The following is a 144179-nucleotide window of genomic DNA, read 5'->3' as shown; positions in this document are numbered from 1 at the left end:
GCCCTCTCTTCTCTGGAAAGAAGGATGGCAGCCGCATGGGAGCCTTGTGGACAGCAGGTATGAGCCGGGGGTGTGGGGGCGACTAAAACCTCATGGGAAGGGGGGCGTTCCGGTCCGTCCTTCACGCCCTACCGAGGTCACCAGTTGCCCCCCACGAGCGGCTCTCCAGCACGGCCACAGCCCCAGAAGCACAAGGGCTTAATGCAGAACCCAGCAGCTTGGAGCAGAAAAGTGAAAGGACTATGCGTTAATCCAGGCAATCATTTCTGCCCAGAGGGGAAAGGGTGTTGCTCCCTTCTGCCCTCCTCCCTCTGGAAAGAAAGATGGCGGCCACATGGGAGCCTTGTGGACAGCAGGTATGAGCCGGGGGTGTGGGGGCGACTAAAACCTCATGGGAAGAGGGGCGTTCTGGTCCGTCCTTCACGCCCTACCGAGGTCACCAGTTGCCCCCCACGAGCGGCTCCCCAGCACGGCCACAGTCCCAGAAGCACAAGGACTTAATGCAGAACCCAGCAGCTTGGAGCAGAAAAGTGAAAGGACTATGCGTTAATCCAGGCCATCAAGTCTGCCGGAGGGGAAAGGGTGTTGCCCCATTCGCCCTCTCTTCTCTGGAAAGAAGGATGGCGGCCGCATGGGAGCCTTGTGGACAGCAGGTATGAGCCGGGGGTGTGGGGGCGACTAAAACCTCATGGGAAGGGGGGCGTTCCAGTCCGTCCTTCACGCCCTACCGAGGTCACCAGTCACCCCTCACGAGCGGCTCTCCAGCACGGCCACGGCCCCAGAAGCACAAGGACTTAATGCAGAACCCAGCAGCTTGGAGCAGAAAAGTGAACGGACTATGCGTTGATCCAGCCCATCAAGTCTGCTGGAGGGGAAAGGGTGTTGCCCCATTCGCCCTCTCCTCTCTGGAAAGAAAGATGGCGGCCACATGGGAGCCTTGTGGACAGCAGGTATGAGCCGGGGGTGTGGGGGCGACTAAAACCTCATGGGAAGGGGGGCGTTCTGGTCCGTCCTTCACGCCCTACCGAGGTCACCAGTTGCCCCCCGCGAGCGGCTCTCCAGCACGGCCACGGCCCCAGAAGCACAAGGACTTAATGCAGAACCCAGCAGCTTGGAGCAGAAAAGTGAACGGACTCTGCATTGATCCAGGCCATCAAGTCTGCCGGAGGGGAAAGGGTGTTGCCCCATTCGCCCTCTCCTCTTTGGAAAGAAAGATGGCGGCCACATGGGAGCCTTGTGGACAGCAGGTATGAGCCGGGAGTGTGGGGGCGACTAAAACCTCATGGGAAGGGGGGCGTTTCGGTCCGCCCTCACGCCCTACCGAGGCCACCGGCTGCCCCCCGCGAGCGGCTCTCCAGCACGGCCAGGACTCCAGAACACAGAAACCAATTTCTTAACTATCTGACTTTCAGTAGAAATACTTCCAGGGTCAATAGGTAAAAGAGCAGAAATCCAAAACCAACATTTAATTCTTGAACCCAGCCGTAGAAAGCAAATCACTTCACAATGCTTTTTCAGCATGTCTGATTTGGGGGGGGGGGGGTAAACTCTAAATAATAGTGGTGAATCTTTTATTGAAACAATGAATCTAATCAAAGCAGATAGAGTGTTAACTAGAATTCATCTGCTTCACAGGGACGGGGAGGGGTGGGGGTGGGGTTTTATTGGGGTTCTTCATGGTAAAAAATAAGTATTGGTAAAGGGAAATGTGTTTGATATTTGCATGACTGAGACATAAACCTGAAAGCTTTGTAACCTTTCCCACAGTGATTCAATAAATAAATTAAAAAAAAAAAAAAAAAAAAAAAAAAGAAGAGGAGTTAGAATATAGGTGGTGAAGCACTTGCCTTGCGTGCTGCTCACCCCATTTTGATCCATAGTATGGTCTCCCAAATATTGCCATAAGTGATCTTAAGTACAGAATCAGGAAAAATCCCTGACTACACTGCTGGATGTAGTCCTTTTACCCCTAAGAACCCCCCCCCCCAAAAAGTTGCTTATTAGATACATGATTTGTGAATTTTTTTCCCCATTCTGTGGCTTGACTTATTAATGTGGCAGGGCTCTCCACTGTAGTACTCAAGGGTCACTCCTACCATGTGTGTCTATCACTTAGGTATTCTCATTCAGCAACATGGTGCTGTTTAAGCATCGTGATGGTGTGCAGTTCCAGGCCTACTCCCAGCAGTATAGGAAATGAGAGCATGATGGGAGAGAGAAGAAAGAATACAGGAGTTCTCTCTCTCCCTTCCTTTCTTCCTCCCCGCCCCTCTCTCTTTTTGTTTGCCTCCAAAGCTGTGTTTGGCCATATGTAAAGCATATGCTTTACATATGGCCAAACATGAAAAGATCCCTGGTACTGTTCACTTCCTTAAACACTAACTGATAGTGATCCTGAGCATAGAGCCAGGAGTAGTTGCTGAGCACATTCAGATGTGTGCTCCCTCTCCACAAAAAGGATCAAAATTGGATTATTGAACATACAAAACAGGTGCTCCACCCTCTTGAATCATCACCTCAACGTTTATAGAGTACTTTAGATCTCTTGGAAGCAAAAATTTTAGTTTGCTGATGTCCAATATGTCATGTTTTCTTGCTTTTGGTGTAATATCTAAAAAACTATAGACTAATTCAACATTCTATAAACTTAAGTCTTTCTTCTTCCTCTTCTTCTTTTTCTTCCTCTTCTTCCTCTTCTTCTTCTTCTTCTTCTTCTTCCTCTTCTTCCTCATCTTCTTCATCGTTTTCTTCCTCATCTTCTTCCTGGTCTTCTTCCTTGTCCTCTTCCTCCTCCTCCTCCTCCTCCTCCACCTCCTCCTCTTCTTCCTCGTCTTTTTCCTCCTCCTCCTCCTCCACCTCCTCCACTTCTTCCTCGTCTTCTTCCTCATCTTTTTCCTCATCTTATTCCTCCTCCTCCTCCTCCTCCTCTTCTTCTTCTTCTTCTTCTTCTTCTTCTTCTTCTTCTTCTTCTTCTTCTTCTTCTTCTTCTTCTTCTATCTTCCTTCTTTTTCCTTCTTTCGCCTGCCTTCTTTCTTCCTTCTTTCTTTTTTTTCTTTCTTCCTTCTTTCCTCTTCTTCTGTTTTTTGAGTCACACCCACTGGTGCTCAGGACTTACTCTGACTCTGAGCTCAGGGATCACTCCTGGTCAGGCTTGGAGGATCATGATATTGGGGATTGAACCTGATTCAGCCATGTGCAAGGCACCCTGCCTGTTATACATTGGTTTTGGATTTCAAACCTATTTTCTTTTCTTCTGAGTGTTTCAGAGCTTTAGTCATATAGCTTAGAATTTAAGTCTATGATCCATTATGAATTAACTATTTATGGCCAGTTAATCTTTAATAAAGGTGCAGTAAAATGAAGTTGAGAAAGGAAAGTCTCTTCAACAAGTCATGTTGAAAAAACTGGTCATCCACGTACACAAAGGAAAAAAAAAAGAACTAAGGCATCTTTCTAATACCATGAACAAAGATCAAATAAAAATGAATTAGAGATCTAGATATCAGACCTGAATCCATATGTTCTAAATAAAGGAAAATATAGGCAGAACTCTCCATTACATTGAAGCTAGAGGCACCTTTAAGGACGATATGCCTCTGATCAAGCAAGTAGAAGCAAAATCAACAAGTGGGACTACATCTTCTGCACCTCAAAGGAATTGATGACCAGAATACAAAGGCAGCCCACAGACTGTGAGAAATTATTTGCCCCACCAGTCATCTGACAAAAAGTCAACATCTAAGACATATAAAGCACTAGTAGAATTCTACAAGAAAAAAAAATTCTGGGGCGGTAGTACAGCAGTAGGGTGTTTGTCTTGTATGCGGCTGACCCGGGTTCAATCTCTGGTGTCCTGTATGGTTCCTCCAAGTATTGTCAAGAATAATTCCTGAGTGCAGAATCAGGAGTAACCCATGAGCATCGCTGGGTATGACCTCCCCCCCCAAAAAAAATTCCAACCTGATCAAGAAATGGGGAGAAGAGATGAACAGGAATTTCTTGAAATAAGTAAATAAATAATACAAATGGCCAAAAAGCACTTGAAAAAATTCTCTATATAACTACTCATCAGGAAAAGAAAAATCAAAACAATGGGCTATCACCTCATACCACAGAGACTGGCACTTATCAAAAAGAACAGTATCCAGTGTTGGCAAGGATATGGGGGAAAAGAACATTCATTCACTGCTGTGGGAATGTCAAATGGTTCGGTCTTTTGGGGAAGACAATATGAACATTTGCAGTTGAAACATCATCCTGTCAGGCAGTCAAAAAACATTGAAGACCTCTTGGAAGGCACTGTACAGGGTCCGCTAAACCCCACCAGGAGTGATCCGTGAGCACAGGATCAGGAATAAGCCTTGAGCACTGCCAGGTATTGTCCTCATAAAACAAAACAAAAAATCAAGAAAAAATAAGACCCCTTGGGAGCCGGCCTCTTCCATATCTCTGCCATCTCATTGACTCTCAATTTTGTCAGTCACTGAGTAATTTCTGACTTCGATTCCCCCCAATTCCTTCTGTATGAATTTTCTTGCACCTGGTCCACGGAATTTGTTTTTTTGGTTTTTCATTTTGCCTCTCTAGCTACCTTTATTGCCAAGAGAATTATCTGAAATCCCTCTCATCTTGGGGTGAGAGTGACAGACAAGTGGGTAAGACACTTGCCTTTCATGCAGCCAACCTGTGTTCGATCCCCTACACTCCATGTGGTCCCCTGATCACTGCCAAGAGTGATCTCTGGGCAGAGTCAGGAGTAAACCCTGAGCACTACCAAGTGCGGCCCCAAAACTAAACAAAACTTGCTAGCATCTATCTGACCTTATCTTCGGTTAAAATCTTTAATCTGTCCCAGTGCAAATCTGGTGAGATCCAGATTTCTTTGGTGTAGTGACTTTCACTCCCCGACTCTCCACACAGCTTCCCTCCTGAGTCTGGCTGCTGAGTGTGGCTGTCTTCCTCTGCCGTGTTGCCCTGACTGGCTCCACACCCACATAAGTGTTTCCCTGTATCTATAGCCGAGTTGGCAATGTTCACTGTGTTCCCTGATACACAGTGGAAAATTTTAATTTTTTCCTGCCCTTTTAAGTCTATTGATGTGTGTTTATCCTTTTTTAATGCAAAAGCAATACATTGTAGTGGTCAGGAGCACTTTGCTGGACCAGAGAGGTAGTACATCAGATAAGGCGTTTACCTTGCACACGGATCAACCTAGTTCAATCCCTGGCACCAGGTATGTTCCCTTGAGCACCACCAGAAGTGCTCCTTGAACAGAGGGTCAGGAGTAAGTCCTGAGCACAGAGTCAGGAGTAAGCCCTGAACACTGGTGGGTGTGGCTTAAATAAAAAAAAGGAAAAGAAAAAAGAGCAGATTCTGTAGCCAAACTGCCTGGGTTGACATCCTGATTGCTTTTTGTCAGCTGTTTTTGATTTCCCTGTGTGATCGAACCATTCCTGCCTAGTGTTTTCATCTATAAAATAGATAGTGGCTCAATTTCTACTTGTTTCATTATAAACCACTATGATATTTGATGACTTTTTCTCTCTTATTTTCTTTTCTAGTACCTGGGATCAAATATACTTTGCTGTTGAACTACATACACAGCCCCCAGACAGAAGGACACTTTTTTTTTGGAGGGGAGGGGGCTCCATACCCAGTGGTGCTCATACTACTGGCTCTGCACTCAGGAATCACTTCTGGCCTTGCTCAGGAGACCATATGGACTGCCAGATTGAACCTGGGTCAGCTATGTTCAAGGCAAATGCCTTGTCCACTGTATTGTTTCTCTAGCCCTGCTCATTGCAGTTTTACCATAGGAAAGGTATCCATGAGGGAAGGAGAGTTGATCTGAACCTTAGCGTGTGAGTAAGAATCAATCTGGCTTATCAGGCAGGGACTTGAAAGAGAAAGTGCTTTCGGTTAGAGGGAACAGGATTAATTAAAGTGCAGAGATGAAACTGAGTCTCGTGTGTTGGGGAACTAATTGGAGCAAAGCATACATTGTCAACAAGAGAGATGAGGAGACTGGAAGGGAGGAAGAGATCATAGGCGAAATGAAATTATAATTCTTATTTTATTTGACCTCCCAAGTGTTGCTCAGAGGCTCTGGAGGTCAATCTCGATGATACTATGCTCAACTGTGAAGCAGGGCAGGTCAGTGCTTGGCCTAATGATGCTGTGCTGCTCAGGCTCAGAGATGCTGGGGCCATCAGGGCCACATCTGGGTACTGGGGATCAAACTCATGGCTTCCTAAATGCCAGCCATGTGCTCCAGTCCTTTAAGCTATTTCCCTGTTCTGTAAAATCTATTTTTAAGAAATCCCAGCGATTTCACTCTTCGAGTTACAATACGCTCTTTGAATTGGCATGCATTTACAGAGAGAAAAAAACATAGCTGGAGTTATAGTACTGCAGGTAGGGCGTTTGCCTTGCACATGGCCGACCTGAGTTGGATCCCCAGCATGTGGTCCTCCGAGCACTACCAGGAGTAATTCCTGAAAGCAGAGCCAGGAGTAATCCCTGAGCATCGCGGGGTGTGACCCAAAAAAGAAAAAAAAAATCTAGCCTGTGTGTGGGAAATTCAAAGCAAGGGAAACAGTGTACTCTCCTTGAATTTAAACGTAACTGAAAACAATAAAATAAGGGAGGTTAATGAGCCATGCTACTTTGATGTCAGATGAAATAAACTCTATGTGTAAATACATCAGTCAAAGTTCAAAAACTGGTTGTCTTTATGAGAATTCTACTCTTCTCTTTGCAACACCATTACTGACTCCAGGATAATTTGTATGATAAATTTGTGTCCCATGCAAAAAGTTACATTTTTAGTCAAGCTTAGATTACAAAACAAAATGTTACAAGTTGTAAATGAACTTTGTTTATTTGCACAGTAGAAACTTCTTTCAATTACCATAACACATGGACTCAATAATTACCAGATATTGTTGCCACTAGCTTGATATTTGGGGGGGAAGGAGCTGAGGGGTTTGGGCCACACCAGGCAGTGCTCAGGACTTAGTCTTGGTTTTGTGCTCATGGATCAGGGAACAGGCTCAGGGGACCAAACCCAGGTGAACCGTGTTCAAAGCAAATGGCCAAACCACTGTACTATTGCTTCAGTCCTGCACTTCTTAAACTCTGCTTTTAGTTCCATGTTTGCTGACCACTTTCTGATTTCCCACCCCCCACCCCCTAACCCTTGCCCAACATACCAGAGATCAAACCCAGGGCCGAACACCTGTGAGATATGCAGTCAGCCACTAAGCTACAGCCATGGCCTTATACTCTTCATCTTTTTGCAACTCCACTTTAAACAATAATCACAATGATAGCTTTTGCCTCACTTCTTTCCATCACTACACTGTTCTCTGACCACAAAAATCAAAGTACATCATCATACCATTTGTTGCATCAATAAATACTGGGTCATTGGCATCATTACTTGTCAATGAGAGATTATCAGATTCCCTTGAATGGTGAATTAAAACAATTGCTTTTTATGATGTCTTACTGTCTTCTCCAAATGAAGAGAACTGAGGCATATACTTGGGTCTAGAGGGATGGTTCATGGTAGAAGAACCGGTCTCACTACTTGAAATTCCTAAGATTACAGAATTTTAGAGGTACACATGAGTACGCATTTTAGTAATGATCCTATCCAGTTTGGTTTTTGGGGGGATGGGCTCACTCATTTCTGCTCAGAGCTAGTCTTGGTTCTGTGCTTAGGGGGCCACTACCTAACATTGCCTGGAGGACCATATGGGATGCTGGAGACCAAACCATCAGGCAAGAATCTTCCCTCCAGGGGCTGGAGAGAGAGCATAGCTGGTAGGGTGTTTGCCTTGCACGCGGCCGACCCGGGTTCGATTCCCAGCATCCCATATGGTCCCCTGAGCACCGCCAGGACTAACTCCTGAGTGCAGAGCCAGGTGTAACCCCTGTGCATTGCCGGGTGTGACCCAAAAAGAAAAAAAAATCTTCCCTCCAGTGCTGTTTCTCTGGTTCTTACCCAGTTTCTTAAGGATGAAGCAACTGAAGCCTAGGAGATAGGATTTTTGTGTGACCGGAAGGGATTTATTTATATATCTTTGCCACACTTTTCTTCTTGGTGCCTCTTTAGCTTGAGGATCCAAGAACCATTCTGCTAACACTCAGCCAGCAGTATGACCCTGACAGATCTGTGCTGGGTGTCAAGGCTGCTTGAGTTCAGGGGTGCTGCTTAGGCCTAGTGGTACTGGGGACCCCAGTGCCCAGAATAGAACTCAAGTCTCAGACATCTAAGGCATGCATTCTTCAGCTTCACTTTCCTTATCTATTCGACTGATCTTAGCAATGCCTATATCTCAGAGAGTGACTGGGAGGAAAAATGAGATAAAATAAGTGCTTAGCCCAAATAGACCATTTCACAGGCATTTATTAAGGTTCTGCCTTATAATCATGAACAAGGAAAAGGAGTCCTGAATTGGCTATTAATATGTGATGAACTCTGAAAGTACCTAAATATTTCAGGTTTGATATATGATAACAGAAGGTTGGGGGAAGTCCTTGGTCACAGTTGTACTGTGACACTCCCTTACAGCTTCCTGGAACTCTGCAGAATGGAGAAAGCAGGCAGTGAACATCCATCCTCCTTCAGTCAAAACAGTTCTGCTTTTGTCTCCTGATTTTTTGTTTAAATGTAAGACTTCTTCTAAATATATGAGTAATAATAAACATTATAAATAAATAAAGCCATCATTTTTATGCTTTTTTCAGCTCAATTCTACCATTTTGCAAAAAATCATATGATGTCTCTCTGTTTCTCTGGCTTTAAAATAAAGACAAGGGTCTTAAGATTTTAAGGATAAGATTCACTTATGACTGCAGGCATAGGCATGAAACCTGCCCCAAACTCTAGGTCTGCTGACAAGGAAGAGATACAATAATCTCTTAAGGCTAATGGAAGGAGATCCTTAGATGGTTAACGCCTAATAATGGTTATGAACATTCTTGTGTCTTGCTTGTGGAAAAACATTCTACATCTTTGCCTCATAGTTTCTTTTTGAATTACTCAAGGGTACTGATGACTCCATCAAGTCTATGTTTATTGTACTTCTTACCCAATCCTTTTCTGAATAACTGAAGATTCAAGTTTACTGAATTACAGTCAACTGAGAAAGAGGAACTAAAGGAGTGTTTTTACCATCATTTCTACTTGTGTTTAATTGTTTTAAGTTTATAGAGATGTTTTTGCTAAAAGCATCCAAGTGAGGGTTAGTTCACTTCAGATGCAATTCTCTGACATAGTCCAATTTTCAATGAACTCAATGAAATTCCAAAATGCTAATTTAAAAAAAGAGATTGTATTTAATATATCTAAAATATTAAATGAACCAGAAAGATCATATGGGGCTTAAGGCACTTGCTTTGCATCTTCCCAAGTTCAAGTGCTGGCACTGCACATGGTTCCCCAGCCTTGACAGGGTCACTCCCGAGCATAGTGCCAGGAATAGCTCCCTGGAACACCACTGGGGATGACTCTCCAACCCCATCCATCCCCAAAACAAAACAAAAAGCAAGTACTGCATGAATAAAATTTATTGGTACACAATAAATCTAGGGCATATTTCCTGTTGGCTTGAGTCATTATAGCCTTTTTAAAAATAGGAGCGTCTAAGGAAATGATCAAGCTAATCAAATAGAGTTATGTAAATAATTTTGGCACTGGAGTGATAGTACAGCAGAGCACTTGCCTTGCATGCAACCAACCCAGGTTCTGTCTCTGGCACCCCATAGAGTCTCTTGATTTCTGCCAAGAGTGAATCCTGAGTGTCGAGCCTGGTGTAAGCCCTGAGCACTTCAGAGTGTGGCCCCCAAACAATAAATAAATAAAAAACTGAGTATGCTCACCTTTTGCTGTTTTAACCCCCATTTTGCTGCTGCTGTGATGAGCTGGACGTAGCACACTTTGTGGCACTTGCTGGAGTCACACTGTTTTTAATTATGGTGCAACCACTTCTGGCTATATTGTGATGCTTACACTGTGTTGTCTATGGATCACACATTTTTAGTTGTTGCTCAAGCACATACATTACTCCAATATGTGAGAAATTTCTTTTTTGTGGCACCAGAAGTAATAAAAGAGCAGAGCTGCCAGACCATGCTCAGATCATGTGGATGGGCTCAGGGATCGAACTCATGGCCTCACGCTCACAAGGCAGGTCTATCTGCTGCTGAAACATCCCAGGGTCTCTCTTCCTTCCTTCCTTCCTTCCTTCCTTCCTTCCTTCCTTCCTTCCTTCCTTCCTTCCTTCCTTTCTCTCTCTCTCTCTCTCTCTTTCTCTCTCTCTCTCTCTCTCTCTCTCTCTCTCTCTCTCTCTCTCTCTCTCTCTCTTGTTTTTGTTTCTGGACCAAATCTAGGGTACTCAGACTTACTCCTGTCTCTATGCTCAGGGATCACTCCTATTGGGGCTTAGAGGATCACACGGGGTGCTGGGGATAGAACCCAGGTTGGCAAGGTGCAAAATAAGAACACTACCACTGTAGTATCTCTCTCTGCTCCCAGCCCCCGCCAGGTAGTTTGTTTCTGCTACATTTCACACACTTTCCCAAAATAAAACACATTTAGATTTACAAGTACTATACCAAATTCTAGTATATAAATCCCATACTACTTTCCAGTTGGTCTTTTCAAGTCTCTCTGAACTAATGTTTCCATTACATGTAATAGCTTTATGGTCATTAAACTTTCTTAGATAAGAAATATGATCTTAGAAGGTATGCAACTTTCTACTGTGCCTTTTCAAAAATATTATTCCAGGCACCGTGGTTTACAATACTGATAATGTTTTAAGCATAAAACATTCCAGCAGCACACCCTCCACCAGAGTGTCAGCAACCCCGACCACTGTTTCAGTGTCTACCTTGCCATTTTATTCTCAGGAGAACACTCCTAGCTCAGACCCTGTGCAGTCAGTATAGTAGATTTAAATATAAATGCAATAACATGCTTCTGCATTTTCAGAATATTTTATTAAAGCCTAAAGTCCATACTATTTAGGCTTACAATAGGCACCCATTACCTCCTTTCAGCACTCAGTTCTTGTTCAGAGAGACAAGTTCTTATCCACTTCCAACCATCATTGAAATAGTGGTCTCTTGTGTTCAGACTGCCCTCCCTCACCCCCTTGGTGGCGAGTGGGGAGACTTTGTTACAACCTAAACATGCTTAATAGAGAACTGTTAATTCACAGTTCACACTGTTAATTCTCAGCCAGATTCTGCAGCAACCGAAGATAGCACAGAGAGAAAATCGAAGACTACATTTTCTGCAGAGTTGTCTGTTTAGACATCAAGGCTTAGGAAACCTTCGCAGTTTCAAGGAAGTGTTGCTTTGGGTTTAATGTTTATCCCATGAGTGTACTCCACCCTCAGATGATCTTAGTGACTAATAGGACAGGCTGGCACCAGCACTCTCTTACAGATGTGAATTTCACTGAGCAGCTTGTTTTTGGTGTCTTCAGTTAGTCTTGCTATCATAGACAAAATTAAGGTAAAAGAACATCTCAAAGTTAATGAGAATCACTAACCATAAAACTGCTCTTTAATTTTTAAGTGGACCTGGTACAGTGGCCTCTCGGAAGTCATGTGGTCATTTGGTCAGTCTGTTGTTATGGGCCCTGATAGAGGCCCTTCCCCTATTGCCCACAGTGACTCAGAAGGCAGCTGCAGAGAACCGGAAGGCCAGAGGTTCATGTGACAAGCCATTGGCCTCTCCAGGGCAAACAAAACAGATGGGTTATCTCTCCTGCCACCAACCCCACTTATGTTGCATTTCAGGGATTTTATTCTTTTTCATTTCTTTTAAAATGTTTTTCTTTTGAAAGTACAGCAGGTTGGGCGTTTGCCTTGCATGTGGCCAACCTGATTCTATTTCCGGCATCTCATTTGGTCCCCCCAAGCACTGCCAGGAGGAATTCCTCAGTGCAGAGCCTGGAGTAAGCCCGGATCATCACCAGGTATGACCCAAAAATAAAAGAGAAAAAAAGTTTTAGGGGGGTACCAGAGTGATTGTACATGGATTAAGGCCCTTCAGTTTGATCACCAGCATTATGTATGGTCCTCCAAACATTTCCAGGAGTGGCCTCTGAGCACAAAGCCAGGAGTAAGCCCTGAGCACTGCCAGGTGTGGCCACAAAGCAAAACAAAAATACAAACAAACCCCTTATTTTTCAGGGCTCCCTTCAGCCCTCCTGTCAAACTTTTCTAAAATTTCTCTTTGACCCAGTTTCATTTGTGAAAAAACAAAATGCTGTCTGAAAGGACCTGCTGAGATTTTGTCTGGGCTTGCCTCACTGAAAAGGGCCAACAATCTGTTTTGGTTGCACACCAAGAATGGAAAAATGTGTCTGTGTTTCAGAAATTCCCCAAACACACTCTGCAAAATGAATCAATTCTTTCCAGTAAAGCGTCTTTTGCTTTCTTTCTTTCTTTCTTTCTTTCTTTCTTTCTTTCTTTCTTCCTTCCTTCCTTCCTTCCTTCCTTTCTTTCTCTCTCTCTCTCTTCCTTCCTTCCTTCCTTCCTTCCTTCCTTCCTTCCTTTCTCTCTCTCTCTCTTTCTTTCTTTCTTTTTCTCTCTTTCCTTTCTTTCTATTCTTTCTTTACTCTTTTCTTTCTCTATTTCCTTCTTTTCCTTTCTTTCTTTCTTTCTTTCTTGCTTTCTTTCCTTCTCTCTCTTTCTTTCTTTTTCTCTCTTTCTTTCTTTCCTTTCTAGTTTTCTTTCTTTCCTCCTTTCTTTCTCTATTTCCTTCTTTTCTTCTCTTTCTTTCTTTCTGTCTTTCTTTCTTTCCCTGGTTCTTTCTTTCTCTCTCTTCCTCCCTCTTTCTTTTTTTTTCTTTCTCAGAAAATGAAGTTTTCAATTACTATTCAGTGCCAAACTCTTGATTTCAAAAGAAATCATCAGTTTCGCTGTTTGTTGTTGGCTTTTTTTTTCCTGAAACGTAAGTCACTGTTTTCCAAAATTTGGTCTGAGAGTCGCCTATATCAGAATGGTCAAGTTTAAGGACTCAGTATTCCTAGAGAATACCCAGTGAATATCTGCAATCTGGGGCCAGGGGTATAAGAGAGCTGAGTCTATGTATGCTCCCCAGATTCCATCCCCAGCCCCACATGGTCCCCTATACATGACAGGGATCAAACCTTGAGCACTGAGCCCAGGTCTAGCCTCTAACCACAATCAGGGTGGCAAAAAAACACCAACAACAATTAAAAACAAACCCAAACCAGGTACCAGAGAAAGAGTACAGTGGGTCAGGCACTTGCCTTGCACGCAGTTGACTTGGGTTTGATCCCTGGCACCTGTTATGTTCACCAAGCCTTCTAGAAGTGATCCCTGAGTGAAGAGCAGGAATAAGCCCTGAGCAACTCGGGGTGTTGCTTTTAAAAATAAGGAAAAAGACCAGACCCTATGGTGGTGGTATATATATAAAAAAAAAAGCACTGAATGATTAAAGGAAGTTCTTAGGTTCTGATAACAGAATGCAGGCGACCAGGTGGGTTGGGCAGGACAAGCAGGAAGAGTCCTATAGGGAATTTTACAGTGGTGGGGAGAGGGGGGTTATTAGTACTTTAGAGGTGGGGCTGCTGTGCTGCTGTTGAACTTAAAGCATAACCCTCCTGATAGGAAGATTTAGCCAGTCAAGAGAATGAACTTAAAGCATAACCTTTCAGCTTAATAATATAAGCTTGCCATACCAAGCCCACCTCCACGTCCTCCTGATCCCTTCCATCTCGGTGCCCCTGCTACCCCTTGCTCTGGCGACTTCAATTGTGTGTTCTGGATCCAGCGGTTGGTTTTGTTTGATACTTTACTTTGTTTCTTTATATGTCACATGTGGGTGAGAATATCCAGTATTTGTTTTGGGCTTTCTGGCTTTTATCTCTATGCCAGATTATTCCTTTCTCAGTGTATTGGAGCCTGGGTAGATGGGGAGGATATATCTGTAATGTCTACAGCAAACATGATTTACTAGAAAGAACAGGAGGGGATTGAATTGGTTGTCTTACTTATGCAAAACAGGTGTTCTTCCACAGAGCCTCATCCCTGCTCCCCATAAAAACATTTTGATCTTGCAGACTCTCTCCTTCATGGAAAATGCTCAGAGGTCCCATGACTCATAGACAACTCTTTGAAAAGTGCCATTCTAAATATCAAATTCTCTCTGCTTTTCCTTCTTTATGTGTTGGCATTTCCTCTCATTTAGAATCAATGTTGGGTAGAATGGACGACCTGTGTCACTTAGTGGATAGGGTGCACTTACTGAGCTAGAAAACAGAAAGAAGCACCTAAAAGAAGGGAATAACTTGATTTTGTGTGTGCTGATGTTGGAGTACTTGTCTACTTGTCGGTCACCAGATGAAGCTTGTATGGGGATTTATGGGGCTGGGGCTCAGCAGCCAGCTGTGGACTCAGGCAGGCAATCGACCTCCCACAGAGGGTGCAATAGCACAGCGGGTAGGGCGTTCGCCTTACACGCGGCCAACATGGCCGACCCGAGTTCGATTCCTCCGCCCCTCTCAGAGAGCCCGGCAAGCTACCGAGAGTATTCGATATGCCAGACACAGTAACAACAAAGTCTCCAATGGAGACGTTACTGGGCCCGCTCGAGCAAATCGACAATCAACGGGAGGGCCTTTACCTTTACCTTTACATATGTTCATTCTCTTGACTGGCTAAATCTTCCTAATATTTCCTTTATTTCCTGAGGATGCAGTTAACCATCTGTGTAACACTGGACAAGGTAAAGGTAAAAAAAAAAATTGATTTCTCAATGTTCTCATCTCTAAACTGAGGATAAGTAACCTTTATTACAGGATTTCTCTTTTTTTGGGGGGGGTCACACCTGGCGATGCACAGGGGTTACTCCTGATTCTGCACTCAGGAATCACCCCTTGCGGTGCTTAGGGAACCGTATAGGATGCTGGGAATCAAACCCGGGTCGGCCGCGTGCAAGGCAAACACCTTACCCGCTGTGCTATTGCTTCAGCCCCCTACTACAGGATTTCTTGTGAGGGTTAAAGGACTTAAGTATTAAGTGCTGCAAACAGGGGATGGTATGTACTAAGTACCCATTAAATATTAGCTATGTTTTATAATGATGGTATCTGTACTTTCTCTTTAGAGCACCTGCCATAACTGTAGCATTTAATAACCATGTTCTTGGCTCAGTGAGAGTCTGGATCTGGATTTCTGTAGTATTCCTGCCACTAGTACATTGTAGGTACTCAACAAATACTTATTCTGTGAATTACTAGATATAACTGTCAGGTTTGAGGTTGTTCTTGTAACTTCCTTTCCATCTCTAAGCTATGGAGCTTTTTATTTTACTCAGCTTAACAAGAAAAGGAAGTTTAATGTTTATGTAATTGCATCCATCACAGTCCCCATGACAATGCACATACACAAAGGGTCAGCAAGAATTCAGGGATTCAATGACTGACTGAATGTGGTGGACTGATTCTCATTTCCTAATCTCAATGTTACCTATTTGACAAAGTAAAGAGAAAAAATTATGGTAGTAATTCATGGGTTACAGAGGTCAAGATTCTGCTTGAATTTGCCCCCTCCACACCACTACCCCCTCCCCCCCACATACACAGAGCTAAAAATGGTCTTGTTAGGAACTTGTTTTTCTTTAATCTGAAAAATCAAACCTCCAGTCCAAGAACCTAAATGCTAGTGACTGATTACTCTATTACAAGTTTACAGATAGCATTTAGCCCCATGCAATGAGTCATATTGTGAACTAACAAATGTTAGTTTATCAAAAGTATTTCTTTTTCCTCCTGTGTTTTACAAATGAAGAGTAAATACTCATCATCCTCTTGGTTGTACTACAACCATAAATATAAGTTCCTTTTTTTTTTTTGCTTTTTGGGTCACACCCAGTGATGCTCAGGGGTTACTCCTGGCTCTGCACTCAGGAATCACTCCTGGCGGTGCTCGGGGGACCATATGGGATTCTGGGAATGGAACCTGGGTCAGCCGCATGCAAGGCAAACGCCCTACCCGCTGTGCTATTGCTCCAGCCCAAATATAAGTTCCTTTGCTCTCTGAAATTAGAGGTTCCTGTTTGGTACCATTTGGTAGGAACTGGGAATGCTATTACCATTAATTTACATGTAAATATTTTGGTTTTGCTTTTGTTTTGAGGACACACCTAGCAGAACTCAGGGGTGACTCCCAGTTTGGTGCTGTGGGTGTGAGTGGTGGGATGGGGGTCACTCCAAGTAATCAAACTTCACTGGAAACTTGTATAACTGATCACCAGTAACTCACAGGGTCTGTAGCTTTGTCTAAGTCATCTCTTTCTGGATGTAAATTTCCTCATTGATGAAATGAAGAGTTTGGGCTGTGGTCTAGACCTTTTCCACTTTTAATATTTCTCTCCTGTATTATTCAATACATCAGGCCAAACAAATTCATTTTTGTTCAGTTTTTCCTCTTGCCCTCGGGGTGGAAACAAAAAGACACAATCTTTCCATAAATCTGGAGGAAAAAGCTTTCCTAAAAATGTGCTTCTGTTGCAACCAGGAACTTGAAAATAAGATGTCCTGAATATAGACCTCTTTGGCCATTAGATGGCGCTCGACATACAAGAAGTGTAAGAAAGCAGCTGCGCAAGACAAAGCTCGAGGTCTCGAGGGTCTCTCTTTGCCTTTGCCAGAACTGCGGACGGGCTTAGTTTTGTATTGATACCTGTGCAGAAAGCACTTGCTACGAATAACCTGAAATCCCTTCAGCCACCAGTCAACGTGTTCTCCAGGTTTCCTCGGTTTTGCCATCAAGTTGGCATGCAGTGGTTTACTAAATATCAGAGTAAGGCACTCTGACTCTGCTTTGTATATGCCACTCACAAGCCAAGACCCATTTCAAACGCCACTTCTGTGGTTTTACCTGATCTTCCTTCCCAGCCCAGAGCACTGTAGAAAACAGTTGCAATCATTTCATATGATGCTTGTTTACAAATCTGTTTTCAAAATAATGCAAATGCACATCCAACAAAGTGGAAGCTACTGGCAAATATCCATCCTTTTGATAAAATATTTAACTGGTGAAGGCAAGTTGCCACTGGTGCAGGAATATTGTATGTCTAAAATTCAACTACCAGTAACTTTGTAAATCATGGCTCTTTCATAAAAATGTTTATAAATTAAATAAAATTAAAACTCAATGGGCTGGAGCGATAGCACAGCGGGTAGGGCGTCTGCCTTGCACGCAAGCCAACATGGCCGACCCGAGTTCGATTCCTCCGCCCCTCTCGGAGAGCCCGGCAAGCTACCGAGAGTATTCGATATGCCAGACACAGTAACAACAAAGTCTCCAATGGAGACGTTACTGGGCCCGCTCGAGCAAATCGACGATCAACGGGAGGGCCTCTACTTAAAACTCAATGAAGAAACACCAAAATTAAAATAAATATTTGGCTTAGTGTAAGACGTGTTCTCATTCTTCTTTTCCTATTTCTTCCTCGCTTATTGGCCATACCCAACACACTCGGGGCTTAGTCCTGGCTCCTGTGCCCAGGGACTACCCCTGGCAGTACTTGGAGGACATGTGGAGACTGGGAAGGAATAACTGCTGTATTTATTATTCTGGGAAGGAATAACCGCTTTAAGAGATAATATAGCTTTGATTGCTGTTTTATCTCTCTGGCCTAAGAACTGATATTGAAACCTGGGTAGTCCTGATTTCAGGACTTAATCATTAATTAACGTTTAGTGTAGTTGGCAAGAGATATATAAGTGCCATATTTATAATTTTGTTTGTTTGGTTTTGGGTCCATGCCTGATGGTATGCAGAGCTTACTCCTGGCTCTGTGCTCAGGGACCACTCCTGGCGGATCTCTGGGGGTCATATGTGGTGCCAGGGATTGAACCCAGGTCTTCTATGTGCAAGACAAGTAGTATACCTGTTGTACTATGTCTCCAGGCCCCACACCTTTAATTTTTAAATGCCATAATAAACATAGATGCACATATATGTATATATATACAGCATATACAGTCGGATTTGTAACATCCAAATGTTAGTGACTGCATATGGTAGGACAACTTGAGCAAATAAAAAAGCTTCCCTGCTAAGAAATCACTTTCTCTACAACCTTTACTTTTGGGGGGGAAGGTCCCACACACAGCAGTGCTCAGGGTCTATTCCTGGCTCTGTGCTCAGGGATCACTCCTCTCAGGGTTCAGGGAACCATATGTGGTACCAGAAAATCAAACCAGTGTTGCCTGCATGCTAGGCAAGAGCTTTATCCCTGAACTATCTCTGGTCCTGCTTTAATTTTTTTGAGTTTCTTTTGAAGCACTATAATTTTCAATACTGTTAATGATAGAGTTTCAAGTTTTATTCATACAATGTTCTAACACAACATCCACCACTAAAGTGTCAAATCATGCCACCAATGTCCAAAGGTCCCCTCCCACCTAGCTTTAGGTTAACTCTTAGGTCTGTTGCCATTGACCATTTGTTATTCCCTTTTATAAATACATACATCCATGCCTTAGTTTCATCTATTTTTGGGTACTTGGGTGTTTCCAGTTCTTGGCTATTGTGACTAGAGCTATAATGAAAAGAGCGGTGCAAATGCCTTTATGAAATAATGTTTTTGGGTATTTCAAAAATACTTTAGGAGTAAATGTCAAATAGAATTTCTGGGTCATGTAGAAGCTTGATTCCCAAGGACTGAAGTAAAAAGGACAAGTGTTACTTTTAAAAGAATCTCACAGGGAACACTGTGTCTTATGACACAGATTTCTGGAGATATAGTTCCTGGTTGGCACATTTCTTTTGTTGGGCTAAAATGATCTCTCTACAAATGGACATAATAGACTGGGTAATTTAACAAAAACAAAATATAATTTTATATAAAGGATTTTCCCAAGCTCCTTGATGAATACGTTTTTACTGACAAATTACCCGTGACTTGATATAAACTTTAAGTGGGTTCGTTTTGTTTTATTATGATAATATAAAAATATTTCCGGTCTAATATGCCCTTAATAAATTAGATTTGTTAGATACAACTGTACCTTATTAAAATCATTTCCAGTGAAGTTATTCAACTCTATTTTAGTTTTGCATTCTGAGTATCTTCATTTTTCCATCATATGACTTCCTTATAGAGGCATCCTCATGATCTCATCATTGAAAAAAGTTTAATACTCCATAATTTAAGAAAAGTCAGGGCCAAAGAATGCAGTTGCTTGTGCTCGGAGACTCAGGTTTGAGCCCCAGCAGTACATATGGTCCCCTGAGACCCATCAGGGGTGATCCCTAAGCACAGAGTCAGGAATAAGCCCTGAACACCAAGAGGTATGGCCCAGAAATCCCCACAAGGAAAAACAATGTAGAGGCCAGGAGATAGTACAGGTAGTAGGGCACTTGTCTTGCATATGGCTATGTTGGTCAAGACCCTAGTTCAAACAGCTGCACCAAAGATGGTCCCCTGAGCGCTGCCAGGGGTCACTCCTGAGTAAAAGGCCTGCAACAGTCTATGAGCACTGCCAGGTGGTTCAACACCCTTCTGGCTCCCAAAAGAAAATTAAAGAAAAGCCAGCTATTTCCACATAAAATACATATAAATAAATGATTTCCAGTTCATCAATGACAAATTTATTCTCTGTATTACTGACACAGAACAGTTCAAGACTGATTTTCTGGAAAATGCCAATGAAAGATTTATTCTGAGTGAAGTAGGTCACATCTCATGAAAACCAGGAGAAGCAAAGTTCATGCTAGGTCATGATGATCAGCTGATGATCATGATGGTCTTAAGCTGATAAACTGATAAGATTGTAATGAGGAAGATCAACAGTGGCATGAACACATTTTGGGCTGGCTGGAGTAGAGGAAGATGATGTTGGCAAGAGCAAGGCCAGAGCTAAGTATGACAGCTGTCAGGGGGAGTGATCAGAGGCCTGCCTTTTTCTTTTTAGTTTTGGGGTCACATCCAACAGGACCTAGGACTTACTTCTGGCTCTGTGCTCAGGGATTACTCCTGGCAGTGCTTAGGGGACCATATGCAGAGCTAGGGATGAAGCCAGGGTCCAATGACAAGCATCTTAATCTCTACATCTCCAGCCCCAGCACACAAAGAGAACATACAAGTTGTCCCCTACGACCCAACTGCAGATTTATTTTCTATCATCCATTTGGTGTCCACATGCATATTTCTTTCTCCCTTTAGGAAAAAAAAAAGTCTGGGTATTTACCAACCCACTTCAGTAGAAAGCTGCTTTTATATTTGAGGAGTGACTGAAAGAATTTTTTTTTTCTTTTTTGGGTCACACCCAGCGATGCACAGTAGTTACTCCTGGTTCATGCACTCAGGAATCTCTCCTGGCGGTGCTCGGGGGACCACATGGGATGCTGGGAATCGAACCCGGGTTGGCCGCATGCAAGGCAAATGCCCTACCTGCTGTGCTATTGCTCCAGTCCCCAACAGAATTTTTTTATGGCAGTTGCATTTTGTAGCAGGCACAGGTAAACTGGGGCACAGTTGAACATTTTCCTACAAAGTTAATAGGAAACCCACAATGTGTCTAAACCTGCACTCCAGAACAGAATTGTGAGTGTTATCATGGTTCTCTGATAAACTTTGTTTTCATCAGACAGAAACTGAATAACAGTGCTGCAGTCCTTATTTAACTACAAATAGATTACTTCATAGTTGTTGCCATTTTTACAGGCTCAAAGAGCCCTTTGGGGAGGGAAGTGGCTCAGAGGCCCTGAATTACAGGCATGAGAAAACAAACCAAATTTTTACAAATCTTTCTAGCCAAAGATCCTTGCTTACGTCTGACATAGCTGTTGCCAGAAAATGAGAAACACAATTATATACTGAATTTTTCGTGTGCCTTAGTAATAGACCTAAAAAATTACTGGATTAAAATAAAAATAAAATTCTGGGGGAAATGCCATACTAATTTAGCACAAAATCTCTATAACCAAATTATTATTTTGGGGGGAACTTTCAAGTAGCGAAGGGTGCCGGGTGCAGGAGTGGGTGGGTTTTCCAGAATACTCTAGGCCACCTATATGATCTGGTTTGTTCGGGGCTTGACAGTGAGACAGTGCTGCTCAGACTCGGTAGAGCTGGGGACCATCAAGGTCACACCTGACGGGGTCCAGTCAGGTGATGGGGGGCGGTGGGCGACATGTGGTGCCAGGGATCAAAGCCAGGACCTTGTATATACCAGACATGGGTTCCAGTCCTTTGAGCTACCTCTCAGCCCCATAACCAATTTATTTATATTATTTTGGTTTGGGTGGCAAAGCAATAGTACAATGGGTGAGGTGCTTGCCTTGCATGAGACCATCCCCGTATGGTCTCCCAAGTCCTTGAGTGCAGCTGGATGTGACCCCCAAATCGAACACACACACATACACACACACACACATACACACACACTTTTTACCTATTTATTTATTTTTGGATTGATTTTTATTTTCGATTTTTTTCCCTTTATTTTATTTTATTTTTTTTTAAAGTTGTAGATTTACAATTTTTTGTGCTTTGGTTTCAATTATACAATGATCAGATACCCATCCCTCCACCAGTGCCCATTTTCCACCACCATGGATAATATCCCTCCCACCCCCATCCCCCCATCCCCCCTGTCTCTGTGGCAGGGCAATCCCCTGTGTTCTCTCTCTCCTTTTGGGTGTTGTGGTCTGCAAAAGAGGCATTGAGTGGCAAACATGTTCAGTCCATAGTCTACTTTCGACATGCATCTCCCCTCCTGGGAGGATCCTCCAAACATCCTTTATTTGGTGCTCCCTTCTCTATCTGAACTGCCCTTTCCTCTAGGATACCCGGCTAGCCTCTAAGTTATGGAGTAATCCTCCTGGTGCTGATCTCAGCTATTCTTGGGTATTAATCTCATACTTTGTTACTTTATATCCCACAGATGAATGCAATCTTTCTATGTCTATCCCTCTCTTTCTGACTCATTTCGCTTAGCATGATACTTTCCATATTGTACCACTTGTATGTAAATTTCATGACTTCATCTTTTCTAACAGCTACATAGTACTCCTTTGTGTAGATGTACCAAAGTTTCTTTAACCAGTCATCTGTTCTTGGGCATTCAGGTTTCTTCCAGTTTCTGGCTATTGTAAAGAGTGCTGCAATGAACAAACAAGTGCAGATGTCACTTCGACTATACATTTTTGCCTCTCTGGGATATATTCCCAGGAGTGGTATTGCTGGGTCAAATGGGAGCTCAATTTCTAATTTTTTGAGAATCGTCCATACTGTTTTCCAGAAGGGCTGAACCAGTGGACATTCCCACCAACAGTGAAGGAGTGTCCCTTTCTCGCCACATCCACGCCAGCATCGGTTGCTTTTGTTCTTTTGAATGTGGGCCAGTCTCTGAGGTGTGAGATGGTATCTCATTGTGGTTTTGATCTGCATCTCCCTGATGATTAATGATGTAGAGCATTTTCTCATGTGCTTTTTTGCCATTCGGATTTCTTCTTTGAGAAAGTTTCTGTTCATTTCATTGCCCCATTTTTGGATGGGGTTGGATGTTTTCTTCTTGTGGAGTTTAACCAGTATTTTGTATATCCTGGATATCAACCCCTTGTCAGATGTGTATTCGGTGAATATCCTTTCCCATTCTGTAGACTGTCTTTGTATTTTGGTCACTGTTTCTTTGGAGGTGCAGAAGCTTCTTAGTTTAAGATAGTCCCATTTATCTATCTCTGTTTTCACTTTTGTGGATCACACCCAGCTATGCTCAGGGCTGTTCCTGGCTCTGAGCTCAGGAGTGCCCCCTGGTGGTGCTCAGTGAGAGGAGGGCTACACATGGTTTTGGGAACAGAACCATTATCGGGGCAGGACAAGTGTCTGCTGGTGCCTGCTTGAGGCAATCGACGACAACAGGATGATCATGATCGTGATCATAACAAGTGTCTAAAGCACCCTTTCCAGTCCAACCAAATTATTCTATATTTCACCAGAGTTGCTAAACACTGGGGAAGTGAAGGGTGATCCAGACCACACATAGCAGTTCTTAGGACTTACTCCTGGCTCTGGCTCAAGGATCACTCCTGAACGTGCTGGAGGACCATATGTGGTCTGGGGATTGAACCAGCATTCAGCTGTGTGTAAGGTAACCAACCCCCTCTGTATCTCTCCAACCCTGATCTGCTAAACACTTATTTCATGAAGCCGCTGCAGATTTGTTTCCACTCTTTTCTTGGAAAACATTTTCTAATTTTTATTGTGACCTCACTGCCCATCTTACCTTACATTACATTACATTACATTACAGAGGAAAGCCTCCTCTGTAAGTTGATCAATGTGAAAAAATTCCAGAGGCAAATCATAAATAGGTTTCATTTTTATTTTCATTTTTTTCCATTAAGAAGTAGAGTTTACGAGAAGATCCAGCAGGGATGAAGGTCAAGAAAAAAGTTTCAAAGAAGACCACTCCCAACTCTAAGCCTTAGAAACAACCCTAGCAATGGACTATTACCTAGCCAGAATGCCCTATGTTGGGCAGCTTGGGAAAATTCTATAAAGGCCACCTTGCACAAAGGAAGGGAGTGCATACGCTGCCTGAGTCATGTGTTACTTGTGCCCACATGGCCGAGTACATATGGCGCCTGAGCATATGAGTCACCCACATCTCCCCTTTGAGATGTGGACTTTCATGGTTCCACATCTAATGCTGAGGTGTGTGTAGGGGTTCTCTCTGCCTTTGGGGAAGCCCATGTTCTCTCTTGGGCATATTATTCTCTCTCTCTCTCTCTCTCTCTCTCTCTCTCTCTCTTTCTCTCCTTTCCTTTCAAAAACCTCCAAATGAAATCTGTTTTACTTAAAAAAAAAAAGCTGGGGCTGGAGAGATAGCACAGCGGGTAGGGCGTTTGCCTTGCACGTGGCCGACTGACCCGGGTTTGATTCCCAGCATCTCATATGGTCCCCCGAGCACCACCAGGAGTAACTCCTGAGTGCAGAGCCAGGAGTAACCCCTGTGCATCGCGGGGTGTGATCCAAAAAGCAAAAAAAAAAAAAAAAAAAAAAGGCTACTGGGACCAATGGTGGTGGAAAATGGGCACTGGTGGAGGGATGGGTACTTGATCATTGTATAACTGAAACCCAAGCACAAAAATTTGTAAGTCTACAACTGTACTTCATGGTACTTCATTTCACTAATAAAATTTTTTTAAAAAAGCAGGTTTTTTTTTTGTGATGGAAAATGGATAGTCAGGGGGCAGGGATGGGAAAGAGGGCAGCACTGAGGCTCCCAGGAGTGTCAGGCCCGTTACTTGTCCAGAGACCCATGATTTGGGATGTATTTGACCCCATAGACATCTGGGATGAGCTGCTTTCATCTACCAGGTCTTCAAACTCATCTACATTAAAGTTGGCGAAACACCACTCCTGGGAGCTGTGGCAGGCAGGCAACTTGAACTTGGTCCGGCACAGAGCTTCTTCCCCACGCTTCTTGTCCTGCAACTTGGTGTGGATCGACATGATGACTTGGCCAATATGGACCCTGACCTCCGTGCCCTAGGGCTTTCCAAAGATGCTCCTCCTCCACTGCTACAAACAGGCTTTTTTTCCCCATTTTTTTTTCTTTTTGAGTCACACCCGGCAATGCACAGGGGTTACTCCTGGCTTTGCACTGAGAAATTACTCCTGGCGGTGCTCAGGGGGCCATATGGGATGCTGGGAATCGAACCCGGGTTGGCTGCGTGCAAGGCAAAGACCCTACCCGCTGTACTATCACTCCAGCCCCTCCCCACTTCTTTTATTGAATGACTGTGAGATAGACTCTTACAAAGCTGTTCGTGATTGGGTTTCAGTCCTACAGTGTTCCAACACCCACCCTTCCACCAGTGTACATTTCCCAGCACCAGTGTCCCCAGGTTCCCTCCCATCACCCCCATCCCCTGCCTGTCTCTATGGCAGGCACTTCTCTCTCTCTCCCTCTCTCTCTCTCTCTCTCTCTCTCTCTCTCTCCTTTTAGGCATTGAGGTTTGCAATATTGATACTGAAAGCTTATCAAGAATATCTCTTTACCTACTTTTAGCCCTCAGATCTTGATCTTGTCCTGCATAATCATTCCCTGCAATTGTTGTCATATTGGTCTCTTCTCTGTCTTACCTACCCTCAGCCCCACACGCACTTGTGATTCGTTCCAACCATTGACCAGTCCTCCTAATCCCTGTTTTCCTTGGCCATGGATATTAGTCTACCATATATATTTTTTATATACCACAAATGAATGCAGTCATTCTACATCGGTCCCTCTTCTTCAGACTTACTTCACTCAGCATGATACTCTTCATGTCCATCCATTCCAAATAGTCTTTCTTAAAATATCTTCTAGTCCTAGTGAACTCCAACAGTGAATGAGTTTTCAGTATTCCCCATTGGCTTAAAATTTCAGCTGTTCCCTAGGTACGTCTTTAGTTTGTTTGTTTGCTTTTGAACCATAACTGGCTGTGCTCAGGGCTTTCTTCTAGCTATGTGTTCAGGGTTACTCCTGGCAGGCTCAGAGGGCCGTATGGGATGCTATGAGGGTCAAACTGGGGTTGGCTATATGCAACACAAGTGCTCTAGCTGCTGCATTATCTCGACCGCTCCTTCCCCCCTCCACTGCCCTCCCACCACCACCACAAACACCTTTTTTTTCCATTTGGTTTGAGGTCACATTGCACTGATCACCAATGAGCACCTATTTCCTCTGCTACTGGCCATTTGATTACGTTCTCTGGTGAAGCACTATTCAAGTTTCTTTTATTGTTGTTGCTGCTGTTTGTGCCACACGTGGCTGTGCTCTGGGATTTCTCCTGCTTCTGCACTCACGGATCATTCCTGGCAGGCTTAGGGGACCCATATAGAATGCCAGGGATGGAACTCTAGGTCAGTCGTGTAGAGGCAAACACCCTACCTGTTCTGTATTATCTTTCTTGCCCACCAAGTCTCATTTTATTTCATTTTTAAAATTCAATTTCGGTTTTGGGCCACATCCAAATTTAAATTTAATTTGATTTTGGTTTTGGGCAATGCTCAGGGGTTAGGATGCTGAGAATCGAACCCAGGTCGGACACATGCAAGGCAAATGCCCTACCTGCTGTGCTATCACTCCAGCCCCATCCTTGGGTTTGTTTTGCTGTTGTTGTTGTTGTTAAGGGGACCAATTCCTATCAGCACACAAAAAATATTTGGAAAAGTAGATTTCATCAAAGTTTAAAGCATGGGGCCAGAGAGACAGTAGAGGATTAAGATACTTGCATTGCATGAAACCCTGGTTCTATTTGTGGCACTGCCATACTATCCCAAGCACTGCCAGGAGAAACACCTCTGCATCTCTCCTCCCTACCTCCTCTTCCCTCCCTCCCCACCCCACCACCCCACTATTATAGAACCAGAAGTAGCCTCTAAACACCTGCAGGTGTGGACCCAAAACAAAAGCAAAAACAGCATATTTTTAAACTTCTGGTTATCAAAAGTCACCCTTCAGGAAATGAAAAGGTAAGTCACAACTGGGGGACTAATATAACAAAGTAAAGATGAAAAACCTTTTACGTAAGACATCTTACTTAATAGTAACACTGTAGAACTGTCCTCCCATTGCTCATCTATTTGCTCGAGCGGGCACCAGTAACATCTCCATTGTGAGACTTGTTGTTACTGTTTTTGGCATATCAAATATGCCACGGGGAGCTTGCCAGGCTCTGGCATGCAGGCAGGATACTCTCCGGAGCTTGCTTGGCTCTCTGAGAGGGACGAAGGAATCGAGCCCGGGGCGGCTGCGTGCAAGGCAAATGCCCTACCCGCTGTGCTATTGCTCCAGCCCCTTATATAATAGTAAGATGACAAACAACTCATTTTTAAAATGAGGGGCCAGAGTAATAGCACAGCGGGTAGGGCGTTTGCCTTGCATGCGGCCAACCTGGGTTTGATCCCCGGCATCCCATATGGTCCCCTGAGCACCACCAGGAGTAATTCCTGAGTGCAAAGCCAGGAGTAACCCCTGAGCATTGCTGGGTATGACCCAAAAAGGAAAAAAATATTAAATGAGACTTGATGATGGGGCTGGAGTGATGGTATGGCGGGTAGTCATTTGCCTTGCACAACTAACCCAGGTTCAATCCCTGGCATCCCAAACAGTCCCCTGAGCACCATCAAGAGTAATTCCTGAGTGCAGAGCCAGGGTAGACCCTGTGCAACGCTGGGTATAACCCAATAAGCCAAAAAAAAAGGGGGGGGGGGACATACCCCTAGGTAAAATAGTTTGCATAAAGTTTGCAAATGCATACCCAGGAAAAAATAGAACAACAGAAAAGAATAGAATAGATGGCAAATATTTGCCAACTGCAAAGGTGCACCAGGCAAGCATAGGAAAAGACCGCTTAGGGTCTTTTTTGGTTTTGGTTGTTTTTGGGTCATGTCCTGCAACACTCAGGAATTATTCCTGGAAGTGCTTGGGAGACGGTATAGGATGCCAGGGATTGATTCTGGTTCAGCAGTGCAAGGCAACTGCCCTACCCGCTGCACGATCTCTCCAAGCCCCATTTAGGGTCTTTTAAATGTAGGGGAAGCATGGGCAAAAATGGAATAGGGAACTGTTAAGACTTTATATTTTAAGGGTGTCTTCTGATAGGCTATGTGAAAAACACCCAGGCTATGCCCTTTACCTATTGCATGTTGATGTGCTAGTTACTGCCTTAATGTCTCAAGTCAACAATGGCTCACCTGCTGGGAGCCAGGTGGGCATAGGGGAATGTTATTGTACTGAATGAATGGTACACCTGTAAGATCATTGAGTGCTGCCCAGGCAACCTAAAGGTTGGGCAGTCTATGCCTTTTTGTGTCCTTGTGTGTTTGTGTCCTTATGTTTTTGTGTTTGTCTCATACTCTGCCACTGACCCCTGCTGGCCGGATGTTGAAGGTGCTAATCCCATAGGCTTCAGACCTGTGCCCACTGTTTTTCTATAGCCTGCCTAAGAATCTTTTGCCTAATCTCGAGTAATGAAGATATTTCTTCTTAAAGCTTCTTCTAAAAGCTTTACGGTTTTAAATTTTACACTTATGTTTGTGATCCATCTCAAAATATATTTTGTGAATTGGTGAGTAAAATTAACATTTTCCATATGAATATTCAGTTATGTCAGCATGATGTATACTAAAGTTACTTGTAACTGAATTGCCTTGGGTCCTTTTATAAACATCAAAAGACACGTAAATATGGGTGATTAACATTTAAAATTATCTTTTTATTACTGATTTCTCTCTCTCTTTTTTTAAAGCGAAGCAAAGGGCCAGAGTGATAGTACAGCGGGTAGGGCGTTTGCCTTGCATGCAGCCGACACCGGTTTGATCCCCGGCATCCTGTATAGTCCCTCCAACACCGTGAAAAGTAATTCCTGAGTGCAGAGCCAGGAGTAACCCCTGTGCATCTCCAGGTGTGACCCAAAAAGCAAAAAAATAAATAAATCAAATAAAATTAAAGTGAAGTAAACAATCTTATTTAAAAAAATTTACTTGGAGACATGTGAAGAAAGAAAGAGAGGAGAGAGAAAGTTCCCCAGAGGGGAAAATGTCAGATTTTTTTAGAGGGCGGTTACGCCTGGCCATGTTTAGGGTTTACTCCTGGCTCTGTCTTTGGGGTCATTCCTGGCAGTGCTCGGAGAACCCTATGTGGTGCTGGGAATCAAACCTGGTCAGCTGTGTGCAAAGCAAGCACCTTGTCTGTTGTATTTGTCTCTCTGTTCCTACAATACACACATTTAAGTTATTTTTTCCGATTCCCTAAATTCAATCCTTTAATGAATATTGATATTTAATCTTTACATAAGCCTAAATAAAAGGAACAATAGTTAATGTCATTTATACATAGGGACATTGAATTCATAGAAATGAAGTCTAGGACTTGGTGACATGGTTTGGTGAAGAGTGCGAAACCCTGGCTTCCATCATTGGTATTGCGAAAATAAAGAAAAAAGTGAAGTATATCTACTGCAAAGTTGCATAAGTCAAAGAAAAGTCAGGATTCTTTCCCCCCATGCCCCATCCCTTCTCTTTGTTGTTACCTTGCAAACTAAAGATCAATATTTGTGAGGGAAAGATGCTACCCTTGAGCTACATCCTTGACTTAAAAAACAAGTAACAATCAGCCGGAGAGATAGTAAAATGGACATGCACATACCTTGCATGCTACTGACTCCTATTTAATCTCCAACACTACATCGAGTCCACCAAGTATAATCCCTAAGTCCAACTGAGTGTGGCCCTCAAACTGAAACAACAACAGTAAGGAATGGAGTGCATGCCTCGCGTGCAAGAGCCCTGGAATGTATTCCCAGCACCACTAGTTCCCTGCGCACTGCTGGGAGAAACCCCTGAACACAGAGCTATACTACCTTTGTTCCCAGTCCAGACAGGCATGGCCCCAAAACAAATTAAAAATAATGAGAGATGGAAGGCCCCCAAGTTCCATTTCCAGCACCGCATGCCCACTGTCTACACTGCCTTTCCAACTGAGCATCGCCAAGAATGGCCCCAGGGTCCCCAAGCACTAATGGGGAAGCACTAAAACAAAAATATTTTAAAAATTCTTTTTCCCCCAGAACTCCCCTCCATTCCTGAGAAATAGGGTAAGGCACTTGCCTTGCACACAGCTAATTCCATTTCAACCCCATTTCAACCCCCCTGACACTACTTATGGTACCCTGAGGACTGCCAGGTATGAGCTCTGAACAGAAAGCCCAGACACACACTGCCACCACTAAAACCATATCCTTGAAAAAACAAGCAAACATAAAAAACAAAAGAAAACCCTCTCCTTGGATGGCTCACTCTTTACTTCATGTGATCATCCATTCTCAAGGAACTTTTTCTCCTCTCCATAAACCCGCTGTCACTGTCATCCTGTTGTTCATCGATTGCCTCCAGCAGGCCCCTGTAACGTCTCCTTCGTCCTATCCCTGAGATTTTAAAAAGTGCCACATTCGAGGCTCTATCAGGGTCAGGAGAATGAGACCCATCATTGTTACTGGTTTTTGGCATATTAAATATGCCACGGGGAGTTTGCCAGACTCTGCCGTGTGGGCAGGATACTTTTGGTAGCCTGCCAGGTTCTCCAGCGTAAGAACTAGACAATAAGATAATAAGATAATAAACCCACATCTTCTCATAAAAGCAGAACTCTCCCTGTCTACGTCTTCACATTTCCCTAAATGATACTAATTTTACGTCACAGGAGCAGTGACAACAAAAACATCCTCAGATCATCTCAGATGGGGGTCTTGGGGAGCCTTGTTCACCCTCTGTGACACTGATATCTAGAAAAGAGGAACAGTAACTCAGAATACTTGACAAAGAGTTTCTTAGATCACATGTTTAAGGTCACGGTATTTGCCGGGGAAGGGGGGGTGGTGGAGGCGAGGGACACGATGAGGAGGGGGAGGGGGCAGGAACTGCAAAGGTAAAAGAATCTAGGGGAAAGGAAAAACATTTTTTGCCATGAGACACTGTTTCAACTACTGTGGAAGACTAATCCATGGCTGCATCTTGAGCAATAACACCTCACCTCACCACATGTGACACTTCACACTGATGGCTTTTCTCTTGCACAACCCTTCAGTGTGCCTGGGACTTTGCTCTAGATTTGAGTCATTTCCTGTTGAAACATATGCCTTCTTTGAACCTAAGAAACTGTGTAGTCAGGGAGTTAGCCTAGAGGAAGAGCACATGCCTTGCTGGTGTGAGGTGCCATAAGATAAGACAATAAATAAATAAAAGATCTACTTGGTCTGATTAGTGAGTAACTAAGTGACTCTGTCTAATGCTGAACTTTAGTTTGAATCGCAATCACCTATAAGCCTTTCAACTCTCACTTAGATGTCTGACTCTGAAATGATTGATAGTATTGCAATGGGCCTAATAATCCTTTAAAATCTCTTGATACCTGAGATAGCTAAATATTTCATAAACACTACTAGTGTGTGTATGTATAATAAAATATAAGAACTATTTAAAAGGCCCTCCCGTTGATCGTCGATTTGCTCGAGCGGGCCCAGTAACGTCTCCATTGGAGACTTTGTTGTTACTGTGTTTGGCATATCGAATATTCTCGGTAGCTTGCCGGGCTCTCCGAGAGGGGCGGAGGAATCGAACTCGGGTCGGCCATGTTGGCCGCTTGTAAGGTGAACGCCCTACCACTGTGCTATTGCTCTAGCCCAAGAACTATTTAAAAATTTTTATTATTTTTTTAAATATAAAAACTTTTCTACTCTTCCTTCTCTGCCATAAAATCCAGCACTTGCGCATCTTTTTCTTTCTATGTAAATAGTACCACTGTACACTGTCCTCCTGTTGTTCATTGATTTGTTCGAGTAGGCACCAGTAACATCTCACAACAAATTGTGAGACTTGTTGTTACTGTTTTTGGCATATTGAATACTTCACGGTAGCTTGCCAGGCTTTGCTGTGTGGGGGAGATACTCTCAGTAGCTTGCCGGGCTTTCTGAGAGAGGTAGAGGAATCAAACCCAGGTCTGCCGCATGCAAAGCAAATGCCCTACCTGCTGTGCTATCGCTCCAGCCCATGTAAATAGTAATGAATATTTCTTGAGTCCTTACTGGATGCAGAGGTTATTATATACTTTTCTGTTTTGTTTTTGTTTGGGGTCCACACCCAGATGCACTTAGGTCTCTCAGCTCAGGGATCACTCCTGGAGAGACTCTGCAGACCATATATGTACATTCTGGGATTGAACAGGAGGTAGCCATATGCAAGGCAAGTGCCTTAATCCCTGTACTAGCTCTCTGGTGATATCGTATACCTTTTAATTAATAAATGTTGTGGGTTCTATTATTATTTTTATTTTATTTTTTAATTGGCTTATTATTTAATTTTTTAGTTGGAAATACTCAGGACTTACTCCCGACTCTGTACACAGGGATCTCTCTTGGAGGTGCTGACCTTGTACTTGGCCAATTCAGGTTCCGTCGCCAGCACTACTTTGAGCACCTCCAGGAGAGATTCCTGCTCCAAAGTCACCTCTCTTGTAATGTAGCCTCTGGGTTTTTTGTTTGTTTGTTTGTTTTGCTTTTGAACTGCATCTGCCACATGCAAGGCAAACAATTTACCTGCTGTGCTATCACTCCAGCTTTAGCCGGAGTTCGATTCCTATTCTTCCATCCCTCTTGGAGAGCCCGACAAGCTACGGAGAGTATCTTGCCCACAGAGCAAAGCCTGGCAAGCTCCCCATGATGTATTCGATATGCCAAACACAGTAACAAGTCTCACAATGTTACTGGGCCCGCTCAAGCAAATCGATGAACAATGGGAGGACAGTGACAGTGACAGTGTTTTGTTTTGTTTTTGTATATTTCCCACCACCAATGTCTCTTGCCCTTCCCCCCACACACCCTTTCTCTCCCCTTTTGGGCATTATTGTTTGCAATACAGTTACCAAAAGGTTATCACGTATATCCCTTTGCCTACTTTCAACATTTCTTGTCCAGAATGACCATTTTCAACTACTATTGTTATACTGGTCCCTTCTCTATCCTAACACTCTCTGCCCCATACACACTTGTGGCAAGCTTCCAACCACTTACCAATCCTCCTTGCTCCTATTTTCCCTTGCCTTGGATATTAGTCTCATACATTTTTTTTTATATCGCACAAATGAGTGCAGTTACTCTATATCTGTCCCTCTCTTTCTGACTCATTTCACTCAGCATGTTACTCTCCATGTCCATCCATTTATAAGCAAATTTCATGTTCTTAAACTGTCATAGTTTGAGGGCCACAACTTCACATGGAGTCTTCACTGAAAGTGAGGATCATGGAATATTTGTTTTAAAACAAATTTATGGGGGCTTGAAATAGCTCTTCATGCTGAGTATATGCTTTGCATAGGGGAAGCCCAGATTCAATCCCCACAGTACATGGCCCCCTGAGCATTACCAGGAGTAACCCCTAATCACAGAGCCCCTGAGCACTGGGTGTAAACCCACACAAACAAAACAAAACAGTATTAATAATGTTTACCTTAAGAACTTGTGTGTGGGTGGGGCTGATGGCACAGCGGGTAGGGCATTTGCCTTGCACGCGGCCGACCGGGGTTCGATTCCCAGCATCCCATATGGTCCCCTGAGCACCGCCAGGAGTAATTCCTGAGTGCAGAGCCAGGAGTAACCCCTGTGCATCGCCAGGTGTGACTCAAAAAGGAAAAAAAAAACAGAACTTGTGTGTGGGGAGTGAGGAGGTTTGGAGTTACACCTGACAGTTCTCAGGGGTTATGTAATTTCCAGCAAAACTTCAGAAGCCACGTGGTAGCCAAGATTAAACCTGAGCCTCTTCAGAATGTGAAGCATTATGTTTTACATTATTATAACCCCTATTTCCCTTTCTCCCATCTGAAATTTGTTCAGCAAGTCATATTAGCCTTCACCATGTGATTAAGGCTAATCACATGGGCAGGGGCCCAGCGTGTACAGAGGAATCACCTGGTTCCTTAGAATAATGTAGACTCTCGTGAGTGGGTGTAGGTGGGCCTGAGATTGGACATTTATGCATCCTGGGTCTCTGAGGCTGATCTTCATGCTGCTGGTCCAGGAGCCACACTGTGTATAACTCAGTGGGTATCCATGTTGGCTGTGAAGATACAGATGGAGGAATATGTTGAGGTCTTTGGTCGGTTTCACTCACATTTCTCAGTCAACTTGGGAAGGCTAAAGTCTGTCCAGGAAAGGAGTATCACCTTATCACCTGGAGGGGATGATATGCACCAAAGGTAAGCCTTAAAGAAACTTGTGTTCTCTGAGACCAATCTCTGACCTATACTCAGACACTATTTAAATTCTTCTTGGAGAACTTTAATCCTTAGGGCCCTCTATTGCATGGACTAGAAAGAGCTAAAATGAGGGGTAATAAAGAACAATAAATGGGGCTTTATAACAGAGCATGAGCATCTTTATCTCCGAGAAGCAGTCTCTGACTTGGCCAAAGTACCAACACTTGTGTGAATTAAATGATTTCAGTTCAACCTCCTAAATCATCTGACAATTTCCCCATATGAAAGTGGGAATAATAATAATAATGAACTTAAAAAATATAGTAGGAGCCAGAGAGATAATACACTGGATAGGGCACTTGCCTTTTGCATGCATAGACAACCAGGTTCTGTCCTGGCACTCCATGTGGCCTCTTGAGCCCTTACAGGAGTGATCCCTGAGTGCAAAGCCAAGGGGGAGTCCTAAGCCCTGCTGAGTGTAACCCAAAAGCGAAAAAAAAAAAAAAAAAAGAAAGAAAATGTAGTAAAGTATTAAGAGTGGGTTGTAAGTAGTAGGCAAATGGATGTATAATAAACAGTTCTTTGTTTTTATTTGCATGCAGCAGTGCTCAGGGCTTACTCCTGGCTCTGAGGTCAGGGATCATTCCTGATGGACTCACAAGACTAAACAGGTATTGGGGATTGAACCTAGGTCAACCTTGTCTAAGGCAAATGCCTTAACACTCCAACCTCTCAATAAACAATTCTCTCTTTTTACCATCTTTTTTTTTTTCTTTTTGGGTCACACCTGGCAATGCACAGGGGTTACTTCTGGCTCTGCACTCAGGAGTTACTCCTGGCGGTGCTCAGGGGATCATATGGGATGCTGGGAATCGGACCCAGGTCGGCCACGTGCAAGGCAAATGCCCTACCCGCTGTGCTATCTCTCTAGCCCTGCCTCAATAAACAATTTTTAATATCTCTGTATCTTTGAAAATCTTCCTAATAAATTGTGTTGGAAAAAAGGTCAGAGATAGCTCAAAGTTCTAAGCACATACTTTTCATGTGAGAGACCAGGGCTCAATTCAATACCATATGGTCCCCTGAGCACTGCTGGGAGAAATACCCCAGCCCAGTGCTGAAAGTAGTCCCTGAACTTGCCAGAGTGTGGAATTCCCTCCTCTAATTACCTGAGATATCAGGTCCCAAGCATGTGTTACCTATTTATAGGTACACACATAAATGAAACTAAATAAATACAAAAAAAATACAATTCAAGCACAGAATAAGAATCTTCTTTTCCAGACACATGAGAAAATGCTCGACATCATTAATCATCAGGGAGATGTAGATCAAAACAACAATGAGATATCATTTCACACCACAGAGACTGGCCCACATCCAAAAGAACAGAAGCAACCTGTGTTGGCATGAATGTGGTGAGAAAGGGACCCTCCTTCACTGCTGGTGGGAATGCCGACTGGTCCAACCCTTTTGGAAAACAGTATGGACAATTCTCAAAAAATTAGAAATTGAGCTCCCATTTGACCCAGCAATACCAATCCTGGGAATATACCCCGGAGAGGCAAAAAAGTATAGTCAAAGTGACATCTGCACTTGTTTGTTCATTGCAGCACTGTTTACAATAGCTAGACTATGGAAAAAACCTGAGTGCCTGAGAACAGATGACTGGTTGAAGAAACTTTGGTACATTTACACAATAGAGTACTATGTAACTGTTAGAAAAGAGGAAGTCACAAAATTTACATACAAGTGGTACTACATGGAAAATATCATGTTAAGAGAAATGAGCCAGAAAGAAAGGGATAGACATAGAAAGATTGCATTCATTTGGGTAACATAAAGTAACAAAATAAGAGACTAACACCCAAGAACAGCTGTGATAAATACCAGGAGGTTCATTCCATAGCTTCGAGGCCAGCTGCACACTCTAGGGGTAAAGGCAGCTCAGATGGAGAAGGGAGCACCAAATAAAGGATGCTGGGAAGATCCGCCCAGGACGGGAGATGCATACTGAAAGTAGACTCTAGACCGAACATGATTGCCACCCAATGTCTCTTCTGCAAACCACAGCACCCAAAAGGAGAGAACAATAGGAAGTGCCCTGCCACAGAGGCAGGGTGGAGTGGGGGATGGGGGGGGGTGGAAGGGATACTGGGATTGGTGAGGATGGAGAATGGGCACTGGTGCTGGGATGGGTACTCGATCACTGTATAACTGAAACCCAAGCACAAAAACTTGTAAGTCTACAACTGTATCTCATGGTGTTTCACTAATAAAATAAATAAATAAATAAATAAATAAAACCTACATTTTAGGCATTAAAAAAAAATCTTCTTTTCCAGGTAATACAATCAGTGTTAAGTTCCGGAGTTGCAGTGCTCTCCAGCTCCAGGGCAGACACTAGATGGCCAAATTCAGTAGAAACTTTATTTGAGGAAAGGAATGGAAGTGCGGGGAGTCTAGGGTCTGGGATCTCCTTAAGTGGGAAGCCCAGGGAAGGTGGCAAATCTTCCCTTGTTATATTGTCTTCCCTATGAGGGACAGGGTGACCACTCGCTTCAGGTTTAAAACATGAAAGACAGTAAGATAAAGGGGTTGGAGAGGAGAAAGCTGTTTGAGAAGATTCTCTTCAGCAAATCCTGGGCCCATTCCCAGTAGTTTGTCTTGGTGACCATTCTTTCTAATCTTATCCTGCCTATTTTCCTCCTGTCCATGTGTCCCTATATCAGCAGGATTCTCAAGGCAAGGCCCTTAGGTAACACATACCGCAACATCCACCTTCGTGCTCAGCCTGCTGGCTCAGTTTATCTGAGGACTCCAAGACTAAGGACTGGAATTTGCATTCCTGCTTTTTAGGCCTTGGGGGTGGGCAGCAGAGACCAGCAATTTGGTGGTTCAGAACAAATCGGGAATTGGAGATTTGGTGAAGGTTGTTACAAGTTACAAGATTCCATTTACAAAGCCTTCTATTTATTGCGCTTTATTTATATTTATATTTATAAGAGCTGAAGCGATAGCACAGTGGGTAGGGAGTTTGCTTTGCACGTGGCCAACCTGGGTTCGATTCCTTCGTCCCTCTCGGAGAGCCTGGCAACTGCCGAGAGTATCCTGCCCTCACGGCAGAGCCTGGTAAGCTACCCGTGGCATATTTGATATGCCAAACACAGTAACAACAAGTCTCACAATGGAGACGTTACTGGTGCCCGCTCAAATGAATAGATGAACAGCAGGAGGATAGTGACACTGCATTTATATATACTATATATATATATTTGCTCGAGCGGGCCCAGTAACGTCTCCATTGGAGACATTGTTGTTACTGTGTTTGGCATATCGAATACGTCACGGGGAGCTTGCCAGGCTCTGCCGTGCGGGCGAGATACTCTTGGTAGCTTGCCAGGCTCTCCGAGAGGGGCGGAGGAATCGAACTCGGGTCGGCCATGTTGGCCGCGTGTAAGGCAAATGCCCTACCCGCTGTGCTATATATATATAGTCCTCGGAGAGCAGTGCAGTCTGCCCCCGCGCCTGACTGTTCCTTGCCGGGGCCCGTTGGAGGGGAGTGGGTTGAGCTTTCCTCCCCGCCCTGACCAGGGCTCCGGCAGCCGAAGACCTCCAGGACCAGCCACCACCATGCTGAGACCACTCTCCGCACACCTGAAGGTACTGGCAGAGGGACAAATCCACGCGGGTTCCGGGGCCGAGATCTCCCAGCCTACTCGAATTGGAGTCGAGCATCCTCCACCCAGATCCTCCAAATTCCAGTAGGCGGGGGTCACACCCACCACCTGGCCCCCTGGTGCCGTGTAATCCCATCAATGGCCAAGACTCAGAGACTATAAAATCCAGCTCCTGGAACCGCGCGGCCGTGCGACATCTTATCAGGACATCTTTTATGACATCTTATTTTCTCATTCCTACTTTGGACAAACTTGCAGGCTATCGAATGTAGCCTGCCCACAGGGCAGAGTCTGGCAAACTCCCCGTGGTGTACCCAATATGCCAAATACCAGTAACAATGATGGGTCTCATTCTCCTAAAGAGCCTTGAATATAATCTCAGGGTTAGGATGAAAGAGACGTTACTGGGGCCTGCTCGAGGCAATCGACGAATAACAGGATGATGAAATGAAATGAAAATATATATATATATACATATATATATATGTATTTAGCTTTTTGGGTCACACCTAGCAATGCACAGGGGTTACTCCTGGCTCTGCACTCAGGAATTCCTCCTGGCGGTGTTCAGGGGACCATATGGGATGGTGGGAGTGGAACCCGGGTCAGCTGCGTGCAAGGCAAACGCCCTAGCCGCTGTGCTATCTCTCCAGCCCCTGCATTTATATCTTGTTTGTAGAGCCACACCCAGCAGTGCTCAGAGCTTACTGTTGTCTCCATGTTCAGAGATGGCTCCTGTTGAGGATCAAGGGGCCATCTGTGATGTTAGGGCTGGAATCAGTCACAACCAAAGTGGACACATGCAAGGTCACCACTTTAACCCTGTACTATCTCACTGGCCCAGTCTGTTCAGACTATTAAAAAAAAAAGGTCAAGGTTTCTTTTGTTAGTCTTTGTTACATAATTTACCCTCTATCATTTTCCCTTTTCACTTTTTGGTATTCCTTTTAATATCCTGGGTTTGTAATTACACTGGTCAACCTAGAGATTCTCAGGATTTATGCTGGAAGAAGTGCCATTTGCAGGTCGCCCTTATGATCTGCTAATGAATCTCAGCACACACAGATGCTAGTTTAAGGAGGAAGCTGTTTGAAAAAATGGTGAAATCGTGTATCTGGAGAACTAGGCCATTTATGTGGGGAGCAAGTGAGGAGGAAGCAGAGGAACTAGTCAACAGACTCTTCTAGATTCTTCCTAGAAGTGGCTGGCAGCAATCTGGTTAGCAGTTTGCAGGTGTTCCTAGGACTTCATCAGGAGTTCATTCTGAACAAACAGAATGTTTTCACAGAGAAATTAGCACTTTCTTCCGATAGTGTGCTTGGTTACAAAAGGAAGCAGGAACACCTCAGGCGCCAGTATTCTGGGAGTGTTTAAACCAATGTGAGGCATGAAAGAAGGACTACAGAATAAAAATGGTAGAGAGGACTTTGAAGAAAACCCAGTAAGCCAATTTATGTGGGAGCATTCTTCATAATGCTGACCAGAGCCTTATAAAGCTTCCCTTCTGGTCAGAGACAGCTCAACTGGGTGAGCAGATGCTTTGCACACAGGAGGCCTGAGTTTGAATCCTGGCACCACATGATTTCCTGCACAGTGCAGGGTGTGACTCCAAACAGAACCAGGATTAGGCCCCAAACACTGCTGGGCGTGTCCCGAGAAGAAGGAAAATCAAAATAAAGTTTAATTCTGCTCATCTATCCCTATACAGGAAAAACCAAAAAATGAAGTAGAATTGATAAATTTTCTTTTTGACACATCCCATTGGCTTCTAGTACAGGGCTACATGCGTGACAAAGTTTCCTCAAATATGTCATTTCTTCTGTTTTGTTTTGCTTTTTTGTTTGTTTGTTTTGTGTTTTGTTCTCCAGCTACGCCTGGCAGTGCTCAGGGTTTGCTTTGTGCTCAGGGAACATTCCTGATGGGGCCGTGGGGACCATCAGTGGTGCTGGGAATCAAACCTGAGTCAGCCGTGGGCAAAGCAAGCACCTTATTCGCTGCACTATTTCTCTGGCCCTGTTTTATTTTTTATTTTATTTATTTACTTATTTTTTGCTTTTTGGGTCACACCTGGGGATGCACAGTAGTTACTCCTGGCTCTGCACTCAAGAATTACTCCTGGTGGTGCTCAGGAAACCATATGGGATGCTGGGAATCGAACCTGGGTTGACTGCGTGCACGGTAAACGCCCTATCCACTGTGCTATCACTCCAGTCCCTGGCCCTATTTTATTTGGGAAGGTCACACCCCTCTTGGGGGTTGTCCCCAGCAGTTCTTAGGGGACCATACGGTGTTTGATCCATCTCCCAGTCCAGCATTGATTCTTTTGGCATCATGGAGATGGGTTCTTGGTTCCCCAACAATACTGGAGCGATAGCACAGCGGTAGGGCGTTTGCCTTGCACGCAGCCAACATGGCCGACCCCAACAATACATACAATCATAAATGATTTGCATATCCAAAGCACAGAACTTTCTCATCTCACCTCCAACATTCTTCCTTGATAGATTTTGAAGACTGTTTCAAACAATACAGCTCCAATTCACAGCCAACAGTCAATGTCAGATTAAACTCCCATGACCATTCGCCATATCTCATAGGTCCGGGTGAATAAACCTTAAATGAAGAGTAAGGGAGTGCGGCAATTGGTGTGGAGGGTGAGCAAAGAGCTGAAGGAAAATGTTCATTCTAACAAGTGAACACTCTGCCTACAGACCTAAGAAAAGCAAAAAGAAGCTCAGGTTGGCTTTTCCGTCCCTGAGATTTATATCTGCTCAATTTCCTGTTCAGAGGATACGTAAGGATCTAAATCTTCTCCTCTGGAATTTCATCTGGTAAGAATCCTCACTTAAGAAGTCATGTGGGTGAATGCTATCTTTCTATGTCTATCCCTCTCTTTCTGACTCATTTCGCTTAGCATGATACTTTCCATATTGTACCACTTGTATGTAAAGTTCATGACTTCATCTTTTCTAAGAGCTACATAGTACTCCATTGTGTAGATGGAGTACCAAAGTTTCTTTAACCAGTCATCTGTTCTTGGGCACTCAGGTCTCTTCCAGTTTCTGGCTACTGTAAAGAGTAAAATATGAGATTAATACCCAAGAATATCTGAGAGCAACACCAGGAGAATTACTCCATAACTTAGAGGCCAGCTGGGTATTCTAGGGGAAAGGACAATTCAGATAGAAAGGGGAACACCAAGTGGAGGGTGTTTGGAGGATCCTCCCAGGAGGGGAGATGCAGGTTGAAAGTAGACTGGACTGAACATGTTCGCCACTCAATGCCTCTTTGGCTGATCACAACACCCAGGAGGAGAGAGAAAACAAAAGGGAATGCCCTGCCACAGTGGCAGGGGGGGATGGGGGGATGGGAGGATGGGGGGGGAGGGATATTATCCTGGTGGTGGAAAATGGGCACTGGTGGAGGGATGGGTATTTGATCGTGGTATGACCGAGATCCAAGCACAAAGATTTGTAAATCTACAACTGTACCTCATGGTGTTTCACTAATAAAAAAAAAAAAGTCATGTGGGTGGGCTAGAGAGATGGTACAGCAGGAACTATCTTGCTCACTTACCTGCAGGCAGCCAACCTGGGTTCAACCCCTGACACCCTGAATATGGCCACCTGAACTGGCCAGGAGTGACCTGTGGTCAACTCAGAGTGAGAAGAAAGCCCTAGCTAAGCAAGAGATAGCCAGTACTTCGGCCAGCCAAAGGGTTCAAAGTGGCTCTGGAAACGATGGTGGCTTTGGAGGTGGTTTAGGGGGGAGTAACAACTTTGGTCATGGAGGGAAAACTTCGGCAGGTAAGATGACTGGAGAGAGCAGAGATGGTGGTGGATAAGGTGGCAGTGTGGATGACTCAGGGATTTGGCAATGGTGGTGATTAAGGAGGAGGCAGCCTTGGATAGTCTGGAGGAAGCAGAGCCTGTAGAAGTGGCAAACAGGGTGACAGGGTTATGGAAACCAGGGTGTTTTCTCTCACGGGTTGGGCAACTATGACATCTATGACAATGGAAGAGGCGACTGCAGTGGAAGCAGTTTTGGAGGTAGTCTAAGTTACAATGATTTTGGCAACTGGAACAATCAGTCTCCAAGAAGGAAATGTTGGAGGTTAATGTTCAGTCCCTTAAGGAGGGAGAGGCCAGGACTTTGTCAAACCATGAAACTGAGATGACTATTGTGGTTTTAGTAGTACCAGTAGCTAAGAAGGTTTTACTTGCCAGGAAATAAAGCTTTGCAGTAGAGGAGAGCCGGAGAAGTGACAGGGAAGTCATGGGTTAACTAGAATTATGAGCTCAGCCGAGCACAGTGGTGGCAGAGTGCAGTTGCTACAGATACAAAGAAGACATGGTTTAGACACAACTCATGTATGGGCAAAACACCTGCAGGCTGCATTTATGACTAATTGTATAACAAGTTAGTTTACTTTCTGTATTATAGAAAGTGTAAAACATTCCAACAAAATTTTAAGATAGATTATTTTTTGCATGCTACTTATTCATTATTCTCTCTTTCTTTTTTTAATTTTTTTTATTTTTTATTTTTTAATAGTGAGGCACCATGAGGTACAGTTGTAGACTTACAGCTCTCTTTCTTTTTTATTTTTTTCCTTTCTTTTTTTTTTTAACCAGTGCCAAAGATCAAATCCAGAGTCTTACAAATGCAAGGCAACTGCTCTATCACTAGGTACATCTCCTGTTCCCGAACATGATTTTTTTGTTTGTTTTGTTTTGTTCTTTGTCACTCCTACTGGTACTCAGAGGACCATACATGGTGCTGTTCAAACCATATACAGTGCCAGGAAAGCCACTATACTATTTCTCCACTGCCCTCCCTCCCAACCTTTGACCATAACTCTTAATTCCTGAAAAAGAACAAAAATGAAATAAATCTACTATTCCCAAGCCTGATGTATTTGGGGAACAATCAAACCTGGAGGCTAATACACAGGTCGTGCATTGGAGACAGTAGTGTGTGGGGGTGGGGGTGGGGTGGGATAGTAGGGGACTGAGCTTTCTGAACTTCAGTCTTCCCATTCACCTAGAATAAGTCCTTCCTGCCTATGAAAATTCCCCTCACTAACTGTGGTTTCATCCCTCCCTCTCTCTCTCTCTCTCTTTGAACTTATTACAACCCCCCTTTTACTCTTTATTTACACTAATTGAACAAACATTTTTCTGGAACCTTTAGACATGTATCTTTCAAAGACAGTATGGTACAGTTGAAAGAACTGGCCTTTGCCCTAACTCTGTCACTTATAAACCTGGTAACCTTGGACCTGTAAGTGAATCTGAGCACAGAATTGGAATAGTCTATCTTTCTTCCTTTGCATGAGATCTTGCTGTATAAATTTTTTAAAATATTTTTTATTAATCTATAGATGTATCTAAGAAGAGGTTACTTAAAAAATGAGTTCGGGGGGGCTGGAGCAATAGCACAGCGGGTAGGGCGTTTGCCTTGCACGCGGCCGACCTGAGTTCAATTCCCAGCATCCCATATGGTCCCCTGAGCACCGCCAGGGGTAATTCCTGAGTGCAGAGCCAGGAATAACCCTGTGCATTACCAGGAGTGACCCAAAAAGCCAAAAAAAAAATGAGTTCTGGGACCACAGAGAAGTAGAAGGCTCAGGTTCAGTTCTCCGCATTGCACGATCCCCCGAGCATCATTAGGTGGAGTGCCAGTACAAAGCAAGGAGTAGTTCCCAATCACCACTGGTGTGGCTTCACCCCCAAAATAAATTAAATAAAAATTTTTAAATGGAGTCTTCAGCATCTTGGTTTGGATTCACGGATAAGTGTACTTGACTTTTAGGTTGCACATACAGAACTTTTAGGATGGGGTACTTAGGGGGAGATGGCAGTAGGGGCACTCCAAGTAGACAAATATGAATGTGCTTAGAGAATGGGGGACTCTAAGGACTAGACAAAGGCCACACCTGGCAATACTCAGGGCTTACTCCTAAATCTGTACTCAGAGATCATGATTGCTATGGCTCTGGGGACTGTATGCTGTGCCGGGGATTGAACCCAGGTCAAGGTAAAATAAATACCATACCTGCTGTATTGTGACAAGAATAAAATTTAAAGTTCTTGTTACATACACAGAAATTATAACTATATGAAATGATGACTATGTTAAGCAAATTTATTGTGGCAGTCACGTTTGGGTGGACTCCCAAGGAGTGTTCAAGCAGCTCTGGGGTTACTCTCTGAGATACTCAGTCTGACCCGGAGAAACTGATGGAAAGTGCAAAGGCCCAGTGGTGATGCGGTCCACCAGAACCACACTTGGAAGTACTGGTAGGGGGCATATAGTGAATGGGACTGAAGTCAGCTATAGAACATGACATATCTGCTCTCTGGTCCCTGAACTATCTCCATAAGTTTGCTAGTAACCATTTTCCAGAGTATACAGATACAAAATGACTACAATGTTGGCCTTAAACTTCTATACTGTTATGTCTATTATTGTTTAATAAAACTTGGAAAAAATTAAGCTTGTACTCTGATTTCAAAATCAACATCAAATAATAAGATACTATTAGACTGGGATAGGCATACATTTCAGAGGTAGAATGCATGGCTTACAAATGAGTGTCTCTGAACTCCTTCCCCAGCACATAACTGAAGATAATTAGTTTATTTTATTCTATTTTATTTTTAGGTTTATGAGCCACACCTAGCTGTGCTCAGGGTTTACTCCTGGCTCTGTGCTCAGTGATCACTTCTGGCATTGCTCAGGGGACCATATGGAATGCCAGGAATCATACCACAGTGGGTATGCAGTGGGATCATACTGTAGGGTAACATTAATGGCCCATGTGACTCCTTGTCCTTGACATTGTTCTCTTCACAATTTTTGAATTTATCTCAAGGGGAGCCATATACAGCAGCTGAAAAGCATTTTCAGGAAGATGCACAGACTCAGAAAACTACCAATTCTTCTATTTTGATTACAATTGACAAAGACTGGGCAGCAGGGAGACACCTCATTCGAGGAAAAGGCTATATTTTTCTTTCAACAGATAACCCCACTAAGAAACAATGGGTCTCGTTGCATTTCATCAGGAGCCGAATTCATCTATTTGCTTTAATTTTAAGAACTTTGCAGTCTTACAACTCTCTAAATTCCAGCTCCAAGCCATCACCAAGCTGATTTCACCTGGAATTCACAGGTAAATCAGAGAAGCCAGCATCAGAAGGCCTGCAGCAAAGGCTTCTAGCTCCTTTAACATATCATGAGATCAAATTAAGAGCATTTCTTATTCCCTTCTCTTACAGGTTATGGATTGGGCAACTCCAGGACCCCATATTTTGGATTAATAATTCCTTCCTTTTACCCTCTCCTTGGAATTCACAGGTGTCTCAGCTCTCAAAGGAAGAAGGAATGACTTTTAACAGGAACACCTTTTAATTTCTCTCTAGGATAACTGTGTCAGAGTTCCCCCCTGTCTCTTTCTCTACCCATAGGCATGGAGATGTACCAAACCCCGATGGCTGAAGCATCTGATAACTTTAAAAAAGTGTTTTTTCCTAACATAAGCTAGGTTGCACATCTATGACCACCAGTGACCCTGACCAGAGAATGACTGCATTCCCTTGATGAAGAGCTCCTGACAGAAGTCGTGATGCTCCTGTTCCAGTACTCCCTGCCTGATCCAGTGCTCCCTGAAGTTCATCAGACTCCTAGAGCTGCTCCCCTGAGACTCATTGCTGTGACCACTACTGTTGCTGTTGCGGGAACAGCTCTTTAAACATCAATCCAGACGCACAATTTCGTCAAAACCTGGCAAAATGACTCTCACTACCTCTGGAAAATGCAGGCTACCGTCAACCACGATGTCGAGCAACGATTGGACACTTTACAACAAGCATTACTTTGGGTCCAGGGGCGGGTTGATATCTTAGAGCAACAAATGAGACTGTTTTGTGACTGGAATAGCTCTTCTGTCTGTGTTAACCCCCATAGATATAATGGGTCTACTCATACTTGGGACAAAATCAGATACCATTTGCAAGACCTGAAGGGAAGTATGTCTTTAGATACCCTCGCCCTTCAGAATGAGATTGTTCGAGTGTTTAAGGATAAACTCCCAGGAGTTCAGTATGGAAACTTAGCCCAGGGTATTGCGGATGCTTTACAGGGCCTTGATCCGAGGTCATGGTGGCAAAGCATTACCCACGTTCTTGGTAGTGCTGGTATGGCCTTATTGATCATGTTCATTCTATTGGCTATAGGATCCTGCCTCTTTCGGAAAAGAATAGCTAATACTGAGTCTCTGATCCGTCGGAACTATTATGACCTTTGGCGTTTTGTAAACAGAAAAGGGGGAGATGTTGGAATATAGCTCCAAATATTTTAGGTTAATACTGTTGCTGTAGCAGAAACAACTCTTCAAATTGTAATCAAATGAGACCTTTTCTGTTTGTAATTGTTACTCTTTCTATTTCAAATTTTTGTGTTTTTGTAAACAGAAAAGGGGGAGATGTAGGGTAACATTGCTTTGTACTTCTTCCACAAGAAGCTTAGGTCTATCTGGTTACACCCATTAATCTGGTTACACCCATCACAGTGCTCCTGAAGCACTTCCACTTCCATTGTGTTTATCTGTAAACAGTCTTCCCTATGCTCTCCTTCCCACCCAGTTAATCAGCTTTCCCTTTAATCAGACTTTGTTAATTTATAAGATCAGTTTCCCAGAAATCTATGATTTTAGATGTATGAGTGAAATCATACCACAGTGGGAATGCAAGGCAAGCACTCTACACCCTACGCTATCTCTTTGGCCCCATAAAATAAATGTATTCAATAATTGCATTCACTTAATAAAAATACATGAAATTGTGAGAATCCTGTGAGAATCCAGAATAAGCTCAGTTCATGACATCTCAAACCTACAATTAAGTAGCAATATTTAACAGGGGTAAGGAAACTTTTCTCTGCCCGGGGTCATTTAGGTATTTGTAACATTGTTCATAGAACAAACGGTATAGGCCAAGGATACATAGTGTCTGCTCTGTCATGCACCAACGTGAGACCACACGATTCATGGAGCTTACACAGCCCATGAACTGACCTTACTTATCCAAGAGCTACAAGATGGAAGGGAAGACAGATTAAATGAGAAATACATTTGAAATGTGATGTTTGAGCTATTGCTTTGAATAGAAAAAGACAGAGGGGACTAGTAGGCTAAAAGTCATAAAGTTCAGGGATGGAGCAAGTTCAACAGGCTGACCTCATGCTTTGTATGCAGGAGGCTAGGTCCTATCCATGGCACCATGGTTCCCTGAGTACTGCCTACAGTGATCCCCAGACACTGAACTGGGACTAGCCCCTGAGCACCACAGGGTTTGGATCCTCCCCAACACCCTCCTCACACAAGAACTATGAATCTGTTCGGCAGAGGTAGTTGGTTTATTTGGAAACTAAATCCAGATGAAGTCCAAGATCAGACAGATGGTACAAAAGTGCTTGCCTTGCATTGTTGCCAACCCTGACTTGATCTGTAGCACTGCCTGGAAACCCCCAGAATACCACCTGGGGTCAGTCCTGAGCATAAAACCAGGACTAATCCCGGAGTACCTCCAGGTATGGCCCAAACTACTGTCTCACCTGTCTCCCCCAAAAGAAGTTCACATGGAAAAGACAAAAGCATTTCATCGCCCGGGTGGGGAATACAAGAATGGCAGAGAATTGAGTCTGGGTGTGAATAGGAAGGTCTTTTTTCTGCCACTGATAGGTGTGAATGGAATCTGAACTCATCAAAACAGAAGTCAACTGGCCTCGTGACTCATTACTTGTGATCTGTTACCTTTGTCCCCGGTTGTGGGAGAGTTTTATCTCATTTCAAGCTCCAGTGAAAAGAAGTAAAGACAATCATAGTTCTTTTGTTTGGATAGAGTTCTCCTGTGATAGGGAACAGAAGAAATTAGCCGTCTGGTTTGAGATAATGCTTATAGACAGGACATTGTAAAGCTATGTACAACTTAAGGTATTGTGATATTTTTGACATTATGTAAAATAAGTAAAGGCCCTCCCGTTGATCGTCGATTTGCTCGAGCGGGCCCAGTAACGTCTCCATTGGAGACTTTGTTGTTACTGTGTCTGGCATATCGAATACTCTCGGTAGCTTGCCGGGCTCTCCGAGAGGGGCGGAGGAACCGAACTCGGGTCGGCCATGTTGGCCGCTTGTAAGGCGAACGCCCTACCCGCTGTGCTATCGCTCCTCGCCTGCACGGCAGAGCCTATATGCCAAACTCAGATCCTAATATTATGTAAAATAGCTGGAAAAAAAATCCTTTATTTTTATTTGGGGGCAGGGGATATTTCAAGCCATATCTGGTTGTGCTCAGGAGCTACTCCCGACTCTGTACTCGGGAGTCACTCCTGCCAGTGCTTAGAGGACCGTGTGGTACCAGGAATAAAATCTGGCCCTCCTGCATACAAAGTATGCAATCAGCCTCTCTCTCTAGCCCTAACTTCGTTATTTGTAGGCACTGAGGTCTATGAGGATTAAGAGCCTTTCTGAGAACACAAAGTAGTCCTGGTAATCAGCATTAATTCTAGAGTCAGACAAGCCCAGATGAGGCCCAGACCTGCCACTCACTGGTTTGTGGTGTCTGGGCTAAGGATGGCCTCATACACATGACAGGCTGAGTGGTAGAGAGAGAGAGTGAATTGAGTTTGACAGATGGGTAGGCATTCCTGTCAGAGGGAAGGAAGGTAGTCCACAGGGAGTGATGTGATGGGACAAATTGCCTCAGAGGAAGAGGATGCTGGCTGATGTCGAACTAGGAGGACCTAGTTCTGGTGGAAAAGGGAAGAAAAATGCAGGGAAGAGATGGCTGCCCAACCTCTAGAGGAAAAAACTTGACTTTCAGAATTTCTTCTTTTTTGGTAGGGACCGAAAACACACCTGGTTGTGCTCAAGATCTACTCCTGGCTCCATGCACCGCAGGTACCATATGCTGTGCTGGGATCAAACTTTGCCCCCCCCCCCCATCACTTGCAGAGCAAGTGACCAACAGGCTCTGTTATCCTTCCACCCCAGCTTCTAGAGTCATCCCATCCCACACACAGTTCTTTTCTTTTGTAGCAATACTATGGTCAGAGAGGTTGAATGGCTACAAATCCTAGGGAATGTGTCTTTGTCAACAGACTTTTCTGCAGGAAAAAGGAGGCAGGATCCGATTAGTATTGGTCTCTAATAACCCCATCTACTGCATGCTGAAAGTAGACTCTAGACCGAACATGATTGCCACCCAATGCCACAGCACCCAAAAGGAGAGAACAAAAGGGAGTGCCCTGCCACAGAGGCAGGGTGGGATAGGGGATGGGGGGGGGGGGGAAGGATACTGGGATTGGTAGGGGTGGAGAATGGACACTGGTGGTGGGATGGGTACTCAATCATTGTATAACTGAAACCCAAGCACAAAAACTTGTAAGTCTACAACTGTATCTCATGGTGTTTCACTAATTAAAAAAAAATCTACTTCTCCTGTGAGATGAGTGCTTCATTCAATGCCCAACCAGGCTCTTAGAGGGCAAAAGGAATCTGGGTGTGGTCAGAAAACATCATAATTAGTAACTACCATGTCTCAGTATATGCTATCATCCCGTTTTAGAGGGTTTGGGTTTGTTTTTATATTTTGGGCCGCACCTAGTGGTGCTCAGGATTTACCTTTGTCTCTTACACTCAAGGATCACTCATCTAGACTCAGGGACTGTATGGGATGCTGCAGATCAAACCCCAGTCACATGTATGCAAGGCAAGTGCCCTATCTGCTGTATTGTCGTTACAGCCTACTAACTGTTAAAGGTCTTGATTCATTCCACTCTCACCAAAAGTTTATAAACTAAGCACCACTCATTTTTTCTTTTTTTCAGTTTTTTAATAGGTATAAGTGAAGAGAAATGAGTTTTTATGCACAAAAGCCTGTTCATATAACTAGCACCCAAACCATGGAGCAGAAAGATCAGCACCGGCTTGGACTCTGCGACCATCCCGCTCCTAATGCTCCCTGCCAAGCAACCACCACCCTGACTTCGAACAGTGGAGCTTAGTTTGGTTCTTCCGTACAACCTAGTTTCTTAAACTGTGGGTTACAATCATATAGGCAGGATCACAAAGCTGCCTAAAGTCTAAAATTTTGCTTTAAATTTCTTTAAGATTTATCATCAGTAAATGTTTGATTTGTGTACTTAGTTTGTGTATTTATGTATACAGGTTTGTGTAAAAATTTCTTGGGTGAAAACCTGATAGTACAGCAGATAGGGCGCTTGTCTTGCACATGGCAAACGCAGGTTTGATCCCCACACTACTATGGTCCCCTGAACCCTGCCAAGAGCGGTCCCTGAGTGCAGAGCCAGAAATATGCCCTGAGCACAGCCAGGTGTGCCAAAAAATGAAAAATATTTTTACTTGGGTGAGAGTCAGGTGATAGAGCATGAAGTTCTGGGATCAATTTGATTCTTGGTACCACGTGTTTCCCCTTTCCCCGCTACCCCCTCCCTGGAATATCCTGCAATAGTACCTAATGTGACCCTAAAGCAAAGCAAAATGCTAATGTTCTTAGGAAAAATGTTCTATAGTTCTATAGTCTGCAGGTTCTTTAGTTTGCATTACGTAGGTCTGTTAGCATTCTCTTATTGCTACATAATACACTTGACATCTTATTCAGGAACAATTTAATCCCACAAAAAAAAAAAAGAAAAGCCAAAAGTCTGGTACAATAAAATCTTATATGCACCCTTTAGCTAGGACTATTACTGTCAAGGAGAAATTAGGTAACTGGAATTGGGGGATGAGGAGATAGTTCAAAGACAAGATCATGCTTCCTAAGCAGGAGGCTTGGGTTTAACCCCTGACACAGTATGTGGTCCTCTAGTACCACCAGAAACAGCCCTCAAGTATAAACTTGGAGTAGCCCCTGAGCACTATGTAAAACTAGACCAGTCATAACCTTGGGATGAAGTATTGCCTCATTCATTGCTTAGTCATAAGACTGTGGGCAAATCACACGAATTCTCTGAAGTTATTTGTTCATTATTCAGATGAATATAGGACTGGAAAGATAGTTCAGTACAGGAATAGGGCCTTTATTTGCACAAAGCTGACCTGGGTTTGATCCCTGGTACCACATATAGTCCCCAAGCACATCCAGGATTGATATCTAAGCACAGAGACAGGTTACATCTTTTTGTTGTTGTTGCTATTATTATTATTATCGTTATTATTATTACTGAATCACCATGAGATACAGTTACAAAGTTATGATTTAATTTCAGTCTTACAGTATCCCAACACCCATTTCTTTTTTTTTTTTTTTTTTTTTTTTTTTTTTTTTCCCCTTTATTTTATTTTATTTTTTTTAAAGTTGTAGGTTTACAATTTTTTGTGCTTTGGTTTCAATTATACAATGATCAGATACCCATCCCTCCACCAGTGCCCATTTTCCACCACCATGGATAATATCCCTCCCACCCCCATCCCCCCATCCCCCCGTCTCTGTGGCAGGGCAATCCCCTGTGTTCTCTCTCTCCTTTTGGGTGTTGTGGTCTGCAAAAGAGGCATTGAGTGGCAAACATGTTCAGTCCATAGTCTACTTTCGACATGCATCTCCCCTCCTGGGAGGATCCTCCAAACATCCTTTATTTGGTGCTCCCTTCTCTATCTGAATAGCCCTTTCCTCTAGGATACCAGACTGGCCTCTAAGTTATGGAGTAATCCTCCTGGTGCTGATCTCAGCTATTCTTGGGTATTAATCTCATACTTTGTTACTTTATATCCCCCAGATGAATGCAATCTTTCTATGTCTATCCCTCTCTTTCTGACTCATTTCGCTTAGCATGATACTTTCCATATTGTACCACTTGTATGTAAATTTCATGACTTCATCTTTTCTAAGAGCTACATAGTACTCCATTGTGTAGATGTACCAAAGTTTCTTTAACCAGTCATCTGTTCTTGGGCATTCAGGTTTCTTCCAGTTTCTGGCTATTGTAAAGAGGGCTGCAATGAACAAACAAGTGCAGATGTCACTTCGACTATACATTTTTGCCTCTCTGGGATATATTCCCAAGAGTGGTATTGCTGGGTCAAATGGGAGCTCAATTTCTAATTTTTTGAGAATCGTCCATACTGTTTTCCAGAAGGGCTGAACCAGTGGACATTCCCACCAACAGTGAAGGAGTGTCCCTTTCTCGCCACATCCACGCCAGCATCGGTTGCTTTTGTTCTTTTGAATGTGGGCCAGTCTCTGAGGTGTGAGATGGTATCTCATTGTGGTTTTGATCTGCATCTCCCTGATGATTAATGATGTAGAGCATTTTCTCATGTGCTTTTTTGCCATTCGGATTTCTTCTTTGAGAAATTTTCTGTTCATTTCATTGCCCCATTTTTGGATGGGGTTGGATGTTTTCTTCTTGTGGAGTTTAACCAGTATTTTGTATATCCTGGATATCAACCCCTTGTCAGATGTGTATTCGGTGAATATCCTTTCCCATTCTGTAGACTGTCTTTGTATTTTGGTCCCTGTTTCTTTGGAGGTGCAGAAGCTTCTTAGTTTAAGATAGTCCCATTTATCTATCTCTGTTTTCACTTGCTCGGCCAGTGGCGTGGCATCTTTGAAGATACCATTAGCTTCAATGTCATGGAGGGTTTTGCCAACTTTATCTTCAATGTACCTTATGGTTTCTGGTCTGATGTTGAGGTCTTTAATCCATTTTGATCTTACTTTTGTACATCCAACACCCATTTCTTAACCAGCGTACATTTCCCTGCCACCAATGTTCTGTTTCTCCCTTGACTCTGAAGACTGCCTCTATGGCTGACACTTTTCCCTCTCTTTTGTGTTCCTCTTTTCCTTCTAGAAACTGTAGTTTGCGATGGGAGTAAATCTTGACCACAGCCAGATGTGACCCTTAAATAAAACAAACCAATCAGTGTGAAATTCCCCATTCCATCATTGAGTTTCCAGACTGTTGTTCAGCTCAAACATAAAGAATATGTGTAAGTGCTAAGAGGAAAGTGATGGTGCTCAAAACACAGCAGTTTCAGATGCAGTGTCTGGGTCTCCGGCCCCATCCTGACTGGGTAGGTCTATCCTAGAAAGCAGGGTGCTTAGCAAGCCCCCCATGCAGGTTCAGATCCTTTAGTTCTTTGAGCACAGTACCCTGACTGGTTTTTTAGTTCTCTGCAAAAACACTTGTGTAGAAAAAAGGTTCTTAAAGTGGAGAGAGCACCAGAATCATTGAATCTCACCCTTTTTCTTTCTGTGACCCTCCACCTTCTGTTCTTCCTTTCTGCCTGAGGCCACTGTCCTAGTGGCTGGCCATCAAATCTCATACTATGGCTCTCTACTTACTCCATTCTCTTTTGTGACACCTTTGGAATATTTTGGGGGGCCAGGGAATGGCATATTCAGCCCTCTCTCCAGTTGAAAAAGGCTTTTTCCGAGCACTTGGATGTTGTTCTTGTCCTTCACCCCAACTTCTCAGGAAGCTGAAGGAGTGGAAGGTGCAGAAACTAGTGGGTTTCATTCCTCAGTGGGCTTGAGGAGTCAGACTTTAAGCTTAGTGCCTGTAAATGCTCTCCTTCAAAAGCGCAGAAAAGCAAAAGGAAGCTTGCTCTTTCTCAAACCTATGACTCAGGGGTTTACAGCAGAAAAAGAAAATAAAGGGCCTTTGTAGGTGAAAGGGCAAGAATCTCTTGCAAAATAGGAGGTCAGATCAGTGCGTAATGAAAAACACACCACCATTACTCAAAATCCAGTACATTGCAGCTGTGTTACATCAGGGCAGGGGTGGCTTAAGAAGAAAGACCAAATACCCCTTACCAGTCTTGCTGGATTGCCAAAAAGAAAAGGAAAAAATGGAATCACTTGATTGCTTAAGCACTGAAGACATTTCACGGGGGAAAAAACAAAAGTTAACCTGACTTTTTAGTTTTAACTTCCTAACATTTAATTGTTGCTTTAGTGCTATATTTTACTTGTTCCCTTTTCTTTTTGTTTTTTTAGGCCACACCCGGCTCAGGGATTGCTCTTGGCAGGGTTCAGGGGATCATATGTGGTGTGGGGATTGAACTTGAGTCCACTGCACCCAAAGGCACCTTATCCGCTGTACCATCATTCTGGTCCCAGTGCTGATTTTATTTTCCATTACCTGCTATCTTGTTGGTGGACAGATGAGGGAAGGAAGGCAATACTGTAAATTGTTTTCTTAGTGTGGGTCCCTAGAGTTATTGATTAGTGGTGAATAAAAGGTAAAGGTAAAGGTCATCCCGTTGTTCATCGATTTGCTCGAACGGGCCCAGTAACGTCTCCATCGTGAGACTTTGTTGTTACTGTGTTTGGCATATCGCATACATCACCAGTAGCTTGCCAGGTTGGGCTCTGCTCTGCGGGCGAGATACTCTCGGTAGCTTGCCGGGCTCTCCGAGAGGGGCGGAGGAATCGAACTCGGGTGGGCCATGTTGGCTGCGTGCAAGGCAAACGCCCTACCGCTGTGCTATCGCTCTAGCCCAGAGTGGTGAATAAAGACTCCATTTTCACTGGGCTAGTTGGAGTTTTAAATAGAACAATCCGTGTTCCTAGAACACTAATTAATAATTAATAGTGGAGGGGATGGCCTCTGAGGGTTTTCAGGAATCAAAATCCATAGTTTGACAAAGCCAGTTGTCTGGTTCCTGCTCCAGCGCCAATCTCTCCACATTACAAAGCAAGCACAAGCCGGCTCCAGCCCTCTAAGGACCTCCGGATTGTCCAGTCTACTTTACCTGATACTTCTGTAGGTGCCTGGGGTGTATGTGGGGGGCGGGGCAGAGGTTTGAGGCAAATTCACCTGGAGACCCCTCCCTCACACACCCAGAACGGGAGAGGTTCAGGGAACTTCTACAGACCTTGCATAGGCTCCAAATCCCTGCATTTCATCTCAGAGTAAGCTTATAAATTTTTTGGGGGGTGGTGAGGGGGCTCTTGATCCACACCCGACTGTGTTCAGGGTTTACTCCTGGCTCTGCGTGGATCACTCCTGGTTAGGGGATTCGGGGGGACCATACAGGGAGCCGAAGATCAAACCTAGGGCAAACGCCCTACCCGCTGTACTGTCGTTCCAGCCTTTAACTTTTTCCCTCTCTCCCCCACCCCCCCAAAAGCGTGATCTACAACTGAAAAATTGATATTGGCCCACGTATCTAATAAGCATTAGCAGGTATCATCCAGGAGCGTTTGGGTTTAAGTTTTACTAAGGAAAAAAGGAGGGGTGGGGTGGGGGGAAGGGAGGTGGGGGCGGGGAAGCCAACCCACGATATTCTATTCCGAGGTCCTTTCTAAAAATTCCGACTCAACTTTAACCCAGAAACGTATTTAAGGTTTGACTTTAAAGTCAGAAGGGCAGTGGAAACCTCCTGGGGTTAAACTTTCACACACCAACCAAAAATTTATTTGCTAAAAATAACTGTCTAGAAGCGAGGCTCGGCGACTGCCTTGTGCAAAACCCTCAATTCCGCCCGGGCGCTTCTGGGCAGTTTCTTGGCGGTGAGCCTCGAACCCTAACCCCGGAGGAACCCCACCCTGGAAGCGGGCCGCGGGGAGGGGTGACTCGCCCGCTGCCCGAGGCGGTTCCGTGCCCCCGGGCGAGGGTCACGTGCGGGGGGGGGCGGGGCGCGCACCGTATATAGTTGGGTGGCGGGGCCGGGAACTCAGAGCGCCCGGGTTCGGGAAGACAGAGCCGTATTGGACTCGCGCACCTCCGGCCAGGCTACAGCTGCTGCGGGTCAGTGTCCCGGCTGGTACCCTGCAGGGCCGAGTTGGGGGAGCTCCAGGAGATCGCGGCGGGTGGGTGAGATCGCTCTGGCCGTCTTGGGGCTCAAGGCGGGGCACTGGCCTCTCTCTGGGTTGCCAGAGGGGTCCGGGCCAGGCTGGGCGCTGGCCTCTCTCTGGGTTGCAAGGGGTCCGGGCCAGGCTGGTAAAAACGGGTGTCCCCTAGCCCCTGCTGGCGACCCTAGTCTTGCTGGCTGCGGCGTCTGTTGTGCCAGCCGCTGTAGTGCTATTGGGGCATCTTGGTGGGGTTGGCTGGGTGCCGGGCTCCCGGAGCATTAAAAAAAAAAAAAAAAAAAAAAAAAGGAAAAGCATAAAAATCATCGAGGTGGGGAGCCGTGAGGGGCAAGGGGCGGGGTGCTGCGGTCCTGGCGCGTGACTTCCGCCTTCCGGGCTGCGCGGGTCTTTAACGCCTTCCCAGAGGGGCTGCGGGGACCCTTGGTGGCCGGACGGCGAGCTGTCGGGCCCAGGAGCGGAGCCCCGCGGCTCCACAGGTGCTTTGGCAGTTTCGGTTTGCTTCGGTTTATGTGCCACACCTCGAAGTGGCCCCGCGTTGTCTCCAGCTGTGCTCTGCCCACAGTGCGGTTTTGGGGACGGAACACGGGTCTCCTTCGCTCCAGCTCTCTGAGCAATGGACCAGTGAGGAGATTTAATTTTTATTTGGCGGGGTGGGCACACCCGGTGGTGCCCAGGGCTCACTCCTGGTTCTGTACTCAGGGATCACCCCTGGTAGGGCTGGGAGGACCATCTGGAGGCATGGGGGGGGGGGGGTCCGAACCAAGGTAGGCTGAGTGCAAAGCAAATGCCCTAGCCTCTGTTCTGTTGCTCCAGGTCCCTCCTCCCCTCCCCATTTTTTTTTTCCTTTTAAAATATGTGGATCCAAAGGGGCTGGAGAGAGATAGCACATGGGTAGGACACTTGCTTTGCATACCACACACCCAGGTTTGATTCCAGGCACCATATCTGGTTCCTGGAGCCTCATTGGGGCCACACCCGCAGTGCTGGGGAGTGGGAGCAGCCATATATATGGTGCCTGTTCTCTTCCTCTTCTGTGGGGACACTGAATTTACCTTTAAAAGCCTCCAGAAATCTAATTCCTTCCTGCCACACCTTCATTTGTGTTCAGTCTCTCTAAAGGATTTTAAGTCCGTTCATAAGGAAGGAATAAATGATTTACCAAGTGTGACAAAGACATAGTTTTAAGTGTCTTGATGTTTTCTGTACGAAATCTCTTTCCTTTTAGCTTGGATTTGAACTGATTACCATCATGGTGAGCAGGGTAGTCCTTTTCAAGTGGCATTTGGTGGAGAAACAGGACAAATACATCAACAACTGTTGCTTTTCCCTTGGGAGCCTTTTTCTCTGGGAAGTTTGGAACTTTCTATTCCAAGGTGTTGGCAGGGCTGGGGAAAGCTTATGCAAGACTATAGGGGCAGGAGAGATAGGATACCAGGTAGGGTGCATGCTTTGCTCCCTGCCATCTTGGTCCGATCCCCAGCACTCCATAAGGTCCCATGAGAGTCTCAGGAGTAATTCCTGAGCACTAGTGGGTGATGGTCACAGAACAAAACCAAAAAGAGTACATTTACCAAGTCAGGAATTTTTCTCCACTAGAAATTAGCATTTGCTCATGCTGGAGAATAACTTGAGAATGTCTTATTCAAGTGTCCTGAAGTAAGTTTCTCTTCCACAGATTTCCTCCTTTGCCAGCAAGAAAAATGGCATCCGTTGCAGTAGAGCCACAGCCGGTATGTATCTCTAATAACTGTTTCTTGATTTCTTTTCCTGCCATGTGCTTTGAGATGCTAACCTTCCCCCCGCCCCACTTGGTTGCAGAGTGTGGTGACCAGGGTGGCCAACCTCCCCTTGGTCAGCTCCACGTATGACCTAGTCTCCTCAGCTTACATCACTACCAAGGATCAGCACCCCTACCTGAAATCTGTGTGTGAGATGGCAGAGAAGGGCGTGAAGACCATCACCTCCGTGGCTGTGACGAGCACTCTGCCCATCATCCAGAAGCTAGAGCCACAGAGTAAGTTCTGAGTTACCCCTCAAGATTGTGGTCAAGGGATGTATTGGTGTGTGAGGCTGGCTTGCGTGTGGCGAATGCCAGCCAATATCCTGAACACACAGTAGAGTCAAGTCAGGAAGTCCTCAGCCTTCCCGAGAAACATGCTGCCTTTACCTGGAAACTGCTAGTGACCTTCTTTGTACTAAAATGAGGATTATGGGGCTGGAGCAATAGTACAGAAGGTTGGGTTTTTGCTTTCCACGTGGCTAAACCAGGGTTCAATCCCCGGCATCCCCGATGGTCCCCCAAGAACCATCAAAAGTGACTCCTGAGTGCAGAGCCAGGAGTAATCCCTGAGCATCACTAGGTGTGACACTCCACCCAAATAAATAAATAAGGATCATGTTTGGAACCATTGAAGGTATTCCTGATACTTGAAATCCCTCCAGAGATCCATCTGTAGGACAGATCTCTCAGGGGACTCAGTGCATGCTTTTGCCTTGAGAGAGCCAGATTTAATCCCTAAGGACAACATGATCCCCTGGGTATTAACAGTTCTGAGCTGGGAGTAGCTCCTGAGCACACTGGCTATGGTTTAGAAACTAAAGGACCAAACAAGCCCCTCAGAGATTACTCAGTATTGGCATATGCCTCAGAGTAAAGTTGAGGGGTCATATGATAACTCATGCACACAAGTTGTGTGTTTAGTCACATCCTCTGGCAAGGTTGAGATTTTAGTTCGTTTCTTTCTCCCCCTCCCCCTAACAAAGGATGGCTGAGGCAACTATTAACAATAAATTCATTTGAGAAATAGCAAAATTAGTCTCTAAAGAGTTTTTATAATTGCAAAAGATTATATTTTATTCAGTCCCTGGTGCCACATGGTACCCCAAGCGCAGAATTAGGAGTAGCTTTCCCAGCTGGGTGTGGCTCCAGTCCCATCCCCAAATATATAAAAATTAAAAGTGGGAACAACCCAGATACATTAGAGCATCTATTAAAACATAATAAAAAAATAAGAATAATATCTGGGCCTTCTTAGGGAGAGTCAGGATTCTGTTAGCATACTGTTTCCCAGTGATAACCCAAAGGTATCATTCTTTTTTTTTTTTTTTTTTTTTTGGTTTTTGGGTCATACCTGGCAATGCACAGGGGCTACTCCTGGCCCATGCACTCAGGAATTACTCCTGGCGGTGCTCGGGATATGGGATGCTAGGAATAGAACCCAGGTCGGCTACGTGTGAGGCAAACGCCCTACTCTCTATGCTATCGCTCCAGCCCCCAAACGTACCATTCTTTACTGAATTAAATGCATAGGGATTTAAACAGGCATAGAAAGAGTACTTCTGAGAATTTTCAGGTTGCTTATTCCCTGAAAGAAGTTTCAGGTGAAGACAAACATCTTTCATCATGAACTTTAGGTGCCAATTGATGAGGAAATTGTGTTTGTGTTTTGTTTTGTTTTGTTTTCTCTCTTGAGGAAGTTGTTTCTTAGCCAGCTTCCTATCTGGCCTGTCACTGCCTCCACCTGCTATTCCCTGAATCCCTTTATTTCCCTGTCATAAGACGATTAGCAGAAACTTGTCCAACCAGTTACCCTTATTGTCCGAGTAAGAGGAACTAGGAAATGAAGAGCAACTTATCTGTTTCTTAGAATCAGGCTTAATGAGTGTCCCTTCTTTACTCTTAACACTTTCTCTATTTGTGATTCTTCTAGTTGCAGTTGCCAATACTTATGCCTGTAAGGGGCTGGACAGGATTGAGGAAAAACTCCCTATTCTGAATCAACCAACAGATCAGGTAAACATGGAATAATAGTGTTGAGGCTAGCCACCTCACATTTTTTTGTTTATTTTTTTATGTTGTCATTTTTATTTCATTATATACAAATGCTTGTCATTATATACAAGTTGTCATTGCATATAATTTTTTACAGTGGTACAACAATATTGTAACCTCAAGTATTTTAATGTTCTTTGTAGCACAGGCTGTATATACCATGAATAGGAAGTATTTATTTGTTTCCTTAACCTAGATGCATTTCTAAAAGCATTCTGGCCACTCCCTTTTATCCTGAACCACTTGCCATGTTATATGTACAGAGATGAATGAGTAATTTTTGGACCAAATGCATTCATTTTTATTTATATTGGGTTTTCGGACAACACCTGGTGATGTTCAGAGGCTGTCTCATGCTTGGTGTTTAGGAGTGGCCCATGACTGTGCTCAGCGGACTATACTGGTCCTGGGGATCAAACCAGTCTTGGCTGCATGTAAGGCAAGCAGCTTACACACCACATATTAGCTTGCTGGCCCTGAGTGCTATAAATTTATGGCATTGTCTCTGCAGATGAAATTTCCCAAATAACTGATTCCCTTGTTTTTGGTAAGTGGTATGTAGAAGCTTTTCTCACTTGCTTTTTGTAGTGTTGGTACCATCACCTAGCATTAGATGTCTAGCCAATATTGACTAAAATAATAGACTCATCCGTCTTGGTGAAGCTTTGTCCTAGAACTTTATTGTAAATTAAAATACAGCATGGCACAAAAAGGTATGTTAAGGAAAACAGAATCATGCCTTTCATCTCTAAATAGACAAGTTTTGTGTTTAGTCTATAGAATGTGAAATCCTCTCTTTTTTGAGGGGGGCAGGGTGCCATATCTGGCAGTGCTCAGGCTAACTCCTGGCTCTGTGCTTTGGGATCACTCCTGGAGGTGGTGGGTGACCATAAAGCGTTCTGGGGATCAACCTGGGTCAGACAAGTGCAAAGCAAGTGCTGTATTTGCTGTCCTATCTCTCCAGTCCCAGACTGGTGTTTTTGGAGAGATCTCTGAGGGAGAGCTTGCTGGCTGATCATCTGGCAGGATGGTGAACTGGCTTCTGTGTTGGTCTTGGGACTCTGCACCATTATAAATGGCAGTATCTAAATTTGTGCTCTCAGTGAGCCGCATTCTTGCCTGAGATGCTCTGATTATAAAGCATATTAAGGTAGAAAATTCTCCAGAATCCCTTTAACTTATTACAGGTTCAGCTAGGTATTTCTTGTTTGTTTGTTTGTTTTGTTTTTTAATGAGTGGCTGGAGTGGGTAGGGCTCTTGCCTTGCATGCGACTGACCTGGATTTGATCCCCAGCACCCCTAAACTCCACTCGAGTGATCCCTGAGTGCAGAACCAGGAATAATCTCTGAGTACTACTGGATATGGCACAAAAACTAAGTTTGAGAAATGGAGGATTTTAAAAGAAATATGTGGGGCTGGAGCTATAACACAGCAGGTAGGGCATTTGCCTTGCACGTGGCGAAGCCAGGTTCGATTCCCAGCATCCCATATGGTCCTCCAAGCACTGCCAGGAGTAATTCCTGAGCCAGGAATAACCCCTGTGCATAGCCAGGTGTGACCCAAAAAGCAATAAATAAATAAATAAATGAAAGAAATTTATGTGCTTTATTTGCTCCTCTAACAAGACTTGCAGGTGGCAGATAGGGCAGAGACACCTGATGAGGAAATTAAGGTTCAGTAGCATTGAGTGACTTGCCCAAAACCTAAAGCTAGAGAGTGAGCAGACTGAATTCTTTTAAATCTGCACCTATTCCACCTAAGACCTTTAAAAAAGATAGATATGTATCTGTGCTCATGTTTTTCACCAGCCAAGGTGTCTATCTGCTCTTGTACCTGTAGGTTGTTGCCAACGCCAAAGGTGCTGTGACTGGGGCAAAAGATGCTATGACAGCTACTGTGACCGGAGCCAAGGAGTCTGTGACCAGCACAATTACGGAGGTGATGGATAAGACCAAAGGAGCAATGACTGACAGTGTAAATAAAACCAAGTCTGTGGTCAATGGCAGCATCAATACGGTCTTGGGAAGTCGGATGATGCAGCTGGTGAGCAGTGGTGTAGAAAATGCCCTCACCCAGTCAGAGCTGCTGGTAGACCAGTACCTCCCTCTCACCGAGGAAGAATTAGGTAATTGGATGTTTGTCTTGAAATGATATCCTTTTATTTTCACATATCTGGGGGTGGAGGGCACATTCTGTGGTGCTGTTGCTGGTTCTGTGAGCAGAAGTGACCTCCGGTGATGCTCGGGACCCGATGTGGTCCTGAACCAGGGCCAGCCATATGCAAGGCAAGTGCTTTAATTCTTGCTCTCTCTGTGGCCTCATATTTGACTTCTTGTTTGTTTGTTTTTCCATGCTCAGGGTCTCCTTGCTCAGTGATCACTCCTGGAGGTTCTCAGGGAACTTTATGTAGTGCCAGAGATAAAACCAGGGTTATGGCCAAAGCAGTCCCATGGAAGGCAAGTCCTTAATTCCTGGGTTATCTCTCTGGTCCAAATAGCAAGCTTTTTAGAAGCAACTTCATTTTCATATTTTTTAAAGACCAAAAGCAGGGCCTGAGAGATAGTTCAGCGAGTTAAGGGCATACTTTTGTATGCAGGAAGCCTGGCTTCAATCCCTCCTGCTTCATAGTCCCCCAAGCACCTCTGGGAATGATTTCTGAGCACTGAGAATTGCTGGATGAGGCCCCCAAATAAAAAATAGGGGCTAGAGCGATAGCACAGCAGGTAGGGTATTTGCACGTGGCCGACCCGGATTCGATTTCCAGCATGCCATAGGTCCCCCAATCACTGCCAGGAGTAATTCCTGAGTGCATGAGCCAGGAATAGCCCCTGTGCAACGCCGGGTGTGACCCAAAAAGCAAAAACAAACTAAAAAAAGGGACTGGAGAGATAGCACAACTAGGAGTGATACCTGAGTGCAGAGCCAAGAGTAAGCCCTGAGCATCAGCTGCCTGTGTGACCCCAAACAGAACAAACAAATGAAAAAAAAAAAACAAGCCCACCTAAACACAAAACAAACAAAAAATAACTGAACAAATAACCTTGCATTCACTAAGCATTCACCAAGAAAATTCATTCTAAGTGTGTAGAATTGCTGAACCATTACCTTAATTCAGTTTTAGAGTTGGTTTTTTTTCTTTTTTTTTTATCACCATAAAAGAACCTTTATGTGTACCTGTAGTCAAATTCTAATTCTCCCTCAGTCCACTACTATCTTTTTGTCTTTTTTGACAGTGAACTGTAGTAAGTTTTTGAACTTGCTATATGAAGGAGCAGTTAGCCTTTGAGTAGGATTTTCTGTGACTGACTTGGCTTTAATGGGATGCATTATAGACCTGTTAAACATTTAGTGCCGAGTACTGGGTGGCCCAGTACCTCACTCTAGGTGAGAAGAGATGTGTAGATGAAAATGTCAGATAGAGTGGTAAGTTCTGAAGAGTCAAGCCCAACAGGGGGCCAGAGTGATATTACAGCAGATAGGTCATTTGTCTTATATGCGGCTGACCTGGGTTCGATCCCCAGCATCCTAAATGGTCCCCTGAGCCCACCAGGAGTAATTATTGAGCACTGCTGGGTCTGGCCCCCAAACCAAAAAGCTAAAAAAAAAAACAAAAACCAACCCAAAAGCCCAATAGCAGACATAGCTATGAAACATTGATGCGTACTTACTAAGTGGGTAGGTAGAAGGAGGGGAATCTATGTTTGAGTCTAGGCCTTACAGAGTTCTTCCCCCACCCCTCTTCTTACTTCAGAAAGAGAAGCCAAAAAAATGGAAGGATTTGAAACGGTTCAGAAGCCGAGCTACTATGTTAGACTGGGATCCCTGTCGACCAAACTCCGCTCACGTGCCTACCAGCAGGCCCTTGGCAGGGTTAAGGAGGCGAAGCAGAAAAGCCAGGAGACCATTTCTCAGCTCCACTCCACTGTTAACATGGTGAGTAAAACTTCAAGTTAGGAACTGAGTTCATTTGTCTTGAGGGATGAGATAAAACGGAAACATGAGAGTCCGTGGGGCCTGAGCGACAATGCAATGGGTATGGTTTGCCTTCCATGTGGCTTATCTCATGTGGTAGCCTGAGCCTGCTGTGAGTCATTCCTGAGGAAAGAGACAGAAATAAGCCCTGAACATTTCCAAGTGTGGCACAAAAATAAAAACGAAAACAAAAAAAAAACAAAACAAAACATGAAAGTCCATAATTTTATTTTATTTTATTTTATTTTTGCTTTTTGGGTCACACCCAGTTATTCCTGGGTCATGCACTCAGGAGTTACTCCTGGCGGTGCTTGGGGGACCCTATGGGATGCTGGGGATTGAACCTGGGTTGGCCGCGTGCAAAGCAAACGCCCTACCCATTGTTCTATCATTCCAGACCCGAAAGTCCATAATTTTAATCTTACGTTATGAGCAACCCAATGGAAAAATGGATAAAAGACTATCTAGACAACCCAGGAATGAGAAGTATAAATAGCCTGAACAGATGAGATCATGTTACTCTTACTCTGAGGCGTCAACTTACACTTAACTCTCCAGCCCCGTTACTCTGCAGAGCTTGGCACTGTTGACGCCCTCCCATGTAGAGGCAGGGGTGTGTTCTGGGCTTCTGAAGAATTCAAGAGACTCCACTAAGAAAATTACAAACACACCTATGTCTCCAGCAAGTTTATTTCTTTCAAAATTTATCCTGCAGGCTTTGTATATTTGTTCAGAGTTGCAAAAGACTATGAGCAATGTAGGTCAGTTGAGAGGAAACAAATTAAGTTGATACATCACAAAGGATTACTGTGTAGTCCTTATGGATTGCCAAGTTACAGAACAGTATGCACTGGACTCTCATAAATGAGAAACGGGTTTCTTGGGGCCTGAGCAATAGTACAGCTGTGCACAATGTTTGCCTTGCAAGCTGCTGACCCAGGTTCGATCTCCAGTACCTCATAGTGTTCCCCAAGCCTGCCAAATGATCCCTGAACATAGAGCCTGAGTACTGCCTGGTGTAGCCCCCCGAACCAAAACAAACAAAAAATCAAAGGTTTCTTCCCAGAGAGGAAATAGGTTGCTGGCAGCAGGAAGAAGAAAGTTTTTGTCTTTAATCTCTTTAGCACTTTAACTTAAATTTTGCACATATACATATCAAATTTCAGTTGCTCTATCTGTCTTAAAGTGGAGGGAAATTGGGTGACAGTGGTGTAAGAGTTAAATACAGGCAGTAAAAACTTTGTGACTACTTGTTTTACTTACATGTATTGGTAATGAATAGTAATGATGGCAGGGTTAAAGCTCTTTTATTTTTTTCAGGGCTGGAGCAATAGTATAGCAGGTAGAGCGTTTACCTTGAACATAGCTGACCCATGTTCAATTCCCAGCATCCCATATGGTCCCCTCAGCACCGCCAGGAGTAATTCCTGAGTGCAGAGCCAGGAGGAACCCCTGTACATTGCTGGGTGTGACCCAAAAAGAAAAAAAAACTTATTTTTTCCTTTTTTTTGGTCACACCTGGCAATGTTCAGGGGTTCCTCCTGGCTCTGCACTCAGGAATTACTCCTGGCGGTGCTCAGGGGACTATATGCCAGAGATTGAACCCGGGTTGACCTCATGCAAGGCCAACCCCTCCCCGTTATACTATTGATCTGGCCCCCGATTCTCTTTAAACTCTTAAGGAAAATTCTTGGTTTTGAGGTAAGATTTACATCAGAGATCCAAGAACAGGCTGACAGGAATGTCTGACTATTTTATTCCTCTGTCTTATTCCAATGTATTCCAGATTGAATTTGCCAGGAGGAATGTGCACAGTGCAAACCAGACGCTCCAGGGCGCTCAGGATAAGCTCTATCTCTCCTGGGTAGAGTGGAAGAGGAGCATTGGCTATGATGATACAGATGAATCCCATTGTGCTGAGGTAAGATAGCCATCAGTGTAGTTTCTCATGAGGTCTCTTCCGTGTCCCCTTATTCTTCTTAAACAGTTATCAGAAGTTCCAGTGAGGAGGGGCTGGAGAGATAACACAGTGGGTAGGGCGTTTGCCTTGCACGCGGCTGATCCGGGTTCGATTCCCAGCATCCCATATGGTCCCCTGAGCACCACCAGGAGTAACTCCTGAGTGCAGAGCCAGGAGTAACTCCTGTGCACTGCCAGGTGTGACCCAAAAAGCAAAAAAAAAACAAAACAAAACAAAAAAAACAAAAAAACAAGAAGTTCCAGTGAGGGGCCAGACAGCAAATGCCTAGCGTGAGGGAGGCCTGGATTCTATTCCCAGTATCACATGGACCCCTGAGCACTACTGGGCTTGTCCCCAAGCACAGAGCCAGGAGTAGCCAGCCCCTAAGCACCAGCCTAAGAAACAAAATAATACTAACAATAAAGTTCGAATAGTCCTTTGAAATTTTATGTTGCATTTTATGTTATGGAAGACCAAAATGTCAGTAACTATATCTAACCCCCTATGGATTGGCACACAGCCACTAGTGAGCGATAGCTAAATGAGAAACACTGGCCTAGCCCTCATAATGGGTATGGACTAGTCCTATAAGTATTTTTACTGGTGCCATTTTTAATTTTTTTTCCTTTCTTGGTCACACCTGGCGATACACAGGGGTTACTCCTGGCTCCAGCCCCAATGTTTTTGTTTTGGGGCTTGAACCAGCACCATCAGTGTTACTCACAGCTTTATGCTCAAGTGACCACGTGGTGCCAATAATCAAACCTGGGTCTCCTGCATGTGAAGCATGAGCGCAGCCCATTGAGCTGTTTCCTTTGTCTAAGAGGATGAACTGGTGTTTTTGTTTGTTTGTTGGGCCACACCCAGCTGTGCTCAGGGTTTATACCTGGCAGTACTCAGGGAACCATATGAAATGCTAGGGATTGAACCCAGTTCAGCCAAATGGTAGGCATTTTACCTACTGTACTATCTCACCAGCCCCAAGAGGATCAGGTGTTTTAAAGTCTTTGGCACTGGTTCAAATCCCCACTCTGATTTCCCAGTGGTTAACTGGGGTGGATTACTTAAAACTCTTAGCTATGTTTCTTACAGTGAAGTGTGAATAATATACTACTGTACTTAAGGCTGTAAGGATATTTTTTTTTTAAGTGAAAAAAATCTAGGGCCAGAGAGATTTTTTCAGTGGACTGGAATGAGGTCAGAGTTAATTCTTGGCACCATAGAAGTAGATGTCTCCTTCACATTACCAGGAGTGAGGACTGCCATGAGTGACCCTGAGCTCAGTGTCAGACGTAGCTGCTCAGTATGGCTCAAAGACCAAAAAAAAAAAAAAATTTTTTTTTAAGTGAAAGAGGGATGGAACGATAGCACAGAGGGTAGGGTGTTTGCCTTGCACGCAGCCGACCCGGGTTCGATTCCCAACATCCCATGTTGTCCCCTGAGCACCGCGAGGAGTGATTCCTGAGTGTATGAGCCAGGAGTAACTCCTGTGCATTGCCAAGTGTGACCCAAAAAGAAAAAAAAAAAGTGAAAGAATACACACACTTAATTTAACCAGCTGGCTTTCATTGAATTAATTCTTTTGTAACATTCTTAGAGCCACTGTTAATTCTTAAAACTTGTTTTATTTTTAGCACATCGAGTCACGTACTCTTGCTATTGCCCGGAACCTGACTCAGCAGCTGCAGACAACGTGCCACACCCTCCTGTCCAACGTGCAGGGGTTACCACAGAACATCCAGGATAAGGCCACTCACTTGGGGCTGATGGCTGGCGACATCTACTCCGTGTTTCGCAATGCGGGCTCCTTTAAAGAGGTGTCCGAGAGCCTCCTCACTTCTAGCAAGGGGCAACTGCAGAAAATGAAGGAGTCTTTAGATGATGTGATGGATTATCTTGTTAACAACACGCCTCTCAACTGGCTGGTAGGTCCCTTTCATCCTCAGCTGACCGAGTCTCAGAATACTCAGAACCAAGGGGAGGTGGCCAGCACCGACTAGGAGACTCAGCAACCTGAGAACATACATATTAAGCCTGCTGCTGTCACAGTGCCTGACACCTGGTCAACGGCTGTTACCATGAAATTGATCTGCTAGGCAACTCTGAATTGGGGAAGCAGCTAGCTAGAAAAGAAGATTCTCCATGGTAGACCTCCTCCACCTTTAGAGCTCTAACGAAGCAGATGAGTTCTGTAGCTTACCTGGGTGATAAGAAGAGTGTGCTAGGTTAGTCAGAGCCTAGCCAGGACTCACGCACTCCGGCATGTTTTATAGTCTAGTTCTGTTGCAAATGTTGCGTTGTTTGTGTTGAATACAAACTACACGCATGGTATCAGCTGGTGCCTGCCCCAGTTGGGCTTCACCGCCAGTTTTTCTCACTGTGCTTGGTTGTGCGACTTGAGGTTTTTATTTTTCATAAGGGAATGCCCCCCCTTTGCATTCAATAAAACTCACTGCAGAATAGATTGGTTTTATGCTGTGTGTTCCACGTGCTTTGTGTGCTGTTTTCATTGGGCTGCTTAACCCCCTGACAGGGTTATTGATAAATTCATGTACATCGCATTCATTCTGGTTAACCCACTGGAGAATTTGACAGTGTTAATATTGGAAGACAAATGAAAAGGAGAGTGTGTGATAATAGGTTTTTAGAATGGAGGGCTGGAGCGATAGCACAACAGGTAAGGTGCTTGCCTTGTACACAGCCAACCCGGGTTTGATACCCAGCATCCCATATGCCCCCTGAGCACAGTCAGGCATGATTCCTGAGTGCAGAGCCAGGAGTAAAGTAAAGTAAAGTAAAGGCCCTCCCGTTGATCGTCGATTTGCTCGAGCGGGCCCAGTAACGTCTCCATTGGAGACTTTGTTGTTACTGTGTCTGGCATATCGAATACTCTCGGTAGCTTGCCGGGCTCTCCGAGAGGGGCGGAGGAATCGAACTCGGGTCGGCCATGTTGGCTGCTTGTAAGGCGAACGCCCTACCCGCTGTGCTGTGTGGCCCCAAAACCAAATAAAATAAAATGTAGTGTGCTTGTAAAAATTCTGAATTCTGTTAGTTCTCTTCACCTTCCAATTTACTGAAGTTCTGAAAGTGGGTTTTTTTTTCTTCTTTTGATCTTTTGGTTTTGGGGACATACCCTGTGTGGCTCAAGGGTTGCTCCTGGCAGTGCTTAGAGATTAACTCAGGCCTCCAGAATTCAACACATTGAGGTATTTCTCTGGCCCTCCGTATGCTTTAATTACTATTATTTATTTATTTTTATGGGGGGTGGGATGGGAGTTCGGGCCTTACCTCGTGGTGCTCCGAGCTTTCTCCTGACTATGCTCAAGATTACTTTTGATAGTGCTCAAGGGACCATGTGCAGTGCCAGAGGTTGAACCAAGACTTGCTATGTGCAAGGCAAGCACCTGTGCTATTTCTCCAGCTTTGTCTGCTCTCCTAAACATGAACTTAAATCTATTTCCCTTCATAAGAATTATAATTCCAGCTGGGTTGCTTATGAAGGTCAGGTCTCCAAGGTGTTCTTAGCAAGATAATGAAGGGCTTCTAGATCAAGACGAACACTTCCAGCCCTTGCTTTTTTGCCATGAGCCGTGCACATTGGTTGTTTTGTGCACGTTGGTTGTTTTTGACCTTGTGTGGTGTGGGCCCATCTGCATTCTATTCAGTGCTGGTACATCTCAGTGCATCTTATAGCTTCATTGTTGGCAAAAACTTAATAGTTTTTCATCCCAAGAAGGATAATTCATTTGAGAGAAAATGCCTAGCTCAATATTTAATCATAGCCTAGCTCAAACTAGCTGAATATTTAATCATAATATCTTCAAAACATTTGGCTGTTGAAGCTGTGCTTGAGTGATTAAGGAATTTTTCTTTTGCTTAAAATAAAAGAAAAAGAAGGACTTTCTGTGAATGGGGATATTGCTTAGTCGTGTAGCACTTACCTTGGATATATGAGGTCCTAGAGTCTGTCCCGGCTGGAGCGATAGCACAGTGGTAGGGCGTTCGCCTTACAAGCGGCCAACATGGCCGACCCGAGTTCAATTCCTCTGCCCCTCTCGGAGAGCCCGGCAAGCTACCGAGACTATCTCGCCCGCATGGCAGAGCCTGGCAAGCTCCCCGTGACGTATTTGATATGCCAAACACAGTAACAACAAAGTCTCCAATGGAGACGTTACTGGGCCTGCTCGAGCAAATCGACAATCAACGGGAGGGCCTTTACCTTTACCTTTTACCTTTAGAGTCTGTCCCCAGTACCGTATTCCATAATCACTTTTTGATTAGTTCTGTGTGAAAAAGTCAAAAGAGTCTGGTACATTTTCCATGCAACTCTTAGCCTTTCTCATCTCTAAAGAAATACAGAGAGATTATAGAGATAGAACAGTGGGTCAGGTGCTTGCTATGTATGCAACTGACATAGGTTCAATCCTCAACACCCCATTTGGGTCAACTAGCACTTCCAGGAGTGACCCCTGAGTGAAGAGCCTGGAGTAGACCCTCAGCACCTCTGGATGTGCGTTTCCCCCCGACTCCCCCAAACATAGGTTAGTGATAGTGATGTAGTGATGTCTACCTGATATCCCTAAGTTTAATTCCTGGCACTTCGTATCCCTAAACCCTGCTAGGAGTAATCCCCAAGAACTGACATGGGCTGCAGGATATGGTTCATATGCCAAATAAACTAGTAAATAAAGAATCTTGTGTTAGGAAGACCATACCCCCCCTTCCCCGGCTCCCCCTGTCCCCTCTCACCCCCCAGGGAACTTTGGGAGTTACAACTTCTCTCTAGTGCTTAGGAGTCAGTTTCCTGCCTCTGTGCTCAGGTGTGATCCCTAGCGGGTTGTTAGAGAAGCATATTCAGGGCTGTGTCTTTTTTTTTTTTCTTTTTGGGTCACACCCGGCGATGCACAGGGGTTATTCCTGGCTCATGCACTCAGGAATTACTCCTGGTGGTGCTCGGGGGACCATATGGGATGCTGGAATTGAACCAGGGTTGGCTGTGTGTAAGGCAAACACTCTACCCACTGTGCTATCGCTCCAGCCCAGGGCTGTGCCTTTTCAGGTACATCGCAGCCTAATGTATTGCAACCATATTTCTCCAACCAAGGAAGATCTATTCTTGTCATACCTGCTCAAATGAGTCACGTACGTAGGGGTTAATGCTGATTAGTTGAGGTTTGGTTTTTTGTTTTTACTTCATTCTCTTTGGGGGTCACAAAACCATGTGGCCCCTGGTTGAAGAATACTAGCTATACAGCAGTGGTTTCCAGCCCCTTTACATCTGATCCAAGCCACCCAGCAGTGTTCTGGGGCTACTCCCAGCTGGAGCTGGAGGTTGTTCCCCATGGTAATCAGGGGACCATGAAGTACCAGGGATTAAACCTAGGTTTTCTGCATACAAAGCATGCCCTTCAGCATTTTGAACCATCTCCCCTGATCTAGTATTTGTTTATTATTACCATTATGATTATTACTATTATTACTATGATTATTTTGATTTTGGGGCCACAACTTGGCTCAGGACTTACCCCTGGCTCTACTCTGGGATCACTCCTGGCCAAACTTGGGACTATACAGGGTGTCCAGGATTAAACCAGAATCAACTGTGTACAAGGCAGGTGCCTTACCCACTATACTATCTCTCTTGAGCTCTCTAGAATTACTTTCATGGTCATGGCCCTCTCATTGTTCATCGATTTGCTTGAGTGGGCCCAGTAACATTGTGAGACTTGTTACTGTGTTTGGAACATCAAATACGTCACGGGTAGCTTGCCAGGCTCTGCCGTGCGGGCAAGATACTCTCGGTAGCTTGCCGGGCTCTCCGAGAGGGGCGGAGGAATCGAACTCGGATTGGCCATGTTGGCTGCGTGCAAGGCAAATGCCCTACCCTCTGTGCTATCTCTCCAGCCCAGAATTACTTCCATATAAAAAAATTTAATTTAATTAATTAATTTATTTATTTAGGTCACACCCAGTGATGTTCAGGGGTTATTCCTGGCTCTGCACTCAGGAATTACTCCTAATTGTGCTCAGAGGACCATATGACATGCCAGGAATCAAACCCGGGTCAGCCACATACAAGGCAAATGCCCTACCTGCTGTACTATCAGTCCAGATCAATATAAGCAAATTTTAAACTTTTTAGTATTTCTTTTCACTTCATTCCCCAAAAATTATTTCCTATTTCAAAATTAATCAACTTTCCTGATTCTGTGTCATGTTTATCATGTTTACTGCATGTACACTTGCCTCTACCAGCAAGGTAAATTTCCACAGATGGTAGCAGCCCATATACCTAGTTTACCTTTATGCAAATTAGAAAGAGATACCTTGTTCTCAGCATGTACCAGTAGCGCCATCTTCTGCAAAATTTTTATAGCAAACGTGAATCAGTGAAGTCTGTATCATGTAAAATATCTCCTGTGATATATGGGAAATGGCTTGAAAAAGGATCCTAGTGAGGTCCTGTATTTGATCATGTTAGTGAAAGTGGGATTTATTTTATAAATGTGCAAAATAGTTTTTCATGCCACATTTTTTTTTCTTTTTGGGGCTGGAGTGATAGCATAGTGGGTAGAGCTCTTGTCTTGCATGCTCCCGACCAACCGGGCAACCAGGGTTTGATTCCTCCACCCCTCTCAGAGAACCCGGCAAGCCACCAAGGGTATCTCGCCCACATGGCAAGCTACCAAGGGTATCTCGCCCACATGGCGAATAGCACATTTGATATGCGAAAAACAGTAACAACAAGTCTCACAATGGAGACGTTATTGGTGCCTGCTCGAGCAACGGGAGGACAGTGCTACAGTGCTTTACTGATGTCAAAGATCTTAATTTTTCATTATTTTAACACTCAAGACCTTTCACAGGAGAAAATATAGCTCACTTTTTTGTTTCAGCCCCAGAAAAAATTCTTCCTGCATTCCCTTATGTTGTTTTCTGTTCTGTCTCACAGTAATAACAATAAATAGCAAATAGCATGCTATCAGATGTTAAGTGTTCAGTGAGAATTAGTTCAGAAGAGAGGTGAGCAAAGTGTATCACCTAATCTAAAAACAGAATTGCCTCTGTTGCTTTGCTGGGATTAGGACCTTAAAGTTGCAAGGCACTGCTGGCTTCCCTGGAGCTCAAGTGGAGTAAGATCTTTGCAAAGTTGACATCCGGGAGCGCTAAAATGCAGTTCCATTTCTGCAAAGGGAAAGACTCAGGAATAACTGGTAGAAATCAAGTGTGTCCCTCAGACCCTGCAAGTTCTTATGAAAAAGGGCAGTAAGGGCAAAAACAGCCAGATAAGGAATCAGGTGAACAACACAAAAATTCTCTCTTCTTGTCTGTTCAAAAAACTTTTTGTTTTGGGGACTGGAGAGATAGTACAGGGCGTATGCCTCGCACGTGGCCAACCTGGGTTTGATCCCCAGCATCCCATATGATCAGGGCGTATGGACAGAGCGTATGCCTCACACATGGCCAACCTGGGTTTGATCCCCAGCATCCCATATGGTCCCCCGTGCATTTCCAGAAGTGATTCCTGAGTGCAAAGCCAGGAGTAACCCCTGAACATCACCAGGTATAATGAAAAAAAAAAAAGAAAGAAAAAGAAAAAGCAAAAAAACCAACCCACTTATTGATTTGGGAGGCTAAAGCTATTATAGTACAACTGGTAGGGCACTTGCCTTGTGGGTGGCCTACCTGGGTTTGATCCATGGCACCTCATATGTTTCCCTGAGCCTACAAGCAATGATCCCCGAGAACAGCCAAGAGTAAGCCCTGAGCACAGCTGGGTGTGACCCCAAAGCAAAACAAAACCCTTATTTTTTTTTGAGACCAATGTCTCCAGTACTTATGGGCTACCACCTCCTGCCTAGTGCTTGGGGCTGCTCCCCAAGGTGCTCAGGGACCCTGTGGTGCTGGGGTCACACTTCAGCTTCCTGAATGCAAAGCATGTGTTCCAGTCCTTTGAGCCATCTCCCCAACCTTCATGATAATTTTTTTAAAAGTTGGAACATAGCATCAATTTACCATTTGACCTATTTATAAACTCTTCTGCTTTGTTTTGTTTGTTTGTTTGTTTGTTTGTTTTTGGGCCACACTGCTCTGAGCTCATAGAGTACTCCTGGTGATACTTGGGGACCATATGGGATACTGGGGTTTGAACCCAAGTCAGCCGTATGCAAGGCAAATGATGTACCCACTGTACTGTTTTTCCAGCTCCTCTGTTTTGCTTTTATAAAACCACTTCTACCCAGGGGCTCTGGAGACCATATGTAGACCATATGGTGGCGCTGGGTTGGGGGAGAGGGACAGGAGATGCTGAGATCAAACTGAGGTCTCCTCTGCATCCAATGCATATGCTTAGCCTGTTGGGGTATTTCTTGCCCTTTACCATTTGGGGGAAAGTGGCAGGGGATTGGGAACCACTCCTGCCTCTGTGCTCAGGGCTTGGTACTTGGAGGAGATCATAGGTAGTACAGGGCCACTGAATTAGGACTCAGGCAAAGCAGGACAAGTAACTTACAAGTAACAGGTAACTTCTTTGTAAATAAAATATTGCTTGGGGTCAGAGGGACTGGAATGGTGTGCTTTATAAGCAGGAGTCCGATGTTCAAATCCCACTGCTTAGTGCAGGAGTAGTCCCTGCATGGCTTCCTTCCACACCCAATGTGGTGCTGGAAATTGATCCCAGGATCTCACACATGCAAGGAAAGTACTCTAGTACTTAGCCATAGTCCTGACCCCATGAAAATGTTTCTTGGTGCTTTTGTAATATGAATGGATTTTTAGGAATGAGACTACAAACATCTTGTTCAAAAACACAATTAAGTTACACAACTTGCATGCCACCAACCATCTCCACCTCTATATACAGCCCCCTGAGCACCTCCAGGAGTGAGCCCTGGGCACCTGCCAGGTATTGCTTAAAAACAAAAAAAAGAAAAAGAAAAGAAAACACAACTATGAATAAAGTAAGATCCATGCACATGCAGTAGTTACTGTCTTCATGAGTTTACCTGAACTTGACAATCACTTTATTAGTACTTGTTTTAATATCCAAGATTCTTCTTTTATAGGCACTTGATGTGACAGCCACAGACTTGACACCTGAGATGGATGAAATTCCAGATATCATACCTTTGGATAAAGAGGATAAAGCAGAACATTCATAATCTAATGACCCTGAGCATTCTTGGCAAAATGTTGAATAACAGGAAAATAATTCTTTGAATTTCAAATTTATGTCACATTAACTTCATGTTTGATCATGTGTCTATTTCTGTACCTTAGTGGATTTTTTATGGGTGGGGCTCCTTTTTGGTTTTAATTGTAATGAAACTGATCTAAACTTTTGTAAGAAGTTCTAGCTCTATATTATGCCTTATTTTATACATTTCTTCAAAGCTTATTCTTTGAGGTACCTACAATAAACAATTTGATGTATAATCTTGAATTAGAATTTGTGGCTTTTTGGTTTTGTTTTGTTTGTATGTTCTGGGCTACACCTAGTGGTACTCAAGGATTACTCCTAGCTTTGTGCTCAGGGGTTACTCTTGATGCTGCTGGGGAGGCCATATGTGGTGCTGGGGATTTAAAATTCCATTATGGTCAGCTTTGCTCCTTGAAAGTAAAAAATGCTAATTGATCCAAGTGGCTAGTTATTGTCAGTGGTAGATGGTGACAGATACGTGTTTTTGGAAGTTTTGCTAGAAGGACAAGTAGAGTGACAGGCTTGGAGGCCAAATAATTTTATTTTGTAATGACAGAAGATACTACAGCATATCTGCAAACAAAGGGGAAGAACTGACAAAATAGGTGAGAACAGAACACAAATGCTGGTACGAATTCCATGTAGAGGAGAAAATGAACACGATTCATTAAGTCAGCAAAAGGATTCGTCTTAGGTAGCTATGGTGTACTGAAATTAAGAGGAGGATTATATGGGTCCAAACATGGTGAGGGAATGGAGATGGCTCAGAGACTGGAGCAAATGCTCTGTAGCTTGATTTTGAAACTTGTCACTGCTTGTTCCCCTGAGCTCTGCTGGGAATCCCACATAGGCACCTCTGGGTTTAGGGACAAAATTGAAAAAGTACACGGGCAGGTTAATAGTTGGTGGAAGCTCTTTGTAAGGAGCATCTAAGAACATCGTTGAGAGTGAGGGTTAGGGAAGAGGTAGTAGAGCATACCAGAGAGAGGAAGACCTGTGTAACTGGGAGTAACATCTGGGGAAATAGCAGGGTAGAGAGGGGAAGCCTGCCTTTTCCCTATGGCCCAGTGTCCAAGGAGTGCAAGCAGCAGCTTCCATGGGAGTGTCAGTCACCTATTGCTTGTAAAGTTTGCCCTAAGGAATCTTGAAAATGGTTTATTTTCTTTTTTTGTTACACTCGGAGGTCCTCTGGTCTTACTCTTGGCTCTGTGCTCAGGATCACTCCTGGCAGTACTCAGGGGACCATATATGGTATTAGGGATTGCAATGAGTTTGGTCACAGACAAGGCAAGCACCCTGCACTATCTGTTCAGCCCCAGACACAGTTCTTTGCAGTGGACCTTTATTTTTGCCCTCAGGCTATCCTTAATCTCAGATCCAGACAGGTATGTGAAGTGGCTTTGGGAAACTCCAGGGCATAGTGGCTAGTGTCCACCTTGGCTGAATCATCATGTCTATCTGGAGTACATTCCAGATCAAGGAGCATCTGATTGAGGCTCTACACAGGGTGAAGTTCAAGTTCCCTGACTGCCAGAAGATTCACATCTCCAAGGAGTGAGGCTTTAATGAAGACATGATGATTAGAAAGCATTTCATTCCAAACGGCTGTGTGGTCAAATGCATTTCTAATCACAGACCCTTGGACAAATGGTGCATTCTGCAGTTTTAAAAGCCTAGGAGTTGTCCCTCCTTGAGTTCCTCTCACCCACAACACCCCCCCCCCCGTTTTTTTAAAAGGGTAAATCTAGGAGCCTACTTGAGTTAAATCCTGAATTTTTAGTAACACAAAGCATCATAATTGTGTTATAGCTGTCAAACTGCAAGTTTGGAGAATACAGAGATATATATTTAATAGGATTTAAGGTCTTCTAGTTAAAACTGACAAAGAGGACTAGGGAGCTGATCTTGTGTTCAAGATAATGATCATATACTGTGAGGAAGGTATGAAACAATCACAAGATATGGTTAGAAGCTTCTCTGATCTTCTCAGGACTTACAGAATAATAAGATTTATTTGTTTGTTTTTGGGCCATGCCTGGCAGTACTCAGAGGCTACTTCTGGTTCTGTGAGGTGTGGGGTGGGGTGTTGCTCCTGGTGGCAAAGTATATGTACAGCCCATTGAGCTATCACTCCCGTCCAGGAGAAGAAGACTTAGATTGAGCAAGGAAGTTCAAGGTTGAAACTGAGATTATGAAGGGGGTTTTAAGGTTTTGAACAATGAGAGTAGGTGGCTGAGAAAAAAGTGAGTGTGGGAGTGTAGGCACTGAGCCCAGGTCCCTGGAAATACCATTGATGTGTATACTGATACCATTTTGGAGAGTAAAAATCAAATATCAAGTCTCTGAATCAAGTTCAGCAGTTTGGGAGATTTTATAGATGATCTATAAGAGCTGCAGGTGGACCAAATTTCAAAGTAGCTAGTGGTTTTGTAAGGCTGGAGATAGAAATGTAAGGGCTGCCCAGGCTAATAGTCATGAAAGAGTTAAGTGGTAGGAAAGAGTTAACCAGAAAACTGTAAAAGCTGTGAAAGCTAGAGTTGCAAACTTGTAGGTCCCACCTACACCCTGCTGTGACCTTGTGGTTGGGCCAGATATGGGGGCATGTGCTCAGATGTTCCGAAGAAGTTAATCTTGTGCAAGTGTCATGCTGTTCTTGGTAAAGCTGAAGATTGCTGTACTGTAAGATTCCTTTGTTTATTCTTGGTTATAAAAACCCATTGTACTTTGGCTTGGGGCTCTCTGCCTCTGTCCTGTTTTCAGGACATGTGGTGACCCCCAGCATGCTTGGACAATAAACCCTGTGCGTGTTGCATGAGAAAGTCTCTTGGAGTCTTCTTTCATGGGTGGCAAGCATCTCGACCCTAACAGTTTTAGTGAGGCTGGAATTGCCAGAGGAGGCAATGAAGAAACGAGCAGCTTCTCCGCCGTTTCTTTCTCGGCCCTATTCTAAAGGGGATATGGGAGAGGGTTTCAGGGGAAACAGATATGCGTAGGGTAGAACCAGTGTTAGGGTCCGAGCTCAGGACAGCCTCACCTGTCAAGGAGAACTCTGAGAGACCAAGTCCATGCAAAAGCAAGAGGTTTATTCGAGCATGCCAGGGCTCACAGCATGACCACAAACCGTCAGTGACTGAGAGCCCCGAGCCTCTTCAAAGGGGGTTTTTTATAGGGCATCTTCCAGCGCATTTCAGAAAGCCCTCGCACAAATCACCTAATACATTTGAATTATCACATTAGATGCTGCACGCAGGAAGCCAATCATTTTGCAACAAGCCATCAGCACCAGCCACTCTCTTCTGTACCAGGCCCTACCACCGGGCAGTCAATTAGGCCTTTTCATTAGGCCTTCTCTGAACTTGTAGCCTTATCTGGTGAATTCCAGGTGCAGGGAGGACATGGGGGTACTTGGTGTTGGGCCTTGTTAGGCGGATTCCGGGACAAGGAGATGCCTCATTAGGTCTTCTCTGGCCTTGTGGCCTTATCTGGCGAATTCCAGGTGCAGGGAGGAGGTGGGGGTACTTGATGTTGCTAGCCTGCCGCAGCTGCAGGACTGGGACTTGCTTTGCTAGGGCCCAATTGTCACGGGGCTATCTTTCACCAGGAGCAAGAAAAAAGGAATATCCAGCAATTGAGAGCCCGTTTACCAAGATTTTGTTAGTAATAGACCACACTTCATTTATAAATTAATTGGTAATTGCTGCCTCACTCATGCCTATTCATATAGCTCGTGAAAAAAACTAAAGATGCTTTTTTTTTCTCCACACCACTCCCCAGTGTACGTTTACGGGTGAGAACGGGCCTCAACCAGTGTAGGGAACCTCAAAGATTAGAGGGCTCACAAAAGCGCAAGACCTAAGATACCCAGAAAGCAAGGGGTCGCAGTTACGCACGCTCATCAAGGGCAGCTGCCCCGCGCAATGCATTCTGGGTTTTGTAGTTCACCCGCGGGGCGTCAACGGAAGGGGGCGGCAGAAAGGCGCCAAGCTGGGCGTGCCCCGGAAGTCGCTCATCGTTCCGGAAGCACTTCTTCAGGGAGCGCGGGAATCTCGGTTTGTGGCTCGTCTTCAGGGCGCTGGAGCGTATTACCGCTTAGAGCCTCTGTTTCCTGGCAAACGAACACACCCCGACGGCCGTTGGAGGCGAGGTGGCTCCGGGCTAGAGAGGGGCAGGCAGTGACAATGGAGGGGCTGCCTTCGCGACCCCAGGCAGTGCGCCGGGAAAGACACAGTGGTCCTTGATTCTCGAGTGGTCCTCGGGGCCTGCGCTTTCTTCCCTTGCAGCGACGCGGCCGGCCGCGAAGATGAGCTCAGCTTGGCTCTTGGCTTTCGAGAAGAAGCATCTCTGGATGTATCTGCAGGCGCTGGGCTTTGAGCCGGGCCCGGCCACCGCTGCCTGCGGGAAGATCGAGTCGCACACGCACCTTGGAGTGTAAGGAGGCCGCTCCCCCACCCCAGGCCCGGGGACGGGGGGAGAGCTGAGGGTGGGGGAGCGGGAGATGCGGGCGGGAGATGCCCGGCAGGACCCGCGCTCCCGCTCAGCGGCCACCCCGCGGCGGCCACCGGCTGCCGCCCAGCCCCGAGCTCCCGGCCGGCGGCTTCCTATGCTCAGCTGCGGAGCCGCTGGGCGGGCTCTGGGTGGTCCCCGGGTGGAGTCCGTCGAGTTTTCTGTAAGGTGGGTGGAAGGAGGGGGAGAGGTGGCGACCCCGGAATGGAAGGACGTGGGATGGGGCGGGGGCGTGGGGCACTGTGCACAGATGCCTTTAGGACTCGAGGGGAGGAGCCCTTGAAGGTACCTGCGCTTTAGTTTGATGACATTTTGCTCTGGGGTCTGGAAAACGGAAGCAGGCCACAGGAAAAGGCCGCAGAGAAGGGCATCTGTACGGAAAGTGAACGCCCCTTCCCTCCTTTGCCACGGTAGGAAGTGCTCCGGGTATTTAAGTCTTTGGCTTATTCATTTGCAATCTACTTAAAGATTTTGAAATATAGCTAAAATTTGTGATGTCCTGGCCCATTCCTTAGTGGCAGTTTTTCCTTTTTCAGTATGGTCATAGGTTTGCCACAGTGTAGGTCTTGGGAGTTTAGTTATTACCGGGAGGTGTCTACCATCTTTTGAAAGAGATGTCCCCTTTAAAATGTGTTAAGCATGAGTGTGGCATCAAATTTACCATATAAAGTATCTTTGGGTTCCCCCAACACTGTCAGTATTTTATTCATTCTTTTTGGTGTTTAGATCCATGAGTTTCTACCATTCCTTAGTATTTACCCAAAAGAGTTATCACTTAATCATTTAACTTCCCGTTAGTCGTCGATTTGCTCGAGCGGGCGCCAGTAACGTCTCCATTTGTCCCTGGCGTGTGCTAGTGTATCCCAATGGCATCTGTTCGCTCTGGGAACATGAAGAGCCTCAAACCGATCGTTCATGATCTTGACGAAGAAGTCTGACCATCTGGTAGGTGGGTGGCCACACAGTCTTTTGACATCCCGTGGAATCCAGTCAGTAACAGCTCTAGTCCAGCGGTCATCTTTAAATCTCATTACGTGACCAGCCCATCTGATTTTTGACACCTTGGCAAATGAGACAGCGTCCCTGATTCTTGATCGTCAACGGATGTCGGAACTCCGGATTCTTTCTCTCATTTGAGTGAAACATGATATTCCAAGCATAGCTTTTTCAATTCTTCTTTGGGAGACCTGAATAGTGTTCTCATCCTGTTTGCATAGGGCCCAGGTCTCTGAGGCAGATGTTAATGCAGGAAGAACAGTGGAATCAAAGAGATGTGCCTGGAGCCGGAGGTTCTTCGTCCTCTTAGTTATTTCTTCGACGTTCTTGAAGGCGTTCCAAGCCGCTCTCTTCCTCCTGCGCAGCTCGGGTGCCAGGTCATTTGTCATGTTGACTTCTCGACCTAGGTACACATAGCTGTTGCATTCGGAGATGGTCGTTCCGTTGAGAGCGAATGGGGCATCAGGAACGAGGCTGTTTCTCATAAACATTGTCTTCATAAGATTCAACTGTAGTCCTACCTTTCCACACTCACGGTCAAAGTCGGCCAGCATTTGTGCCGCTTGGCTGATGTTTGGTGTTATTAAAACAATGTCATCAGCAAAGCGGAGGTGGTGTAGTTGCCGACCATCTATCTTCACTCCCATTCCTTCCCATTCCAGTCGTCGCATGATGTTCTCGAGGGTGGCACTGAAGAGTTTCGGTGAAATGGTATCACCCTGCCGAACCCCTCTCTTGACATCAACGATCACTTCTTTGTAGAATGGTGAGATCCTGGTAGTGAATCCGCAATACAGCTCACGGAGGATCTTGATGTATTGGGCTTGAATGCCAAAAGAGTTATACTTTGGAAAAAATCATACTGATTGCATTACAGAAAGTTGATTGGGTGGGGGAATCAGTTCTTTGAAGTTAGGTGAGTCTAAACTAAGGTGGCAGTGGGAACTCTTATTCATTCAACAGATACTAATTGAGCACAGTATTAGACCTGGTTTAAATGATGACCTTGCAATATTTCAAACTGTCAACAAGTATCTTGATCAAAATTAAGAATAGCAATGTTTAAGAGAATAATGAAAAATATGTGAAAAATAACAAATTAGAGGGATGATGATGAGGAGCTTCATTTGAGTTCTTTGAGTAATAGAACCTTTCGAAGGACAAGAATTGTTTGAGGGGCCAGAGTGATATAGCAGATAGGATGCTTGGCTTACATGCAGCCTACCCTGCTTCTGATCCCTGGCATCCCCTGTAATCCCCGAAGCCAGCCAGGAGTGCAGAGCCGAGAGCTCCCCCATGAGTGCTGGCGGGTGTGGCCCAAAATAAATAAATTTAAGAAGGAGGTGGACAGAGCTATAGTATACTGGGTAGGGCACTTGTCTTGCACTGAGATTTGATCTTCTAGCATCTCATATAGTCCCCTGAGCACTGCCAAGAATGGTTCCTGAGTGCAGAGCCAGGAATAACTCCTGAGCACTGCTGGGTGTGGATCCCCTCCCTCTCCCAAAAGAACCGTTTGACATTTGAGTGAGAATGGGGAATTGTGCTGGAGTAATAGTACTGCTTGCCTTATAAGTGGTAGACCCCCAGCACCTCATATGCTATGATCCCTTGAGCACAGCCAAGAGTGACTCCTGAGTATAGAGCCACGAGAAAGCCCCAAGCACTGCGATTGTGGCTCTCCCCCCAAAAAAACCCAAAAAACAAAAAATAGAAGGAATGGGGGATTGCACTGGAGTGATAGTATAGCAGGTAGGGAACTTGTCTTGTACAAAGCCAACCCACATCCGTTCGTCATACCACATGTGACCCCTCAGCATGCCAGGAATGATCTCTGAGTGCTGCTGGTGTGATTCAAAAATTAAATAAATGAATGAATAAGAATGGCAACTTTATTTTTGGTTTTGGGGCTAAACTCAGCCATGAGCAGCGTTTATTCCTGGCTGTGTGCTCAGGGATCACACACAACAGATATGGCTTTGGGACCATATATGGTGCTGGGGATCAAACTCCGGTCAGCCATGTGTGTGTGCAAGCACCCAGTGCAAGTCCTTGTTTAGAAGTCTTGAAAACAAGAAATCACCCAAGTGAGATATCTTTTCAGAACATTATTTAAATTATAAAATGTCTGTCCCGTTTATGTGACTTTGGACACATTATTTAATTTGTCAGTGATGTAAACAACTTCTGTAGGGCTGGGGGGATTGTTCAAAGGACTGGAGTGCTCTGGTTGATTGCCAGCACCACATAGTTCCCTGAATACTTTGGGATCAGTGTTCTCTCTGCCCCAGGCTCAAAGGGCAGAACTGTTTGCAGGAACACTGGTTTCAGTCCCTGGCGCCACATTTTTTCTTTCTTTTTTTTTTTTTTTGCTTTTTGGGTCATACTTGGCGATGCACAGGGGTTACTCCTGGCTCTGCACTCAGGAGTTACTCCGCGCGGTGCTCAGGGGACCATATGGGATGCTGGGAATCGAACCCAAGTCAGCCGCGTGCAAGGCAAACGCCCTACCCGCTGTGCTATCTCTCCAGCCCCGCACATTCTTTCTTGAGCACTGAGCAGGAGTAGTTTCTAAGCACCACTGGGTGTGGACACCTCCCCGCCAAATGCAGGTTAAAACCCAAGTACAGCACTTCATGTGTTTATAGTGAAGATTTAGGTGACTCATGGCCTGCAAAGGGCCTGTACAAAAATGAAACCTGGCAAACAGTAAGTTCAACAGATACAAGTTAGATATTATTGTTTCTTAGGCAATATTGGTTAGTATCATCTTCATGCTTCTGGAGAAGGAGACCATGAACCATGGTTTTCTCTCCATCTAATTAGTTTACACTTTTCTTTTTACAATATTTTCACTGATATAAAGTGGACTACCAGTTTTCTCCTAGTTAGTCTATGTATTTAGGAGTCAGAAAGTAAAATCTTGTATTTTTTTTTTAATTGTTTCTACCCTAACAGAAGTTAGTTTTTGGGTTTGGGACCACACCTGGTATGAGGAGTCTGTATTCAGGGATCACTCCTGTCAGTGTTCGTGGGATCTAATGTGGTGCCAGACTTGAACCAGTGTTGGCTTCATGCATGGCAAGTGCCTTACCTACTGTACTATCTTTCTGACCAAAAAATTGTTGATAAAAATGCACATGAATGAGAAAAAATAATTTGTTTGCTTAAAGATAACTGAAAATTAATTTGTTACTCTAACACAGCTATTGATGATATTTACTTTTAACTATTGCCTTTTCTCCCCTGACTTATTTATTTTTTTTAAATCTCTAGGGACATGTTTGACAAGTTGAACCGTGATGCCTTTCAAATCGTTTCTTATTTTTTGTTTCAAACACTGGATCAGTCTCTCACCAAAGAAGTTTTCAAGTAAGCAAAAGTTACTTCATTTTCTTTTAGTCATTCTCAAATTAGGGAAGGGGTTATATTTTGAAAGAAGTCAGGATTTCAACTTTGACTTGACTTGTTTTGAATGAATGTCCCCCAAATTAGGTTTGAGTCTTAGAAATTTATAGTTTATTTAATTTATTGCTTCATCTTTATAGTCAGAGTAATTTTCCTTAGTATTTAAATCATTCTGTTGTCTATTTCATAGGTAAGATAGATTTTTTTCTGATAAAATAGTTTCTAACATTCTTCATAGTTTTAATTATTAGGCAAAATAACTAACTGGGGCCAGATATGCACTCAGTATTAGAGTATATGCTCAGATGTATGGGTTCAATCCCTGGAAAAACAATAAAAGGAAAGAAAAAAATTAAATTGTTAGCTATCTATAGACTAAATTTTGTTTTTTATTTAGTTTTGCTAAGTGCCATATGTCTTATTATTTGCTTGTCACTATACTATCACTATCATTGATAGTTCATCGATTTGCTCGAGCAGACCCCAGTAACGTCTCCATTCATCCCTGTCACGTGCTAGTGTGGCCTGATGGCATATTGGGGACTCTTTCAGGGCCAGGGGAATGAGGACCATCATTGTTACTGTTTTTGGCATATTGAATATGCCACGGGTAACTTACCAGGCTAGTGTGTGTTTTTGTTTGTTGGGGGGTGATGGGGGCTTGGATCACACCCCCTGCACTCAGGATGTACTTTTTTTATTTTTCAATTTTCGTTCTTTATTTTTGCTTTTTTTGGGTCACAACTAGTGATGCACAGGGGTTACACCTGGCGGTGCTTGGGGGACCATATGGAATGCTGGGGATTGAACCTGGGTCGGCTGCATGCAAAGCAAATGCCCTACCCACTGTACTATCCTTCCAGTTTCTCAGGATTTACTCTTGCACAGGGATCACCCCTGGTGGGGCTTGAGGTACCCTATGCAGTGCCCTGAATTGAACTCAGGTCAACTGTGTGCAAGGCAAGTAAGTGCCTTGCTTGTTGTGCTATCTTGCCCCTTAATTTTACTTTTTTAGATCTTTGTAAGTCCTTGTTACTTTTGTGACTGATACTTGAAACTGTCAAGAGCTATACAGAAACCATTCTTACTAAGATAGATCTATTGTTTTGTTCTCCTGTTGTTCATCGATTTGCTCAAGTGGGCCCAGTAATGTCTCTGTTTTGAGACTTGTTACTGTGTTTGGCATATTGAATACGGCACGGGTAGCTTGCCAGGCTTTGCCGTACGGGCGAGATGCTCTCAGTAGCTTGCCAGCCTCTCCTAGAGGGGCGGAGGAATCGAACCTGGCTCGGCCGGACTGGCTGCGCGCAAGGCAAACGCCCTACTGCTGTGCTATTGCTCCAGCCCAAATCTATTGTTCTATGCTGTTTAATTTTTTTTGGTGGTGGGGGGTGGGCCCATACCCAGCGGTGCTTCAGGGTTAGTCCTGGCTCAGCACTCAGGAATCTTTCCTAGCCACTTTAGGAGACTATATAGGATGCCAGGGATTGAGACTAAGTCAGCCGCATGTAAGGCAGGTTAAAATTTATAAAAGTGTGATCTCTGGGGCCAGAGCCATAGTACAGGGGCTAAGGAACATGCTTTTATGTGTCCCTTCCCTGTTGGTTTCCAGCACCTTGTGATTCTCTGAGCATCACAGGTCATTGATGGTGCAACCCTTGAGCAGTAGCCCCAGTGACCCCCTGAGCATTGCTGAGGTGACCTTGATTGCTCCCTGGCATGGCAGAACCCAAGCAATACCATATCTTCATTCCCTGGCAGTGAACCATCTGGCTTGTCTGGCTGAGAATTCATGGGAGTGGCCCTGGGCCTGAACCACCTTTTGAGAGGGCCCAGCTTTTGTTCTAAGTTGTTTTGCATGTATTTTTGTATTTCTGTTTGAAAAGTTGTCCAAATTAGTTTTATTATTATTTAATTGTTTTTGGTCTTTGGACCACACCTGGCGAAGCTCAGGAATTACGTTTGGCTCTTCACTCAGGAATTACTCCTGGTGGTGCCTGGGGGACCATATAGAATGCTGGGGATCAAACCTACGTTGTCTGTATGCAGGGCAGTGTCCTATCTGCTGTACTATTCCGCCGGCCCCTGTTTTAATATTTATTTTAGCGTCAGCCTCTTATGTAGACAGATAACTCATTATTTAAGCATTGTTTTTATTTTTGATAATTCTTCGTGTTTTTATTTTTAGTTTGAAAATATTTTAGTTTAAAATAGGAGTGACCAGAATAATTCTGTTTGAAATTCCTATCATAAAGGTGTTGGGTGTTCTTTGGTTAAATCAGAGTAGATTTTCTGTATCCAGAGAGACAGATTAGTGAGTTAGAGATTTGGATCTCAAATTTTGATCCCTGGCTCTGCTACTGTCTTCTGAGCCAGGTGCAACTCCTGAGCAACAGGCTAGGAGTATCAATGAGCACTGCCAGGAGGGGCCCAAAACAATTTTTTTTTTTTTTTTTTTTTGCTTTTTGGGTCACACGCAGCAATGCACAGGGGTTAGTCCCGGCTCTGCACTCAGGAATTACTCCTGGCGGTGCTCAGGGTACCATATGGGATGCTGGGAATTGAACCATGTTGGCCATGTGCAAGGCAAATGCCCTACCTGCTATGCTATCGCTACAGCCCCAAAAAATGTTTTTTAAATTCTCCCACCCACTATTTTTAAGAGATACAGTTTATTTGGCAGTCAATCTCTATTAACAGATTTATCACTATAAAATTACTACTGGGACTGGAGTGATAGCGTAGCGGGTAGGGCGTTTGCCTTGCAGGTAGCCAACATGGCTGACCTGAGTTCGATTCCTCCACCCCTCTTGGAGAGCCCTGCAAGCTACTGAGAGTATCTCGCCCGCACGGCAAAGCCTGGCAAGCTACCCATGATGTATTCAATATGCCAAACACAGTAACAATTGTCACAATGGAGACATTACTGGGCCTGCTCGAGAAAATTGATGAACAACGGGAGGACAGTGACAGTGACAGTTTATTTATTTATTTGTATTTTGGGTAACACCTGGTGATGTTCAATAGTCTTGGCTTAGGGCTTGGGAGTTGCTCTTAGTGGTACTGGAACCATATGGTGTGCTGGGGATTGAATTTAGGTCTCCTGCATGCGGAACCTGTGCTTGGTTGGCCCCTTGAGCTGTCTGTTTGCCTCCGTGCAACTCATTTAAAGCATTTAGATTGTAAAGGAAGTGAAAATCATTCTGAAATCCGTAGACCAAAGAACATTACTCTTGCCTTTTCAGCCTCTCAATTCTTCCAATGTACCTAATTTTTTTCCCTATGACAATCAAATGTAGTTACACTATAGAAATATAAAAAACAGTGCTGAAGATATAGTACAGTGGGTAGGGTGCTCTCCTTGCATGCAGCCAGTCTGCTTTTGATCCTTGGTACCACATGTGGTTCCCTGAGCACCATTGGGAGGGAGCTTTGATATATTTCTAGATAACCAAGCTTATTAGAAAGTTATAGCCCCATTTACAACAAATGCCAACAATACTACAAAATAGTAGAACAATTATTGTCCAAATACTGAACTCCTATAACAAAAGCACATTTTGGATTCAAGAAAACACACTATACACATATTAAAAAAAAATCACCAAAACCAAAACGTAGCTCACATTTAAGACCAAATTGGCTAGAAAACTTACTGTGTTACTGCTTTAAGAACCCCACGGAGCACCTTATAGCTCATTTATTGATATAACATATATATGTATGTTTGTACCTTATAACACACACACACGAACACACATACACATGTGAAACAGATCCCTAAGTAAATGCTCATTTTGGACAAACTGGTTTTTTTTTTTTTTTCCGATTTTTTTTTTTTTGGTAGGAGTACTGCTATTTATTCAGCCACTGATTAGCTGATTGAATTGGGCATGAACTCCACCTTATTTATTTATTTATTTATTTATTCTTTTTATATTTATTTATTGAATCACTGTGGGAAAAGTTACTAAGCTTTCAGGTTTAAGTCTCGGTCATACAATGATCAAACACCTTTCCCTTCACCAGTACTCATTTTTCACCACCAAGAACCCCAGGATACCTCCCCTCCCACCCCTCCAAATGCCTGTGAGGCAGATGATTTCTACTTAACTCTTCTCTACATTGACTACATTCATTATTTTGACAAAAGATGCACCATTATTGTTTAGAATTTCCCCCCAAACAATCAGTTGCTGAAAAGGCATTGTGAAATATTTTGTTTTCTATAGCTGGTAATGAGAATCATATAATGTCATGCGATTTTGGATTTCTACAAAGAGTCAGATAATTACAAGATTGGTTTCTGTGTGTCTGGTGTTATGGCCGTGCTGGAGAGCCGCTCGTGGGGGGTAACTCGTGAAGGGTGTGAAGGACGTGCCGGTACCGCCCCCCCCTTCCATGAGACTGCAGTTGCCCCATTACCGCCAGCTCGTACCTGGCTTTCCTATAAGCTCTGAGGTGGTGGCCACCCTGCTGCCAGGGGGAAAAAGGAGGAAGGGAGCAACACCCTTTCCCTCCCGGGGAGGCATGGCGCCGTAGTTTAATGCATGGTTCATTCACTTTTCTTCTGCAAGCTGCCGGGTTCTGGATTAAGTTCTTTTGCCTCTGGAGCTATGGCCATGCCAGAGAGCCGCTTATGGAGGGCAACTCGTGACCTCGGTAGGGCGTGAAGGATGAGCTGGTACCGCCCTCCTTCCCATGAGACTGCAGTTGCCCCTTCACCACCGGCTCATACCTGGCTTTCCAATAAGTTCTGAGGTGGCAGCCACCTTGCTGCCAGGGGGGAAAAGGTGGAAGGGAGCAACACCCTTTCCCTCCTGGGGAGGCATGACGCTGTAGTTTAACGCATTGTCCATTCACTTTTCTGCCACAAGCTTCCAGGCTCTGGATTAAGTCCTTTTGCCTCTGGAGCCATGGCCGTACCAGAGAGCCGCTTATGGGGGGCAACTCGTGAACTCAGTAGGGCGTGAAGGACAAGCCGGTACCATTCCCCTTCCATGAGACTGCAGTTATCCCGTCACCGCTGGCTCATACCTGGCTTTCCAATAAGCTCTGAGCTGGTGGCCACCTTGTATGCAGTCCAGATGCATTTCTGCCAAAAGCTGCTGGGTTTCGAGATTTGTTTCTGAGTTTCCGATATAATGGCTGTTAATCAGCTTGATCAGGAGCCAGCGAGGCCGTTTGTAGGTGGCGATTTGGGGTCTCGTTAGGATGGGGGAAAGAGTTGGCTCCACCCCCATGTGTTGAGGCCCCATGTGTCTTGTCACTGCAGTCCCAAACCTGACTGTCCAGTGGCCTCTGGAGGATGGTGGTCACCAGGCCACCAGGGGGAATAGCCAAGGCGCGAAACCTATTCCCACCTGGAGTGGCCCAGCGCCAGTAACCTACTGAAGGAACAGGACGCATTTCTGCCAAAAGCCTTTGGGTTCCAAGATTCGTTTTTGAGACTCTGGGATCATGGCCATTAAGCAGTTCGATCAGGAACCAAAGAGGCCTTGCCTCCAGTTATATAGCTGGTTGGAGGTGGTTTGTGGGTATGTCTCCCACATACCTAACTTTTGGCCGTTTACTTTCTTGGTAAACTTTGCCCCAAGTTTTTGGGGTCTGGCCGAAGGCACAGCAGGAATTTTGGGGTATCTGGAAGTCTGAAGACGCCATCAGGCTGCTGATGTACTCACCTCACAGGTACAGATTGACCTGCTGGCGGCACCATACCCCTGGATTTTTTTTTTTTAATTAAAGAACTGTGATTTATGAAGTTACTGATAGTTGGCATATAATATTTCAGCAACAGTTCCCACTCCCAAACGTCAACTTCCCTCCACCATTGTTCTCATATTCCCTCCCCACTCGCAACCTTCCACTCTGTTGTTAGCCTGTCAATTTGATAGGAACATTACAGAGTTCCAGTGATTGCAGCTTAGATCTCATGCTTGCAGTGTTGGTGCTTCTGTGTTTCGGGCATGTGTTTACACCATTCTCCCACATCACCAGTATAGCTGAAGCCCTGATGCCTGTTCACCCATTATTTCCTGTTCTCCACCCCCTTGATTTCTTTCTTTCTCTGTCCTCTCTAAACACTGGGATCAAGGGTGATCTTATCTTTCTTCTTCTCATGTACTTTACTCAGTATATGTTCCAGTTCTAACCAGGTTGCAGCAAATTACGTAATTTCATCAATCCTTGCAGCTACTTAGTATTCCACTGTGTATCTATACCACATCTTCATAATCTGTTCCTCTATCGTTGGGACACCTAGTTTGAATCCATATCTTGGCTATTGTATTGAGTATAGCAGTGAATAACTGGTGTACTTATATCTTTTTGAGAGAGTGTTTTTATGGCCTGGAGGGTAGGTGCTGAAAAGTGGAATTGCTGGGTCATTTGGAAGTTCAATTTTAAGTTTATTGGGAACTCTCAATACTGGGTCAGACATTACCAGGGGAAAAAATTTATAATGAAATTAAAGTTTATTATTTTTGGCTAAAGGTGAGGCAAAACTTTTTTTTCCAAGAATTTATCTGCAAAACACTAGTACCCATAATATGGGTTATCTTTATGATCCATAAGTTCTCATACCATTTCTTTTGTGTTTTTTATGTACAACTAAAATTTCAGGGTCCAGACTGATAGTACAGTGGGTAGGGAGTTTGTCTTGCATGAGACTCACCTAGTTTTGACCCCAGGGTACCCCATATGGTTACTTGAGCCCTGCCAGGTATGATCATAGAGTGCAGAGCCAGGAGTACTGAGCATCTCTGGGTGTAGCCCCCAAACAAAAATAAAAAAAGAATATTTTTTTTCTTTCCCCTATTTATATTAAATAAATGTTAGTATTTATTTATAGATTAGTGCATTGGTCCCCTTAACCACTAAGTATATTGTCTCTTTAGTTTTTTGGTAGTAATTCTATTTTTTTTTCTTTTGTGGTCACACCCGGTGATGCACAGGGGTTATTCCTGGCTCTGCACACAGGAATTACCCCTGGAGGTGATCAGAGGACCATATGGGATTCTGGGAATCGAACCCGGGTCGGCCGCATGCAAGGCAAACAACCTACCCACTGTGCTATTGCTCCAGCCCCAGTAGTAATTTTATAGTGATAAATTTCCTTACCTAATTTCATATTGGAGTGACAGCACAGCGGTAGGGCATTTGCCTTGCACACAGGCAGCCTGGCTGAGCCAAGTTTGATTCCTCCGCACCTCTTGGAGAGCCTGGCAAGCTACCGAGAGTATTCAATATGCCAAACACAGTAACAAGAAATTCTCACAATGGAGATGTTACTGGGCCCGCTCAGTTTCATATTCACTGATTATTTGCACTAAACTGAACTCAGCCCTATAGATATTTGTTTAATTTTATTTATTTATTTATTTATTTATTTTTGCTCCATATCTTTGGTTTAGGCTTGTCCTGGCTCTGTGCTTAGGGATCACTCCTGGCAATACTTGGAAGATCATGTGGCACACCAGGAATTGAACCTGGGTTGACTGCATGGAAGATTTCCTGCCCCAACACTGTAGATATTTAAAAAGAGAAAAACCCAGTTTCTCACAGTTGTTATTTCTCTTTAGTCAAAAATCAAAGAATGCTAACCTTGATTAATTTAGAATTCATGCTTCTAGTTTAAGGAGATAAGTTTAATGTTTTAAAATGTTATTGTTTTGCTTGTTTGTTTGCCTTTATTTGAAGACATTGTTGGCCTCCATTTGATCAGAAAAGGGATGCTGAATTCCGGAAGCATTGCTGTGAATGGTTAAAAAATATTTCTGTAAGTATTTTTACTGGGAGATGCAAACTGTAACTATCTTTCCCCTAGCTTTCTTGAAATCCATGCTTGTATTTTTTTTAAATTGATGAAATGCTTTTACTGCTTTTATGTTGATATTATAAGCAATGAAATATTAATTAGAACAGTTTTTGGATGGGCTTGTATATATTTCCAGGACACTGGCTTGCTTGATTAGCTACACTGGAGATAGGTTGTTGAGTTCCTGGGAATTTACATCATTTTTTTGTTTTGTTTTGGTTTGGGGGCCACACCCAGCAGTGCTCAGGGGGACCGTTTGGGATGCATCTGAACTAGGTCAGCTGTGTTCAAGGCAAGTGCCTTAGCTGCCGTACTATCCTTCTGGCCTCCATGGTTTTTATTTACAGAAAACTTTTTTAGCATATGTTATTGTAGCTTGTGTCTCCTAGAGAATATGCTTAATTATGACTATTGTAATTTTTTGTGACTTAAGTCTACCAAAAGTTAGGAAAGATTAAAAAATTAAGCTATGGGGCTTGGAGAGTTAGTACAGGGGTAAATACCTTGCTTGCGATCTACCCCTGTTTGATCCCTAGCACTGCATGTGGTCCCCCAGCACTGCTGGGAGTGATCATGGAGCACAGAGTGAGGAGTAAGTCCTGAGCACCTTTGCGTGAGGACCAGCTGCTCCTCCCATTACCATCCCCCCAGTTTTAAACTAAGCTTTGGTGAAAAAATGAATAGTTCTTATTCTGTTACACTTCAGAGACGATCCGTTGTAAAAGTTATTGTTGTTAAAGTCTTCAAATTGTCTTATTTCATTTACCCATAGGCTGAATGTGGAAGCAGCTTTCCTCCGGTTGCTGGTTCACTATTTATTTCTCCTGGTGGTTCTAAATTTATTCATCTCATGTATCATTTTGCAAGATTTGTTGCAATGAAATATATCAGATCCAATTCTAAAGGTAAGTTCCAATTTGCAAGTGAAGAAATTTTTTTTTTTAATTTTTATTAGTGAGACATCATGAGGTACAGTTGTAGACTTACAAGTTTTTATGCTTGGGTTTCAATTATACAATGATCAAATACCCATCCCTCCACCAGTGCCCATTTCCCACCACCACGGATCCCAGTATCCCTCCCACCCCCCCATCCCCCATCCCACCCGCATTCTCTTTTGTTCTCTCTTACTGGGTGTTGTGGTTTGCAAAAGAGGCAATGAGTGACAATCATGTTTGGTCTATAGTCTACTTTCAGCATGCTTCTCCCATCCTGGGAGAATCTGCCCAACACCCTTTATTTGGTGTTCCCTTCTCTATCTGTGCTCCCTTTTCCCTCGCATGTGTGGTTGGCCTCCAAGCCATGGAGTAAAATTCATGGAACTAATCTCGGCCATTCTTGGGTTAACGTTAGTCTCCTATTTTGTTACTTTATGTCCCCCAGATGAATGCAATCTTTCTATGTCTATCCCTTTCTTTCTGAGTCATTTCAAGTAAAGAAATTTTTATAAGGTAAAGTTAGTTAAGAGCAATTTACCACAAAAGATCAGTTGGTGGGCAGAGATGTAGTACAGTGGGGTAAGATGCTTGTCTCCACGGTGTGTCCTGGGTACAATCTCCAGCACTTCACATGATCTTTCAAGCATCACCAGGAGTGATCTTTGAGTGTAGAGCCAGAAGTTAGTCTTGAGTACTATCAGGTGTGGCCCAAAAAACAAAACAAATTGTTTAAATATATTGCTAGAGTTGTCTTAAATCATAACAAACATAAATGGTCTTACAGATTATTTTATTATATGCTGATATAATACTTTCTGAAAACACTTTCTGTATCAGGACAGATAGTAAAAATTTGGGGCTTTGAGGACCACATGGTCTCTGTCACATATCCTTGTCTTTTATGAAAAAGCAGTTATAACTCTTAAAAGTGTAGAAAGTTTTCTTGCTAGCCTTGAAAAACAGGGGTATAAAATGAACCTATAGCTTGTAGTTTTGCAGTTAATCCTTCATTTAACCATTTATATTCAATAGGTTGAATTATTTGGAATTTTTGTTAGAAATTGTTTTTAGGTTGATTGAAATGAAATGTTGGATTTTTAAGCTAAGATTTTAAAGAATGCTACTAATATATGTTGCTCTAGTTGGTTTGTACTCATAAAATACAGGAAGGAATGAAGCTGATAGGATAAACGTCCAGTTTTCAGAGTACAACCTTAATTCTGTTAAGAAGTTGCTCCTTACAGAACGGAAGGATAATGAAAGAGATCAGATAATATGCTTGCGCATGTTGATCCTACTTTAATCCTAACCCTAACACTGCCAGGAGTGATTCTTTTTTTTTTTTGCTTTCTTTTCTTTTCTTTCTTTTTTTTTTTTAATTAGTGAAACACCATGAGGTACAGTTGTAGATTTACGAATTTCGTGTGTGGGCTTCAATTATACAATGATCAAACACCCATCCCTTTACCAGTGCCCATTTTCCACCACCACGGGTCCCAGTATCCCTCCCACCCCCCATCCCTCCATCCCACCCTGCCTCTGTGGCAGGGCATTCCCTTTTGTTCTGTCTCTCCTTTTGGGTGTTGTTGTTTGCAAAAGAGGCATTGAGTGGCAATCATGTTTGGTCTATAGTCTACTTTCAGCATGCATCTCCCATCCTGGGAGGATCCTCCCAACACCCTTTATTTGGTGCTCCTTTCTCTATCTGAGCTCCCTTTTCCTCTAGAATGTGTGGCTGGCCTCCAAGCCATGGAGCAAAACTCCTAGTACTAATCTCGGCTACAGGTGTGATTCTTGAACACAGAGCCAGTAATAATCCCTGAGCATGGTCAAGTGTGACCCCCAATCACCACCCCCTCCCCCCAGAAAAAAACCACCTGGAAAAAAAACCACCTTGAACATGCTGGAGCATGTGCTTTCTTTGTGGGGGACATGGCTTTGATCCCAAGCATTGCCTGGTCCTTCAGATACCACCTGGAGTGTTGTCTTTTTTCTTCCCCCTCTCCCAGTACTGCTGAGTATGGCCAGAACTAAAAAAGCAGACCTGGGAAGATAGCTCAGGGGTCAGTGGCACAAGCCTTACACCCATAAAAAACCCAAGTTCAGGAGGCTGGAGCGATAGCACAGCAGATAGGGCATTTGCCTTGCACGTGGCTGACCCGGGTTTGATTTCCAGATCTCATATGCTCACCCGAGTACTGCCAGGAGTAATTCCTGAGTGCATGAGCCAGGAAGTTACCCCTGTGTATTGCTAGGTGTGACCCAAAAAGCCAAAGATAAAACCCAAGTTCTGAGTGTCCCCACCACTACCCTCGGCGACGCCAGCGCTGAGCTGCATCTTTTGAGCCCTGCTTGCCAGTAAAGTTCATTTAAAAAAAAAGGGGGAGGGTGCGAGAAACAAACACACAAAAAAGGTTCAGTTGCTCGTACCACAGGATATAGCCCCAGAAGCCCCCCAGAACTTCCAGGTTTGGCTGTGGTGACCCCAAGCAGCACTGGTCTTGAGCTGTGTCATATTGTGTGGCTCTTGCTTGAATCTTCTAATTGGCCCAGTATTTGGGGAAACAGCTCCTAGAGTCTCCTTAGCTGTGCTTGGGTGACCCACCCCCTCAAAAAAGTTGCTCTTGTGTAATAATGTACTTGTTCATGAATGTATCAAGCTGTGATAATCTGGTTGATTGACTTCTGAAAGTTTTTGATTGTGTGAAATAACTCAACTTCAAACTTCTTATTTTATTACTTATTTTTGTGGGGGGTTTTGGCCACACCTGAAAGCAGTTGGCGCTAACTTCAGTATTGTGCTTGGAACCTGGAGGACTGGTGAGACCATGGAATGCCTGAGTTGATCCTGGGTTGGCCTCATGCCAGGCAAACTTCTTAACCCTTGTAGTTATCTGTTTTTCCCAGGTATTTTAGGTTCCTGTTCAGAAGTAGGTCAGTGCTTTTGTTGAAATAAGTGGTTTTGGTGTAATGTGATGTACCAGCTTTTAGCAATTGTTATCTCAATCAGTTAATTTCTTAAAATTAAAACATTTTTTATATTTGTTAGCTTGTAATCTAAGTTTTCTATATTTGTATTCCATGTAGATCCTTCCACACATTTTATAGAGATCCTTAATGTAAAGACTCAAGATTTGCACATGTGCATTGCCAGATGCCAGGTAGCACGTAACAGATTTTTACATATTTTACAAAAAGAAGATTGTGTTACCAGAAAATATCAGGAAAATGCACAGTAAGTAGAAAATGAAAGTTCTTTGCTTTTTAACAAATAGTTTGAACAAATCAGTTACCATCATTACCTCCATAACTGTCAACCCCCTCACCGCCACCCCCACCCCCCATGGTAAAACTTCTATTTTATTTTATTTTATTAATTTATTTTTTATGTAGGAGTGCTGCTATTTATTCAGCCACTGATTAGCTGATTGAATTGGGCATGAACTCCACCTTACTTTTTTTTTTTTCATTTTTTATAATTTTGTTTATTGAATCACCGTGAGAGCAGTTACAAAGCTTTTGGATCTAGGTCTCGGTCATACAATGAAACACCCGTACCTTCACCAGTGCCCATTCTCCACCCCCAACAACCCCAGTATACCCCCATCTCACACCCTCCCCCTACCTGTGGGGCAGATGATTTTCACATTACTCTCTCTCTACTTTGATCACATTCAGTATTTGACACCAGACCCACCATTATTATTTGAGATTTTACCCCAATACTCAGATCTGCTGAAAAGGCAACAGTAGACAATTTGTTTTCTATTGCTGGTTATGAATAACATTTGATGTTGTGTGTCTGCAGCAGTGGCTGTGTGATTTTGAAATTCTGAAATTTTAACACTTAAATCTGGAGGGATTACTGCCAAAACCTGCTGCGTTCCGAGATTTGCTCCTGAGTCTCTTGGATCATGTCTGTTAAGCAGCTTGATCAGGAGCCAGAAAGGCCGTTCATGGGCGGTGACGCAGGGTCTCTTTGGGATGGGGAGGAAAAGGTCGGCTCCACCCGCATCCCAAGAGGCCCCGCGTGTCTCGTCACTGAGGGCCCAAACCTGACTGTCCAGTGGCCTCTGGAGGATGGCGGCCACTGAGCTGCCTAGGGGGAGCAGGTGGAGGGACAGCCCCCTTTCCCCCCTGGGGTGGCCCAGCAACAGTTATACTGCAGGGTCCGGATGCATTTCTGCCAAAAGCCGCTGGGTTTCAAGATTTGTTTCTGAGTCTCTGGGATCATGGCCGTTAAGCAGCTTGATCAGGAGCCAGAGAGGCCATTTGTGGGCAATGACTTGGGGTCTCGTTGGAGTGGGGAGGAAAGGACTGGCTCCACCCCCATCCCGTGAGGTCTAACATGTCTCGTCACTGTGGGCCCAATCCTGACTGTCCAATGGCCTCTGGAGGATGGCAGCCACCGAGCCACCAAGGGGGAGCAGGCAGAGGGACAGCACCTTTTCCCCCCTGGGGTGACCCAGTGACAATAACCTACTGCGGGGTCCGGACGCATTTCTGCCAAAGGCCACTGGGTTTCGAGATTTGTTTCTGAATCTCTTGGATCGTGGCTGTTAAGCAGCTTGATCAGGAGCCAGAGAGGCTCTTTGTGGGCGATGACTTGGGGTCTTGTTGGGGTGGGGAGGAAAGGACCAGCTCCAGCCCCATCCCTTGTCTCGTCACTGTGGGTCCAAACCTGACTGTCCAGTGGCCTCTGGAGAATGGCGGCCACTAGGCCGCCGGGGAAACAGGCGAAGGCACGAAACCTATTCTCACCTGGGTTGGCCCAGCACTGGTAACCTACTGCAGGGACCGGACGCATTTCTGCCAAAAGCCGCTGGGTTTCAAAATTTGTTTCTGAGTCTCTGGGATCATGGCCATTAAGCAGTTCAATCAGGAACCAGAGAAGCCATGCCTCCAATTATGTAGCTGAGCCGGAGGTGGTTTGTGGGTGTGTCTCCCACATACCTAACTTTTGGCCGTTTACTTTCTTGGTAAACTTTGCCTCAAGTTTTAGGGGTCTGGCCAAAGGCACAGCAGCAAATTTGGGGTATCTGGAAGTCTGAATGTGCCATCAGGTTGCTGATGCACTCGCCTCACAGGTACAGACTGACCTGCTGGTGGCACCATACCCCCTATTTTATTTTATCTTATCTTTTGGCTTTGGACCACAGTTGGTAGTGCTCATAGAACTGACTCCTTTTCTCTATGCCTTACCTGCTGTACTATTACTCTGGCTTCAAGTTTCCATTTTATTTATTTTTGGTTTTTGGGCCATACTTGGTGATGCTCAGGGATTAACTCCCTGCACTCAGGAATTACTTGTTGTGGTGCTCAGGGAACCATGTTAGGCACTGGGGATCGGCTAACTTGGTTAGCTATATGCAATAGTACCTTCTGTACTATTGCTCTGGCCCTGCCAAGTTTTCATTTTAGAGCCAGGTAACTTCTGGATACGTTATTGTCAGTGCTTAGAAAAAAAGAAGAAGATCACCTTTAGTACAAAAAATTTAGTTTGGGGTTTGGAGAGACAGTTCAGCAGGCTAGAGTATACACTTTGCATGCAGGAGACCCTGGTTGGATTCCCATTACCAGGTTCAGTCCCTAGGGCTTTCTTCTGGCATCACATAATTCCCCGCCTATCAATCTTGAGAGTAGATCCTGCACACAGCAGGTGTAGCGACAAAGCAAAACAGAACAGAGAAAAACATTGTTAAGTGTATTCTTAATTTTTTAATTTTTTTATATTTGCAGCCATACCCGGCAATGCTCAGGGCTTTCTCCCGGCTTTGCACTCAGGAATTTTTGCACCCTGACAGTGCTTGGGGGACCATGTGGGATGCTGGGGATAGAATCTGGGTTGTCTGTGTGCAAGGCAAGTGCCTTACTTGTTTTACTATCTCTCTGATCCCTGTGAAGTGTTTTTTCTCTTTTTTCTTTTTTAATATGCAGTTGTGTTCGAAAATAATTGTTGTATTTAGTCTTGTATTTTGTCTTTTTTCTCAGTATTTTATTCTGTAAATTTTTTTGTTTCTATTACTTCTTTTAACTTTGTCAGTTTAATAGTTTGCCAAGAGTTCCAAATCTTTCCATTTAGTAGATCCTCCAAATAGGTTTTAGTTATAAATATATATTTTTTCCTTTTGTAGGCCACTCCTGGTTGTCCACAGGGCTAACTCTTGTCTGTTCAGGGATCCGTGGCAGGCTGAGGGAACCATACTGGTGCTGGGGATCAAACCTGGATTGGTCACATGTTTTACCTGCTGTACTCTCTCTCCACCTTCCCACCCCCCTTTTTAAAATTGAATCATCGTGAGAGTCACAGGAACAAAGTTGTTCATGATTGGGTTTCAGTTATATAATGCCAGTACATTCCCAGTGTACATTCCCACCTGTCCCCAGTTTTCCTCACACCAGTTCTCCCAGAAACCTACCTCTATAGCAGAAACTTTCTCTCTCTCTCTCTCTCTTTTTTTTTTTTTGCTTTTTGGGTCACACCCAGCGATGCACAGGAGTTACTCCTGGTTCATGCACTCAGGAATTACTCCTGGTCGTGCTCAGGGGACCATATGGGATGCTGGCAATCAAACCTAGGTTGACTGCATGCAAGGCAAATGCCCTACCCTCTGTGCTATTGCTCCAGCCTCTCTCTCTCTCTCTCTCTCTCTCTCTCTCTCTCTCTCTTTCTCATTTTGCAGCCCTTCATTTTTTTAAATCTTTTATTTGCCTAAACTTGTTTAGGCACTGGTCTTACAGTGTTAATTAAGAAAGGCAAGGCTCTTATTCTCAGCATACAGATAGTGTCATTTTCCATCTTTATAAACAACTACAGTTAGGTATCTTTTAGAATGTTATCTGTTACCCAAATTAAAAAATTCTTGACATCACCCTAAAACTGAAACTTTGCATTGTTGTCTTAGATAGCATTTAAATGCATCATCCTTGATATTTGAGATGAGGATAAGAAAGCTAGTAATGACCTCCAGTTTTTGTCCCCAAAGTCAGTTTGAATCTAGAACTTTCTATTCCATTACACAAGCTGCCTCTATATTAGATTATATCTGTAATTCTTGAAGGGAATCTAAAATGCCCTTTGGGGAGGGGGAAGTTTGGGTCACACACAGTGGTGCTGAGGGCTTACTCCTGGCTCTGCTCAGGCATGACTCCTAGTGAGTTTGGGGGACCATAAGGGGCGTCGGGGATTGAACCTGGGTTAGCTGTGTGCAAGGCACACGCTCTGTATCTGCTGTACATATTGCTCTGCTCCAGAGTCTAAAATCCTTTATTTTGTTGCTGAGTGTAATCGGAAGAATGTACTCAGAGGCCTTGAGCTTTTTGTTTTATTTTTGGGCCACACTGTGCTTGTGAGTCCCCTGTCAATGTTCAGGGGCACCATACACAGTGCCAGAGATCTAGTCCAGCTGCTTGCAAGCCCCTATACTATATCTATGGTCCAGCAAGGAGACCCCAAAGTGGTAAAATACCAATGAGGATTATCCAAAGTACATTGTAAATGGAAGAGTAACTTACTTGTGTTTTCTTGCAGACTCTCAGTTAAACATATTAGAAGTTTGAGAACAGAATGTGTAGCACAGCAAAACCAAATAAAAAAGTAAGTTACAGAGTTGAAAGTTATCTGAGATTAGTTTAAAAGTCCTGTAGTTTACAAATAAGGAAAACTGAGTGTCCCAGAAACATTAACTTTAATAATATATGAGTAGTTAAGAGTAATTTGTAACTAATTCTAGAAGCACTTTTTATTGCTTTGGACTAAAATTTTATTTCAGTTTTAAATTGGAAATATTATTAATGATTTGATTTGTAGATTGACTAGCTCTTTGAGTGGTAAATTACCATGTGAATTTTTAAATGACTAAAGAAATTATTTAATTTTTTATTAGCATGGAACCCTTTGATGAACAAATTAATATGCAAGAGAATATTGAAAAGGTGAGACAACATTAAGAAAGAAATTTAATCTTTCTGACATTTGTGATATACAATTTCTTTTTAACATTTGTTTTTATCACTTTCCTTTTACTTTTTCTATTTTACTCTTGTGATATGAACTTACTATATATGTACATCTATATGTAGGTATATATGCATATACATATGTGCGTGTGTATATATATATATACCTGCATATAGATATGCATGAAATATGGTAGTGGTCATGGTACTATCAGGGCACCTCTAAAATGCCTGAAGTAGTAGAAGAAATAATATATATAAAAGCAGTTTTAAGTATATTAAGGTTTTAAAGTTTTTGATGCCAGCAAGCAAAAGTTCAGCTTAATCAAGTATTTTTTATTTGTGTGTTGGGCCACTCCTGACTTTGTGCTCTGGGTCACTCCTGGTGGTATTTGGATTGAACTTGGCCTCTGGCATGCAAAGTATGCATTCAGCCTGTTGAGCTTCCTCTCTGACTTGCAGTAGTATCTTGTTTATCTAAGTAATATTGCTGAAGGGAGGTGGAAAGTACAAAAGGAAAATGAGATGCTGCTTTGAAGCTGGCATGGCAGCAAAGAGGAATCTGCAGACAAATGACCTGAAATTTTGAGGTTGGCTTTGCTGGATAGGCGTATTGTCTTAGGTTTTCTTTGTGTTTGGATGAAATCTCAAACTCTTTGTTCTGATTCTATGATCATCCAGCTGCTTTGAATATTAATTTGGCTTCCCAGGTACCTTGTCACTGGAAAAGGTGAGTATTCTCTTAAAAAGTTACTCATTCAGTGAATATTTATTGATCACCTGTCATATGTAGTAGAGGTATTCTGGATTTTAGAGTAGAGCTTCAATAATGAAGAGCAGGCAGTTACTTCTTTCATGGAACTTCCAATTTAGGAAATATGAATGTTTCTAATACTGAATATACTGTTTATTTTAAACTTAATGGTTTTTGTGGAGCATTGTAAAGTTTTCACATCAGATTACTGAATTTAAGTTAATATTCAGTTTTCTGTGTCAGCTTTGAGCGACAGACAGAATTTTTTAGGCTTAAAAAGTTTGAGAACCAGATCCTGTGTCTGTTCAGCAGGGAAATGTGGTCTCATGAAATTTTCATCTTCTTATTATCCAATGAGTCCTTTTTTGGAAGCCTCCTCCTATCTTGTACCACAGGAGGACACAAACTTTATTGTCAAAGTATAATTATTTTCCCTCCTCCCTCCCTCTTTTAAAACTTCTGTTGAGGCATAATAGCACATTCACCCGAAAACGTACAAAAACCCCAAGAGAATTTCTTGAACATAACCCAGGTTACCGCCATTCACTTTAAGGGATAGAGTAGTCAGCATTCCAGAAATCTTCGTTCACTCTCAGCCATTTCCCAGAGTAAACGTTATCTTCAGTTCTCTTTGTTATTTGTGTAGGGGCCTCTCCTGATAGTGCTCAGGTGCTGCTTCTGATTGTGTACCAAGGGCAGTGCTTGGGGGAACAACATGCTGGGGATTGAACCTTAGCCTTCTTTTATGCAGAGCATGGGTTCTACTTGTTAAGCCATCACTTGGGCCGCTATCCTCAATTCTTACACTAAAGATTAATTAGTGTGTTCTTAAACTACAATTATATAAATGGGAATATATAGAGAAGATACTCTTTTGTGTCTGACTTTGATTCAAGCTGCTTTACATATCGTGTTGTATGGATGTAGTAGATTCATTCTCATTGTTGTATTTATAAATGTAGCACAGTATACTCTTTAGGTAGATTAGATTGATTCCAGTGTTTTATTATCACATACAGAAATACTATAAGCATTCTTACACATAAAATTTATTTATATGAGAGGAGCATGAGGACTATCTGGTCGTGCTTAGTCGGCCATATGGTACTGAGATCAATACCAGGGCCCTGGACTTGGAACAATAGGTACAGCAGATAGGCATTTGCCTTGCATGCAGCTGACTCGGTTTCTATCCGTGGCATCATGTGTGGTCCCCTGAGCAGTGCCAGGAGTAACCCATGAGTATTCCTGAATGTGGTGCTTGGCCCCTAAAACAAAACAAGTAAAGTAAAGTAAAGTAAAGGCCCTCCCGCTTATCATCGATTTGCTCGAGCGGGCCCAGTAACGTCTCCATTGGAGACTTTGTTGTTACTGTGTCTGGCATATCAAATACTCTCGGTAGCTTGCCAGGCTCTCCGAGAGGGGCGGAGGAATCGAACTCGGGTCGGCCATGTTGGCTGCGTGCAAGGCAGACGCCCTACCCGCTGTGCCAGGACCCTATGCATGCTAGACATGTGCTTTAGCCCTTTGAGCTAGTTCTCTGGCCCCAATTGTGTGTGTGTTTATTTAATTTATTAATTTTTTAATATATTTTTGTTTAGTTGTAAATTTTTTATGGGCCTCACTTGGCAGTGCTTGGGGGTTACACCTGAATTTGTGCTCAGGAGTTGTTCCTGGTAGTGCTCTTTACTTTTTCATTGAGAGTGAATTTTAATGGACATAGTTTAGTATGAGGCTAAGAGTTTTTACTTTATTATTATTATTTAATTTATTTACTCGCTTGGGCCATATCTGGCAGTGCCGAGGGGTTACTACTCACTCTGTACTCAGGGATCACTCCTGGTGGGGCTCAGGACCATATGGGGTGCCAGAGATTGAACTTGGGCCAGCCGCGTGCAAGGCAAGCGCCCTATCTGCTGTACTATTGCTCTTGCCCAAGAGTTTTTTACTTTTAAAGAGATATGCTTTTTCACATTTTAATTTTTCTGAAACATTGAAACACAATTGTCATACAGTGCTATAAATGTATGACATTTATGTTTGAAATTTATAAATTGACATTTATAAATTTATGTCTTATAACATAAAACATAGTTTTTTTCCTCCTGAAAGTCATTATTTTCCCCTGAAAACCTTATTACATTTATAGCATACAGAATATAGAAGATGCTGGTTTCTTCTTGGTAGTATGAAGTTTTTTAGTTTTGTTTTAAAAATTATAGTGGTCTATCTGGGGCCAGAGAGATACTACAAGGGTTAAAGTACTTGCTTGCTGCTTGTCTGCTGTCAGTTTGATTCCTGTAGTCCTCCAAGCACTTCTAGGAGTGATTCTTAGCACGGAGCCAGAGGTCTGCTCTGAGTGTCATTGGGTGCGGCCCAAAAACAAAAGCACAGCGGGTAGGGCGTTCGCCTTACACGCGGCCAACATGGTCGACCCGAGTTCGATTCCTCCGCCCCTCTCGGAGAGCCCGGCAAGCTACCGAGAGTATTCGATATGCCAGACACAGTAACAACAAAGTCTCCAATGGAGACGTTACTGGGCCCGCTCGAGCAAAATAAAACCAACAAACAAAAATTGTAGTGGGCTACAGTCCTGAGAAATTAGTATTATTGCCTCTTGGAAATAATATCAGTAGTTTTAGACTTATGATCTTTTTTGTCTCAGTGGTCATTCCAGGAATATTTTATATGTTCTTGAGAGTGAGCATATATTTATATTTTGTATTTCTTTAATATACTTTCAGATTACGTATAGACTTTAATATTTTTCATTTGCCTCTGTTTTCAAAGGTTCGATCTTTATGGGCTTCGGTGACTGAAACACTTGAGATTTTGGATAAAGAGAGAGAAATTGTTAGTTCAGTCCTTAGTCTTGTTAACCATTATGTCTTAGATGGAACTAATGTTACTATTAATATTCCAAACCTCTTAATTGACAAGATTGAGAAACAAATGAGTCAGGTAAGCATTGATATTTTAAAAAAGTAAAGAAAATTCCCTTTGTGTAATTATTTTAATTTTTAATCTTTTTCTATATTCCTCAGAAATTTTGTAAATGTATGTAGTAAATCTTGTATCAGGAGGAATGTGTGTGTTTGTCTTTGTGTGTGTGTATAGCTATCTGCATATATCTATATTGTGCTGCATTAGTAGTGTTCAGGAGGTTATTCCTGGCCTGGAGCTCTAGGGTCACTCCTGAAGGTATCAGGGGATCATGTGGTGCCAAGGATCAAATTCAGACTTCCTGCAGGCAAAACACACTCCAACCCATTAAGCTATCTCTCAAGTCCCTGAGAATATATTTTGTTTTGTTTTGCTTTGCTTTGTATTGTTTGGGGGGGGTCACACCTGAAATTCTCAGGGGTTACTCCTGACTCTGCACTTAGGAATCACTCCTGGTGGTGCTTGGGGAACCATATGGGATGCTGGGGATTGAACCCTGGTCCGCTGCATGCAAGGCAAAGGCACTATCCGTTGTACCGTGCTCTGGCCTTGAACATTTATAATTATTATTTCATAAAGGAGCTATTGAGGATATGCTTATAGCTATCAAATTTTATTAGTTTTCAGTATCGCGTAAGTGTGAAATACAGTGTGTAGAGTCAGAGTTACTTAGAAGACACACTCTAATACTTAAAAAAAAATTAGTTTGGGTAGCAGCAACAACATAGTTGAAAAGTTTCTGTACTTCATCCTGATTGTATTTTACTTATCTATTATTGGGCCTTACCCAGTGTGCTTAGGCGCTACTCCTAGCTCTCTGTTCAGGAGTTGCTCCTGGTGTTTCTTGGGGAACAGTACATTGCTCGCTGTCAAACCACCTTCTTTTCCTTCCTGGACTCTCTCTCAGGCCCTGTATTACAAAATTTTTCTTGTTTTGTTTTGAGACCACACATGGCGATACTCAGAAGTTACTCTTGGCTCTTTGCTCAGGAGTTAACTTTTGACAGTGCTTGGGGGACCTTGTGGGATGCCAGAGATGAAAGCCAAGTCAGCTGCATGCACCGTAAACATGCTCTACTACACTGTCTCTGGCCCATACAAGCTCTTAGCCAATAACATGTCTTCATCCTTCTATACAATAATATTCTTGGAATTTCTAGTTTCTCTCTCCTTCAGTCCAAGCCCATTCAGTTGTTTCCACTTTTTCTGAGTAAACTCCGAATTTAAGCCTATTCTAATGTATGTATATTGTATAGTATAGAATTGTAACTTGGCATGTTCCTTGTAATTCCAGAATAATCTACATTTATTTTGAGCTAGATGTTAGTTACTTTTTCCTATTCTCTAAGGTTAAGTTTTTGTGTAATAGTAAACATTTATGTAATGGCTTTTTATCTTTAGAATCTGTGGTTTACTTTTTTCCTCTCTGAATCTTTAGTTGCACATAGGAAATGTTTATGAATCAGGAAAATTGAACTTCTTGACAGTTATTCAATTGTTAAATGAAGTCCTAAAAATAATGAAACATGAATGCTGTCAGACGGACCAGGCAAGACTGAAAATAGACCCACATTTTCTTGAAAAAGAGACCAAGTTTCAAAGAGAAAGATTATCAGATCTGAAGCAAACAAGGTACTTGTCAAAAATCTATTATTTTATTGGACTGTTGGTGGAGTGATTTTGATAGTTTCTCAACAGTCTCTTCCATAGTTAGTAACTCTTTGTCAAACAAGTGTGAGAATGTTTTGAGGTAGGGAGCCGGGGGTGAGGGGTGCACACCCAGTGATGCTGACGGGTTCCTTCTGGCCCACAAGTGTGAAAATGTTATTGCTACTAAAAACCCTTTTGTCATCAGGGACTGCAGTGATAGTACAGCAGGTAGGAGAGTGCTTGCCTTGCTTGTGGCTGACCCTGGTTTGATCTCTGCTATCCCAGGTGGTCCCCGGAGCACTGTAAGGAGTGTTCCCTGAGCACAGAGCTGGAATAAGCCCTGTTTACCACTGGGTGTGTCCAAAAAGCAAAAGCCAAAAAAAAAAAAAAAGAGTAAATCTTCAACTCCAAGAGGGACATCCAAAGTAGGAAGGAAATTTAATGTAGTTTTCTCTCTTCAAACTTTTTTGTCCTGAGTGGTAATTTTTCATGAAATAATTTGTAAATTCCTCTAGCTTTTTCTCTGGAGTCAGCTTTTTGTTTTTTATGTCACTTTTTTATTTGTTTATTTTTGGCCACACCCAGCTGTATGCCAGGCTTATTCCTGACTCTGAGCTCAGGATTTACTCTGGATGGTCTCCAGGATCATAAGTGATGCCAGGAACCGAACCCTGGTTGACCACTAGCAATGCAATCACATTATCAGCCTTACTATTTTTCTGGCTTTGGAGTGTACTTTAAATACTAGACTTCAGAAAAGTTCTTTATTTGAGCAATGTGACAGGGAAGCGGGGCTACCTTAAGTCATGGACAGAGAAGTAGAATCTTGATGCAAGTATAAAACCAGGAAATAGTTGGATCTGTTGTTGTTTTCTTTGTTATTTTGAGCCAGACCTGGCAGTGTATGGCCTATTCTTATCTCTGTGCTGAAGGGTCACTCCTGGGAGTGCTGGAAAACTATATGTAGTCCTTGAGATTGTTCTGGGCTCAGCTGCATTCAAGGCTTACCTGCCCCTTGTATTTTAAAGTTAAGTGGAAGAAGAGAAATATGATTGTTTTCTGCTTATAAAAGTAAGAAAGGTATTTTTAGTTTTGAATATTTATTGTGAGACTTTATTTTATTTACATGTAATATATTGGTTGAACTTTGAGTTAGATTTTTTCCCCTTTTGTCCAAACTCTTTAATATTTAAATTCATTCATACTACTTTGTATATTTGTGTTTTGAATGATGTTATACTTTATGCTATCACAGGCATAAAATGAAGGAAGGTCTTACAACTATAAGACATTCGATTGTTGAAAAGCAAGGAGAATGGCATAAAAAGTGGAAAGAAATTCTTGGTCTGTCTCCTTTCAGTTTAATTAAAGGTTCTACTCCTGTAAGTAGAGGTTTCACTCCAGTAAGTTGACTTTTCTTTTATAGATTTATTTAGTTGAAGGTGGTATTTTTATTTATCATAACTAAAATGACCTAGAAATGCTGTGTGTGTGTAAATTTTTTATCTTTGCACCTGAGACTATATTTCAGATATTTTGTAATTTTCTAACATATTAAAATATTAATTAGAACGCTGTTATTCATATTCTTAGGTTCAAAAGATAATAGAAGAAAATGAAACATTTGTTTTAATATGACATTGCTTTTATTTACTGGCTTTTGGGCCATACCTCGCTGTGCTCAGTGCTTCTCCTGACTGCTCAGGAATCACTCTTGAGACTGGGGTGATCATGTAGGGTGCTGGGAATTAAACCCAGGTTTAAGGGCCTCTCCTACTGTACTGTATCTCTTGCCCTGGGGTTACTATTATTCAAGGAATAGTTGAAAGACAGAGCAGTTTCCTTGTGCTTAATAATAGTCCTTTTCATTTTATTTTTGTTTAGGAATAATTTTCTTTTGGACTTCCAAGTTGTACCCAGGAAGCCTAGGGGCCCATCCTGGTGATTTTCTTCCAACAGAGCATTTTAGTGCAAGGGCCTGAGGATGTGCTGCTTGGGCCCTGTGGTGCTGGGGATTACCTGGGGACTCCAGGGCTTGATGGACAATGCAGTGCCCAGGACTGAACCAGGGTTGGCCAGTATACAAGGCATGTACCTGTACATGTACCCATTCCAGGGTTGGCCTATATGCAATCATAGGATAAATCATGTTTGGGAAAAATTTAAAGCCACCTACTCGTACATTAACTTATATTACTGTTAGCAAATGTGTGTAATTCATAATTATAATTCTGTTTTTAGGCTGTGGATCTTTTACCGCCTATGTCTCCCCTTTCATTTGATCCTGCCTCTGAAGAAGTTTATGCACGGAGTATTCTTACTCAGTATCCTGCTTTGCTTCCAGGTTTGTTATTTTTTTCTCCTTTATACTTCCCTTTCATCAATATTACTATAATTGTTTCTTTACAGCCTTTTTTAATTTCTTTTCTGCTATTAGTATTGTGATTGTTTTTGTGGTGCCAGGGATTGAACACAAGACGTTGATGATACGTTTGCCTTATGTTTGTTTTGAGATTTTTTTGTTGTTGGTCTAGTGCCCTTCCATTTTTAGGCAGTTTTTTGTTTTGTTTATGGACCATTCCCTGATGAGGGCTTTTCCCAGCGCTGTGCCGGGGGATTGTTCCCAGTGGTGCTTGGAGAACCATGAGGTGCTTGGGATTGAACCCAGGTCTCCTCCATGCAAAGCATTCACTTTAAGCTGCCTCTCTGATCCTGTAGGTATTTTGAAATTTTTTTTTTCTTTTTGGGTCACACCCAGTGATGCATAGGGGTTACTCCTGACTCATGCACTCAGGAATTACTCCTGACAGTGTTTGGGGGACCATATGGAGTGCTGGGAATCGAACCCTGGTCGGCTGTGTGCAAGGCAAATGCCCTAGCCGCTGTGCTATTGCTCCAGCGTCCTTGAAACATTTCTTGTCTTTATTTCTGGACTACACCACTGTGCTAAAGGTTTACTCCTGGCTCTGTGCTTAGGTATCATTTCTGGAGGGCTTGGTGAACCATATGGGGTACTGTGGATCGAATCTGGGCCACTTGAGTTCAGGGGCAAGCTCTCTACTCATTGTACTCCAGTCTCCTGTAGGTAATTTTTTTTTTTAAATCTTTCTTTGCTTTTAAGAGTTTAATTTTGTATTGGGACCAGAGCGAAAGTACAGTAGGTAGGGCGTTTGCCTTGCATGTAGCTGACCTGGTTTTGATTCCTAACACCCCCTGTGATATCCCGAGCCCACCAGGAGTTATCTCCAAGCATAGAGCCAGGAGTAATCACTGAGCACCCCTGGCAGTGCTCAGGGGACCATATGGGATTCTGGGAATTGAACCCGGTTCAGCTGTGTGCAAGGCAAACTCCCTACCCTCTGTGCTATTGCTCCAGCCCCTCAAGAGATTTCTTAATGTTGTAGGTATAATTAAAGAATAATTTTCTGTATCTTTAGATACACCTATGCAACAAAATCAAGAAAAAGCTTGCACAATAACCAATCGTATACTGGGAACTGTGTGTGATCTAGCCGACAGGTAAAAAATTTTGACTTTTCTGGGTTTGTTGATGTTGTTGTTGTTGTTGTTGTTGTTGTTAAGGTGAGAAAATTACATTTAGGCTTAGTCAGCTGACTGTTCAGATGTTCCCAATATAGTTGACAACATGCAAGGACTCAGAGTCAGGAGCCATCCAAAGATATGCCTTCTCTCTGTCAGTCTCATTAGGGTGTTGATCTTGGCCATATCAGTGTCCCAGAGTGTCTTCACGGCCTGGTGCTGTTGGCCTTGACATCCACAGTGAACACAGGTGTCTTAACTGCCTCTCTTCTTTATGGCTGACAGGGTTCAGAGGGAGCTTGATGATGGCATAATGTAGCACTGTAGCACTGTTCTCCCGTTGTTCATCGATTTACTCGAGCGGGCCCGGTAACGTCTCCATTGTGAGACTTGTTACTGTTTGGCATATCGAATATGTCACGGGTAGCTTGCCAGGCTTTGCTGTGCAGGTGAGATACTCTGGGTAGCTTGCTGGGCTCTCCGAGAGGGACGGAGGAATCAAACCCGGCTCAGCCAGGTGGGCCGCGTACAAGGCAAATGCGCTATGTAAAATAGGGAAAGTGGGGCCATGTGGCCTGGGCCTAGAATTAAGGGCCCAATCTCAGAAAATATGACTTTTTTTTTTGCCACACTCAAAAATTCTCAGGGGTTTCTCCTGACTTTGTCCTCAGGATTCACTCCTGGTGCAGCTCAGTGGATCATACCTGGGATGTGCAAGGCAAACATCTGCTGTATTATTGCCCCTACCTCCCTGAATTTGACTTTTCTGTTGATTCCTCTCTGCCTCATTTATTATAGTCTCATTTTCAGCCATTTTCTAAGTCTTTCTGCTATGGGGTATTCCATAATTTTCTCCCCCCCGCCCCCCCCCCCCCCCGGTAGTTTTCTACTGTTGAACTGTTTTTCTGCTTCTAAATTCACATTTTAAAGAGAGTCAAAATTTCTGACATATTGATTTTTTTCCTTTATTTTTTGAAGTAAAATAGTTTTATTTAGGGAAGTATGAGAGAAGGAAACCCACTAAAGTAAGAAGTTTTTTTATAAAGAAATCACATAGCTCCGGGTGGAAAGCAGGTTGTAACAAAGTGGAATGAGCCTATTCCTCCTCCTCCTTTACTTCCTCCTTCCCACCCTTCCTCCCTTCACGTTTATGGGGATTATAAAATGTTGGCAAAACTATTTAACACCAGCCAAGAAGGTTTGCCATGATATATTTATGAATCCTGTTGAAACCCCTTGTAACTGTTGACATAATTAGAAATCTAGGAACTCTCCATTTTTCTTTGATTTTAGTTTTTGGGCCATACCCATCAATGGTTAGGGATCTCTCCTGGCAGTGCTATGTGGGAGTGCCAATATTTGGTACTGGGCATCGAACTCCGGTCAGACATATGCAAGGCAGGTGCCCTACCCCCATGCTATTGCTCCAGCCCTTCACCTTGTTTGAAACTGGAATTCAGTGATTTGAAACTGGATTTCTTGTGGTTCCGTGGTTTTCCAGACCTTTACCTTTTAGTTTTTTCTTTACATTTCAAAGGTTATTACAGTATATTCTAGCATGAATGGCAGCTGTTCACCCTTAGTTTTAGAAATTGAATTTTATATTTTTATATTTTATTCAGGGGTGGGGGAGCTGGGCCACACCTGGAAGGTTCAGGAGTTACTTTTGGCATGGTGTCCTGGGGACTGTGTAGTACCAGAAATCAAAACCAGGCCTCCCACATGAAAATTAGACACTCCAGCTCTTTGAGTAATCTCCCTGACCTTCATTTCTTTCTCTTGTTATAATGTTTTATATTATTTTTTATCAACTGAAATTATATATTTTGTTTTGCTGTAGAGTACAAGATTCAGCATAAATGAAATTGATTTTGGAGGGGAAGTACACAAAAGAATCTTTTAAGTGTCAGCTACAATGAATTTTTGTAATTTGAAGCACGAGGACAATTTATGCAATTCTGTTTCAAGTTTTTGAGTGCATACTAGTTGCAGCTTAAAATATATAAGTATAAAAATATTTGTGGTTTGGGAGGCTGATACACAAATTGGGCTGAAGTAGTGCTCTGATTGTCACCATACCTCCCCAAAACAAACTGCCTTTTGATGACCGGGACGAATTGAGTGAAATCGTAACGGACAGATACGGGGCAGACAGTTCTTTAAAGACTATTCAGATAGAATTATTTTTTACTTATATTTGAGTTTATCTTTTTTTGTTTTAGTTCTGCTTCTCTTTTGCAGCCAAATTTGGCAGATAGAAAGAGCATTACATTACTTGAAAAGGTATGTTTTAAAGCATTTTTTGTATATTCCCTCATACTGGTATGTGTTATTATTTTTGTTGATAGTCTGATTTCCATTTTTTATATTCAGTATTTGTACCTTATATGCCATTTTTATGTTTGCTATTGCTTTTATTATTATGGAATTAATGTATTTCCTATAATAATGTTAATATATTTTTATAGGTTTCTGAAAACTGAAGAACTTTTAATATTAGTAGCCATAATCATGACATTTAGTATTAGTAACCATACATAGCATTAATGTTAATAGCCAAACATAACATTTGTTAATAGTCATATGTATATATAATATCCCATGTCTGTATTCTTTAGGACATGAAAATAAGCACTCCTAGAGAGAAGCATGAAACCATTTCCAAAAAAACACCAGAATTTGAAGAGGAAGACTCTGTATCATCAAATACTGCGAAGACTATAGAGAGTAGTGCTTTTGGAGGGTCTGTACCAGCTAAAAAGCGTGATCCATTCCAAAAAGAGCAAGATCATCTGGTGGAAGAGGTTAGGAAAGATTACATAACTATGCTGAAATATCTGTTTCATATCCTCATTGGTGTTTGTATTATTAGTGAAGTACAGTAAATTACTATTAGTTATTTTTTATAATTTTGACAGTGTAATTCATTTTGGAGGTGAAGTACACCAAAAAAATTGAAAAAAATTAAGCCTCTGCTTCAGTGAAATTCTACAATTTGAGGACAGTAGTTAGTTGCCATCTACATTGACTGTATATTTTTGAAAATGGTGATAGGCACATAAATAAACCGCATATAAAGCGTGTGTGGTGAATATTCATCCTCTTTATGTTTGTTGATATAGTATAGGATATTCTTTATTCCTTTTGCTCATGCAAGTGTGTTGGACCTGATGTTACTTTGCATATCTAGAGTACCCATTTCCTTTGTAGCAAATTTATAGATCTCTTTGCCTGTGGTGCTCCTTGAAACCTAGTCTCTTGATGCACTGTGAGTGTGGATAAACTTGATTGCTAAACTTGTTGATGCCATGCCCTTTTATAGTTTTGCTTTATTTTTGAACCATATCCAGCAGTGCTCAGGGGTTACATCTGGCTCTGCACTCAGGAGTTACTGCTGGGAGTGTTAAGGAGACTGAATAGGATACCGGGGATAGAACCCGGATCAGCCGCATGCAAGGCCCTTTCCACTGTATTATCATTCCATCCTTGGCACATCCTTTTTTGTGGGAGCCGTTCTGCCAGGCCCAAATGGGAATGCTACTATAAATGGCCTCTGGAACACTAGCAGGAGTGATCCCTGAGCACAGAGCCAAGCGTAACTCTGTGCCCCTTACCCCCTGCCCCCGCCATGCACAAAAATAAAAAAGAAAAATCTCATAAAACTCTGAAAATAAAGTGAAATTCTCTTTGTTTTCTCTGATATTTAGTGTGAGTTTTAAGAAGCCTGTTATTTTGAGACAAGGTTAACATCACTTAGTTGTAGAAAGTTTACTTTTTAGGGGGCAGATGTTTAATTTTGCATTTTTTCTATTTCTATTAAAGTTCTGTTAATATGGAGTGATTTTCTTTTTCTTTTTTTGGTTTTGGGGCTAGACCCAGCTGTGTGCATGACTAACCCTTGAATCTGCACCCAGGGATCACTCCTGAAGAACTTTGGGGACTATATGAGGTGCTGGGAATTAAACCAAGATCGACCATGTACAAGGCAGAAGCACTACTGGCTATACTTTTGCTTTGTGTATAATTGATTATAATTAAGAATCTGCTACCTTGGCTGGAGTGATAGCACAGCGGGTAGGGTGTTTGCCTTGCACGCAGCCAACATAGCCTACCTAGGTTCGATTCCCAGCATCCCATATCGTCCCCCAAGCACCGCCAGGAGTAATTCCTGAGTGCATGAGCCAGGAGTAACTCCTGAGCACCGCCGGGTGTGACCCAAAAAGCAAAAAAAAAAAAAAAAAAATCTGCTGCCTTTAAAACTGGTCATTTTCCTACTGAGTTTCATAGAGGTATTGGCATTGGTATGTAGTATAGTGACACTGCAACATTGCATAATATTAATATAATCAATATTAATATTAGCATAATGTTGTGAATCATGGTGCCTAAATTAAAAAAAAAACTAGTTCCTATATTGAATATAGTGTTGTCAAGTTTACAGATATGGTTGATAGTATGTTAGGTTGGCAAGCTGTCAGAACTACCTTCAAATCTTACCAAATATAAAGATTCTCATCTTTTCCTTTGTAATAATTATCCATTTGGGAGGAAACCAATTTTATATTTGGTTTCACCAGTATAATGCCTGGTATTCTATGTAGAATGTCTAGGCGCTATATCACTGAACCTATTTTGGTGTCATCTGCTATGGGAAGGACTGTTGATTAAGAAGTATTTACTGTTCTTAAAAGCAACCTGTGTTGGCGCGGATGTGGCTAGAAAGGGACCCTCCTTCACTGCTGGTGGGAATGCCGACTGGTTCAACCCTTTTGGAAAACCAGTATGGACAATTCTCAAAAAATTAGAAATTGAGCTCCCATTTGACCCAGCAGTACCATTCCTGGGAATATACCCCAGAGAGGCAAAAAAGTATAGTCGAAGTGACATCTGCACCTGTTTGTTCATTGCAGCACTCTTTACAATAGCTAGCATACGGGAAAAAACCTGAGAGCCTGAGAACAGATGACTGGTTAAAGAAACTTTGGTACATCTACACAATGGAGTACTATGTAGCAGTTAGAAAAAATGAAGTCATGAAATTTACATACAAGTGGTACTACATGGGAAATATGCTAAGCGAAATGAATCAGAAAGAGAGGGACAGACATAGAAAGATAGCATTCATCTGGATAACATAAAGCAACAAAATAAGAGACTAACACCCAAGAGCAGCTGTGATAAATACCAGGTTGTTCACTCCATGGCTTAGAAGCCAGCCGCACACTGTAGGGGCAAAGGCAGCTCAGATAGAGAAGAGAACACCAAATAAAGGTGCTGGAAAGATCCGCCCAGGATGGGAGATGCATGCTGAAAGTAGTCTGTAGAGAGAACATGATTGCCATCCAATGTCTCTTCTGCAGACCACAGCAGTCAGAAGGAGAGATAGAACAAAAGGGAGTGCCCTGCCACAGAGGCAGGGTGGAATGGGGGACAGGAGGGGTGGGAGGGATACTGGGATTGGTAGGGGTGGAGAATGGGCACTGGTGGAGGGATGGGTACTCGATCATTGTATAAGTGAAGCCCAAGCACTGCAACTTGTAAGTCTACAACTGTACCTCATTGTGTTTCAAAAAAAAAAAAAAAGTATTTAATGTTCTTATCAAGTCCAATTCTAAAAAGAATTTTTTTTTTTAAAACTTTTCTCTTTTAGGTTGCCAGGGCAGTTTTATCTGATTCACCACAATCAGCTGAAGGAAAAGAAATAAAATTAGAGGACCTAATTGATTCTCTAGTTTCTAACCCATTCTTATCAAGGAAAGAAATACCCCGAACACCAGAAAACTTGAGTAAGTTAATGCACTCTAGCCTTATTTTCTTTGTTAAGCTTGACTACAGTCAGAACCATGATCTGAAAAGTCTTCAAGGAACTCATTTTCGAACTCTTTTCTAACACATCCTTGGGCTCTGAAACTGCAGAGGGGAGAGATCTGAAAGTTGTGTAGTACTGTGGCGAAGAGATACCTTGGTGGTAGGTGTGGTGAGGTAACCTAAAACAAGTGTTTACACTGTAAGCTATATTTTTTATTGTTACCTTAATAAAAATATATTTCTGTGGAAACAGAACAAAACCCTAAACTTGGTGTCTTACAGTTTGGTGGCTGTGGGTCTTTACTTGTTCTGGTATAAAGGACTTTCATTGAAGCTTTTAATGTGTACACTCACTGTCACTTGTCACTGTCACTGTCCTCCCGTTGTTCATCGATTTGCTTGAGTGGGCCAGTAACGTCTCCATTGTGACACTTGTTACTGTGTTTGGCATATTGAATACAACATGGGTAGCTTGCCAGGCTTTGCCGTGCGGGCAAGATACTCTCGGTAGCTTGCTGGGATCTCCAAGAGGTGTGGAGGAATTGAAACCGGGTCGGCTGGGTTGGCCACGTGCAAGGAAAAAGCCCTACCTGCTGTGCTAGCGCTCTGGACCATTTTGCCCTGATACATTGCAATTTTGTTTTTATTGTTTGGATTTTTTTCATAGAAAATATTCGACCTGATTATTTTTTAGAAAAATTTGCTCTCCACATCTGACCTTGATCATTTGATCACTTGGCATCCCATTACTCATTGATTTGTTCGAACGGGCGCCAGTAACGTCACTATTCGTCCCTGTTGTGTGCTAGTGTAGCCCAATGGCGTTTGCTTGTTCTGGGAACATAAAGAGCCTCAAACCGATCGTTCAGGGTCTTGACGAAGAAGTCTGACCATCTCGTAGGTGGGCGGCCACACGATCTTTTGATCGATTTGCTCGAGCGGGCCCAGTAACGTCTCCATTGGAGACTTTGTTGTTACTGTGTCTGGCATATGGAATACTCTCGGTAGCTTGCCGGGCTCTCCGAGAGGGGCGGAGGAATCGAACTCGGGTCGGCCATGTTGGCCATGCAAGGCAAACGCCCTACCCGCTGTGCTATCGCTCCAGCCCTACGATCTTTTGATGTCCCATGGAATTCAGTCCATAATGGCTCTAGTCTAGCAGTCGTCTCCAAATCTCATTACGTGTCCAGTCCATCTGACTTTCAATGCCTTTGCAAATGAGACAGCATCCCTGATTCTCGATCATCAACGGAGGTTGGTACTCCGGATTCTTTCTCTCATCTGAGAGAAGCGTGATACTTCAAGCATAGCTCTTTTGATTCCTCTTTGGGAGACCCGAATAGTGTTCTCATCCTGTTTTCGTAGGCCCAGGTCTCTGAGGCTTATGTTAATGCAGGAAGAACAGTGAAATCAAAGAGGTGTGCCTAGAGCCAGAGGTTCTTCGTCCTCTTAGCTATTTCTTCGACGCTCATGTAGGTGTTCCAAGCCACTCTCTTCCTCCTGCACAACTCAGGTGCCAGGTCATTCGTCATGTTGACTTCTTGACCTAGGTATACATAACTGTTGCATTCAGAGATGTTTGTTCCGTTGAGACCGAATGGAACGTCAGGAACGAGACTGTTTCTCATAAACAGTTTCTCCGTGAGATTTGGCTGTAGTCCGACCTTTCCATTCTCACGGTTGAAGTCGGTCAGCATTTGTGCCGCTTGGCTAATGTTTGGTCTTCCTAGGATGATGTCATCATCGAAGCAGAGGTGGTGTAGTTGCTGACTGTCTATCTTCACTCCCATTTCTTCCCATTCCAGCTGTCGCATGACGTTCTCGAGGGTGACACTGAAGAGTTTCGGTGAAATGGTATCACCCTGCTGAACCCCTCTCTTGACATGGATGATGACATGTAGAATGTCATTCTTCCTTGTAGAATGTTGAGATCCTGGTAGTGAATCCATAATACAGTTCACAGAGGATCCTGATGTATTGAGTTTAAACGCCCTATTTGGCTAGGGCTTTGATGACCATTTCAGTCTCAACAGAATCAAAGGCCTTCTTTAAATCAATGAACATTAGACCGGGTGGCATCTTGAACCCCGAGAAACCTCAATGAGCTTGGTTACCGCATGGATATGGTCGATCGTGCTTAATCCTTTGCGGCTTGCTCACATGGTTGTCCTTCATCTAGTGTTCTGCCAATCCTGTTCAGGATGACTCGAGTGAACAACTCATAGACAATAGAAAACAGACAGATCGGGCGATAGTTGCTAATGTTGTGGATGTCTCCCTTCTTGTACAACAGAACGGTCCTGCTGGTTTTCCATTGGGATGGAACGTTGCATTCAGACAGGTAGTGTGTGAAGTGCCAAGCCAGTGTATTGATGAGTAGTGGCAGCAGATTCTTCAGGTGTTCAGGTCTAACCTTATCTGGACTGGGTGCTGTATGCTTCTTTACCAACAAAATAGCATGCCGTATTTCAGATGGGACAACGCTAGGAATTACATATTTATCCTGCAGCATCTGATATGTGGTCAGGTGGTGGATATGGCTATTGAAGAGATCCAAGTGGAAGTCACGGATAACCTTCTCCATCGTCCTTCTGGAAGATGTGATAGATCCATCAGGATGTCGGAGGGCAGTCATCTTGGTCTTGTAGTTGGTGAAGGACAGGCGGGTGTTGCAAATGCTTTTCCCAGCTTCTGCCACATTGGTCAGCACTGCTGCTCTTCTCTCTTTGAGGTCTTCCGTTATTGCTTCTCTGCACTGCGAGTTCGGATGTTCGCTTGCGGTTGCCTGAGGCTCGTGCCAAGCCACGTTGGCGAATGAGCTCGAGAGTTTTCAAAGACAGGTGTCTTTTTGTGGCTCTCTCTCGGTGTACCTCGCACAGTCATGGAGGTGCTGAACCACCAGTCAATTGTATTCTTCGTCAATGTTGTCAACAATGGCATCTTCCATGTTGCTGTAATAGTGCCAAAGAGCTCCCAGTTGGTGGTCGTTCTCTTCTTAAACTTTGCAGCCCTTTCTCTCCGCTCCATGAAGTAGAATTTTTCACAGAGACGGTGGTCCGATCCTATTTGGAATTTTGGGACAACAGCGACATTGGTCAGGCAAAACTGTTGATTGAATATGATGTGGTCAGTTTCGTTGTGGAACCGTCCACCGGGAGACTCCCATGTCCAGCGTTTAGATTCGGCCTTCTGGAACTATTTGTTACCATGGATGGTCTTGGTCGACACGATGAACTCAGTCTCTCACCCTGTTCGTTCCATTCTAGGCCATGGGTCCTGATGTGGAGTTCTTCAGCTTATTTTCTTGGTCCTATCTTGGCATTAAAATCACCAACAGTGATCTTGTAGAAGGTGTGGTCTTCTTTATAGGACTTCTTCAGCTCCATGTAGAACTCCTCAATTTTTTCTTCATCATAATTGGATGTTGGTGCATAGACAACGATGATAGAAACTGCCAGCAGTGAGCCACATCTATTCAAGTGTAATCGTCTAATTCGGGTTGTTAGGCATTCAAATGAATCAATGCTCATGGCCAAGTTCGTGTTGACAAGGACAGCAACACCACTGATGCCTCTTTTGTCGCATGTTCTGAGCACAACAATTCTTCTCTAGTGTCGAAAATGGAATGATGTGGTTGATGCCTTCTCGTCTCGGTCAGACCAGTGATGTTGTACTTGATCTTTCGCACTTGCACCATCAGGTCCTCGATAGATGCATGCGATGCCAGTGTATGTACATTGAATGTACAGACAGTCATTTTTTCCTTCATTTTGGCCGCCTAGTTCGTACTTGAGTTTTTTTTTTTTTTTTTTGCTTTTTTTTGGGGGTCACACCCGGCGATGCACAGGGGTCACTCCTGGCTCTTCACTCAGGAGTTACTCCTGGTGGTGCTCAGGGGACCATATAGGATGCTGGGAATCGAACCCGAGTCGGCCACGTGCAAGGCAAATGCCCTACCCGCTGTGCTATCTCTCCAGCTCCGTCCTTGAGATTTTATCAGCCTCTCCTTCCTCATCCTTCTTAATGCTGCCATATTGGTGGCTCTTTCAGGGTTAGAAGAATGAGAACCATTGTATTTACTGTTTTGGCATATCGAATACGCCACAGATAGCTTGCCAGGCTCTGCCATGCGGGCGGAATACTCTCGGTAGGTTGCCAGGCTCTCTGAGAGTGATAGAAGCTTTTAGGGTGGCCTCTAATTGCCCTTGCAGGTGTTCCCATGGTTCAAACCATATTTGAACCCCATCAAAATTGGTGTGGTAATCTTGGAAGCTGGGTATTAAGTGTCTTATGATGTGTCCGGAAAGTGGCTTGGAGCGTGATGGCCGCTGCGTAGTGGAGGTATTGGAGGTCTGCCAATCAGGTATTTATCTGGTACTAGTAGGGTGGGGCTTCTGGATGTGATCCCTGGGTCGCTGGAGATTGGTGGAAGCAGGCAGGGCAAGGTAGGGTGGGGCTTCTGGGTTTAATCCCTGGGTCTCTGGAGATTGGGGGAGCAGGCAGAGGATCTCTATTTCCCGGTCCTGTTGAGCCTGGAGTCCAAGATCACAGAGTTCTGCTTTACCTGGTTTTGTGGGGCGTCAGTCATGCATGAGTCTCTGCATGAGTCTTTGCCCGAGTGTCTGGAAAGAGGCCTGGAGCGTGGAGGCGGCTGGGTAGTGGGGATAATGGAGGGAGACACGGAAAACCTCATCTGGCCCGGACACAGACAGGATTGACAGATTGATAGCTCTTTCTTGATTCCTGGTGGTGGTGCATGGCCGTTCTTAGTTGGTGGAGCGATTTGTCTAGTCCAATAACGAACGAGACTCTGGCATGCTAACTAGTTATGCGACCCCCGAGCGGTTGGCGTCCCTCCAACATCTGACCTATGACTAATGTTTGTAATATCATATTGAGGCTATTTTCTCCCAATTTTTAGTCAGAATTTTGTTTATATAGCATCTCTTGTACCTCTCCCAGGCTAGTGCAAAAGTATAGGGCAGCTCCCAGACTGTCCTTTTTTTTTTTATGACCTTTAATATGTGTAACTAAAGTTCTGATACTTTTCTCTTTATGTAGGCACATCATTCTGGTTGAATGATTAAATGTAATTACTATTTTGCTGCTAGAAATGACATGTTTACTTGATGGTTTAATTCAGCTTGAATCTTATCCAATGAAGATCAGTGACCTGCTAAACAAACAATAGTCTGCAAATAAAGCTGTTCCATCCTATGTGCTTTTTTTTTTTAAATTTTTACATTTTATTTTCATAAAGTTGTTCATAATCATTGATTCCATTCAGTATTTCAACACCAATTCCACCATCATTACACCTTCCCACCACCATTATTTTGAAGTGTCTTATTACCACTCAAGCTTGCCCCACAGGAAGATGCAAGATCATTTATTTGTACTGCTTGTTATGAATAGTATAACATGTCTGTAAGGGTCTATCTCACAGTGATTCAACAACAACAACAAAAAAACTAATATGAGATATCAAGATAATTGGGGTCCAGAGGGATCTCTGCTGCCAGCTGCTTCGTTCCGAGATTCATTTGTGAGTCTTTGGATCATGGCTGTTAAAGTGTTTAAATGGCACCTGGAGGCAGTTTGTGGGCATGGCAGCCAGGACCCCAGAAGGGCAGGGAGATGGGAAGGGATGACCCAGTCCTGACCCCTTGAGGCCTGGCATTTTCAGTCACTAGTCCCGCATACCTGGATTTTTCAGCGGATTTATTCTCTTGTGTGTGTGTGGGGGGGGGGGGGGGCGGGGGGGGGGGCAGGACGAGCCTATGAAGATCGTGAGGGTGGCGCCGATTGGTTTCTGGAGGTTTGGGGTTGCCAGGGTTCATCTGGTGGAGGCGGAGAGAGGATGCCTGCTCCCATCTGACATCCTATGTGTTCTTATAAAGTAAATTTTAATAAACACAAGCTTAGTCATTTTCCAACAGATTCTTTAAGGCTGTTTTTATGCTACAACGGCAGAATTGAGTAGTTGCAACAGACTGGATGGACTGCAAAGTCTAAAATAATGACTCCATGGCCCTTTACAGCTAGACCCTGATATAGATGGATAAGAAACTTTTTGTTTTTGTTTTGGTGCTAGACCTGGCAGTGCTCAGGAGCTACTTTGGGTTTATGCTTGGGGTCACTCCCATCGGTGCCCTTGGGACTTTGCGATGCAAGGGATTGAATATGGGGCTCCTGTATGTGAAATATACACTCAACCCATTGAACTGTTTCAACGGCCCATTAGGTGATTCCTCTCCTTCTTTCTCTTCCTCTCTCCATCTCTTTTCCCCTCCTTTCCCTGAAAATAAAATAATTCTTTTAATAGTGGTTAAAAGAATCACAGTGTATGCTGTACAGAAGTATATGCATATTTCGAGAACAGCTTTTGTATTTTGTTGTGTCCATATGTGTGATTAGTTGGAGGTGGAGTCATTTGGTGCTGAACTTTGCTGTGTAGCAGAGCCTTGCCATCTAAGTGGTGGATTTATGTACGATATCATATGTAATAGATATGTAACAAGTAACTCCAGCATTAGCAACAAAACGTTTAATGCATTCACTGTTTGGGAGTATTAGTAATTGTATTTTTCCTTTCTTAATTAGTAAGTGAAATTAGGAGCTCGTGGAGAAAGGCTGTTGAAATGGGGAATAATGGAAATACAGAATTATTTCAAGAGGATACTGAACAACATGGAGAAGTATTGTCAGAATCTTCACCAGAGTTACATAATCCAAGAGAATTTAGCTTGGCCTGTTTTCTCTCAACGACCACTGAATCAAACACTAGCCAGTCTCATTTCCTTGAAGAGAACATTGTTTCAGATTGCCTGAAGAGTGTGACCAGTGACATAAGTCAGTCAGCAACACCAGATGCTTCAGACTTGCTAACCAAGAAAAAAATGGGCAAGCAAGACTTGAAATGTACAGTTTCACAGAAGAAACTTTCAGAAACTAGCCAAAGTCAGTCATTCTCCCCTGCTATAGGCAGTAGAATAGATCTGACGGGTAGCAGTGAAGAGGCGTATGTTAAAATATTGGACTGTTCACAAGCCTATCAAGAACCTTCCACACATAAAAGTATGTTATGGAACTCTTTTCAAATACCATGGGGAGTTAGTTCTGGTTTAAGAGATACTGATTTTGGCATATTGCATGAGACTCTTCCAGAAGAAGTGGGTCACTTAAGTCTAAATAGCTCCAGTACTACAGAGGCCAGTTTTAAATTGGACCCAAATAGTCCTATGCCCAGCAACGTTTTCCCAGAAGATGCTTCAGGTGAAAGACAAACTACTCCGGAATTTGACTCACGTTTTCAGGCTATATGCAGTAGATATGAGGTTCTAAAAAAGTCTCTGTCCAAGAAAAGGAAAGAAACTGACCTTTCTAACCTGGAAACATTTGAAAGGCACAAATTAGAATTGAGTTCTACTCCTCCGAATACACAAACAGGAGAGAAACTTGATATTTTGGACTCTAAAGATTTGCATATTGCCTGTACAAAACCTTTACGTATGTCCCTTGGTGAAAGAAAACGGTCTCTTTCACCACTAATTAAGTTTTCTCCAGTGGAACAGAGATGGAGCTCTACGATTCCATGTAGTCCTCGTGAATTGTCTAATTTAGAAGGTAAGAATGAACTTGACCTGTGCATATTGACCTATTGTAGTTTTCTCTTATTTCTCGCAAAAGTAGTATGCAACAAATGTTATATGATCTTTGTTGTTAAGATGACAACATAGACATTCAGCTAGAATGAGAAGAATGGACGACTACTGAGCCTTTTGTGATGTCTATATAGTTTATAATGATATGAACAGGGAAGAAAACAAAACCCCAAACTGAAACCTGTCCCTTTTTGTAATACCGAACATTGAAAATGAGGGGCTGGAGCAATAGTACAATGGACAAGGTGTTTGCCTTGCATGCAGCCAACGTGGTTCCACCTACACCTGCATCCCATGTGGTCCCCTGCAATCCACCAGGAGTGATCCCTAGGTGCAAAGCCAGTAAGTCCTGAGCTCCACTGGGTGTGATCCCAAAGCCACACATACAAAACAAAACAAAAGCCAAAGACAAAAAACAACCCAGAATATTGAAAGTAAATCTTATTTAAATATTTGCTAAAATCATGATCGTTCTAAAGGCTGAGAAACATTTTACTTATTTTTGGTGAGGCGGAAAAGTTTTTATTGAAATTTATTTAGAAAGATGTGTTTGAGAAAGAACATGGGCTTCTCCAGAGCAGAAAGAAGCAAGCAAAGGCGCAAGCAAGTGGGGTATGTGTTCATGGGAGAACAGCCTACCCCTCCCCCCCACCAGTGCCCATTCTCCATTCTCCAAAACCCTGTTCCCACTATCCCTCCTGCTGCCACCCCTCCACCCCCGCCCCGCAGGCACATTCTCTTTTAATTCTCTTTTATTCTCTCTCTCCTTTTGGGTGTTATGGTTTACTGTATGGGTACTAAGTGGTCATCGTGTTCAGCCCATAGTCTACTGTCAGCACACAGAGAACACAGTCTTTAGGACCAAGCTGAGAAATATTTTAAAATACCATTCTTGTAACATTGTATGAGATCTCTCTTGAAATAAATTTGGGGAGTGTCAAAAATATGATAGATAAGTATATTAAATTTCCAGGGTTGACATAACAGAGCACTACAAATTGATTAGGTGACAGATTATTTCAACTTTTTTTTGGTTTGTTTTGTTTTGGGGCTGCACCTAGCTCTGCATGCAGGGAATACTCCTAGCCCCCTCTGGGGACCATATGGGGTGCCAGAGACTGAATCGTGGTTGGATGTGATCATGGCAAGTGCCTTACCCACTATACTACTGCTCTGGCTCAAAATAATTATCTCTGAGATCAGTTCTGGAGGCCAGAATCTGAAGTGATGACATGGGCTACTGGTCCCTGTAATGTCAAAAGAGGAAGATCCTTATCAATCCTTAATGTAAATGCTTGTGGCATCACTTTGTAATCTTTGCCATTGATTTTATATAGCAGAGAATGTTTCACATTCTCCTTTGTCCATAGTATATAAAATCTTGTATAATAAAGAGTCAGACTACTTCATAATGACCTTATCCTAATGCCTGTATCTGCTGTGACTCTGTTTCCAAGTAAGGCACTGTGGTTAGAATGTAAACACCATGTTTTTAGGTAACAGTGCTCAGTTGATAGTAATTAATAATGATTATTAAAGTTGTGTGATGAATGGGGTCAGAGAGATAGTATAGTGGGTAGGCATTTCCCTTACATGCTGCCAACCCAGGTTTGATCCTTGGGGGAGCCATTCTATATGGTTCTCCAAGCACCACCAAGAGTAATTTCTTGAGCGCAGAGCCAGGAGTAATCCCTCAGCATCACCAGATATGACCCAAAGACAAAAGACGAAGCAAAAAATTTAAAAAAAGTTGTATGATGGATATATAGTTAATTATAATTTGGGGGGTGGGGGTGGGAGGGGCACACCCAGCTGTGCTCAGGACTTGCTCCTGTTTCTGTGCTCAGGGATCACTCCTGGGGATAACACATTGTTCTTGGAATTGGACCTGGGCCACCTGAGTGTAAGGCCAGGTGTACACTCTTTCTGTCCCCTGTAATTCTTTTTAGTTTTATACGTGAATTGTCAAAAAAGATTTCTTGAAGCATATAGAGAAAATATAGATCTGGTGATACAAATTTATTATATATCACTCATTTAATAAGTAATATATGATAATTAAGATTTGCATATTGAAAGGTGTTCTAAGAGGGAAATTTTGATATTTTCTGAAGGAAATGCTACTCATTAAGAAAAAGTAATTTATCAGAGCTAAGTATTTGGATTAAATTCTTCAGAAAATGAAATTTGCTATTACCTAGAATCCTATTTAATTCGTTCCTTTGTAATGTTTGCTTATCTTTTTCTAAAAATTTTGCAGAAGATATCCAGAACAAAAGCCTTGATGCAGACAATCCTCATCGGACTTGATAAGATGAAATAGAAAACTAATATAACTAACCATGATGCACTTGAATTGAAGCGATGTCACAGGATAAAACTAATTTATAATTTAAGTGAATATTGGAAATACAACTGTCCCAAGGTCTGAAAAGTCCTAAATAATGCCTTTTAGCCTCTTAATTTTTTTTTAGGTAAGGAAAGTTGGTTGAATTTCTTCTTTATATGTATATGGAGTTGAAATGAGAAAAGGAAAGGAGATAATGAGTTACTTGAAGCCATTTGAGTTTTTGAATACAATATTTTAAGCATTAGGCAGTGGTGAATAGTAGTTCATTATCATTTCTATTAACATGAAATTTTTTTCTGTACTTTTAAGAGGTTAACATAGCCATTAAATATACTGATCTTTCATTTTAGGGACATGTACAAATTGTTTCTTTGTGGAACATCTTCATAGATACAAGTGAGAAAAATAATACTTTAGGATGTATCGTCAAAATGACAAAGTTTGGGAGTGCTCTAAATAAGTTTAATTCAAGTAAGATAAGTCTGAGAGATGATGTTTGAAAGAGTAAGTGATATGTAAATGATAGGTACAAAATGAGATGATGAATTTGCAAGAGAAAAAAGAAGATGACTAGATGTCAAAGTTTAAATCCATCTAGTGGGTTGTATAACAAATTTATATTGTCTAATTTAGACTGAGAATTCTTAGTGGAAAAATAAAAAATCATTCTATTTATTGTTGTTTTAGTTTTTATTTTGGAGGGTGTGCCATTTTTGGGAAAGGGGTTTGCAATTTTTATTGCTACTTTCCTCAGAAACCTTCGGTGGGGTTGGGATTGGGTGCTGGAGTAACAATACAGTGGGAAGGGCGCTTGCCTTGCACATGGCTGACTTGGGTTCTATTCCTGGCACCCCATGTGTTCCCCCAACTCCTTCCAGGAGTGATCTGTGAGTGCAGAGCCAGGAGTAAGCCCTGAATACCCTCGGATTGGCCCCAAAACCAAAATAAATTCAACAGCTTTTACCTATAAAGTAAATTTAAAGTAGCCTCAAAAGAACTTGGAAAAATAGAATATAAGGGCTTAATAACATTTTCAGGGTCACAGAGTGTAGTGGGATTTGACCGTTTTCCTTAACACACAAAATCTCTTAGATGCGAAAGGACCAGAACATACATGATAGGATTGAAGGAATGGCTTGACTATTGATCTCTGGATCCCCGGTGGAAAGCAGAGATGAGGTCTCTTTCCTTTGTGTCCTCATTATGACATGCCTCCTGGCTGGGTAAGGGCTTATCATTCCAAAGCATCCACCTTGTGGAAACATCAGAGATTAAGCACATATTGGGTGATGGAACCTACAGTTAGCCCCTGTCTAGCCCTAACTTGGAGAGTGAGAGAGCGTTGCTGGGGCTTTGTTGTTTCGTTCAGGACTTCACAGGCTGAAGACGTGAGCAATATTACTCAGCCCATCCCTTGACCTAGCCCCAACACTTAACCATCAAAATCTTGTCCTCCTTGATAGATTGTCAAGAAAAGGGGTAGATTTATCTTTCTTCATTTGGGCTGTTATGTTCAACCCCAGTTGGAAGTTGTGTTTTTGTAAGAGAAGAAAAGCACAGATCTGCAGTGGAAAAGAAAGAAAAAAATCCAAGATGAATTCATTTGTATATTCCTATTGGGGACTCTGCAGATCTATTGAGAATTTATTTTCCTAGTCTGGTTAAGAAACTAAGGATCAATGACTGGTTAAAGAAACTTTGGTACATTTACACAATGGAATACTATGTAGCTGTTAGAAAAGATGAAGTCATGAAATTTACATATAAGTGGTACTACATGGAAAGTATCATGTTAAGCGAAATGAGTCAGAAAGAACGGGATAGACACAGAAAGATTGCATTCATCTGGGGAACATAAAGTAACAAAAAGGGAGACTAACACCCAGGAGTGGCCAAGATTAGTACCAGGAATTTTGCTCCATGACTTGGAGGCCAGCCACACGTGCTAGGGGAAAAGGAAGCTCAGATAGAAAAGGGAGCACCAAATAAAGGGTTTTAGGAGGATCCTTCCAGGATGGGAGAAGCATGCTGAAAGTAGACTATAGACCAAACATGATTGCCACTCAATGCCTCCCTTGAAACCACAGAATCCAAAAGGAGAGAGAGAACAAAAGGGAATGCCCTGCCACAGAGGCAGGGAGGGATGGGGGGGATTGGGGGTGGGAGGGATACTGGGACCCGTGGTGGTGGAGGATGGGTGCTGGTGGAGGGATGGGTACTTGATCATTGTATAACTGAAACCCATTGTAAGTCTACAACTGTACCTCATGGTGTTTCACTAATAAAAAAAAAACTAAGGATCAGTAATCTGAAATTATCACATGAGTGCAGGTAGAGAATAATTCTAAAGTTGGCATGTGATGTCAGAGGTAGAGATATTCTATTAGCACTTTACAAATATTGCTATTGCTAAGATTCTTATAATGAAGATAGTTGATTGTTACTTTTTTTTTTCATGCAAGGGGGCTTAGGTAGCTTAAACAATCATGGAACACATCTATTTTTTGCATTCTTTGTGGAGGGTTGTTTTTGGGCCACACACAGTGGTGCTCAGCTTCACCCCTAGTTCTGTACTTAGGATCACTCCTGGTGATGCTCGGGAGACCATTTGGGAACCACAGATTGAACTCAGGTTGACAGCGTACACGGCAAGAGCCCTACTAGTTATACTATCTTCAGCAACACATCTATTTTTTTATTATTATTATTTGTTGTGGGGACCACTGCAGGTGTTCAGGGCACAATGTGTCAGTACAACCCAGGGCCTTGTACATGCAAGGCATGTATATGTTCTACCAGTTGAACCATAATCTGATCTTTAAAATGCATATTCTGCAGGTCTAAAGTGGAAGTTAAAAATTAGCATTTTGGGTGGGTCAGGAGGCCCACCTAGTGGTGCTTAGGAGTGAGCTCTGGCAGGTTCAGGGGACCAGATGTGCTGGGGATTTAACAGTCACCTGCATGCAAGGTGGACATCTTAAACTCCTGTACTATGTCTCCAACCCCAAGAATAGGCATTTTAAGTACATTTCCCTGGTAAACCAGATTTAAAAAAAAAAAGAATAAAAACTACTCTTTGGTGCTGTAGATTTACATTTGGCTTACAGGTCCTTTAATCCTTTAAGATACTGTTTACATTGCAAATGTAACTTTACTGAGGTGTGAATTATCTGGTAATGAGTCTCAGCTCACATTTAAGAATTGGGGGAGACCCTTATTGAGACTCAAAAGATCAAAATGTCTCAGGGATTTGCAAACTAAGTTTTTAAGTAAGTTATATCAGTGATAGTCATACCTATGATGGTATGACTTTTTAGCCAGTAATTTAAAAAATAAATATCACCATCTTCTAAACCTCTGATTATTTATAACCTTTGGCCTTTTTTTTTTCCTTTGTGCTGTATCTCCTCAAAACTGCCGGAAGCTTAAAAGGATTTGTCACTAATTTGAAGTTCTGTTACTGGGCCAGAGAGACAGGAGGTAAGGTACTTGCCTTGCCAACCCTAGTTTGACCTCCTGAGTACATAGTTTGGAATAAGGCCTGAGCACTAAAGGCATATAAGGTTCCTTTAGATTTGTTTCTCTTACACTGATTTCCCAACTTAAAAGCTTTGGTGAGCATGGCTTGTTAGCAATCTTAAATAACAATTATGAAGCTGGGCTATTATGTTCACCTCCAAGTTTATCACAACTATAGTTGTTCTTTAGAGCTCAGACTAAATCTCACGCCTTGAAGTCTTTGTTTTTGAGATATACCCAGCAGTTCTCAGGGCTTACGCCTGGCTCTACACTCAGGGATCACTCCTGGCAGTGTTCAGGGGACCATATGGGATATCAGAAATTGAACCTGAGATGACCGCATGCAAGACAGACGCCCTACCTGCTATACTATCATGCTGATCTCTTGATTATTTTTTTCTTTTGCTTTTGGGCTACGCCCAATGGTTCTCAGGGATCACTTCCTGGCAGGCCCAGGGGAACATGTTGGGTGATGGTGATCCAACTTAGGTCGGCCATGTGCATGGCCATAGGGCAAATATCTATCTTCTGTTCTACAGCTTTGGCCCCATGCTGATCATCTTTAGCAAATATTAAAGTATTGTAATTTTTATTTGTCAATGTGATTATACATATCTTTTTATTATTAGTAGGAAAATGTGTAAACTGACTTCTATGCCAACTTGAAACCTCAAAAATCAGGACACATTTGGCATTCAGTAAAGAGGATAAACATCTGCTGCTTGACATGAAAAATATCAAATGGAATAAATCTTTGAGGTTAACCCTGGGAGAACTTAGTCATTTTCTATTGAGAAATTTGCCTAGAGAATATGAGCCAGAGATAGTATAAGGCACTTGACTTGAATGCAACAGATGTGGGTTTAATCTCTAGCCTTGCAAATCCCTCCCCCTACCCTAGCACCAGGAGTGAGAGCCCTCAGCATAGAGCCAAGAGTATGCCCGGAGCACAGCTGGATGTGGCTCCAAAACAAAAAACTAAACCCAGGTGTCTCTGGAGAGTACATACCCACATCATATGTTGAGATGTAGGCCAGTGCCTTTACTTTATTTCTTATCTATGCTCCTAAATCTTATCTAAATGAAAAGCAGGACGTCTTGAGACTTCTACAAAGGGAAACGGTACTTTCTACTCTAAAAATACTCAAAGGTATGCTAATAACCTTTAAAACATTACAAAAGCAGTGTTTCCCAAAGTGGACCCCATTGCCCCCCCCACCCCCCGCACCCCCAACTTCCCAGGCTAGAATGGTCAAGGGAGAGGGGATCGGAGTAGAATTGGGTTCAATTGCTGGGTTCTTTGCTTGAAGAACAAAGGGTTGGGGTGGAGGTGGTAGCAGTGGCAGGGAAGCTGAATGATTTCTTTTCTGGAAGGGTGATAGGCCAGGCCAAGTAACTTTGGGAACCTCAGTGCTACAAAATTATCTTTCACATTTCATTGTAGTCAGTTTCCCCAACTTTGTCCTTTTGCGCTGAATGTCAAGCCCACCACATAAATTTAAAATACCCAGGAGTCCTCTATGCGACTATTTGTGACTATGTTCTACATACTATTACTGTTACATATGAACATTATTATGTTACCTTGCTCTGGAATTTCCTATATCAAAAAGCCATGCCTTGCAAACCATAAAATGATCACACAAAGGTACTGGTAACTTGGTAAAATTTGAGAGGATTAATCAGGTGGATTTTGGCCATTTATTTGCAAAATGTTATTTCAAAAAATTTTTTTTGAATTTTGGGCCATAACGAGCAATGTTCAGCTCTTGCTTACTACCGGTGAGGGTTGGGGGGTCCATACAGGGTGCTGGGGCTTGAACCTCAGTAAGCGCCTTACCTGCTGAACTATCTTCTAGTCCCTTAAAATATTTTTTAAAACTACATTAATATTACCTTTTTTTTTCATCGGACACCTTCAAACTAATTGCCAAAGGCCCTAATGAGCTTAACATCTGAATAGCTTTTTAACTTTTTAATGAGTTTAACATCTGAATAGCTTTTCTACTGAAAAGGGTCATAGGCCAGCTAGGTATATTTGTAACAAACAAAGGGTTCACTACAAGTGTGCTATCATATTAATGCCTCACAAATAATGAAAGATGAGGAGTTGGATCTAAGAAAATCTTAGTTTCATTTAAATGAAACTAAGACTAGTGACTTAGTTTCATTTAAAAAAGTTCTAAGAAAGTTGAAACAGGACTTTTTTTTTTTTTTTTTGGTTTTTCTCCCATCATACCACATTTCAATAAGAAATCTTGGAATCCTGCCACCAAAGTAGACAATGTTGGGGCTGGAGTGATAGCACAACGGATAGGGTGTTTGCCTTGCACACAGCCAACCTGGGTTTGATTCCCAGCATCCCATATGTTCCCACGAGCAGCACCCCAGGAGTGACTACTGAGTGCAGAGCCAGGAGTAACCCCAGTGCATTGCCACGTGTGACCCAAAAAGCAAAAAAAAAAAAAAAAAAGTAGACAATGTTAAGAATTTGATAAAATATTATATAATTTTCAGATGCAGATGGAAAAGTGACTGCCTAAAATACTCTTTCAAGAGAAAGCTTCTTGGCTTTTAGTTTCCTCAGTCTGTAAAACTGGAATTATATGAAGGCATAATCTGTATGTAAAAATATGATTTTTATGGTTATTTTTTTGTCAACAGGGAAAGTAGTAGGTTGTAATGATTGGGAGACAGGGCTAAGACCTATCTACATTGCTTCCATTGGCTATAAACCAGCTTTCCCATCCATTAGGAAAAGTAACCTACTTCATAGGTTATGTGGATTAAGAAAATGCACATTGAGGGGCCAGAGCGACAGTATAGTGGGATAATAGTTCATGCAGCCGACACAGGTTTGATCCCCAGCATCCCATATGGTCCGCCGAGCACTGCCAGGAGCATTCCTGAGTGCAGAGCCAGGAGTAACCCCTAAGCACTGCCAGGTGTGACCCAAATCCCCCCTCCCCCCAAAAAATGTACACATCAAGTACTTAAAAGTACCTGGCATTTAGTTAAGAACTCAACGATTAAGCTAGGTTTATTTATAGTAATTTGGGATTGGTGAAGAAAGATTAGTAATTTGGCACACAATTTATATGTGGCACATCATTCTAAATGCTCTCCATATTTTAACTGTCAATCCTACCAAATACTGAGTGCTACTCTTCTATAAAGGCAACAAGCACAGTGAAGTGAAGTACTCTGCCTAGTTCACAGAGCTAGTATGTAAAGGGAACAGTTTGGATGGTCTACTTTTCACTTAGAGTTGCTCTGAAACACCAGGTAAAGGGAAGTGGGTATTAAGGCAGCCTAAGACTGCAATCAAATTTACCCGGTAAAGCAATACTTGTGGGCAGTCAGAACCTTTAGATCTACATATTTACACCACTTCACACTGTTTTGAAGACCATGCTCTAAATCGCTAACAGTGATTACTCATGATCGAAGCCAAAGAGAATTTATAAATGCATTTTAATACCTTGCTGATAAAATAGTTAACATTCTATCTTTGTAATCTTGTAAGAAATACAGTAAGATATTGTAAAGGCTTTGATGTATCTAGTATAACCAGGTCATCAACAACCACGCACACATACACACACCACCTACTTTAGTGTTAACACCGTACCAACTTTTCAGAAAAGCCCTCGTGAAGCTCTCCTGGATAACTGAGTAGCGCCCAACTTTAAAGACTGGGGAGTAGGGAAGAAAAGAGATCAAGGTAGTAAGCTGCACACATTTGAAAGCCCACATTGAAGCACACAACATAATGAATACATCTCTTTGGAAAAAAAAGGGGGGTTGGGGGCTGGGGAGGGGAAAGGCAATTGAGCATTTTCAAGAAGCATTTGGCAACACTCAGCGCATAAGGAGGCTGTGCTTGGGTCCATCCACTCTCTCCAGCTTCTCAAAGTGTTTCCTCGCATTGCGAATGTTGATCAGTGTGGCTGCCGACGGGATGGACGGATCGGACATGACCACCATCACGTATGTGTTCGACGTGAAGATGTCGATGAAGGCGGCGAAGTTGGAATTCCGGACCTCCATGCTCTGGAAGGACGCGGCCAACTTGCTGCAGCTCAGCTTGAACTGCTTGATGATGTTGCTGATCTTCTCAAACCGGTGCACGTCGCGCTGCTCTTTGCACTGGTAGTGGGAGATGACCAAGAACGTGGCTCTCTCGAACAGCAGAACTTCGTCGGCCTCGATGATCTGCGCGAAGTTCCGCAGGTTCATCTCCAGCTGCTGCACGTTGGGGATGAGCTGGTAGACGATGCTGGACCAGGCTTTGTAAAGCGTCTCGTCCCAGATGGAGGTTCGGAAACAGGCGCACTCCAGGGGCCGGGAGAGTCGCCTCAGGTCTTCCTCGCGCTCCTTGAAGATCAGGTCGCGCTGATCCTCCTGGACCAGATCCATCTTGTGCACCAGGCAGAAGATCTTGGCGTCCGGCGAGTTCTGGAGGATGGCCTCCAGGCACGACTGATAGTAGTGCATGTCCTTCTCCAGCTCGCGGCTCTCCACGTCGAACACGTAGATCAGCACCTCCACGTTGCGGAAGATGTTGTCCCGCTGGCTGGTGAAATAATTCTCCATGAAGGTGTCCTGGCCGCCACAGTCCCACAGGTTCAGCACCAGGTTGCCCAGGAACCGAACGTGGGAGTGCTCCACGTCAATGGTGGCCCCCAGGCGCCGGGTGTCGCGGGCGATGTAATTCGCAAAAATAATCGACCGCATGCTGGTCTTCCCCGAGCCGCTCTTCCCCATCAGCAGCACCTTCTTCTTCATGGCTGTATTGGGCATCACCGGCCGGAGCCGCCGCGGACTGGGCCTGCGAGGGCGCGGCCTAACAGCAGCGCCGAGCGGGGCCGGCGGGGCGCGGGGGGCAGTGCGGGCTCCGCGGGCCGGGCCGCAGCCGGGAAAGGCGGCGAGCCCGAGGCTGGCGCTAGGAAGAAGAGGCCGCCACGGGAGAGCCCGTCCTCGCCGAGCGGAGGGTGCCCCAGAGCCGAGAGCCGCCGCCGCCGCCGCCGCCGCTCCGGAGAAGCGCTCGCCTTCCGGAGAAAGGTAAGTCCCGGGCGTGCGTCCGCGAAGACGCCCACTTCCGGCGGCGATCTCGCGAGAGGCCCCGCGCGCGCCGTCCTGGGGCCGCTTCGGCCGGGGCAACTGGCGCTGGCTCCAGAGAGTGGAGCCGGAGCCGCGGCTGTGGGAGGATGTCGGGGACTCCCCTGTGTGCTGTTGCTTGGGTTTTAGCTGGAGCTGAAGGTCGAGAGGTGTAGGAGGGAGTGTGGCCGGCTGGGAGAAGGCTGCCATCTCGCGGGCAAAAGAACGCGCAGCACATCCCGTTAGCTGGCGGTGAGAACGAATTCATTCCCAGACCCCTTCCTCAGCCGAGCAAGCCAAGTGCAAATGCTGCAGACCAGCCAAGAGGCGGGGAGTTTCAGTGGGTTGCCCGTGCATCCCGGGAGGGTGGTAGTCAGTTCCCAGTTTTTGGGTTTCCCGAGCTCGAAACAACTCCCCTGCTTTGCCCTACGTTCTCTCAAAACTTAAGCGTTTAAGCAGAGCTTCAGAGCTCGAGAAAACCATCCGATGGGACCCAGGCGTTAGGTCAATTCGCATAAAAATGCCCTTATTTTCAGTGAATAAATAAAAGCCTAGAGGGGTTGAGTAGTGGGTTTTTTTTTTTAAACTTAGGTAGCGATTGGGCTGGAGCGATAGCACAGCGAGTAGGGCGTTTGCCTTGCACGCAGCCGAAACAGCCGACCGGAGTTCGATTCCTCCGCCCCTCTCAGAGAGCCCGGCAACCTACCTACGAGAGTATCTCGCCCACACAGCAAACCCTGGCAAGCTACCGTGATGTATTTGATATGCCAAACTCAGTAACAAGTCTCACAATGTTACTGGGCTCCGCTGGAGCAAATGGATGAACAACGGGAGGACAGTGACAGGGAGCGATTAGCTGGCAAAATGCAGTTTCAAAGTTTATATATATATATATGTATATAATATATACATATATATATAAATGATATGTAAAGAGTTCAATGTAATTCGATTGAAATAGACATAGGAAGTTGATTATTAAACTCAGACTTGTTATCATCATAGTTAACTTTGTGTGCTTGTCTGTGTGTATAAAATTAACCTAAAATTTATTTGTAAATTTCCAGTATTCCATTACAGTGTTAGCGGCCTGTTTTCATCAGCTGTGGATTCAATTTCCAGGTTTATCCACACTGCAACTTTGTACGGTTTGACCAACCCTTCTCATTCCTGGTAGTCATTGTTCTATTGTTTCTATGTATCTAACGATTTTAGATTCCTTGCACTACTGAGACCATGAAAGCTGTTTTCTCTCTGACTGACTTATTTCCCTAGGCCTAATATCCTCCAGATTTATTCATGTATTACAAATGGCAGGGTCTCTCTTATATTTTATTTTATATTTTCTTTTAGAGGTACACCTAGTGATGCTCAGAGCTAACTTTTGGAGGGCTCTGGGGACCATATGAAGTGTTAGGGATGTAATCCTGTTACCCTAAACCCTGTACTATCCCTGGGGGTCCTCTCTTTTTTTAAAGCTTAATAATATTCCACAATATGTAATAGGAGTCACTAATTTTCTTCTCCAGGATTATTTCAGTTAGTATTTGGCCCAGCTCTGTGGAGCTGTCTGTTCAGTACTCAAACCTGGCAGTAAAGCACTGAAGAGGGCTGGTAACACAGGCAGTATCGCAGGCATATAGTGTATATGTGGGTGGGATAGGGAGAATTTAACCCCACAGCTTCCAGCCCTCTGATTGATATCCTTGCCATTTCTCCTTTTCAAATATAAATTTTATCTTGGTCTACTGTTTTGATCTTCACACATCTCACTTGTTTTTTTTTTGACACTGAAAAGGTTCTCTAATGGGTTACCATCAGGCTGATTTAATGTAACATATATAAATAGCAGTTTTTCTGCTATGTTTTAGAGAAGTTGAACTTTTTTGTTTTTGGGCCACACTTGGTGGTGCTCAGGGATTACTCCTGAGTGATTACTCCTGAGGGATTACTCCTGAAGGCTTGGGGACCATATGGGGCACTGTGGATCAAACTTAGACCAGTGGGGTGCAAGAATAATGCCTATATACCATCCTATCTCTCCAGCCTCAACTTGACCATTTTCTGCTCTTAGAGTTTATATTGAATGATTGCATTTGGGAGGGGGTGGAGGAGAGTTGGGGGGCGGGGTGCTCAGGAGAGGGGTGGAGTTCAAACGGGTGTCTCTAGCACAGTGCTTATGGAAGGCTAGTGCCTTAACCTTAGTACTGTTTGGTATTATTTCTAGTACATTTTATTTCTTTTATTTTTTCTAGTACATTTTCAAACGGTTCGTCTTTCTTACCCCCAGCCCCCTTTTAATATGAAGGTTCTTTCTCTCTTTTTAAAATTGAATTACAGTGAGGTACATAGTTACAAAGTTGTTCATGGTTGGGTTTTAGTCATACAATGTCCTAACACCTGCCCCCTTTACAGTGTAATTTCCTGCCTCCAGTAGGGTTGATTTTTCCACCCTCAGGAATATATTGCTTATGCTCCATCCAGTCCTTTGAGCTATTGCCCTTTTCTCTAGTGATGGGTTTCCCCTAGTCTTGTTAAAATGCACATATAACATTGTGCATAGAACATAAAACTAATGTTTGAGCTTGAAATATGATTTTATAATGTCAATATCATGAAATGATTATAATTAACATTCATCACTTCACTGTCCAGCATGTGCTGGGGTGTGTGTGGTGGGGGGTGGCGTTGTAGAGAGAGAGAGAGAAACCACACGGTACCAGAATGAAATCCTGGGTCCTGCTTGGATATGCTCTGGTTCTTTGAATCCTCTCCCTGGCCTTTCGATGAGAAAGTCTGTTTTCTTAGCAACTTTCAAATATACAAAACAATGTTGATAGCTGTGGCCACCATGATGTATATTACATGGTCAGAACTTACTTACCTTCTAATGGGAAATTTGTACCTTTTAATCAGGTTCACCTTTTTGTTGTGGCTGTCTGTTTTGGGGCACATCACTGGGCTTGGTTGCTTGGGGGTTTCTCTCAGTGGTGCTCAGAGGACAGTGTGAGTGTGGTGCCAGGGATTGAACCAGGCCATCCACATTCAAAGTATCCACCTTTGAGCTATCTTTCCATCCCCACATTCCCCTGTTTCCCACACATTTGACTGCCATCTCTGGCAGTCAAAGATCTGTTCTCAGTATTTATGAGTTCAGGTTTTTTTTTTTTAAGTTTTATTGATGAGAAATGAAATTAGGTGAGGAGGGCTGGTAATCTCTGTGTTTTCCTTTCCCATATGGCTCAGGCAAGTTTTATTTTATTTATTTTGTGGGGGGGGTTACACCCAGCGACGCACAGGGGTTACTCCTGGCTCTCACTCAGGAATGACTCCTGGCGATGCTGGGGGACCATATGGGATGCTGGGAATCGAACCCAGATCAGCCACATGCAAGACAAAAATGCCCTACTTGCTGTGCTATCGCTCCAACCCCAAGTTCAGTGTTTTTAGATGCTGCATCTGAGTGGATCTTACAGAGTTTATCTTTCTCTCTCACTTGCTTTCCTTAGTATAATATTTCAATATTTGTTTACTTCCATCCTCCTGGGACTTCCCATGCTTGAGACCCTTTGTCTGTACTTTGTGAGTCCCTCTCTCCCTCCCTCCCTCCCTCCTTCCTTTCCCCCCTCCCTCACTTCCTCCTTCCTTCTCTTTCTCCCTCCCTCACTTCTTTCCCTGGGTGTGGTTCTTGCTTCTAGTTTTCAGTAGCCAGAGACAAGAATCTGCCTGAAGGACCAGGTCATGGGACCGGGTGCTGGAATCAGTCCCAGGCCTCCAGCATCCAAAGCACATGTCTCCAGCCTGTGAGCCATACCGTCACAGGATACAAATCTTTTATCAGATAATTGTCTTGTAAATATTTCTCCCAGTCTCTACTTGTCTTTTCACTCTCAATAGTGTCTTTTGAAAAAGAATTACTACTTTTTATGAAGTCTGAAATGGCACCTTTTAATTTTTATGGATCATGATTATATTATTTGTCTTAAGATTCTTTTCTCAGTGTGGATGTCTAATCATTCCTATACTGTTCATTGAAAATACCTTCCTTTGGTCATTAAAATGTCTTGGAGCCTTCTGTTTTTAATTTGCCATTAAAAAAATTTAACTATGGACCTTTCTATTCCTTGATTTATATGTCTGTTCTTATGCTAGGGCTGGAGTGATAGCACAGTCGGTAGGGCGTTTGCCTTGCACACAGCTGACCTGGGTTCGATTCCTCCATCTCTCTCAGAGAGCCTGGCAAGCTACCAAGAGTATTCTGCACACATAGCAGAGCCTCACTAGCTCCCCGTGTCAAATTCGATATGCCAAAAACAGTAATAACAAGCCTCACAATGGAGACGTTACTGGTGCCCACTCCAGCAAATTGATGGACAATGGGAGGACAATGCTACAGTTCTTTTTCTTTTTCTTTTTAATGTAGGAGTACTGCTGTTTATTCAGCCACTGATTAGGCTGATTGAATTGGACATGAACTCCACCTTACTTTTTTTTTCCATTTATTTATAATTTTATTTACTGAATCGCCGTGAGAGTAGTTGCAAAGCTTTTGGATTTAAGTCTTGGTCATACAATAAAACACCCGTACCTTCACCAGTACCCATTCTCCACCACCAAAAACTCCAGTATACTCCCATCCCACACCCTCCCCCTACCTGTGGGGCAGATGATTTCCACATTACTCTCCCTCTACTTTGATTACATTTAATATTTCCACACCAGATCCACTATGATTATTTGGGATTTTACCCCAACACTCAGATCTGCCAAAAAGGCAACAGAGAACAATTTGTGTTCTATTGCTGGTTATGAATAACATGATGTCGTGCGGCTGCAGCAGTGGCCACGTGATTTTGAAATTCCAAAATTTTAAGAATTAAATCTGGAGGGATTTCTGCCAAAACCTGCTGAGTTCTGAAATTTGTTCCTAAGTCTCTTGGATTATGGCCATTAAGCAGCTTGATCAAGAGCCAGAAAGGCTGTTAGTGGATGGCAACTCGGGGTCTCATTAGGACGGGGAGGAAAGGGCCGGCTCCACCCCCATCCCATGAGGCCCTGCATGTTTCATCACTGAGAGCCCAAACCTGACTGTCCAATGGCCTCTGGAGGATGGCGGCCACCAAGCCGCCCAGGGGGAGCAGGCGGAGGGACAGCACCCTTTCCCCCCTGGGGTGGCCCGGTGACAGTAACCTACTGCATGGTCCGGATGAATTTCTTCCAAAAGATGCTGGGTTTCAAGATTTGTTTCTGAGTCTCTGGGATCATGGCCGTTAAGCAGCTTGATCAGGAGCCAGAGGGCTGTTTGTGAGTGGCCACTCGGAGTCTCCTTGGGACAGGGAGGAAAGAGCCAGTTTCACCCTCACAGTTCTTATGCTAATATAATGTTTTGATTAACTTAGATATATTTTTGAGAAAATATTTTGAAATTGAGTAAATTAATTTATTTTCATTGTTATTTTTCAGGATTATCTGACTTTATTAATTTTTGGATCAGCACGCTAATTACTATTTAAAAGGTTTTCTGGAGGTTTTGGTAGCTATTTACACTGAATCTATAAATCAATGTTGGAACAATTAACTGTTGAATATTCTAATCCATGAATATGCTATAATGATCAATTTACTTAGCTTTCTTTTTTTTATTTCCTGGGCCACACCTGGTGATGCTCAGAGGTTACTCCTAGCTCTGCACTCAAGAATTAGTCCTCGCAGTGCTCAGAATGGGATTCTGAGGATTGAACCTGGGTCTCCATGCAAGGCAATTGGCCTACCTACTATACTATCTTTCCAGCCCTGATCCATTTAGTTAGATCCTTAAATTCCTTAAATTCCTTTTTTTAATTTTTTTTTTTTTTGCTTTTTGGGTCACACCTGGCGATGCAAAGGGGTTACTCCTGGCTCTGCACTCAAGAATTACTCCTAGCAGTGCTCAGGGGATCATATGGGATGCTGGGAATCGAACCCAGATTGGCCGTGTACAAGGCAAATGCCTTACCCGCTGTGCTATCACTCCAGCCCCCAGATCCTTAAATTCTTTCAACAATGTTTTGAAATATTTACAGATATTATACTTATTAGATTACATGTATTTCATATTTTATGTTAATTTTGATGCTCTTGTGAATCAAAATTCTTCATTAATTTTAACCTTTGGATGTATAGAAATTTAATCAGTTTTTTTGGTTATAATTTTGTTGTAACACCCAGTAGAGCTTAGAGTTTACTCCTGGCTTTGTTCAAGAATCACTGCTGATGGGGCTTAGGCACCCTATGTGGTGCCAGGGGTTGAACCCAGGTTGGCTGTGTGGAAAACAAGTGTTCTACCCACTGTTCTATTGCTCTGACCCGAAAAGAATCTTGTATTTTTCAAAAACAAGAGAAACTTTGAGTCTTTACCACTAAATGTGGTAGGAGTTATCATTTTTTAATGAATGTCTTTTATTAATTTGGAAAAATTCCTGTCTATTCTCCAATTTGTGGAGTATTAAAAAAATATCAAGAATATGTTTTCTAGAAGAGTCAAATTGGTGTCATTTCTTTCTCAGATAATTGGTAGAATTTACCTGGTCTCCTGATTCATCCTTCTTTAAACTATAATTGTCATTATAGTTTACAATGAAATGTTAGGATAAATATTTGATTATCCATTTCTCTCTCCAAATTAAGTTCTATGAGGCACTATACCTTGTCTCCATAATTCAGCAGTAAATGACTTTATTGGTATTTTTAGAATAACTAAATAATTGAAGGGTAGAGGTCTAGTTTCTGCATGATAATGGGCTAATTTTCCTTGTTGATAATGAAGGTTAGCAATATTAAACAAAGATGCAAAAAAGATAATTTGCTAAAGTGCTTTGAGAACAGAGGAGTAACAGTAGATATTTATCTTCTGCAAAGAGGATTGTGTTTTACCCTTTAGTTAATGTAAGTTTTATGACAAATTTTGTAGAAGAGTTGGAAGCTTTTAAACCTTGCTATAACCAATACAAGTGCCTGAGAACAGAGGGTTGAATAAAGAAATTATGGTACAACTACACAATGGAATACTGTGCAGCCACTAGGAGAAATGAAGTCATGAAATTTGCTTATTAATGGATGAACCTGATGCATATCATGCTCAGTCAAATGAGTCATAGAGAGAGGGACAGACATAGAATGATTGCAATCATTGGTGGGATATAAAAAACACGATCACGATTACGATCACGATCATCCTGTTGTTCGTCAATTGCCTCGAGCAGGCCCCAGTAATGTCTCCTTCCTCCTAGCCCTGAGATTTTTTAAAAAGTGCCATATTCAAGGCTCTTTCAGGATTAGGAAAATGAGACCCATCATTGTTACTGGTATTTGGCATATTGGGTACGCCACAGGGAGTTTGCCAGACTCTGCCGTGTGGACAGGTTACATTCGGTAGCCTGCCATTTTGTCCAAAGTAGGAATGAGATATGCCAGACACAGTAACAACAAAGTCTCCAATGGAGACGTTACTGGGCCCGCTCGAGCAAATCGACGATCAACGAGAGGGCCTTTACCTTTACCTTTAGGAATGAGATAATAAGATGTCACGCGGCCACAAATGTGGCTGTGCGCTTCCGGGAGCTGGGTTTTATAGTCTCTGAGTCTTGGCTGTTGATGGGATTACACGGTGCCAGGGGGTCAGTTGGTGGGTGTGATCCCTGCCTACTGGAATTTGGAGGATCTGGGTGGAGGATGCTCAGCCCTGATTCGAGCAGGCTTGGAAATCTCAGCTCCGGGACCCGCATATCGACATAGGTCAAAAACAAGGCATGTTCAAGGTCATTCATATTTGGAATGAAACAACCAAATGTGCTTACATTACATAAATTATGGTATAGCTTTAAGATGGGATCCTAAGAGCCAATGAGATAGTATAGTGGGTAGGGCACTTGCCTTGCACACAACTGACCCCAGGTTTGTCCCGAGCACCATATATGCTCCCAAGTACAAAACATGGCCAAACACCCCCATCTCTAATACTTTTTATACAGAAAGAAAATAACCTACTTTATATCTTAAAGCTCTGAGGTCTAGAGCAATAGTATAGAGGGTACAGCACTTGCCTTACACACAGTCAACCTGGGCTTGATCCCCTGCATCCCAGAGGGTTCCCAGAGACCTTCCAGGAGTAATTCCTGAGTGCAGAGCTAGGAATAACCCCTAAGCACCACCAAGTGTGACCAAAACCAAAAACAAATATATATACAAAGATATATAATTATATGTGTGTAATATGTATTTATATATATAGTGAAAATATATGTATTTTTTAAGCTTTAAAAAGCAAAGTAGAAACAAAAACTTCTAAAATCTCTATTATGTGTATGTTTGCTTACATAGGTAAGTATGTGTTTATATGATTTTCTCACATACATGTATAGATGTGTTTGTGGTATACTAGTTTTTGTAACACAAATGGTCATAGATTTTTATATTCCATGAGTGTTAGATTTTATTTATCTCTGTGACAGAAGTTGATTTTATTCTGTACCTGCCCCCCTATTATCATTTTGGCTCTAAAATCACACACACACACAAAATAAGACTAATACTCAAGGTCAATAGAAACAAGGGCTTAAGAGGACTGGTCCATAATTGGAAGCTTACCACAAGTGTTGGGGGGTAAGAGCAGTTAGTATGGAGAGGGACCACTACAACAAGAATAGTTGAAAATGATCACTTTGGATAAGAACTGAGTGCTGACAATGCCTCTTTTGTAGACCACAACACCCAAAAGGAGAGAGAGAACACAAGGGATTGCCCTGCCACAGAGGCAGGGGGGGATGGGAGGGATGGGGGTGGGAGGGATATTATCCATGGTGGTGGAAAATGGGCACTGGTGGAGGGATGGGTATTTGATCATTGTATAATCGAAACCCAAGCACAAAAAATTGTAAATCTACAACTGTACCTCATGGTGTTTCACTATAAGTAAAAGTAAGTAAAGGCCCTCCCGTTGATCATCGATTTGCTCGAGTGGGCCTAGTAATGTCTCCATTGGAGACTTTGTTGTTACTGTGTCTGGCATATCGAATACTCTCGGTAGCTTGCCGGGCTCTCTGAGAGGGGCGGAGGAATCGAACTCGGGTCGGCCATGTTGGCTGCGTGCAAGGCAGACGCCCTACCCGCTGTGCTATCACTCCAGCCCTAAAAGAGTCATCTTGATACCTCCCCGTCGGGGAATCGAACCCCGGTCTCCCGCGTGACAGGCAGGGATACTCACCACTATACTAAAAAAAAAGAACTGAGTGATGAAAGTAGGTAAATGGACAAACATGATAATCTTTCAGTACCTGTAGTGCAATGTAGTGCAAACCATACTGCTAAAAGGAGCAGTGAGGGTGAGCTGGGAGGGAGGGGGGGGGTGCCTTCCCTAGAGGCATGGTAGGGTAGAGGGCAGGAGGGAAACTGGGAACATTGATGGTGGGAAATGTACACTCGTGAAGGGACAAGTGCTGGAACATTGTATGACTGAAACCCAATCATGAACAACTTTGTAACCATGCATCACGGTGATTCAATAAAATCTTTTTTTTTTAAATAAAACTGGCTATAATCAATTTTTGGCAGGGGGTAGTAGGGAGGGTGTAATGATTACATGGTGAGATACAGTAGATTCCAGAAGGTATACAGTATGAGTTTGAGGATGAATGGGTTAAAAAGCCACAGAATAAAGACTGTATGGTATCATTGGGTGCCAAGTTTGTGAGAAGCTTTGTGGAAAGTATTAAAGATCATATTAAGAAATTAAAAGTTTAACATAAAACACTGTTTTCAGTGATCTCTAAGATCTTCTGCTTACATGTTTCTCCCTTTTCTTTGTCCTTTTCTTGGGTGGAACTTGGAACACAGAAATTAGGAGAGTCCTGAGGTTAGTTTGAATTCTAGGTCTCCTACTTATTAGCTGTGTGAAAATTTAGTTAAACTGAGTTAGTTTAGCCCCTAGAATCAGTGTTCTGATTGTGACATGGGTATGGCAATCTATATCAGTTTTAACATCGATGAGAGAGTTAATGGGCAAGTCTGTGTGAATACCTCGTGCACAGCAAGTGATAGTAAATTCTGTGCAAGGAGGGACTTTTGGAACAGCATTAGGGAGATGTGTTTAAGTTGGCTAGTACTAACAGAACAGGAGCAGCTAACTCACAAGGGAAGGAGGTTGTTTTGTGTACTGCTGACTCTAGAAATACCAGGATTGGGGCTATGTTATCCACTTCACCTTCATTTGTTGCGGTCAGGGATGAGATAAGGCAGGAGTGCCATGGCTTGATTGTTGACCAGGTTGCTGTCTATAGGGACAATTTGAAAGAAAGACGGTTTGCATCAATCTAGGGGCATGATCAAAATAGCCTTCTGGAAAATTTTTGATAATCTTTGGCATCTGTCAAGAGAGGCTGGTGCACAGCACTGTAGTTCAAGGGCTATGCCAATGGCAAAGAATGGTATGCAGGATTTTCCTTGGCCCCAGTATCTCCCACCTCAGTGTCTTGCCCCCTCCTCCTATTTCCTATTGTCCTTAAGGGATGCCAACTTCCTACCAGGAAGGCAAAGGAAGCAGCCTCCTTGCCCACTCTCTCTGACTGATCAGTAAAATTGTGCCACTTTTGCATTTGCCTTTTTGAAATTTTAGAATTTGGGTTGGCAAACTTTTTCTCTGAAAAGCCACATAGGACAAGAGAGATAGTACAGTGGGTAGGATGCTTGTCTTGTGCATGGCTGACCAGGGTTCACACCCCATATAGTCCTCAGAGCCCCAGCAGGAGTGATTTTGGAGTGCAGAGCCAGGAGTAAACTCTGAACACAACCAGAGGTGGTCCAAAAGAAACAAAAGCTCCATCTAATAAATACTTTCATGTGTGTGGGTCAAGAGGCAAAATCAGAAATATTTTTACAATTTTTTAATGAATTCAAAATTCAATG

The 144179-nt window shown here is 43.4% G+C and overlaps 3 protein-coding genes, 1 non-coding gene and 1 pseudogene across 7 annotated transcripts; 4 read left to right on the top strand and 1 right to left on the bottom strand.

The window, feature by feature from the left end:
* Positions 1–54245: 54245 nt before the first annotated feature.
* On the top strand, positions 54246–74536 carry PLIN2 (perilipin 2). 4 transcript variants are annotated; one of them, XM_056117141.1, is made up of 9 exons: positions 54246–54280; positions 57005–57059; positions 57148–57343; positions 59040–59122; positions 61002–61287; positions 62914–63095; positions 64921–65055; positions 66729–67019; positions 74160–74536. In XM_056117141.1, the coding sequence occupies exons 2-9, from the start codon at positions 57030–57032 to the stop codon at positions 74253–74255; spliced, it is 1299 nt and encodes a 432-aa protein (XP_055973116.1). In that variant the 5' UTR covers positions 54246–54280; positions 57005–57029; the 3' UTR covers positions 74256–74536. The 4 variants fall into 4 exon arrangements, with proteins under 4 accessions (XP_055973116.1, XP_055973115.1, XP_055973114.1 ...); XM_056117140.1 differs by lacking the exon at positions 54246–54280 and adding an exon at positions 55213–55329; XM_056117139.1 differs by lacking the exon at positions 54246–54280 and adding an exon at positions 55216–55267.
* Positions 74537–75324: 788 nt separating this feature from the next.
* LOC130026721 (uncharacterized) lies at positions 75325–75449 on the top strand (annotated as a pseudogene).
* A 2947-nt stretch (positions 75450–78396) lies between these two features.
* On the top strand, positions 78397–125295 carry HAUS6 (HAUS augmin like complex subunit 6). The gene is made up of 17 exons (XM_056117147.1): positions 78397–78721; positions 83069–83164; positions 90899–90977; positions 91789–91921; positions 95042–95189; positions 99486–99551; positions 99841–99889; positions 103458–103628; positions 105049–105242; positions 106516–106642; positions 107502–107604; positions 108698–108779; positions 111023–111083; positions 111419–111604; positions 114451–114586; positions 121212–122234; positions 124533–125295. The coding sequence occupies exons 1-17, from the start codon at positions 78594–78596 to the stop codon at positions 124580–124582; spliced, it is 2832 nt and encodes a 943-aa protein (XP_055973122.1). The 5' UTR covers positions 78397–78593; the 3' UTR covers positions 124583–125295.
* On the top strand, positions 110827–110957 carry LOC130026724 (small Cajal body-specific RNA 8). The gene has a single exon (XR_008792915.1). It is a non-coding gene; the product is annotated as a small Cajal body-specific RNA 8 (non-coding RNA).
* A 6303-nt stretch (positions 125296–131598) lies between the features above and the next one.
* RRAGA (Ras related GTP binding A) lies at positions 131599–133091 on the bottom strand. The gene has a single exon (XM_056117102.1). The coding sequence runs from the start codon at positions 132942–132944 to the stop codon at positions 132003–132005; it is 942 nt and encodes a 313-aa protein (XP_055973077.1). The 5' UTR covers positions 132945–133091; the 3' UTR covers positions 131599–132002.
* Positions 133092–144179: the final 11088 nt, after the last annotated feature.

Source organism: Sorex fumeus, unplaced genomic scaffold (genome assembly GCF_029834395.1).
Source record: "Sorex fumeus unplaced genomic scaffold, SorFum_2.1 ptg000034l, whole genome shotgun sequence".
Taxonomy (NCBI): Eukaryota; Metazoa; Chordata; class Mammalia; order Eulipotyphla; family Soricidae; genus Sorex; species Sorex fumeus.
Note: the sequence above shows the minus strand (reverse complement) of the source record. Positions and strands in the feature narration are given on the sequence as shown.

Bases quoted from the DNA above. Each gene is read 5' to 3' on its own strand.
- HAUS6 (XM_056117147.1), top strand. From the start codon at position 78,594: ATGAGCTCAGCTTGGCTCTTGGCTTTCGAGAAGAAGCATCTCTGGATG. The intron at 90,978-91,788 runs GTAAGTATTTTT...ATTTACCCATAG, and splicing joins AATGGTTAAAAAATATTTCT to GCTGAATGTGGAAGCAGCTT. The intron at 107,605-108,697 runs GTTTGTTATTTT...CTGTATCTTTAG, and splicing joins GTATCCTGCTTTGCTTCCAG to ATACACCTATGCAACAAAAT.
- PLIN2 (XM_056117141.1), top strand. From the start codon at position 57,030: ATGGCATCCGTTGCAGTAGAGCCACAGCCG. The intron at 57,344-59,039 runs GTAAGTTCTGAG...TGATTCTTCTAG, and splicing joins CCAGAAGCTAGAGCCACAGA to TTGCAGTTGCCAATACTTAT. The intron at 63,096-64,920 runs GTGAGTAAAACT...AATGTATTCCAG, and splicing joins TCCACTCCACTGTTAACATG to ATTGAATTTGCCAGGAGGAA.
- RRAGA (XM_056117102.1), bottom strand. From the start codon at position 132,944: ATGCCCAATACAGCCATGAAGAAGAAGGTGCTGCTGATGGGGAAGAGC.